Source organism: Phyllopteryx taeniolatus, chromosome 3, assembly GCF_024500385.1.
Source record: "Phyllopteryx taeniolatus isolate TA_2022b chromosome 3, UOR_Ptae_1.2, whole genome shotgun sequence".
NCBI classification, from domain to species: domain Eukaryota; kingdom Metazoa; phylum Chordata; class Actinopteri; order Syngnathiformes; family Syngnathidae; genus Phyllopteryx; species Phyllopteryx taeniolatus.
Window position 1 is genome coordinate 2093204 of NC_084504.1, and position 110036 is coordinate 2203239.

General features: G+C 42.7%; 2 protein-coding genes and 1 long non-coding RNA gene across 4 annotated transcripts in view; 1 reads left to right on the forward strand and 2 right to left on the reverse strand.

The window, feature by feature from the left end:
- The window catches only part of gle1 (GLE1 RNA export mediator), a 23926-nt gene extending 22882 nt beyond the window's left edge, over positions 1-1044 (reverse strand). For both annotated transcript variants that reach the window (XM_061766395.1, XM_061766394.1), the window contains exons 1-2: positions 700-1044; positions 30-254 (exon numbers count right to left, since the gene is read on the reverse strand). In XM_061766395.1, the coding sequence (XP_061622379.1) occupies positions 30-254; positions 700-798 (324 nt within the window). In that variant the 5' untranslated portion in view covers positions 799-1044. The remainder of the gene's footprint in view (positions 1-29; positions 255-699) is intronic.
- A 4316-nt stretch (positions 1045-5360) lies between these two features.
- LOC133474600 (uncharacterized) lies at positions 5361-7986 on the forward strand. Its single transcript, XR_009787570.1, has 2 exons — positions 5361-5485; positions 7046-7986. It is a non-coding gene; the product is annotated as an uncharacterized LOC133474600 (long non-coding RNA).
- Positions 7987-39201: 31215 nt separating this feature from the next.
- LOC133474601 (NMDA receptor synaptonuclear signaling and neuronal migration factor-like) lies at positions 39202-89396 on the reverse strand. Its single transcript, XM_061766396.1, has 14 exons — positions 89287-89396; positions 80596-80657; positions 77869-78600; positions 74187-74259; positions 63376-63428; positions 60716-60805; positions 58474-58601; positions 58232-58315; positions 57655-57688; positions 57373-57443; positions 56467-56546; positions 54503-54605; positions 47424-47499; positions 39202-45058 (listed from the first exon to the last, which is right to left on the reverse strand). Exons 1-14 carry the CDS (start codon positions 89394-89396, stop codon positions 44961-44963), a joined length of 1794 nt encoding a protein of 597 aa, XP_061622380.1. The 3' UTR covers positions 39202-44960.
- Between the last annotated feature and the right edge of the window lie 20640 nt (positions 89397-110036).

Sequence of the window (110036 nt, forward strand, 5' to 3'; positions counted from 1 at the left end):
TATCTTTTCTCATCAGAACGGGGACTTGCCTGTTCTTTCTCAGCCTTTGACAGTGTTACAGTGACCGTGTTGTTCTTGACTGCAACATCACGGCTCGAATCAGTGGAAGAAGTGGAGGTGAGACCAGGACTGGTCGGACCAGAGCTACAATTCGAACAAACAGCCTTCTGTGGGGACTGCAGGTTGAGGCGCTGGAGTATGGCTCCGGACTGCGGTGACAAGCTGAGCGAGTCTTGATAACATGACAAAATGTCCTGTAAAATACAAACCTTCCTTATCGAAAATACACATAAGCCAAATAAGTCCTCTACGTGAAAATAAACGACAGAAAATAACTGAATTAAATTGAATTATACGAGGTGTTCAGAAAGTCTCTTTGCACTCGTTTTATTAGACGTATATATAGTGAACAAAGGGTACATACATACAGTATGTACGTATACTTCGCATATGTATACTTTCAGAACCTTCTGTATTAAAAGGTCGGGTGTCATCTTTCGCGTGCAGTTTTGATAAATGCATGCATGAATGAAATGTCACATGTGCTCATTGCATTAACTAACACTTTATGCCACCTTAGATTTATGTGAACGTACAACTCACCGTAACAGAACCCGTAACCCGGATGTGATATCGCGATAAGTTGGCGAAAAGGACCAACAGTTGAGCTAACTTACAAATGTAAACTTTCCCACTCACCTCACCTCTCGACGACCAATACGGGTTGAATGTGATCTTTCCCTTTGGCGAGTTTTTTAGAGCCTGTAACGTTTCCCAACGGAGACTGTCACTGGGCATGGTGAAGGAACGTAAAAACAAGTAAAAATATGTCCCGAAATATATATATCGATATATAGAGATATGTATATCAAAGATATAAAACAGGAGAAAGGTCTAGCCAATTTTGCAGGACCGGCATGAGGTCGGCACAGATCCGTCGAACGAGGGAGGTCATGCGTCACTTCCTAGGAGCGTCCTACGTCACTTCCGAGGTAGCTGCCTCGGGCTGCTGAAGGCTCCGCCCTATTCGACCACCCGTTTCTTGCGCCACAACATCGTATGTGTTTATAAATGGCTTGTGTTTGTTCGTGGTCAATATGCAGAATGTTAATATGTATAACTTATTACTTTAGTGCATCGCTTGTGTATAAAGTCTCTGGAATTTTAGAGAACAGTACAAAAATAAAAAGAAAATGGCAGGCTGATCATTGTCCCTACGTTGCTTTTGGGGTTTTGTTGATTGTGTGTGCAGATTGTTACTGCTTGAGCTGCCACCAACAAACGAGGCCGCTCTTGCGTCACTTCCGCCTTGAGGAAGCTGGAGCTGCCACAGAATCCATGCAGATCCCTGAGGCATTTTAACATTTAGATGCACAACCTACCAATACCTACACTTCCATGCCAATTAAAATCAATGCGTTGTTATTCTTCGAAATCTTTAAAACGAAGAGTTGTAATATTTTCATATTCCAGGTATTCCTTATAAAACATGTTTGTGACATGAGGCCATTTGCATTTTATTTATTTTTTCATTAATTTTAAGAAATTTCAGGTTTTGTATCACTACCCTGCTCTTCCACAAGTGGGGTAAAAAATGACCCCAATTAAAATCAACGCTTTTTTGCAATAAACTAAAGACATTTCTCTCATTTTGGTTAAGATGATTTCTTTTGTTCAAACAAAAGAGTAATTTCATTTTTGACATGTAGATTTGTTACTTTTCACACATTTTAGTATTTAACAATCAATCAATCATGTGTCAAAACATGTTTGTGTGTCTGGAGGACGAACAGAGAACATTCAACAGGTCCGGAGACCATAACACTGTCCACGCATACGGTGGGTACGGAAAGTATTCAGACCCCCTTGAATTTTTCACTCTTTTTTTATATTGCAGCCATTTGCTGAACTCATTTAAGTTCATTTTTTTCCACATTAATGTACACACAACACCCCATATTGACAGGAAAAAACACAATTGTTGAAATTTCTGCAGATTTATTAAAAAATAAAAACTGAAACATCACACAGCCATAATTATTCAGACCTTTGTTCAGTATTTAGTAGAAGCACCCTTTTGAGCTAATGCAGCCATGAGTCTTTTTGGGAATGATGCAACAAGTTCTTGACACCTGGATTTGGGGATCCTCTGCCATTTCTCCTTGCAGATCCTCTCCAGTTCTGTCAGGTTGAACGGTGAACGTTGGTGGGCAGCCATTTTCAGGTCTTTCCAGAGATGCTCAGTTGGGTTTAAGTCAAGGCTCTGGCTGGGCCAGTCACGGAATTGTTCTGAACCCACTCCTTCGGTACTCCTTAGGGTTATTGTATTTTTTGAAGGTGAACCTTCGGCCTAGTCTGAGGTTCTGAGCACTCTGGAGAAGGTTTTTGTCCAGGATATCCCTGTACTTGGCCTCATTCACCTTTTCTTCGATTGCAACCAGTCTCCCTGTCCCTGCAGCTGAAAAACACCCCCACAGCATGATGCTGCCACCACCATGCTTCACTGTTGGGACTATATTGGACAGGTGATGAGCAGTGTCTGTTTTTCTCTAAACATGCCACTGAGAATTAAGGCCAACAATTTTTATCTTGGTCTCATCAGACCAGAGAATCTTATTTCTCACCCTCTTGGAGTCCTTCCGGTTCTTTTTTTTTTTTTTTTTAGCAAACTCCATGCGGGCTTTCATGTGTCTTGCACTGAGGAGAGGCTTCCGTTGGGCCACTCTGCCATAAAGCCCCAACTGGTGGAGGGCTGCAGTGATAGTTGACTTTCTAGAACTTTCTTCCATCTCCCGACTGCATCTCTGGAGCACAGCCACAGTTATCTTTTGGTTCTTCTTTACCTCTCCCGCCAAGGCTTTTCTCCCCCAATTGCTCAGTTTGGCCGGACGGCCAGCTCTAGGAAGAGTTATGATTGTCCCAAACGTCCATTTCAGGATTATGGAGGCCACTGTGCTCTTAGGAACCTTAAGTGCAGCAGCATTTTTTTTTTTTGTAACCTTGCCCATATCTGTGCCACATTTGTGTCTCTGAGCTCTTCAGGCAGTTCCTCTGACCTCATGATTCTCATTTGCTCTGACATGCACTGTGTTGGATCTATCTCACCCAACACCTATAAAAATGCACAAAAGGAATGAAGACGCTGGTTTCTGTTTCTCATTAGGAGGGCGTACGGGAGATTGTTCAGATTACAGCCTCTCATCACTCTCTAAACAATCTCTCCCGTCGCTCCTGTATTTATTTGAAATAGGAAGGTTTCTGATGTCATATGTGTGTGTGTTCCGGGTTTTGTCTTCCCCCCTGTTTCACACACACCTGCTCATGTGAGCATCTTCATCACCTGTGCCTCGTTCACCCTAATTACCCCTTGTATATAACCTCGTGTCTCATTTCCTCTCGTTGCCAGTTCGTTGTATCTTGTCGTCGCGTTCCAGCATTCCTTGTTTCCACGTCATAGATTCACAGTAAGACCTGACCCTGTTCCGATTATCGATCTTGTCTCTTTGCCTCATGTTTTTGGATACTGTTGCCTCTTTTGGATTGCCTGCCTGTGTACCGACCTATGCCCGTCTATTAAACCTCTCTTTTTGGAAACTGTCAATTTGTTTTGGAGTCGTGCATTTTTGGGTCCTATCCTCTGTTCCGTTCATGACAGAACGAACTGGCCAGAACATGGACCCAGCAGACTCAGACCCGGTGCGCAAAGCCCTTCAAGCGCAGGGTCAACGCCTCGCGAAGCAGGATGAGCAGATTGCCGCCCTCCACCTTCATCTAGAGGGACTGTCAAGTTATCAGGACAATATGATGAGACAGGTGGCCTCGCAGTTTGAACTTCTTATGAAATTTTTTCAAGAGAAGGAACCAGTTGGCACCACACCCAGTACCGCCACGGTACTTCCATGTGAAGTAGTCACCATGCAGCCACCTGCCACCTCCGCTGCTGTCTGCCCACAGCTCTCTCGACCGGAGAGGTTCTCTGGAGAATCTGGGAACATTAAGCCGTTCATCACGCAGTGCGAACTCCACTTTGAACTGCAGGGAGCCGCCTTCCCCACCGAGCGGGCAAAGATCGCATTCGTCATTTCCCACCTGACTGGTCGTGCGGAGGCGTGGGCTACTGCTGAATGGAGCCGCAATTCCGCCGCGTGTCATTCATGGGCTTTTTTCGTCAAGACTATGGAGCAAATTTTTCAATTTTCCACTCCTGATCGTGAGGCAGCTCGCTCCCTTGTCACCTTACAACAAGGCAAGCGCAGGGTGTCAGATTACGCGATTGAGTTTCGCATTCTAGCAGCTGAGACTCATTGGAATAATCGGGCGCTACTTGATGCCTTTTTTCAAGGACTATCCCCCGCCGTCAAGGATCATTTAGTCCCGCTAGACCTGCCACCCGACTTGGACACTCTCATCGCTCTCGCCCTCAAGATCGACAGAAGGCTTTTGGATCGCGAGCTGGAAGGAGATCGGCGGAAGGATGCTTCACCGCGCACTTGGAGGACGAGCCTCGGTGACAAGCCAAACCAAGGCAGATTCCCTGCTGCCAGTCTCAATCCACTGGCTAGCGTCACCACGGATGAGCCCATGCAACGGGGCAGGTTCCGTCTCTCCTCTGAGGAACGTCAACGCCGGCTGAGGGAAGGGCGGTGCTTCTACTGCGGTCAGTTGGGTCATTCCGTGAGAAACTGTCACGTCAAAGTTGCCGGTGCCGGTAGCCAGGGCACGGGAGAGGTGAGTCTGAATTTCATTAAGGAAGACCCTACACGGGTTCTTCCTAAAGTGACACTATGCTCTCCTGATTTATCTCAAGTGCCCACCTGTTATCAGGATATTAAAGATGTTTTTTCCAAGTCCAAGGCCAAATCCCTTCCACCCCACAGACCTTATGACTGTGCTATTGACTTGCTGCCTGGAACCACACCCCCACGAGGGAGGTTGTTCTCTCTTTCAGGGCCGGAACACAAGGCCATGAAGGAATACGTAGAAGAATCACTGGCAGCTGGGATCATTCGCCCATCTTCATCCCCTGCGGGAGCAGGATTTTTCTTCGTGGACAAGAAAGACAAGACCCTGCGACCCTGTATCGATTACCGGGGTCTCAATGAGATCACGGTAAAAAACAGGTACCCTCTTCCTCTCATCTCCACCGCCTTTGAGTTCCTGGAGGGAGCCAAGATTTTCACAAAACTGGACTTAAGAAATGCATATCATCTAGTCAGGATAAGGGAGGGGGATGAATGGAAAACAGCATTTAACACACCAACGGGACATTATGAATATTTGGTAATGCCTTTTGGGCTTACTAACGCTCCAGCTGTTTTCCAGAACCTTGTCAATGATGTCCTGCGCGACATGTTGAATGTTTATGTTTTTGTTTATTTAGATGATATTCTGATATTCTCCCCGGATGAGGAGACTCACATTATTCATGTCCGCTCTGTTTTGCAGCAGTTACTGCAGAATCAACTCTATGTCAAGGCTGAGAAATGTGAGTTCCACCAGGCGTCCGTTTCTTTTCTGGGTTTCGTCCTGGCTCAAGGTGAAGTCAAGATGGACCCTTGCAAAGTCGATGCCGTTATTAATTGGCCTACTCCCACGTCACGCAAAGATGTACAAAGGTTCTTGGGGTTCGCAAACTTCTACAGGAAATTCATCAGGAATTTCAGTTCTATAGCCTCTCCTTTGCATGATCTTACCTCGCCACACAAACCTTTTGTATGGAACCCGCTTTGTCATGCAGCTTTTCAAAGACTTAAGTCGAGCTTTACCTCCGCTCCCATCCTTACTTTGCCAGATCTCAAACAGCAGTTTGTGGTAGAAGTCGATGCGTCTGATGCCGGAATAGGAGCAGTGCTCTCCCAGAAGTCTCTCAAGGATGAGAAGTTACATCCTTGTGCGTTTCTCTCCAAAAAATTGACCCCAGCTGAAAAAAATTATGACATTGGCGACCGTGAACTGTTGGCAGTCAAGGTGGCTTTGATGGAGTGGAGGCACTGGCTAGAGGGGGCACATACTCCGTTTTTAGTATGGACAGATCACAAGAACCTTGAATATATTAAAACTGCCAAAAGATTAAATGCGAGGCAGGCTAGATGGGCTCTTTTCTTCTCTAGATTTAATTTTACGTTATCATACCGACCGGGTTCTAAAAATGGTAAGCCAGATGCTTTGTCACGCATTTTCTCCGAGGAGAGTTCTTTGTCCGACCCTAAGACTATTTTGCCTAAGTCATGCTTCATTTCCGCTTTTGTTTGGGACATTGAGACTGCGGTTGAAGGGGCTCTGAAAGACACTCCTAGCCCTGAAGATTGCCCCGAGAACAGGCTTTATGTGGTTCCGACCTTAAGGGGAAAAGTCATCCACTGGGCTCACACGAACCGAACGGTATGTCACCCAGGCATTGCCAAGACGCTATCGGTGGTCGAACAGCGCTTTTGGTGGCCTAATGTTAGGAGGGATGTTAGCGATTACGTCAATGCTTGCCAGGTATGTGCTGCTAACAAGGCCTCTCATCGACGTCCTTCTGGGGAGTTGCGACCCCTGCCAATACCACAACGTCCTTGGTCAGACATTTCCGTAGACTTTGTTACAGGATTACCGGCCTCTAAAGGCAATACCACCATTCTTACAGTTGTTGACAGGTTCTCTAAGATGGCGCACTTCATTGCACTTCCAAAACTCCCCTCAGCTAAAGACACTGCCGAGCTAATGATTAATCAGGTTTTTAAGTTCCATGGTTTCCCCAAGAATGTGGTGTCTGATAGGGGTCCCCAATTCATTTCGCAATTTTGGAAGGAGTTTTGTAAACTCATAGGTGTTACCGTTAGTCTGTCATCCGGGTTTCATCCTGAAACCAACGGCCAAACCGAGAGGCTGAACCAGGACCTGGAGACGGGGCTCCGATGTCTCGCTTCACAGGAGCCGCGATCCTGGTCTCAGAAACTGGTTTGGGTCGAATTCTCCCACAATTCCCTCCCCTCTGCATCCACTGGTCTATCGCCTTTTCACGTTGTGCATGGTTACCAACCATCTCTGTTTCCTGCCATAGCCCCAGAATCCACAGTTCCAGCGGCATTAACCTTGGTGAGACGCTGCAGGAGGACCTGGGAGCGAGCCCGCCAGATGCTGCTGCGCCAGGGACGGTCCTACAAAGCCGCTGCTGACCGTCGGAGGACACCGGCCCCGAACTACAAAGTGGGTCAGCGAGTTTGGCTTTCGACCAAACATATTCCACTCCGGGTGGAGTCCAAGAAGCTCGCTCCCAGGTTCGTTGGGCCCTTCCCCATCACAAAAATAATCAACCCTGTCACCGTGAAGCTGAGGCTCCCAAGGTCTATGCGGGTCCACCCTACTTTTCACGTCAGCCTACTCAAGCCAGCCCGGGAGTCCCCTCTGGTCCCGCCTTCCAGGCCCCCTCCTCCCCCCCGGTTTGTGGATGGGGGCCCTGTCTTCTCTGTGAAGCGGCTGTTGTCATCTCGTCGGAGGGGCAGGGGGTTTCAATATCTGGTGGACTGGGAGGGCTATGGGCCTGAGGAGCGTTCCTGGGTACCGTCTGCGTTTATCGTGGATGATTCGCTCATTCGGGACTTCCACGTTGCGCATCCAGGGGCCCCAGGGCCGTCTGGGGCCGGCCGTTAAGGGGGGGGGTACTGTCATATGTGTGTGTGTTCCGGGTTTTGTCTTCCCCCCTGTTTCACACACACCTGCTCATGTGAGCATCTTCATCACCTGTGCCTCGTTCACCCTAATTACCCCTTGTATATAACCTCGTGTCTCATTTCCTCTCGTTGCCAGTTCGTTGTACCTTGTCGTCGCGTTCCAGCATTCCTTGTTTCCACGTCATAGATTCACAGTAAGACCTGACCCTGTTCCGATTATCGATCTTGTCTCTTTGCCTCATGTTTTTGGATACTGTTGCCTCTTTTGGATTGCCTGCCTGTGTACCGACCTATGCCCGTCTATTAAACCTCTCTTTTTGGAAACTGTCAATTTGTTTTGGAGTCGTGCATTTTTGGGTCCTATCCTCTGTTCCGTTCATGACATCTGATTTACAAGACATAACATACTAAGCTTACAAGACACAACACACTAAGTGGAGGGTTTCAAGGTGAAGACATGAGACCAACACCTGCCACGTCCTTGGTCAAGGCGCCCTTCTATCGGATGATTCCTGCTGAGTCATCTTCTTGAAGGCGAGACATCTTCCTTTATCAAAATCGTCCATAAGCTTAGCAAATAAATGATAACTTCTACAATATATTTAACATTTTCCTCCTGTTTATCATGTATTTGCACAAATTCCATCAATCCATCCATTTTCTGAGCCGCTTCTCCTCACTAGGGTCGCAGGCGTGCTGGAGCCTATCCCAGCTGTCATCAGGCAGGAGGCGGGGTACAATCGCAGGGCACATACAAACAAACAACCATTCGCACTCACAGTCATGCCTACGGGCAATTTAGAGTCTCCAATTCATGCATGTTTTTGGGATGTGGGAGGAAACAGGAGTGCCCGGAGAAAACCCACGCAGGCACGGAGAGAACATGCAAACTCCACACAGGCGGGGCCGGGGATTGAACCCGGGTCCTCAGAACTGTGAGGCTGCGCTCTAACCAGTCGCCCACTGTGCCGCCTATTTGCACAAATTCTCATATCAATTTACAGTCACTTCATTTCGATTTTTAACTAGAATCATTTTTATGAAACAAATACATTTACACTCAGAGTAAACTTGTCATACATGAATGTTGTATTTTAAACATCGTAATCACATGGATCAGGAAACAAATCAGGTAAAACAACATCATCATCATCATCATCGTCATCATTATCAACATCCAATAAAGGATACCTCTGCTCCATACGGTTCCTCCATGGGGGTTAATTGCTCTGGTGATTAATCAACTGATTAAAGCCCGAATGCATGGGCTACAACAACATCCACACAATGTCAGAATGGCTGCAAAAACAGCAATTGATATCAATATTGGTAAAATTAGGGTTTTGTATTTATCAAAAACGTCCATCCAGCTGCTGTCCCACAAGGAGGTGTGGACACCAGAGTGTTGATTGAGGGTCCGTAGACCATCGATGGCTCTGGTCAAGCTGCCATCTGAAGCAGTATTGTTTGGAATGTATGTACAACATTGTTCTCCAAACATACCGTAAACACCTCCCTCTCTTGCGAGGAGCATGTCGACAGCTATGTGGTTTTGGAACGTCATTAAAGAGGTAGCCTTGAGCTGCTCATGCACAGCTTCCAACCCACTCTGAGTCCAATTTCCTAATCTCTGTACATTGAAGTGGATATAGTTTATCCTATCAACATTTTTATTAATCGTACACCACCAGCATATGAGGTACTCAAATCCTCCTGCAACTTGGTCAGCTAATTTGTATTGATTAGGAACCCCACGAGGAACACCTATGGCGTCCATGTATGTTTTATGTTGGATAATTTTGCCCCTGCCAGGATAAATCTCTTTTTTGTCTATGTTCTAGATTTGACAACAACATTGGTGCTTTTTCCATTAAATTTTGAACAGGCATAGGGTATACAGTGGTCCTTATTTCTTGGCTTTACTAATCATGTTTATACAAGTAAAATTACTCGGTGCTACTAAAGTAGAAAACATTGGTTTGTGTTTGTCTGCTTTTGTTACGGGATATATAGGAGCCCATGATTTACACCTCTCAGTTGGTATCATTCAGGGTGGGACATCCCATATATCACATAAACAAAACCAACACCATAGTAGCCAAAGTTACTACGTAACAACCTATCGAATCTCATAACCAACGCGGGTGTGCCTTTATGCTGAGTTCTCACTAAAAGGGTTGGTGTCTTTTTTCTTCACTGACCAGCAAGAGTTTTCAGAATCTACACATCTGCTCCTGCTCCATTATCAGACTTTTGCTCACCTTCCCGATTTGAGTACTCAGCTGAAATTACTCTTTTACAGTGTGTTAAATGAACCCACGTCCACACGATGGGTGTAAAGTGTCGATGTATCTGTGCCACCATCCCTCCGGTTGAGACATGTGACACACCATGGCTCAATATAGCAGCCCATTTGAATAGGTTTTTTTTTTTTTGGAAGTGTTTGTTTCCCTTCTGTGCTAATGTAAATTTCATTTTGTAGTTTTGCACTTTGTTTTCCCCAATAATTGCGTTCTTGTTGTGGAATACGCATATTGGCTATCAGTATAGATTGTACCATCTTTATTTATCATTAGTTTGCATGCCTCGGTTAATGCTACTAATTCAGCAGCTTGTTCAGCCAATTCCTGACAATCATGCTGCGTGCCTTCATCAGGTAAGGGTGTTAGTGTGGCTGGATTTAAGGTTGTGCATCACTCAACAGTCAAATGTGGTTGTGACAGTAAGATGGCCATGCAAGATAAATGTCTTGCAGGTGATAAAAACGCCATATTCGTTTGCAATAGGAGAGCAGACACTGTATGTGGGACCTTAAGAGTTAATGGATGAAATAACACAATTGTGGAACTGCTCTCCACTGCCATCGAGGCTACCACAACTGCTCTGACATAATGCGGTAATGCACGCGTCACGCTGTCCAATTTAGTCGAAAAATAAGCTATTGGTCTTAGCTTATCACCGTATTGTTGTGTAAGTCCGGAGGTCATGTAATAGCTTTTACAATCTACCATTTGAATTAATGTTTTATCATTAAATTTGTAAGGGCCAGCGCAGTACTGGACACCAAATGTTTAATGTCACAGAAGGCCTTTTCTGCCTCTGTATTCCATTGAACAGGTGATGTCATTTTAAGGTTGTCTTCATACATTAATTTTGACAATGGTGCAACAATTTCTGCATAGTTTGGAATCCATGCTCTACAATAATTTGTCAGACCAAAAAATGACATCATATGTTTCTTCGCCTGTGGTTTAGGGGCTTTTAAGACTATAGCTTTTCTGTCTTCTAATATAGTCCTTCCTCCTACACTTAAATGATGGCCTAGATATTTGACTTGCCTTTTACACAATTGCAATTTATTTTTGTTAACTTTATGTCCCTCATCTGCTAGATGATGCAGTAAGGCCAATGAATCTTTGATGCATGTCTCTCCATCTGGAGATGCCAGGAGAACATCATCTACACATAGTAAAATTTGGCTCCCTCCTGGGGGAGTGAATTTAGACATGTGTGTTGTCATTACTTGTGAATAAATGGTTGGACTTTCACAGTAACCTTGTGGTAATCTAGTAAATGTATATTTTTTGCCCTCAAATGTAAATGCAAACCAAAATTGACTGTTCTTTTCTATTGGTACAGAAAAGAATGCATTACTTATGTCCACCACTGTAAACACAGTAGCGTCTGGTCTCAATGAATTTAACAATGTGTGTGGATCTGGTACGCATGCTGCTCTCTATATTACTGCAGAATTTACTGCCTGTAAGTCTTGTACCATTCACCAACCCACTGAAGGTGGGGCCTTTTTTACAGGGAAAATGGATGTGTTACATGGTGATTCTGGACACTCTACGATAACTCCTGCCTTAATCAGTGCTTCAATTACCGGTTTGATTCTTTCACGTGCATCTGGTTTTAATGGATATTGACGAATCCCTGGTCTATATTCTGTTTTGGGTCTAATTTGTACTGGTAAAATGGTTCCTGCTGCGACTTTTGCTTCATTGTCTGAGTACAGATAATCTATAGTAATTTTAGCAGGTGTTGCATGTCGTAACCTTTTCTCATATCAATGTCTACTTTGTAGGGTGTGATGCTGGCTACGGCCTTTTTCACATCCTCATTAGTCCAGGTCCTATAGACCAAAATAGTTTCTTTGTGGTCCTCTTGGACGTTTGGATTTGCCACCTCAATCATTCTTTTCACACTTTTTTCTCAACCATCTTTTTCTCGCTTTACTCTTATCACTGGTCCTGTCTCGTCATCTTTCTGTCTTTGAAACAACATTTCTTTATCCCTACCTGCCTGCCTTTTCTGTTCAGTTTCTAAGTCCTTCTCTTTTAGACGCCATGTTTAGCCAGAAGAATAAGTCGTCATATCCCTCTTTTTCTATTTTTGATATATTATTTTTGTGTCGACATTTTATTTCGTCTCGAAGTTGAACCAATTTTTGCGAATTTAGCTGTCCAGCGAAACCGTAATTGGTTATCCACGTGTTTAAATGTTTTATTTTGGAAGGGTTTTGGAGTTTAACATATTTCCAGTCTTTACACATTAAGCGTTCTTTTGGATCCGTTTTACTGTTATTTTTTCCCATTTTGTGAATTTGGAAGTCAGTTTATTTGCACCTAGAGTGACCTAAATACTGAAATTATTCAAAATGACAGGGTGACAATGAATGTCTGAGTTTTGGTAATCCTCAAACTTCTACCCACACGGGGCGGAGGATTCTTGCATCTGGTTCCAAACCCAGTTGTCACTTACAATCCTGTCTTATACATTCATACTTTTACACATTCACACGATACTAGTAACGTTTTTACAAACACACGAAAACACGGAATTTAAGTACGTACAGGACTACGCCGTCCTCGCGGAATTTCTCGGACTCCGCCGTCCCCCTTTTACTTGCCAGTGACTAGTATTACACAAGGTTTATTCTGCCGCAGACTTCTTTGTCGCGCAATTCACTCACTCTTTAATCCTTTTTTCAAACTTTTTTTTTTAATTTAACTCACTAAAGTCGTCTTCAATTCTGTGGATTGTCGTCACCCTTCAGATCCCAGTTGAGAAGAACGAAGACCAGTCCCGGAAAGGGTCTTACTTGCCGTGGCCATGGTCTCTTAACTGGAAGTCGGCTCCACAACTGGAATCCTCGGGTGTGTTGACATCCGGCTCGAAGGACCAATTTAATGTTGGATCTAGCTCACCCAACACCTATAAAAATAGACACAAAAGGAATGAAGACGCTGGTTTCTTTTGCTCATGAGGAGGGCGTATGGGAGATTGTTCAGATTACAGCCTCTCATCACGCTCTAAACAATCTCTCCCGTCGCTCCTGTATTTATTTGATATAGGGAGGTTTTACAAGACATAACATACTAAGCTACAAGACACAACACACTAAGGGGAGGGTTTCAAGGTGAAGACATGAGACCAACACCTGCCACGTCCCCGGCCACGTCCTTGGTCAAGGCGCCCTTCTATCGGATGATTCCTGCTGAGTCATCTTCTTGAAGGCGAGACATCTTCCTTTCTCAAAATCATCCATAATACTAAATGCAAGCTAAGCAAATAAATGATAACTTCTACAATATATTTAACAGTGAATTAAGCAGTGATCAGACGAGCCCAGTGATGCACGAGGTTTGGCACGGTATGCGTTTTTTAGCGTAATATAGCAGTGGTCCAGAATGTTATTTACCCTGGTAGGACAGTCAATGTGCTGCTTGTATTTAGGGAGTTTAGCTTTGTTAAAGTCCCCAAGAATAATGAGGGGTGAGTCCGGGTGTTTTTTTTCCAATTTCGTTGACTTGTTTGGCGAGCTTTAGCAGTGCGGCGTTTGTGTTGGCTTGAGGCGGGATGTACGCTCCAGCGAGGATGAATGATGCGAACTCACACGGCGAGTAGAATTGTTTACAGTTTAAAAATAGCGACTCCAAATGCGGGCTGCAGTGTGTGCTGAGCTCCGTGTACGTCCGTACACCATTTTTCGTTGATATAGAAGCATATCCCGCCGCCCTTTGTTTTCCCCGATGATTCCATGTCGCGGGCCGCTCGATGAATGTGGAAGCCGGGAAGCATGACGCCGCCATCGGGTACAGCGTCGCAAAGCCAGGTCTCCATGAAGCACATGGCCGCGGAACGTCCGAAGTCTTTCCTGGTCTTTAACAGAAGATGAAGCTCGTCCATTTTGTTGGGTAGGGAGCGTACATTCGCGAGGTGGATCGACGGGAACGCCAATCTGTGTCCTCTCTTGCGGAGTTTCACCTGAATGCTGGGTCGCTTCCCTCTGTGGCGTTGCCTCCGCCTCCATGTGCCGAAAACCGTGGACGCCGCTGCCGTGAGTAATTCGAGGAAAAAACTGAGCGGATTTGCGAAGGTTGGTGAAAGAAAGTCCTGAGTAGCCTCCTTTATGTTAAGCAAGTCTCCCCTTGTGTAAGTGAGTTGTGTAATGTCTCCAAAGACGAACGAAAAACCAAAAAAAAAACAATACGAGAGAGCGTGGAACCGAGGCGACCACACTGGTAGGCGCCATCTTGTCCAGGTTACTACTTCTCATCAGAATAAGAATCAGAATCATCTTTATTTGCCAAGTATGTCCAAAACACACAAGGAATTTGTCTCCGGTAGTTGGAGCCGCTCTAGTACAACAGTCAATTTACAGAACACTTTGGAGACAGAGATATTGACAAAAAAGAATTGTGCAAAAAGATGCAGAGTCCTCTAGCACTTAAAGCAGTTCGAATGACTAATATTGCAATAGACCGGTGCAATGACCATTGTGCAAGGGGCGCTGAGACTTCAAGGAGTGTATGCGGTTTAAAGTGACGAGTAGTGCGATAATCTGGGACAATGTTGGTTGTGCAAATGTTACAGATACTCCTCAAACAGTGTGCAATGGAGCAGATGCTACACTGGCATGAGTGCCCAGTATATGCAAATAGTGCAGCATGGCGAGACAACTACAGTGAGTGCACGAGTAATACATAATTGGCCCCACAGAAATGTGACAACGAACTTAAGTCAAAAAAATTGTCAGCTTGTTGTAATGGAATTATAGGTTAGGTGTTTAAGAAGTTGATCGCAAGAGGGAAGAAGCTGTTGGAATGTCTATTAGTTCTAGTTTGCATTGATCGGTAGCGCCTACCTGAGGGAAGGAGCTGGAAGAGCTGGTGACCGGGGTGCGGAGGGTCCGAGAGGATTTTGCACGCCCTTGTCTTAGTTCTGGCAGCGTGCAAGTCCTCAATGGTGGGTAGGGGGGTACCGACAATCCTTTCAGCAGTTTTGATTGTCCGTTGCAGTCGGAGTTTGTCCTTTTTTGTAGCAGCACCAAACCAGACTGTGATGGAAGAACACAGGACTGATTCGACTACCGCTGTGTAGAACTGTCTCAGCAGCTCCGGTGGCAGACCGTGCTTTCTCAGAAGCCGCAGGAAGTACATCCTCTGCTGGGCCTTTTTGAGGACGGAGTTGATGTTAGTCGCCCACTTCAGGTCCTGAGTGATTGTAATTCCCAGGAACTTGAAGGTCTCGACGGTTTACACAAGGCGGCTGGACAACATGAGGGGCAGCTGTGGCGAAGGATGCCTCCTGAAGTCCACGATCATCTCTACAGTCTTGAGCGTGTTCAGCTCCAGGTTGTGTCGGCCGCACCACAGCTCCAGCCGCTCCACTTCCTGTCGATATGCAGACTCGTCACCGTCCTTGATGAGGCCGATGACAGTGGTGTCATCTGCAAACTTCAGGAGTTTGACAGTCGGGTTCGCTGAGGTGCAGTCGTTCGTCTAGAGAGAGAAGAGCAGCGGAGAGAGGACACAACCTTGGGGCGCCCCAGTGCTGATGCTGCGTGTGGATGAGGTGGCCTCCCCCAGCCTGACCTGCTGTGTCCTGCCCGTCAGAAAGCTGTAAATCCACTGGCAGATGGCAGGTGAGACGCTGAGCTGGAGAAGCTTGGATGAAAGGAGTTCAGGGATTATGGTGTTGAACGCTGAGCTGAAGTCCACGAACAGGATCCTCACGGAGGTCCCTGCACTGCCGAGGTGTTCTAGGATGAAGTGCAGTCCCATGTTGACTGCATAATCCGCAGACCTGTTCGCTTGGTAGGCAAACTGCAGGGGGTCCAGCAGGGGACCTGTGACACTCTTGAGGTGGTCCAGCACGAGACGTTCAAAGGACTTCATGACCACAGATGTCAAAGCGACAGGGCTGTAGTCATTCAGACCCGAGATTGCAGGTTTTTTGGGGACTGGAATGATGGTGGAGCATTTGAAACAGGATGCCAATCTGTGTCCTCTCTTGCGGAGTTTCACCTGAATTCCCTCTGTGGCGCCGCTTCCGTCTCCATGCGCCGAAAACCGCGGACGCCGCTCCGGTGAGTAACTCGGGGAAAAAACTGAGCTGATTTGCGAAAGTTGGTGACAGAAAGTCCGGAGTAGCCTCCTTGATGGTTAGCAGGTCTCCCCTTGTGTAAGTGAGTCGTGTAAGGTCTCCAAAGACGGACGAAAAACACAAAAACAAAAACAATACTAGAGAGCGCGTTACCGAGGCGACCACACTGGTAGGCGCCATCTTGGAACCATGTGGTAATTGTTGGGTCCAAGAGGCTAGTCAACACACCAGCCCTAAGTGCAACACTGAGTTATGACCACGACAACACCACGACGAGACTCGCCCTGCCAAATCAAACCATGTGGTTCGACGTCCCTAAAGATGCCATTTTGCATATTGAGGACGTCGCCCTCTACCACCTTCCAACCAAAAATTATGAGAGCGAAATCGAGATTCTTCAGGATCCATGCTTTGGCCGGATTATTCTGTTACGCAACGTCAAAAGAATTAGGACACCAAAAGCAGACACGTGGTTAGGTTGCATACATTCTATTTAATAACAAAAGTTCTATATAACATACGTGGAGAAAGGGGAACTAAAAGTGCCCGTAACACGCAAGTAGAAGTATTAAAACTACAAACCATAGGAGACGCTGACAAAAAGGTTAGCGTGAAACAAGTACCAACTATCCTGTTCTAATTTAACTCGGTGGACGGAGCCACACCAGAAGGATGACGCCAAGGAAAAAATAATAATTAAAAAATAAAGGGAATCTAATCCACACCAGATTAGAAGTGACTCAGGGTTTTGGTCAGACACGAAAGGTACCAAAACTAATACTAAGGTACGAGAAGCAATCGTGTAATATGCACAGGTGGGTAACAACGAGGAACAATCGAAGAGAGCAATGCAATATAATAATCCGGCGGCCTCCTTCTGTTTCTGTTGCAGCGAAATAACCAACTGATCATCATTGCCATCAGGTGTACAACAGGAGACTCCGCTCACGAGCAGTCAGCCAGGAAACTGGAGACGGAAAAAGAAAAAACAGCAGAGGCAGAGAACGGGGACATGACAAAAGGATTACAAAACTATGCAGTAGGGTAACATTAGCCCTCAAATCATCACTTACGAGACAATAACACAAGTAGCTGGAGAAAGGACAAAAGAGACTGTGATCCACCTGGCAGTTTGTGGCAAAGATGTTTGTTCCACTGGAGGAGCTTTATCATCATCATAGATAGATTGGATGGTAGTCGTCTCCCAACCTGAAGGTTTCAAGATCCCCACTCCCCTTGTGACCATTTCAAAGCAGTCTCTTTGAGCAAGATATTGAAACACTAGCTTCTCCTGAGAAAGGAGATTACAATATTACATTACTATTACAATTATCACATAATTGGCAGCCTGGATGAATATACGGACACTGTCACATCCTATATCAGTTTCTGTGAAGAGGTTTGTGTACCAACAAAATCATTTCGCACATTCAACAACAATAAGCCGTGGTTCACTGCTAAATTTAAGCAGCTTCGCCAAGCTAAGGAGGATGCATATCAGAGCGGGGACAGGGCGCTGTATAATCGAGCTAGAAACCAGCTGACCAAAGAAATTAACATTGCAAAGAGGATCTATACAGCAAAGTTGGAAAAACAGTTTAGCGCAAACGGCTCTAAATCAGTCTGGCACGCATTCCAATCGCTGACTAATTACAAGCGACGATCCGCCCAAGCTGAGAACAATAGCACACTAGCCAACGACTTGAATACCTTCTACTGCAGATTTGAAAAGGACAGTTTCACACCACACACCAACCCGGCCGCACCCGCGACCACAATCACACCTCTGACCTCTGCGTTAACCATCCATGAATAGGATGTGAGACGCATCTTCAAACAACAAAAGATTAACAAAGCGGCAGGCCCGGACCACGTGTCCCCATCCTGCCTCAAAGTCTGCGCGGACCAGCTCGCTCCAGTCTTCACTCAGATCTTCAACAGATCTCTGGAACTGTGCGAAGTTCCATCCTGTTTCAAACGCTCCACCATCATCCCAGTCCCCAAGAAACCTGCAATCTCGGGTCTGAATGACTACAGGCCTGTCGCTTTGACATCTGTGGTCATGAAGTCCTTTGAACGTCTTGTGCTGGACCACCTCAAGAGTGTCACAGGTCCCCTGCTGGACCCCCTGCAGTTTGCCTACCAAGCGAACAGATCTGCGGATGATGCAGTCAACATGGGACTGCACTTCATCCTAGAACACCTCGACAGTGCAGGGACCTACGCGAGGATCCTGTTTGTGGACTTCAGCTCAGCGTTCAACACCATCATCCCTGAAATCCTTTCATCCAAGCTTCTCCAGCTCAGCGTCTCACCTGCCATCTGCCAGTGGATTTACAGCTTTCTGACGGGCAGGACACAGCAGGTCAGGCTGGGGGAGGCCATCTCATCCACACGCAGCATCAGCACTGGGGCGCCCCAAGGTTGTGTCCTCTCTCTGCTGCTCTTCTCTCTCTATACGAACGACTGCACCTCAGCGAACCCGACTGTCAAACTCCTGAAGTTTGCAGATGACACCACTGTCATCGGCCTCATCAAGGACGGTGACGAGTCTGCATATCGACAGGAAGCGGAGCGGCTGGAGCTGTGGTGCAGCCGACACAACCTGGAGCTGAACACGCTCAAAACTGTAGAGATGATCGTGGACTTCAGGAGGCATCCTTCGCCACAGCTGCCCCTCACGTTGTCCAGCTGCCTTGTGTCAACCGTCGAGACCTTCAAGTTCCTGGGAATTACAATCTCCCAGGACCTGAAGTGGGCGACCGACATCAACTCCGTCCTCAAAAAGGCCCAGCAGAGGATGTACTTCCTGCGGCTTCTGAGAAAGCACGGCCTGCCACCGGAGCTGCTGAGACAGTTCTACACAGCGGTAGTCGAATCAGTCCTGTGTTCTTCCATCACAGTCTGGTTTGGTGCTGCTACAAAAAAGGACAAACTCCGACTGCAACGGACAATCAAAACTGCTGAAAGGATTGTCGGTACCCCCCCTACCAGCCCTTGAGGACTTGCACGCTGCCAGAACTAAGACAAGGGCGTGCAAAATCCTCTCGGACCCTCCCCACCCCGGTCACCAGCTCTTCCAGCTCCTTCCCTCAGGTAAGCGCTACCGATCAATGCAAACTAGAACTAGCAGACATTCCAACAGCTTCTTCCCTCTTGCAATCAACTTCTTAAACAGCTAACTTATAATTCCATTACAACAAGCTGGCAATTTTTTGACTTGAGTTCGTTGTCACATTTCTGTGGGGCCAATTATGTATTACTCGTGCACTCACTGTAGTTGTCTCGCCGTGCTGCACTATTTGCATATACTGGCCACTCATGCCAGAGTAGCATCTGCTCCATTTGCACACTGATTGAGGAGTATCTGTAACATTTGCACAACCATTGTCCCAGATTATCGCACTACTCGTCACTTTAAACCGCATACACTCCTTGAAGTCTCAGTGCCCTTTGCACAATGGTCATTGCACCGGACTATTGCGATATTAGCCATTCGAACTGCTCTAAGTGCTAGAGGACTCTGCATCTTTTTGCACAATTGTTTTTTGTCAATGTCTTTATGTCGCCAAAGTGTTCTGTAAATTGACTGTTGTACTAGAGCGGCTCCAACTACCGGAGACAAATTCCTTGTGTGTTTTGGACATACTTGGCAAATAAAGATGATTCTGATTCAGATTCTGATAAAAAAGAAAGCAATCCCTTTTTGGAAATGTCTTGGTGATTTGAGGCATCAATCCGGGAGTTAGTGCCTTATCACGTGATAAAGCCAACATGAAATGCATTTAAATGGTCAAGGCGAGAACTTGAAATTACCTTTTTATATTTTAAAATAAATAATCTAGCTCACTGGCTACAAGATTTTCACATTTACTGTTAGTTCAGGGCATTATTTACAAGAGAAAAATTTTTTTGGGTTCTTGTACAGTACTGTAACTGGCACGCCGTTTTCTACCTAGACTAATGCTATCATGAATAGAATGAGTTTAACTTTAGTATGATGACATAACTTGAACATATAACAATTTATATACAGGAAGGGCACTCACAACAACATATTACATATTATCAATGTCAAACATGTTGAAAAAACTACCTTTTTGCCACAGATTATGAACAAGCTGCTCAACTCTGCACTTCGGAATTTGATTTAGAGCAACCATGTTTCTTGGCTCATCTTGCTGACACCTTTAATGATGTTTATTTCAAAACGGAAATGTACCAAATGGAAAGTAGATGCAAAAATGTTTCCTACTCAGCCTGTCCCACACCGCTCTTAAAAACAAACAAACAAACAAACAAACAAACAAACAAACAAAAAACAATGTTGACTGATGATTAAAAACAATTATAATGAAGAAAAACATATTTGGTCACACAATGAGATTGTTCGGAAATATTAACCAATATACAGTCAACCTCGTTAATTAGTTTTCACACCTGCATACAAAGAAATGTATCAGTAGGTGTTATCCGACTGAAAAAAAAGCATGTCAAAGCTCTTTTAAAGTTTGCTGAACAACATTTGGACAAGCCAAATAAAGGGAGTATACAGTCCGGTCCGATGAGAGCAAAATTGAACTGTTTGGATGCCATAATGCACACCACGTTTGGAGAAGAAATGGCACAGCACAACACCCTAAAAACACCATACTAACAGTGAAGTTCAGAGGTGGGAACATGATGGAGTGGGGCTGCTTTTCAGAAAATGGCACTGGTAAACTTCACATTATTGAAGGAAGGATGACTGAGCAAATGTATCGAGACATTCTTGACAAAAAATCTGCTGCCATCTATGAGGGTGATGAAAATGAAACAAGGGTGGACATTCCACGAGGATAATGTTTCAAAACATACTGCCAAGGAAACTCTCAATTGGTTTCAAAGGGAAAAAAAATAAAGCCAATTACCTGACTTGAATCCATTTGAAAATCTATCGAAAGAACTGAAACTCAAGGTCCATAAAAGAAGCCCATGGAACCTTCAAGACTTGAAGACTGCTTGTGTGGAGGAATGGGACAAAATCGCACCAAAGCAAAGCATGTGACTAGTTTCTCCATACAGGAGGCGTCTTGAAGCTCTCATTGCAAACAAAGTATTCAATAAATACCAGTTGCCGTGTTCAACACTTCTTCACTGTGTCATTTCACATTATTACACACAAGTTCATGTCTGGGCAGCACGGTGGTCGACTGGTTAGAGCGTCAGCCTCACAGTTCTGAGGACCCGGGTTCAATCACCGGCCCCGCCTGTGTGGAGTTTGCATGTTCTCCCCGTGCCTGCGTGGGTTTTCTCCGGGCACTCCGGTTTCCTCCCACATCCCCAAAACTTGCATGAATTGGAGACTCTAAATTGCCCGTAGGTGTGAATGTGAGTGCGGATGGTTGTTTGTTTGTATGTGCACTGCAATTGGCTGGCAACCAGTTCAGGGTGTACCCCGCCTCCTGCCCGATGATAACTGGGATAGGCTCCAGCACGCCCGTGACCCTAGTGGGGAGAAGCGGCTCAGAAAATGGATGGATGGAATTTGTCTCCGGTAGTTGGAGCCGCTCAAGTACGAAAGAGAAAGAGAGTACTTTTGAGACATAAAGACATTGATAAAAACAATCACTGAGGAATAAAGGGTTGCTATTTTTCTGGTAATGCCGGTACAATTTATTTATTTATTTATTTGACAACTGTGCAAAAAGATGTAGAGTCCTCTAGCACTTAGAGCAGTTTGAATGACTAGTATAGCAATAGTCCGGTGCAATGACCATTGTGCAAAGGGCGCCGAGACTTCAAGGAGTGTATGAAGTTTAAAATGACTCGTAGGGTGATAATCTGGGACAATGTTGATTGTGCAAATGTTGCAGATACTCCTCAATCAGTGTGCAATTGATGCAGATGTTACTCTGGCATGAGTGGCCAGTATTGGTCAACAACAGATATACAAATAGTGCAGCGTGGCGAGACTACTACAATGAGTTCACGAGTAATATATAATTGGCCCGACAGAAATGTGACAACAAACTCAAGACAAAAACATTGGCAGCATGTCGCAATGGTAAGCAAAGCTGTTGGAATGTCTGCTAGTTCTCGTTTGCATTAATCGGTAGCACCTACCTGAGGGAAGGAGCTGGAAGAGCTGGTGACCAGAATGTGGAGGGTCCAAGAGGATTTTGCACGCTCTTGTCTTAGTTCTGGCAGCGTGTAAGTCCTCAAGGGTGGGTAGGGGGGTACCGACAATCCTTTCAGCAGTTTTGATTGTCCGTTGCAGTCGGAGTTTGTCCTTTTTTGGAGCAGCACCAAGCCAGACTGTGATGGAAGAATACAGGACTGATTCAATGACCGCTTTGTCGAACTGCCTCAGCAGGTCCTGTGGTAGGCCGTGCTTCCTCAGAAGCGGCAGGAAGTCCATCCTCTGCTGGGCCTTTTTGAGGACAGAGTTGATGTTGATCGTCCACTTCAGGTCCTGAGAGACTGTAATTCCCAGGAACTTGAAGGTCTCGACGGTTGACACAAGGGAGCTGGACAACGTGAGTGGCAGCTGTGGCGAAGGATGCCTCCTGAAGTCCACGATCATCTCTACAGTCTTGAGCGGGTTCAGCTCCAGGTTGTGTCGGCCGCACCACAGCTCCACCCCCTCCACTTCCTGTCGATATGCAGACTCGTCACCGTCTTTGATGAGGCCGATGACAGTGGTGTCATCTGCAAACTTCAGGATTTGACTTCCGGGTGCGTTGCGGTGCAGTCATTCGTGTAGAGAGAGAAGAGCAGCGGAGAGGGGACACAACCTTGGGGCGCCCCAGTGCTGATGCTGTGTGTGGATGAGGTGGCCTCCCCCAGCCTCACCTGCTGTGTCCTGCCCCTGAGAAAGCTGTAGGATCATCGCGTAGGTCCCTGCACTGTCAAGGTGTTCTAGGATGAGTGCAGTCGCATGTTGACTGCATCATCTGCAGAACTGTTTGCTCGGTAAGCAAACTGCAGGGGGTCCAGCAGGGGACCTGTGATGCTCTTGAGGTGGTCCAGCACGAGACGTTCAAAGGACTTCATGACCACAGATGTCAAGGCGACAGCCCTGTAGTCATTTAGACCCGAGATTGTAGGTTTCCTGGGGACTGGAATGATGGTGGAGCGTTTGAAACAGGGTGGTATTTCACATAGTTCCAGAGATCTATTGAAGAGCTATGTGAAGACTGGAGCGAGCTGGTCCGCGCAGACTTTGAGGCAGGATGGGGACACATGGTGTGGGCCTGCCGCTTTGTTAATCTTTTGTTGTTTGAAGATGCATCTCACATCCTGTTCGTGGTTGGTTAACTCGGAAGTCACAGGTGTGATTGAGGTTGGTGTTACGGCTGGGTGGGTGTGGGGGGTGAAAGTGTCCTTTTCAAATCTGCACTAGAAGGTATTGAAGTCGTTGGCTAGTGTGCTATTGTTGTCAGCTTGGGGTGATCGTCGCTTGTAATTGGTCAGCGATTGAAATGCATGCCAGACCGATTTAGAGTCGTTGGCGCTAAACTGTTTTTCCAACTTTGCTGCATCGTTTCTCTTTGCAATGATAATTTGTTTAGTCAGCTGGTTTCTAGCTCAATTATACAGGGACCTGTCCCCGCTTTGATATGCGTCCTCCTGAGCTTGGCGAACAGTGTGTGCTGAGCTCCGCGACGTCCGTACACCATTTTTCGTTGATATAGAATCAGAATCAGAATCAGAATCATCTTTATTTGCCAAGTATGCCCAAAACACACAAGGAATTTGTCTCCGGTAGTTGGAGCCGCTCTAGTACAACAGACAGTCAATTTACAGAACACTTTGGAGACATAAAGACATTGACAAAAAACAATTGTGCAAAAAGATGCAGAGTCCTCTAGCACTTAGAGCAGTTCGAATGACAAATATCGGAATAGTCCGGTGCAATGACCGTTGTGCAAAGGGCGCTGAGACTTCAAGGAGTGTATGCGGTTTAAAGTGACGAGTAGTGCGATAATCTGGGACAATGGTTGTGCAAATGTTACAGATACTCCTCAATCAGTGTGCAAATGGAGCAGATGCTACTCTGGCATGAGTGGCCAGTATATGCAAATAGTGCAGCATGGCGAGACAACTACAGCGAGTGCACGAGTAATACATAATTGGCCCCACAGAAATGTGACAACGAACTCAAGTCAAAAAATTGCCAGCTTGTTGTAATGGAATTATAGGTTAGCTGTTTAAGAAGTTGATTGCAAGAGGGAAGAAGCTGTTGGAATGTCTACTAGTTCTAGTTTGCATTGATCGGTAGCGCCTACCTGAGGGAAGGAGCTGGAAGAGCTGGTGACCGGGGTGGGGAGGGTCCGAGAGGATTTTGCATGCCCTTGTCTTAGTTCTGGCAGCGTGCAAGTCCTCAAGGGTGGGTAGGGGGGTACCGACAATCCTTTCAGCAGTTTTGATTGTCCGTTGCAGTCGGAGTTTTTTTGTAGCAGCACCAAACCAGACTGTGATGGAAGAACACAGGACTGATTCGATGACCGCTGTGTAGAACTGTCTCAGCAGCTCCGGTGGCAGGCCCTGCTTTCTCAGAAGCCGCAGGAAGTACATCCTCTGCTGGGCCTTTTTGAGGACGGAGTTGATGTTGGTCACCCACTTCAGGTCCTGGGAGATTGTAATTCACAGGAACTTGAAGGTCTCGACGGTTGACACAAGGCAGCTGAACAACGTGAGGGGCAGCTGTGGCGAAGGATGCCTCCTGAAGTCCACGATCATCTCTACAGTCTTGAGCGTGTTCAGCTCCAGGTTGTGTCGGCCGCACCACAGCTCCAGCCGCTCCGCTTCCTGTCGATATGCGGACTCGTCACCGTCCTTGATGAGGCCGATGACAGTGGTGTCATCTGCAAACTTCAGGAGTTTGAGAGTCGGGTTCGCTGAGGTGCAGTCGTTCGTGTAGAGATAGAAGAGCAGTGGAGAGAGGACACAACCTTGGGGCGCCCCAGTGCTGATGCTGCGTGTGGATGAGGTGGCCTCCCCCAGCCTGACCTGCTGTGTCCTGCCCGTCAGAAAGCTGTAAATCCACTGGCAGATGGCAGGTGAGACGCTGAGCTGGAGAAGCTTGGATGAAAGGAGTTCAGGGATGATGGTGTTGAACGCTGAGCAGAAGTCCACGAACAGGATCCTCGCGTAGGTCCCTGCACTGTCGAGGTGTTCTAGGATGAAGTGCAGTCCCATGTTGACTGCATCATCCGCAGATCTGTTCGCTTGGTAGGCAAACTGCAGGGGGTCCAGCAGGGGACCTGTGACACTTTTGAGGTGGTCCAGCACGAGACGTTCAAAGGACTTCATGACCACAGATGTCAAATCGACAGGCCTGTAGTCATTCAGACCCGAGATTGCAGGTTTCTTGGGGACTGGAATGATGGTGGAGCGTTTGAAACAGGATGGAACTTCGCACATTTCCAGAGATCTGTTGAAGATCTGAGTGAAGACTGGAGCGAGCTGGTCCGCGCAGACTTTGAGGCAGGATGGGGACACGTGGTCCGGGCCTGCCGCTTTGTTAATCTTTTGTTGTTTGAAGATTCGTCTCACATCCTGTTCATGGATGGTTAACGCAGAGGTCAGAGGTGTGATTGTGGTCGCGGGTGCGGCCAGGTGGGTGTGTGGTGTGAAACTGTCCTTTTCAAATCTGCAGTAGAATGTATTCAAGTCGTTGGCTAGTGTGCTATTGTTCTCAGCTTGCGGGGATCGTCGCTTGTAATTAGTCAGTGATTGGAATGCATGCCAGACTGATTTAGAGTCGTTTGCGCTAAACTTATTTTCCAACTTTGCTGTATAGATCCTCTTTGCAATGTTAATTTCTTTAGTCAGCTGGTTTCTAGCTCGATTATACAGGGCCCTGTCCCCGCTCTGACATGCGTCCTCCTTAGCTTGGCGAAGCTGCTTAAGTTTAGCAGCGAACCACGGCTTATTGTTGTTGAATGTACGAAATTATTTTGTTGGTACACAGACCTCTTCACAGAAACTGATATAGGATGTGACAGTGTCCGTATATTCATCCAGGCTGCCAGCTGAATTTTCAAAGACACTCCAGTCTGTGCAGTCTAAACAGCTTTGAAGTTCCATCTTGGCTTCATTTGTCCACTTTTTGACTGTTTTCACTGTAGGCTTCGCACATTTAAGTTCTTGCCTGTACGTCGGTATTAAGTGAATTAAGCAGTGATCATACGAGCCCAGGGCTGCACGAGGTATAGCACGGTATGCGTTTTTTACCGTAGTGTAGCAGTGGTCGAAAGTATTATTTTCCCTGGTAGGACAGTCGATGTGCTGCTTGTATTTAGGGAGTTCGTGGTTGAGTTTAGCTTTGTTAAAGTCCCCGAGAATAATGAGGGGTGAGTCGGGGTGGTTTTTTTCAATTTCGTTGACTTGATCGGCGAGCGTTAGCAATGCGGCGTTCGTGTTAGCTTGAGGCGTTATATAGACTCCAGCCAGTATGAATGATGCAAACTCACGTGGCGAGTAGAATGGTTTACAGTTTAAGAATAGCGACTCCAAATGCGGGCTGCAGTGTGTGCTGAGGACCGTGACGTCCGTACACCATTTTTCGTTGATATAGAGGCATATCCCGCCGCCCTTTGTTTTCCCCGATGATTCCATGTCGCGGTCCGCTCGATGAATGTGGAAGCCGGGAAGCATGACGCCGCCATCGGGTACAGCGTCGCAAAGCCAGGTCTCCATGAAGCACATGGCCGCGGAACGTCCGAAGTCTTTCCTGGTCTTTAACAGAAGATGAAGCTCGTCCATTTTGTTGGGTAGGGAGCGTACATTCGCGAGGTGGATCGACGGGAACGCCAATCTGTGTCCTCTCTTGCGGAGTTTCACCTGAATGCCGGGTCGCTTCCCTCTGTGGCGCCGCTTCCGTCTCCATGCGCCGAAAACCGCGGACGCCGCTCCGGTGAATAACTCGGGGGGGAAAACCTGAGCGGATATTCGAAAGTTGGTGACAGAAAGTCCGGAGAAGACTCCTTGATGGTTAGCAGGTCTCCCCTTGTGTAAGTGAGTCGTGTAAGGTCTCCAAAGACGGACGAAAAACACAAAAACAATGACAATACTAGAGAGCGCGTTACCGATGCGACCACACTGGTAGGCGCCATCTTGGTATATCCCGCCATCTTGGTATATCCCGGCGACTTTTGTTTTCCCAGATGATTTCATGTCGCGGTCTGCCCGGTGAAGATGGAAACCGGGAAGCATGCCGGCGCCATTGGGTACAGTCTCACAAATCCAAGTCTCCGTAAAGCACATGGCGGCGGAACATCCAAAGTCTTTACTGGTCTTTATCAGAAGGTGACGCTCGTCCATATTGTTGGGTAGAGAGCGTAGATTCACGAGGTGGATCGACGGAAAAGTCAATCTGTATCCTCTCTTGTGGAGCTTCACTTGGATGCCGGCTCGCTTCCCTATGTGGCGCCGCCTCCGTCTCCATGCCCCAAAGACCGCGGTCGCTGCTCCGGTAAGTAAGTCTGGGAAAAAACTGAGCGGATTTGCGAAAGTTGGTGAAAGTTGTACAGCTGTACAGTTGTACTTTAGTTGTCATGACCCTTGTCCTGCATGCTTCTTCTCCTGTCCTTGTCCTGTTCAATCTTGTCCTGTCCTACCCACACAAGGTGTAGCACTACTGCCCCATTCAACACTCATATCTAATGTTTCAGTGTTCTAGATATGTAATGATTTACTTTTCTCATCATTTTTACAATTAGTGCTTTGTCTTTTGTCTTCGTCTCTGACTCCCCTCTAGAAACTTTGTTCTGTTCGACTGATAGACTCTGATTCTCAATAAATATCAATTATAATACTAAGAAACCACAGTGTAAGCTTAAAAACTCCACTGTGACACAGCAAAACTGTTACGGCATAAAAGGGAAACAGACCCTCCATTCTGCTTGACCTAACAGCCAAACAGGACAAAAAAAATTACCGTATAGCGCTTATCCTCACTAGGGTCACGGCCGTTCTGGAGCCTATCCCAGCTATCTTCGGGCGAGTGGCTTGGTACACCCTGAACTGGTTGCCATCTAATTGCAGGGCACATATAGTATTAATAAACAACCATTCGCACTCACGTTCACACTTACGGGCAATTTTAGTCTTCAATTAACCTACCATGCATGTTTTTGGGATGTGGGAGGAAACCGGAGTGCCCGGACAAAACCCACGCAGGCACGGGGAGAACATGCAAATGCCACACAGGCGGAACTGTGAGGCAGACGCTCTAACCAGTCGTATATATATATATATATATATATATATATATATATATATATATATATATATACGACTGGTTAGAGCAGTATATATATATATATATATACTCCTGTGTGGAGTTTGCATGTTCTCCCCGTGCCTGCGTGGGTTTTCTCCGGGCACTCCGGTTTCCTCCCACATCCCAAAAACATGCATTAATTGGAGACTCTAAATTGCCCGTAGGCATGACTGTGAGTGCGAATGGTTGTTTGTTTCTATGTGCCCTGCGATTGGCTGGCAACCAGTTCAGGGTGTACCCCGCCTCCTGCCCGATGACAGCTGGGATAGGCTCCAGCACGCCCGTGACCCTAGTGAGGAGAAGCGGCTCAGAAAATGGATGGATATATATATATATATATATATATTTGCAATCCCCGGCCCCGCCTGTGTGGGTTTTCTCCGGGCAGTCCGGTTTCCTCCCACATATATATATATATATATATATATAGCTCCTTTTGACCCTCTCTGTACTTCTCCATCAACACCCTCAAGGCAAACAATGCATATTTGTGGTTGTCTTCCAAGGCAGGAAACCATACTGTTGCTCACAAATACTTACTTCTGTCCTCAGCCTCCACTACTTTTTCCAATAACTTCATTGTGTGGCTCATCAACGTTATTCCTCTATAGTTCCCACAGCCCTTGATCTTAAAAATGGCCACCAGCACACTTTTTCTTCATTCCTCAGGCATCTTCTCATCTGCTAGAATTCTGTTGAACAAGCTGGTCAAAAACACATACCTCCACAGGAATGTCATCAGGGCCAACTGCCTTTCCATTTTTCATCCACTTTAGTGCCTTTCTAACTTCGCCCTTAGAAACCATTGCTACTTCCTGGTCCACCAACACTTGCATCTTCTACTCTTCCTTCTCTCTCCTTTTCCTCATTCACCAAATCCTCAAAGTATTCTTTCCATCTATCCAGCACACTACTGGCACCAGTCAACACATTTCTAACCTTAAACACCCTAACCTGCTGCTCAACCTTCCCATCTCTATCCCTCTGTCTGGCCAACCAGTATAGATCCTTTTATCATTATTTAGTGTCCAACCTGGCACACATGTCATCATATGCCTCTTGTTTGGCCTTTTCCACCTCTACCTTCACCCTACTTCGCAGCTCTGTGTATACTTGTCTTCTCTCCTCGTTTCTCTTAGTGTCCCACTTCTTAGCTAAACTCTTCCCTTTTATAATTTTCTGTACTTTAAGGTTCCACAACCAAGTCTATTTCTCCTGTTTCCTACCAGAAGACATATTAGGCACTCTCCTGCCCGTCTCTCTTTCCATTACAAGTTCCAGAACGACCTGTGCCACTCTGCCCCTGCCTTGCTTGGCCTTGCCTGGCCTCCGTTGCTTTACAACAGGCACCAATCCAAATTGTGTGGGGGGGTGAGGGGGGGAGATTGGAGAGGGATCATGAAGAAGGTGACAGGCTCATTTGTTGTTGCGCCTTCCAGCTCTCGCTGTATTTCATCTTCTGCCGATATGGACAAAAATGGTCCTCAGTTGACCACGGAACAAAAGCTGCTTTAAAACTGCCGCACACTGTGCGATGTGGCCCAGCCTGACTGGACTTGACCATTGCATAGAGTTCCTGACAAGCCCCCACACACTGAGTGATTGCGTAAGTGGATGCCCTGAACAGTGAGCCTGTATAGACGTTGAATGTTGTGTATTCATTATATCCATCCATCCATCCATCCATTTTCTGAGCCGCTTCTTCGCACTAGGGTCGCGGGTATGCTGGAGCCTATCCCAGCTGTCAACGGGCAGGAGGCGGGGTACACCCTGAACTGGTTGCCAGCCAATCGCAGGGCACATACAAATAAACAACCATTCGCCCCCACAGTCACACCTACGGGCAATTTTAGAGTCTCCAATTAATGCATGTTTTTGGGATGTGGGAGGAAACCGGAGTGCCTGGAGAAAACCCACGCAGGCACGGGGAGAACATGCAAAATCCACACAGGCGTGGCCGGGGATTGAACCTGGGTCCTCAGAACTGTGAGGCTGACGCTCTAACCAGTCGCCCACCGTGCCGCCGTATTCATTATAATATACTCATATTTCTTAAACCATAAAAAGATCTATTAATGAAGCAGGGTGCAAAAGAGAGGGTGTTGGTGAGAATAAATATTTGAAAGGAGTTTGCTGTCTCCATTCATTTGAATGTAACCAGTGTGTACATTCGTGTACATTCTGGTCACAAGCTTTGCTTTTTCATCTACAGGCACATTATACATACAATACAATATAGTTAAATATTGATATAAAAGTTGATGTTAAGTATTGATGCTGTCAGGATTCAGGTTGCAAGTTTGACCCAGATGCAGAGAGGACAGGGAGGTAAGTTTGTGAACGAATGTTTATTGTAGATTTGAAGCAAACAAAGGGACTGAGAACTAGATCTGGGATTGGTAGGGTTCCAACAAGGACTGGTCTGGCACGGTAGGACTGCAGGTTGTTGGGGGGCCGCAAGAGGTGAGCACTGGTTTGCAGGGAGCAAGTGCAGATGGCAGACTGGGGACAAAGAACAAGAATGAGGTAGAGATAAAATGAAATCTTTGGGAAACAAAAGTTAGGCAAGGTGGCTAGGCTACGAACTTGAGCGTTGATAGTTTGGCGACGAGTTGAAGTCCCACAGTGTCTTAAAGAGTAGTCAGGCATAATTAGGAAGATAAGGTGCAGCTGCTAGACTCCAACATGTCAAGCATGCAAAGCACTCATGACACAACACCACACAACCACACACACGCACGCACAAGGGCTAGACTCAGGGTCCTGAAACAGCAGCCCTGACAGATGAGCTGGTGCGGCGGCGCAGCTTGCTACACCTGGATATGTGTTTACCCCATGAAGGATAGCTTATCTGTTTTTTGATTGGCTCTAAGCTGCAACGTTAAGATGGTGATTCAAATTTTGAGTCGTGGCAAAACCAGTGGCAGACTGATCGGCCACTCATGAAAACAGTTGCCAGGCGTCGCTCGGTGTGTATCAGCCTTTAGACGCCATTATTGTGAAAGTGACAAGTCACAGTGCTGACAGAAACGCCTACATCTGTTGGCCAATCAGATGACAGTGACGTCACGGCCCTCCTCATCCTGCGTTTTAGAACCAGGTTGGAGTAGGTTCTGAGGAATGGTGCCATTGTCACCACCCGGCCTCGGAAAGTGTAATAGAAAAGCAACCACACAGTGGAACCAGGCTGGTTGGCTGGTCCAATGGAAAAGGGGCATCTGATTACCTTGGCTGTTGTGGTCCAGTCTTCTGGAGGCTCCCCCTGCCCACCAAGAGCCTGTCTCACCTCTTCTCGAAACCCCACAAAAACTCTTCTTTTCTCTGATTCCACCACATGCTTCTCTGCTCTGCCTTTGTCTTCTTAATCTTCTTCCGCACCACCAGAGTCATCTTACATACCACCATCCTATCATGTCTAGCTACACTTGCCCCTACCACTATATTACAGTCAGTAACCTCCTTCAGATTATATCATCTGCGCAAGATGTAATTCACCTGCGTGCTTCTACCTCCGCTCTTGTAGGTCACCCTATGTTCCTGCCTCTTCTGGAAGAATGTGTTCACTACACCCATTTCCATCCTTTTTGCAAAGTCTCCCACCATCTGTCCCTCCAAGTTCCTATCCTGGATGCCAAAATTACCCATCACTTCTTCATCACCCCTGTTTCCTTCACCAACATGTCAATTACAATCCGCAACAATCACTCTCTCTCTGTGGATGCTCTGAACTACTTTGTCTAGCTCCTTCCAAAATTTCTATTTCACCTCTGGCTCTGCATTTGAGCCCTATACCATACTCACCCGTGTCAAAACCTATATATTAAGGGATATTTATAATATGATTCTAGAAATGAATAGTGGAAATGTGAAGAAAGTAAGGCCAATTGCTTCTGATGGCACTCCAGCTTTGATAGGGAGAAACAAAGGACTGGTTCAGCGCCTGAAAGGTCACCACCCTCACCTGACATTTTACCACTAAATAATTCACCAGTCTGTCTGTGCAACAAGTCTACTCTGAAAACATAGCAACGATGATGCAATTGATAAACTTCTTTGAAAATATTATCTGCATTCCAGCATCATTTGCCGCACACGTTTCTGACAGAGGTCAATGTAGCGGTTGATGACTTGCTGAACAACAACATGAGATGACAAAGCAAAGGGAAGGTACGGGAGCCTTTTTTTGGGGGGGGGGGAATGAAATGAAAAAATCATATACATATATACGTAGATTGATGGTCACACTTCCTCAACATGCTAAATCTAGATTCTTGATTCCTTTGCCTCGGTAGTGTGCCATCTGACAATAACAAGACTATTTTGTAACTGTAAAAGTAAACTTTTGACTTCTGTAATCTTTTTTGTCGAGGTTGCTGTTGTTGTTTTATTATTATTATATTTGTCATTCGCTTCATTTCTTATTCATTATGTACTTGTGTTTTTTTTCCTTCTTCATACTTCAGACTGATTTGCATGGTGAAAGTACACATGCATTGAGTGCGGATGTTCTCGACCCTGTGTTTGCGTTTCCGGTTTCTTTTTTTTTCTTCCCGATCTCGGGGGGAGGGGACCACTGGATTGACCTCCCAGAGACCATTGAAGGTGATGGTGGACTCGCCCTTGTTCCGTGGGTGCTGGGGCGGTGCCAGCTGAAGCCCACCTTGGTACCCCGCTCTGGCTACTGGTGGGGAGTGGTGGGGCCCCCTGTCGCTCCTCTGGCCTGCTTCCTCCTCTTCTCTCCTTTCCTTGCGTCTCGCCTGGTTCCGTTCTGCAGGAGCCATGCCTCTTAATCATTCACCTAGAACACACTCACACCACTCACTGTAAATATTTTTCTCACTAGTCACATGTGGGCACACATACATATCCAGGGGAGGGTGTGGGTGTCGGACCAGGTTTCAGTACGTAAGTGCTGTTTCCCGCTCTGGTTGCCCTGCCCCTCCGCCCTGCCTGCCCCCAAGGATTTTAATGTATCACACACACTCAACCCCATCTCTTTTAATGCACCACATACACACATCTCTGGGGGGCGGTGGGTCTTGGGTGGGTGGGGTTTGGCTGTTAGGCAGCAGTGCTTGGCAGCCCTGCCCCCCCGGCATACTGGCCTCTCCATATTTTAATGCATCACACCACTCGGGGGTCACTGATACACGGGGTAGGGCAATGACTGCCAGTCGGTGATGTGGCAGTCATAGTAACAGGAGGGGAGGTAGGTTATCACTAGTTTCATGGCGGTGCTCCTCCCGGGCTGGATGACTGCTTGGCGTTAGGGCTCCCATCTCATGCCCTGCAGCTGCTCCCTTGGTTCCCCCCCTTATTCCCTTATCGGGCGCCCCTATCCTTACCCCTATCCGCCCTTCTTCCCAACAAACAATGGACACCATTTCACCATCGGCGGGGACTGGCTGCATCGTGGGACCTGCAGGTTGCGGGGGGGGGGGGGGGGGGGCGTCTTGCTCTCCTAGGGGTGGAGGAGGGAAGGGAGTGACGGAGCGCGTGGGGCATTGGGCGGGGGGTGTTGGCTGGGGGGTGGCATTGGGTCCCTGCAGCCTACCACGGGTTGTCGTAGTAGGCCCGGTGGGGCCGAGCCGCTATACCGAGGGACCGCCCTGAGTCCCTCGGTATATCCGTTATATAGTCCGTTCTATCAAAGTTCCACTGTATTTCATACCGGGATCTGTGATCCTGATCCTAGTTAAATTGGGATATGGATATGTTCATCCAATCCTACACAGAATCTCGATCAAATGCTGTTCTTGAATATGGAAATTAGGCTATTTTTTTATGCTTAAAGTCAAGATAAAAATCTGTGTCATTGAATTCGTTTTGTGACAGTTTTCTCACCGTGGTCTCTTTTGGCCTTCTGCGTTGTGCCCTCACACTTTTGTGCAAGGCATATATCTCATCTTGGCTGGAATTATCCCCCTTCGTAGTACATGCTGCCCTATACAGTAGGTACGGAATGTTTTCAGACCCAGTTAAATTTTTCACTCTTTGTTATATTGTATATTGTTATATTATATTGCAGCCATTTGTTAAAATCATTTCAGTTCATTTTTTTCCTCATTAATATACACACAGCACCCCATATTGCCAGAAAAAAATGGAATTGTTGAAGTTTTTGCTGATTTATTAAAAAGGAAAAACTGAAATATCATACATCCATAAGCATTCAGACCCTTTGCTGTGGCACTCATATATTTAACTCGGGTGCTGTCCATTTCTTCTGATCATCCTTGAGATGGTTCTACACCTTCATTGGAGTCCAGCTGTGTTTGATTATACGGATTGGACTTGATTAGGAAAGCCACACCCCTGTCTATATAAGACCTTACAACTCACAGTGCATGTCAGAGCAAATGACAATCATGAGGTCAAAGGAACTGCCTGAAGAGCTCAGAGACAGAATTGTGGCAAGGCACATATCTGGCCAAGGTTACAAAAAAATATCTGCTGCACTTAAGCTTCCTAAGAGCACAGTGGCCTCCATAATCCTGAAATGGAAGACGTTTGGGACGATCAGAACCCTTCCTAGAGCTGGCCGTTCGGCCAAACTGAGCAATTGGGGGAGAAGAGCCTTGGTGAGAGAGATGCAGTCGCGAGATGGGAGAAGGTTGTAGAAAGTCAACCATCACTGCAGCCCTCCACCAGTCAGGGCTTTATGGCAGAGTGGCCTGACGGAAGCCTCTCCTCAGTGCAAGACTCAAGAAAGCCTGCATGCAGTTTGCTAAAAAAAACACCCTGAAGGACTCCAAGATGGTGAAAAATAAGATTCTCTGGTCTGATGAGACCAAGATAGAAATTGTTGGCCTTAATTCTCAGTGGCAGGTGTGGAGAAAACCAGACACTGCTCCTCACCTGTCAGTGAAGCATGGTGGTGGCAGCAACATGTTATGGGGGTGTTTTTCAGCTGCAGGGCCAGGGAGTCTGGTTGCAATCGAAGAAAAGATGAATGCGGCCAAGTACAGGGATATCGGCCAAGTACAGGGATATCCTGTACTTCTCCAGAGTGCTCAGAACCTCAGACTGGGCTGAAGGTTCACCTTCAAAAAAGACAATGACCCTAAGCACACAGCTAAAATACCGAAGGAGTGGCTTCAGAACAAATCCGTGACTGTTTTTGAATGGCCCAGCCAGAGCCCTTACTTAAACCCAATTGAGAATCTCTGGAAAGACCTGCAAATGGCTGCCATCAACGTTCACCATCTGAATACTTATGGCTGTGTGATATTTCATTTTTTCTTTTTTAATAAATCAGCAAAAATTTCAACAATTTCGTTTTTTTTTTCTGTCAATATGGGGTGCTGTGTGTACATTAATGAGGGGGGGAAAATTACGTAAATTATTTTAACAAATGGCTGCAATATAACAAAGAGTGAAAAATTTAAGGCGGTCTGAAAACTCCCCCTGCCCACCAAGACCTCTTCTCTTCATGACTGAAATTATACCTGCATTAAATTAGGCTCCAGATACTTTAACGAGCACAACAGAGACAGTCTGTGTTAGGCATTTACCAGACACTTTAATCCAAACAACTCTGAATAGAAAATTCACAATTGCGTTTTGTCGAAAATAATTGACTAAGAACATGATCTTGTGCTGAAGGCAACTTGAAGAATAGCTGAATAAAAATTAAACAGGTGAAGGGTAAAATTAAATTGGGATGAATCCTGGAAGTCAGCCAGGGATAGCAGATAAAGGTATTACGAAATGCGGATCATTCTGATCCAGATGACTGTTTTTGAAATACCAGGCCCTGACGACCATTAATGGGAGTAAGGGCATTTTTTTTTGTAACGGTGTTACTAATGTGTGTTACTTGTCCCAGTAACATTTTGTATCATTAATTATGTTTTAATTTATGATAACACCATTACAGTTTCTGCCCCCCCAAAAAACCTTTAATTATTTAATGAAAGAAGCTGTTTTCAGCAGACCAACGGGATCTCTAAACCGACTCCGAGAGGCTTTTTTTTTTTTTTTTTTTGTGAGGGGCACCAGACAACTGCAGTGATCAGGATTGGCTGAGGTAGAATCAAATTTTATTGTAAGCCAATGAGGTTGAGTTGTGTAGGTGTTCTTGACACAAATGGGGAGCATGGATGGTTGCATACACGGACTCACAATGAGTCGACAAGTAGTGAGTTGTAAGGACTGAGGAAATGATGAACAACAGGAATGGCGAGCCCGATTAAACCTTTTGTGAAAGCAAGCGTCTTTAACTGGAAGTATAGACATTACTTTTCTGTAAACCAAATTAAAGGACAGAATGTATATGCAAATGCACATTATGCCACGGACAAAAGTGCATCACCATATCGGAGTCGGGACAGCCGGATGAACATCTTTCACCGGACATGCACCTCGACAGTACCCAGCAAGCAGACAAGCATCTCTCCTTCAACTATACCATTTTTACATTTTTGTTCATAGTGGGACTTGATTATATGCCCTCCGACTCCAAAGTCCTTGACTGAGCTACTGCCAATGACAGCGTCATGCAACCAAAATAATTGAAGATTGACTTTTTGCCCCCCATGTTTAGTCTCAGACGGAGCTTAACAAACTAGCAGCAACGTATTGTGTGGAAGACATCTTTGACCAACGTCTAGTTAGGCTCAGTCAAAGCACCAGTTGCCAAAATAACGGCCACTGTCAGAATATGTCATGTAATCATACGTTATCGAAATATACGGTAAAGTAGATGCTCAATAAGGTGCTATTAATATCAAATGTTCAAATATCAAAACATCTACTTTGTTATTTTTATTGATTACATTTCTGAAATGTAGTATTATATCTACAATACCTACTGTCCATGACATTTCATTGGTTGCTAGACTAACTTCATTCCAAAGCAACTGATTATACAGTATTTGTGGACACCGTTTGCGTCAGTGATTTATTGTATTAAGTGTTCATTTCATTATAGCAGTGGTCCTACCAACCTGGTGCCCAATGACCACACATTGCAAGTCACAGCAATCTCACGAAACATCTCCCAACGGCACATGCCAGTTTGATTTATTGAAATTAAATGACACTTAAAGTGAAAATACTGGGAAGTACAATATGAACCAATTGCATGGAAGATGTGTGACAATTCCTTTTGTTTGTTTTTTGTTTTACACTACATTGAGTTAAAAGCAGTTACAATTGAAACGCTTTGTCGTGAAGTAAATACTTGAACTAGGGCCTACTGCACATCTACCTTGTCGTTTAAAGTCTAGCTAATAGTAAGTTGAATAAAATACCCATAAACGCTGTTCCACTCTATATGACTGGCTAGTGAATCCGCTAAAAAATTATAAATAAAATGTATATTTGAAGGCTTTTCAAAAAAGTAATGCAATAATTACTTTGGATATGGGAGATTTCCGCCCAACAGTGATATTACGTATCTGAATGTTTTATCCCTAGCAAGGAGGTTATACAACCCCCAATTCCAATTAAGTTGGGACATTGTGTTAAACATTGTGTTTAAAACAGAATACAATGATTTGCAAATCATGTTCAACATATATTTAATTGAATACACGACAAAGACAAGATATTTAAAGTTCAAACTGATAAACTTTATTGTTTTCAGCAAATAATCATTAACTTAGAATTTTATGCCTGCAACATGTTCCAAAAAAAGCTGGGACAGGTGCCAAAAAAGACTGAGAAAGTTGAGGAATGCTCATCAAACACCTGTTTGGAACATCTCACAGGTGAACAGGCTAATTGGGAACAGGTGGATGACATGATTGGGTATAAAAGGAGCTTCCCTGAATTGCTCAGTCATTCACAAGCATAGATGGGGCGAGGTTCACCTCTTTGTGAACAAGTGCGTGAGAAAATAGTCAAACAGTTTAAGGACAATGTTCCTCAACGGAAACTGTGGACGTGCTGTCCTCCGGGCCAAAGAGGAAAAGAACCAGCTGGACTGTTATGGAAGCAAAGTTCAAAAGCCAGCATCTGTGATGGTATGGGGCTGTGTTAGTGCCAATGGCAGGGGTAACTTACACATCTGTGAAGGCACCGTTACCGCTGAAAGGTACATACAGGTTTTGGAGAAACATATGCTGCCATCCAAGCAACGTCTTTTTCATGGACGCCCCTGCTTATTTCAGCAAGACAATGCCAAACCACCTTCTGCACGTGTTACAACAGCGTGGCTTCGTAGTAAAAGAGTACGGGTACTAGACTGGCCTGCCTGCAGTCCAGACCTGTCTCCCATCGAAAATGTGTGGCGCATTATGAAGCGTAAAATACGATAACGGAGACCCCGGACTGTTGAACAGCTGAAGCTGTACATCAAGCAAGAATGGGAAAGAATTCCACCTACAAAGCTTCAACAATTAGTGTCCTCAGTTCCCAAAGGTTTATTGAATGTTGTTAAAAGAAAAGGTGATGTAACACAGTGGTAAACATGACCCTGTCCCAGCTTTTTTGGAACGTGTTGCAGCCATAAAATTTTGAGTTCATGATTATTTGCTAAAAACAAGAAAATTTATCAGTTTGAACATCCTGTCCCAACTTCATTGGAATTGGGGTTGAATGATTTAAATTTTTGATGGTCCATCTAATATTTTGTGCAGCTTCATATTTTATTTTTGATAGTATAGTAACCTCTGTTCTGATGATTGATGTTATTTTTAATGTTGAATGCCTCTAAAGTCAAAGGCCCCTGAGGTCATACATTTTGGGATTTAACTAAATGTTTTAGTAAACTATGCCTCAGTCAGGCAAATCGTTTGAACAGCCATCATGTATTATATCAGCATAGAGGGACCTCAGCTTCTCACAAAAGCTCAGTTCATCAAGCATCTGATGATTTACTCTGGGCATTCTGCTTTCCCTGCATTAGTAGCATCACTTCATCAAAGACAAGACAACAAATTGTGTGAAACTAAAGTTTAATGAACAGAGGATCAAAACAATTATTTCTCTCACATGGTGTAACCAACAATGCAACATATTTCCCAATGCATTATTGCTTTGCTATTATTTCAGATGCAATACATAGACAACTTGTATTTAATATTATACTGTCTGTAATTTCAAAATCTCAAACAGATTCACATAATGGCAATAGCTATTTCATCTACCTACTATCCCCCCTACTCATTGGCATTTTAATGACATAGGGTTTCTAAACCTACAGGTATTTCGACCTTAGACATATAGCAACAAAAGCATTTGTTTATTCTCGTGAAAATACAATGATGAGAGTGCTCAAAGGTCGATCTCTAGATTGCTCTATTGAAGTGAAGCCCAATACAGTATATTCATATTTTGTCTTTTGACATTGAGATTGTCACTGATGGTGTAGTGGTACACTCGCCTAACTTTGGTGCAGGCAGCGTGGGTTCAGTTCCCACTCAGTGACGGTGTGAATGTGAGTGCGAATGGTTGTCTGCGTCTATATGTGCTCTGCGACTGACTCGCGACCAGTTCAGGGTGTAGTCCGCCTTTCGCTCCAGCGCCCCGTGACCCTAACCAGGATAAGCGGTGTTGAAAATGGATGGACATTGAGATTTTATGTGCACCGTTCCTTTTGTGTCATTTGACATCCAAAAAGATTACCAGGGTTTCTTTTACATGACTTTGCAAGTACCCCTGTTCCTTTCCTTAAAATGGATCCTTTAATGTTGCAATGTGATGCGAAACTTCACATCCTCCATTATCTGTATGTAGTCATGGTTACATCTATGGGGTGCCATTTGTAACGCTGTCATGCCAAAAATAACAGCAACATTTTGTCATATTTAGCTTCAAAACGTGTTTAAAAAAACTACAATTTTCGAGAGTCACTTTTCTGCACATTTAGAACAATATTTGTCAACTTAATTGTGAAATCCAGATATTAAATGTTACACCTAAATCTCAAATCTAAATGTTAAATATATATTTTTTGTTAAATCTATATCTAAATATAAATTTAGATTTAGAAATTTAAATTTAGATTTAAATTTGACCTAAATATTTAGTCAATATGCAAATCCACACTGCCAAGAAACAGACATACCAAAATAAAAGTTATGTGTTTGTAGCATCAAATAACATAAAAAAATAAAAAATAAAAAACCTCTTATACGGGGGAATTGAGCCTTGGAAATATATTATCACTCCCTGAAATAACAAACTAGTTATGGAAGCTTAATTTGACGAGTATTTTGAGTATTTAGTGTCACTCGCCTGCCGCCTCAGAGTGCTTGTTCGCCGGCTGCAAGAGAGCGGATATCAACTCTGGAGTGGCAAGGGGAGTGAGGGGAGAAAAAAAGAACTGTTGCTGCCGCGGTGGTTCTTTTTTTCACCCAGGCATTTCAGCACGAAGCGCCGCCGCCCCCTAACCCCGCCCCCTCCATGTTTTTTGGCACTATAAACAAACAGCTTTTATTTTGGTACTTCCATTTCTTGGATGTGTGGATTTGCATATTAGCTAAATATTTAGTTCAACCTGAAACATTTAGATTCAACCTTTCCAGCCATCCATCGATTTTCTGAGCCGCTTCTCCTCACTAGGGTCGCGGGCGTGCTGGCGCCTTAGATATGGATTCAGCATTTATATATAGATTTAACATTTAGTTTTAAATTTATATTTAAATTGACATTGAAGTTATATATATATATATATATATATATATATAGATAGATATATATATAAAACATTCATATTTAGATATATATTTCACATTTAAATATATATTTAGCATTTAGATTTGAGATTTAGATTTAACATTTAATATTTGGATTTAACTATAAAGTTGACAGATTTTGCTCTACATGTGCAAAAAAAGTGACTCGGAAATTGACAATTTTTTGTTTTAAACACTGAAGCTAAATGTGACAAAATGTTGTTGTTATTTTCAGTGTGAGCCGCTTTACAAACGGCACCCAATATACATATGTACTGTACATACAGTTAAGAACAACATTATTAATACCTTGGCCAAATTTTGCGTTAAAGTAATTTATAATTAGGTGAATCCATATATTACAGCTAAAAATTAGAAAAGAATGTGTGACAAGAAATGGTAAGAGGTACAGTACTTACATTTTTTTGATATAATCTATTCTTTTTTGATGCAAAGTTAAGATGCGTCATTTTCTTTTCATTAAAGTACAGGCATATCCAATGTTCGAATTGTATAGTTGTTACTTATAGATAGATATAGCAGATAGTATGTTCAGGTTTACTTTATGCTCGAAATACAAGGGTTATACAAAATATTAAGATTGTTCCCTCCAAATTTAATAAGATTATGGATAGCATGAATGACTTTCAAAATGTAAAAAGCTGTGTAAATGGCAAAAAAGGCAATTGTCAATGTCATTTCTTGTCTGAAGATACACATTTAACCAACAAAAACTCACTTTGGCTTTTTAGTGTGTGTATAATTTCATCAGAAACATGACCCTATGAAACCGTTTCGTTTGGCCGGTTATGAAATTGTGCAATTATAATCCATCCATGCAGAAACAAGATGTTTTTTATAGCATAATTTAAGATGGTCCACCGACCAATGCCAAGTGATTAGGTTGTATGTAAGGCTTTAGTTCAAGAGGCAATCAATGAGCAGATTGAACAAAAGTCTTAAATCTTCCATTGCTGTTCATCAGTACTAGGAGTTAATGAATTCACCTTGGACAATGTTATACATCTGAAATGCTAATTAATCTAATAATTATAGAGGAAAATGTTTCACTCGTTGTATTGTTATGGATTGAATAATTCTATACTTTGTAAACCTACAGCACAGTACATTTAATCAAGAAGGGATATGATGGCTATGAACAATTGTTAATGTCACACATTACCGTGAAGCTGAGTTAATTTCTATTACTGTATAAGCAGACAAGAGTGTGTGTTTACATCACACTATGGCCAAAAAAACAGCTTCCCGAAATGTAAAACCTAAGCTACAAACTAGTAGAGCATAGTAACATTCCATGTATAAACATTATAGGTTTTAGGATTTGACACTGAAAATCTATTTACCACGTGACATTACATAATACAGATAAAAATGGTAAAAAAATGACTGGATTTATCAAAGCTCACTCAAAACCATAAGAGCTACAGTTTTGACTGCAGTGGGAGTGGTGTCTCTACTGCAACAACTTCCTTCGACACATTCTATTTGTTGACGTTAGAGGCAGCTTGTCTTTAATATTGACATTCATATCTGACAAAGGGAGTCTGTGGAGGGGTCACCGCTTGTCAATCTGGCAGTGTTGTTATTTGTTATCAGTTGTTGTGGACTGATGCTCAATTGATCTAATACAAGGGTTGTAAACAAGAAATAGTGAAACGGCAGTGCGAACCAAGTTTATATGTAAGAAAACAGATCATATTTTTTAGCCATTGTGTCATCGGTATTTATATAACCTTAGAATTTTCTTGAAGTGAATCATAGAACTTGAAGTGAATCATAGAGCAGTGCTAGTTTTTTTTAGTCTGATAAGACAGAAAAACACGAAGAAAAAATGTAGCAGGAATATGTTTTGTCCAGAAATCTGTTAAAATGTTGATGGGAACAGATTTTTGTTGACACATTAAATATCAGTTCATGAAATTAAAATAGTCAGAATGGATATTTTTCAAATATAATCATTTTTCAAGTATAATCATGGACATGATATATTGACAAATGCAACACCTGCAATACACAATTTACTTTTCAAAAAAATACGCTCATGCAGACAGTGTCAATATCTGTGAAGAAAATAATAGAAAATGACGATTTTGTTCAGCTGTTCTCATATACACTTTAAAGTGAATCAATCCGGATGTTTGGATTTCTTCTTCGTCATCTGACATGACTCAGAGGAATCCAAGAGAGGACAATCATAAAAGGTGCCACACATAGATATTCACGTGCGCACCACACACAAAATGCAATCAAATCATAATAAAGAAGATGAATGAGGACGAGGTAATTGTGTGTTTTTAGACCATCTCGGCAAGGACAGATTCAGGAATGTACTGTCAAATTCATTCTAGTTGACACAGCACCAATTTCCTGATAACACTGGCAGTTATGCTACACATCATAGCATTTTTTTTTATTATTGTACATATTAAATGAATAAATCTATTATGTTGGATCTAACAAATATTATTCTGAATTAGTACTTGGTCATTAAACACCGACTATTTCAGCTGTACACAAGGCATTGCCGGATCAGATTCACTTGACTATGTACAGTATACGCTATTAAAAACAAGTTAGACCACATTAGTCACATATGGTCTACCGGTATATATATATGTAACATGTCATGGAACGTGTCTAATGTTGGCTTAATCGGCCATCACCTATCTGCTATGTAAATTGTGTAATATGAACGATGCATCCAAGACAATAGTTTTATTTGCAATCGAACTTTTAAAAATTAACCTAGTCTCTTATGTAATAGCACAAGCTGGTGTATCCCTTTAATAATCGGAATACAAAACACAGAGGTAATTTAATTTTAGTGCAGATTTGTTAAAATTACTAGTAATACAAAAGTGTTGTAAATAATAGCAAGGAAGATACTCTTCACTTTGAGGCTACTCTCAAATATAAAAATAAATAAAAAGAAAAATATTGAAAAGCACATACGCTATCTAACTATATAGAGTAGTTATAAGTATTAGATTGACGTTCTCCTAATACAGAATGGCTTACGAACTGTGTTGACATACTGTATGCATGCAATATCAACACACACTAGTTAAACACACACAATAATGACCCCCATAGCCAACAGCTCCAGAAAGAACAATTTGTGCTGTCGCAGCAGGTGAAAATATAATGTGGTTAACGCTACGCAAGATACAGGGCTACAACTGTCTGTTTAAAAATGTACAGAACACATGGATTACCAACCGTGACAGTTGTAACATCCTGCTGGCGTTGAAAGCCTTATCTCACTAATGGATGTTGCAACAAGAACAGTGAATTTAATTCTCAGGAGCAAACAGTGGCTTCATCCTGAGATAATAAAACAGTCTGTACTAAATACTTATACATAGATTTTCAAGTAATAAAGAAACTGTTAAATGGACCTCTAATTTATTAATAAGACTTAATATGAGATCTTTTTTTAAATACCATCAGAGAGAGAGATGCTGGAATTCTATTCTCCAATGCTCCAATAAGCACTTATTTAGATTTAAACTCTAACATCTACATTTGACAAATGCGGGGGGAAAAACAACCCTCCACCTTAAAAAGGGAAATGATATCCAAAGGTGGAAAAAATACAATCACCGTCAGGAAGAAGGAGCTGTGTTTACTTCTGCCAACTGTTTAATCTATCATTCTCTGCACACTCAGAAATCAAACTGGTTTTAGCATGTTCTGACACATTTAGGCTAAGGATGCAGAGTTCTTTCCTTCTCTCCCCTTTTCTTGTCTCTCTCGTTCGAGTTGCCCTGAGAGATTAGCAAGAAGGGAAAGTGGATAGAGGAGAGACGGTACACCACTATAGCTGAATCTACTCGGCCACTCCGTCACTTTAGGAGAGAGCAATAAGTCCCAGCTGAGCTGGTGCTGCTCGCTGCCCGGGCTCTACCTGCGAGCTGCTCTAGGGGCCTTTCCACAGCCTCTGCCAGAAGCACATGTGTGAGATAACTAGCCAACAAGCCAGACAATGGGGCTTTGTCATCACAGCAGGTCGTCGTAGTCCAGCATTTTCGAGTGCTGGCGGCTTTTCCACAGACGGAACAAGCGGAAGTTAAAGTACATCTCAATCATCTCTTTACCTAGTGAGGGGAGGGGCGGGGGGGGGGGGGGCAGAACAAATCCTGATTACAAAATTGTCCATGCGTTTGAATAGGGCTGGCACATCACTATTGGGTTGTGGTGGCAAAGTGTACAAATGTAAAAGTACTGTAGAAAGGGGAGAGAGGCTTAAAAAACACAGATGAGATAATGACATTCTATTGGGAAAATAGCCTCGCATCAATAGGTGTCAGGAAAATGACTGATGAGAGATGCGCACATAGCACAGCAGCGTTCACACCTGTTTGTTCATACTCCCTATTGCACTTTCGTCATCAGTAAAAAGACTTGCTGACACTGACTAATATCAGTGATTAAAATCCACCAGTTGGGATAGCGAGGCAAATCAATACTGTCTGTATTTTTTATTTATATATTTTTTTTAAAAGGGGACATTCTTTGGATATTTGACTGCTTTACTGTTTGTGCACAATGAAAATAGTTTAGTCTTTGATGTGCCTGCCCACCCATGTTCCATACCCATCTTTCATAAGTGTGAAATTAAACGACATCTTTTGTTAGCTTCCTATTTCTGAAAAAGGAACACAATGTGAGTGGCCTGTTCTGCACTACCGCCCCATTGTTGCTTAAGGCGAACTAAACATGTCAAAATGTTCTTTTCTATTTCAAATGTGCATGCACTATCTTCCAAATCAGCTGCTGTTCACTTAAATCTATGAAGTATTTATTCTAATATACATATAGACCCTTTTCAAAACATTAAAATATCATTTATGTTTATTTATGTCCATAATTCCATTCAAAAAGTTAAACTTTCATAGATAATAGATTCAAGGGCCACAATTTTAACAATTTCAAGTATTTAGTTGTTTATTTTTACATAATTTGGGTTTCCAGCTCATAAAACCCACAAAATCAGGAATTCAAAAAATTAGAATACTGTGAAGAAATCAGACCAAATTTTGCAGGCCATAGATGTTTTAAACTGAGTGTTACAAACTAATCATCTACTAAACTCAAAGCACCTGCACAGGTTTCCCCAGGTGTCATTAAATTGCTTCAGTTTGGTTCAATTGTCTCAGTTTGGTTCAATATTGGGAAGACTGCAGACTTGACAACTGTCCAGAAGACCATCATTGCTACCCTCCATAGGATGGGTAAGCCACAAAGGTTCACAGCTAAGGAGGCTGGCTGTTCACAGAGTGCTGTGTCCAAGCATATCAATGGAAAGTCTAGTGGAAGGACAAAATGTGGCAGGAGAAGATGCTCCAGCAAAAGAAATGACCGTGGGCTTCAGCGGCTTATCAGAGTGGAATGAGGCGGGAGTCACAGCTTCAAAAACCACCATATTCCAACGCATTCGGGAGATGGCCTACAATTATCAGGTTCTTCGGGTCAAGCCACTTCTGAGCCTGAGTCAACATAGGAAGTGTCTCAACTGGGCCAAGGAGAAGAAGGACTGGACTGTTGGCCAGTGGTCCATGGTCCTCTTTTCGGATGAAAGTAAAGTGTGCCTTTCATTCGGGAATCAAGGTCGAAGGGATTGGAGGAAGGCAGGTGAAGAACAGAACCCGAGCGGCTTGAGGTCCAGTGTGAAATATCCACAGTCAGTCGTGATTTGGGGTGCAATGTCCAGTGCAGGTGTTTGTAAACTCTGCTTTCTTAAATCCAAGGTCACCGCAGCAGTCTACTAGAATGTTTTAGAGGACTTCATGATTCCTTCTGCTGAGGATCTGTATGGAGATACAGATTTCATCTTCCACCAGCAAAACCTGGTTTGATGCCCATGCCATCACAGTGCTTGACTGGCGAGCTAACTCGCCGGGTCTAAACCCCATTGAGAATCTATGGGGTATTATCAAGAAGAAAATGAGGGGCATCAGACCCACAAACAAAGAGGAACTGACAGCAAGTATGAAGGAAATTTGGGCTTCCATAACTCCCAGGCAATGCCACAGGCTGATTGCCTCAATACCACGGCACATCGAGGCCGTGATTAAAGCAAAGGGATTCCCAACCAAGTGCTGAAGATTGACATATTGTTTTGAAAGTACCATATTTTGATTGATTTAATGTGACCCTAATTTCTTTCTTTTTTTTCCACAAAAACTGAAGTAAATGGTGATTTCTTCACAGTATGCTCATTTTTTGAATTCCTGATTTCGTGGATTTTATGAGCTGGAAGCCCAAATTATGTAAAAATAAACAAATAAATACTTGAAATTGTTTAAATTGTGGGCCTTGAATCTATAATCTATGAAAGTTTAAGTTTTTGAATGGAATTAAGGAAATTAACTTTTGCATGACATTAAAATTTTTGGGAAAGGTTCTGTATACACACACACACACACACACTGATCGTTTGGTGGTGTACAGCGATCTCACCCTGTGCAGATAACTCTAGTGGGGACTTGAATTCCACAGAAGTGGGTCTCATCAGCCTCTTCAAAGTCTGAATCAGCTGCAAGAAAACAAGACAGAAGGAGAATGCCTTTTTATATAAAAACAAAGTGATTACGCAGAGATGTAATGGAATGCCTGTAATAGAAAAGGCCCCAACACAGAGTGTCTTAAACCAGCGTGCACTGCCGTTGTAAAGGTCAATAGTCTACGCTTTGTCATAACATTTCCACTCTATTGAGAAAGCTAATCTTTAGAAGCTCCTGTAGTATAGCAGGGCCACATATTAAATACGGTACTGTACTTCATTACTGTCTCAGACTTTATAACCCAATTTCCGCCACTGATTTGATTATTATTTTTTTTCCCAGCATAGTTTGTCTGACCCTCATCAGTTTGCATCATGTTATTCTGACCAATGTATGCCTGAATAGTCATCCCCTCTCTGACTTCTACTTGGGTACACATTTGGCCACTTTCGCTGGACCACCGCATGGTGGCCAACAGAGACTCCCAAATAAAGGTCCTGTCTCATCATCATGTCATTCTGCACCCATTTCCATGTCATGTGGTTTCAAACCTCTATCCAAGTCGCCTCGTTTCACATCTGTTTTGTCATCATGTTGTTCCATGCCTGTATCTTCCTCACCTTAGCCTGTGCGCATCACTTCCCCCTAGTCAATCCCCCTGTTTCCCCGAGTTCACTTTCCCGAGTGCCTGACAAAGGTGTGAACTGGAGTCACATGACTTGGACTCGAGTCATGAATTTGATGACTTTAGACTCTACTTGACAATATGTTAAAAGACTTGGAACTCAACTTGGACTTGAACAGCAATGACTTGTGACTTCAATTGGGCTTGAACCAATTAAATGGAAAAAACTTGCTACTTCGACCGAACCGTCTGGGGTTCCTGTACATTACAATACATTAGTACATTAGTACATTAGTCAGTGTACTGTGCTCAAGAATCAGTCTTGTATTGTATTTCTTTTTTATTCACTTTATTGACCAATTGATCAGTACACAGCTACCATCTATTCAACATGAAACAACATTCTTCCCCTGCAATTGGCCGGCGACCAGTTCGGGGTGTACCCCGCCTCTCGCCCGGAAATAGCTGGGATAAGCTCTAGCAAGCCTGCGACCCTAGTGAGGATAAGCGAAACGAAAGATGACTGTACAACATTCTTCTTCGTGTCCTTTTCTTTGGTTCTTTTTGACGTAATAGTTTTACATAGTGCCCACTAGTGTTCCGACTGAGATACCACAGTTGGATAAAATTGTACCTTTATAACAAGATGGCAAACTTGTGTTCCTGTTTTTTTAAACTAATGCCTAATGTTTTTGTTTTTGAAATGCCAATTTTTAACTGAAATATATTTATATTTGTGTTTGAAATTGCCTCACTAGAAATGTTTGTAGACAAAAAAGAATGCAGTTTCCTGCTGTATGCACAATGTGAATTTAAGAAAAATACTGTTGATAATTTAAAAAAGGAAACCAATGGGCGTTCATTATTAAGTGAAATGTCTAATTTTCTCTTGTGTATTCATAATTGCTCCATAACCAAGCAAAAATATAATTGATCCTTTTACTTGTCCAATAGTATTGTCAGTGGAATACGCGATTACTAATTGTAGCACGACTGGATACAAATTCTTATTTGTGACAGTTCTGTTCAGAAATGAAGTGAAAAAAAGTACGATTGTTGTACGATTGTTTTTGGTATTGACGGGGAAATAAATAAGCCCACCTACCCCACACCCCACCCGCTTGACAATTGGCTGTGAAGGTGCAAAAATTTAGATCAGGCCAGTAGTTTTCTTATAAAGGTTCAATGTACTTGTTTGTCAAATTAGTTTTGATAAATAAATATAGATTTTTACATATATTACATTAATAAATGCAGTATAGCATATATATACATATTTACATTGAAATATATATATATATATATATATAGTTTTATTTTGTTGTTTAAATGACTGAGTGTAGGACTTGCGACTTGACTCGGGTGTTTCCTGTCTCGACTTGACTCTCCTGACTGAATCCTGACCCGGTCAAGCACCTCATATGTGGCATTCCAGATGCCCACCAGCCTGCCCCTGATTAGCCTCTTATGGTAGTTTTGGTCAGCCTCCAGAAAGACCTGGACAAGATGTGCCCAACCTGTTTTGGACAGTTATTGTTTTGCTTATTTGTATGTCTAGAATCAGTCCCTTAAGGAGGTCGGGGTTATGTCATGATGTGTTTTTGGTGACTTTTCAATTTCTATGATTGGATTTAGTTTTGTTTCCTTATGTCTTGTTGTCCTGTGTCCCTTGTTCATTTCCTCCCAGTCTGCTTGTTATGTCTTTGTCTCCACTTGTTCTCATCAGCCCTGCTCCCTGTGTCTACCATTTAGCTGTCTCCATCCATTTGTCATGTCCAGGTGGGCCTCGTTGTCTCGTCAGTTTGTTTGTATGTAGTTCCCTGTTTTCTTTAAGTTGGCCTCGCTTCATTGTCCTTTGTCAAGTGTCGTGTGTCATGTCATGCTGCCCGTCATCTGGGGTGGGGAGTGTTTCCTTGTTACTTTGTATCTTGGTTTTGGGAATTTCTTCATTTAATATTTTTACCCTGCTACCTTGTACCTTTTTGTTTTTCCCTTTTGTGTATACATACTTTTTTTAGTTTCCCCTGAACCTCTGCCTTCCTTGCCGGCTTTCCTGTGCTTGGGTCCACCTTTTGACTGCCCACCACCGCAACCCAAAACGTGACAAGCTGATAGCAAGGCAATAAACAACATCACCTGAACATAGCGCACTCTATAAATAGTGTCTACCCAGCTGAGCTTGCAGGAGTACGCACAGGCTGCAGGAGTTCAATGTATCAATTACGGCAGTGCTAATATCACATATGCATTCCGAAACATAAATATAGTATGATTTTCCAATTAATATCTTGCAGCTAGTTATACTCAACATAAAAAAAGCACAGTGATGAATGTCAATGCTTCTGAGTAACTGTTTCCATTTAACAAATTACATTATCTTGGTTTGCCATAACTATACTGTTAGGCAATCAAGTTCGTGTAGAGAGAGAAGAGCAGCGGAGAGAGGACACAACCTTGGGGCGCCCCAGTGCTGATGCTGTGTGTGGATGAGGTGGCCTCCCCCAGCCTGACCTGCTGTGTCCTGCCCGTCAGAAAGCTGTAAATCCACTGGCAGATGGCAGGTGAGACGCTGAGCTGGAGAAGCTTGGATGAAAGGAGTTCAGGGATGATGGTGTTGAACGCTGAGCTGAAGTACACGAAAAGGATCCTCGCGTAGGTCCCTGCACTGACGAGGTGTTCTAGGATGAAGTGCAGTCCCATGTTGACTGCATCATCCGCAGACCTGTTTGCTTGGTAGGCAAACTGCAGGGGGACCTGTGACACTCTTGAGGTGGTCCAGCACGAGACGTTCAAAGGACTTCATGACCACAGATGTCAAAGCGACAGGCCTGTAGTCATTCAGACCCGAGATTGCAGGTTTCTTGGGGACTGGAATGATGGTGGAGCGTTTGAAACAGGATGGAACTTCGCACAGTTCCAGAGATCTATTGAAGATCTGAGTGAAGATTGGAGCGAGCTGGTCCGCGCAGACTTTGAGGCAGGATGGGGACACATGGTCCGGGTCTGCCGCTTTGTTAATCTTTTGTTGTTTGAAGATGCGTCACCTCAGCGAACCCGACTGTCAAACTCCTGAAGTTTGCAGATGACACCACGAGTCTGCATATCGACAGGAAGTGGAGCGGCTGGAGCTGTGGTGCGGCCGACACAACCTGGAGCTGAACATACTCAAGACTGTAGAGATGATCGTGGACTTCAGGAGGCATCCTTCGCCACAGCTGCCCCTCACGTTGTCCAGCCGCCTTGTGTCAACCGTCGAGACCTTCAAGTTCCTGGGAATTACAATCTCTCAGGACCTGAAGTGGGAGACTAACATCAACTCCGTCCTCAAAAAGGCCCAGCAGAGGATGTACTTCCTGCGGCTTCTGAGAAAGCACGGCCTGCCACCGGAGCTGCTGAGACAGTTCTACACAGCGGTAGTCAAATCAGTCCTGTGTTCTTCCATCACAGTCTGGTTTGGTGCTGCTACAAAAAAGGACAAACTCCGACTACAACGGACAATCAAAACTGCTGAAAGGATTGTCGGTACCCCCCTACCCACCATTGAGGACTTGCACGCTGCCAGAACTAAGACAAGGGCGTGCAAAATCCTCTCGGACCCTCCGCACCCCGGTCACCAGCTCTTCCAGCTCCTTCCCTCAGGTAGGCGCTACCGATCAATGCAAACTAGAACTAGTAGACGTTCCAACAGCTTCTTCCCTCTTGCGATCAACTTCTTAAACATCCATCCATCCATTTTCTGAGCCGCTTCTCCTCACTAGGGTCGCGGGCGTGCTGGAGCCTATCCCAGCTGTCATCGGGCAGGAGGCAGGGTACACCCTGAACTGGTTGCCAGCCAATCGCAGGGCACATAGAAACTAACAACCATTCGCACTCACAGTCATGCCTACGGGCAATTTAGAGTCTCCAATTAATGCATGTTTTTGGGATGTGGGAGGAAACCAGAGTGCCCGGAGAAAACCCATGCAGGCACGGGGAGAACATGCAAACTCCACACAGGCACACGGGGATTGAACCCCGCACCTCAGAACTGTGAGGCTGACGCTCTAACCAGTCGGCCACCGTGCCGCTACTTCTTAAACACCTAACCTATAATTCCATTCAACAAGCTGGCAATTTTTTTGACTTGAGTTCGTTGTCACATTTCTGTGGGGCCAATTATGTATTACTCGTGCACTCACTGTAGCCATGCTGCACTATTTGCATATACTGGCCACTCATGCCAGAGTAGCATCTGCTCCATTGCACACTGTTTGAGGAGTATCTGTAACATTTGCACAACCAACATTGCCACAGATTATCGCACTACTCGTCACTTTAAACCGCATACACTCCTTGAAGTCTCAGCGCCCCTTGCACAATGGTCATTGCACCGGTCTATTGCAATATTAGTCATTCGAACTGCTCTAAGTGCTAGAAGACTCTGCATCTTTTTGCACAATTGTTTTTTGTCAATGTCTCTGTCTCCAAATTGTTCTGTAAATTGACTGTCTGTTGTACTAGAGGGGCTCCAACTACCGGAGACAAATTCCTTGTGTGTTTTGGACATACTTGTCAAATAAAGATGATTCTGATTCTGATCAAGTGATAAAATAAATTCATAATTCTTCTTTTTATCCCACACGATCACCTTCCTGGAAGATGCAGCTATATACATTAGAAAGCTCTATGGGTGATTTTTTGAAGTAATGACATCTCAAAATTGGAAAATGTATGACCTAAAACATTTTTATGAGCCACCTTGAAATCCGAATCACTTCTTTGCTGAGTACAGTGATAACCATGCGGCATATTTGTAGAAATTACCTGATTACGTTGTCACAAATGCATTATTTTTAAGAATGTGATGGATGGACAGACAAAAAAAAAGGTCCTAGTACTATAATATAGACAACATCACATCATTTGCATGTTGGTACGTGATGGTGACTTACAAGATTGTTTCACCACTAAGAAAATCTTAAGTTTTAATCAATGACAATATTGAAGTTAAAAGCAAATGCTTTACAGGCTGGTAACAGCTAGAATTGGGCATTGCCATTGAATGCTCAATCTCTCCCATTCTGTTTGTTGGAGCCTTCGAGATCATTCCTAATAGGGCCAAGGAAGATGGTTGGAGGACTGAAGCTACCATGAGGTCAAAGATTACCACCAGTGAGACGCAAAATAACACCTCAGGCATTAGCAGGGGGTGGCAGGGAGAGATCCCTGCCATCACTCTGCCACCAGGAGATATACTGGAGTTAAATATTCATGACTCTTGGTCCCCATATGATGACGCGTTTACACCCAGAGAGGTGTTGAGCAGCACACTTGCACAAAGGCACTAGAGGAGGTCCATCAGGCAGCAATGCCCAGCAAGTAGACCATCAACTTAAAAATGTTATACATAAAAAGGATGGGCTAAGGGTGAACTGGCATTTTGATACAGATTCCTTTTTGTTAATTACCTTAGTTAACACAAATGTGTGGTGAATAATGCATCCATTGCTATAACAAAATTCAGTGAGATATCGGTGATGGTACCAGTATCTATGGTTTAGCCTTCCCAGAGGCCAGTGCTCTACTGAGTGAAATTCAGACTCAAGACTCAAGAACATTCCCTATTTTATACGTGTCGTGCTATATTTTTTTTCAATACAATACATATGTCAATCCCAAAATCCTAGCATTAACTCTGTTATCAAGCTATTCATTTTAATTTATATTTGTAACGCTAATTTGTAACGCTTTACACTTGTTTTCTTCTATCAAAAGTCTTGCACAGCATCTGTAAGAGAGGATAATAAAGTAGAACTACTTTATTGTGTAGGCATGTGCATGTGCAATATGTGTGAGTTGCCTGCATATGGCAAGTGTGCATTTGACTCTGTGGGGATGGACGGGATACAGGACGAGTACTACGGGAGGAGGTAGGAGTGTGTAAGTAAATGTGGCAACATGTAATTGTAACAAGGGTCAGTAAATCCATCCGCGAATTGAGTGGGCGTCAAGGCGTCTATTTTCCTGTCATTCCAAAGTGTAGTGTATATTTGTGTGATAGAGAGCTCTTTTTTATTTCATTGTCCTCCCCTGCATGTGCTAGGTGGCTGCCTGACAGCAGGATAAGAGCAGTAACCTGGGCATCCAAGGTGCATCATTTACCACTGTGCATACACTTCCTTATTAAAAATACCCATAGTTAATTATTTTCTTAAGCAAGACTCTAGGATATAAAGAGCGGAAGCCAACAGCTTGCCTCCTGATTATCTTTACAGTGTTGTTCACAACATATGGCATTCAGCATGTATGTATTTGCACTTGCATTTACTCTGAGGGAGCATGCTCAGTATGCGTGCATGCATTTTTGGCATTTTATGTTGTTTTTTATGCTGAAAGGTTGTATGTTTAGTCACAATACAAAGGCTGACTACCTTTTCTCCATTTGCACTCCCCAGCACATAGCAGCCCATGATGTGGATGAGGTTGGGCTCAGGGTTTAGCTTACTCATCAGCTTGCCCAGGCGCTGCCAGAACCTGCATACAGAAGAGAGGTTACGAAATCACCGACAGTGGGGTTAAAGCAGCAGAGGAAATTAGAAAACAGATCTTGAAAGGCTGAGGAAAAAGGAAAAATGCTTCAATGACAGGTTAAATGTATCACAGATTGAAACTCAACTCTGTAGATGAAAGATGCAGTTTAAAACCCCAAACGTTATTGTTTTCAGCAAATAATCATTAACTTAGAATTTTATGGCTGCAACACGTTCCCAAAAAGCTGGAACAGGGTCATGTTTACCACTGTGTTACAGCACCTTTTCTTTTAACAACATTCAATAAACGTTTGGGAGCTGAGGACACTAATTGTTGAAGCTTTGTAGGTGGAATTCTTTCCTATTCTTGCTTCATGTACAGCTTCAGCTGTTCAACAGTTAGGGGTCTCCGTTGTCGTATTTTATGCTTCATAATGCGCCACACATTTTCAATGGGAGACCGGTCTGGACTGCAGGCAGGCCAGTCTAGTACCTTTTACTACAAAGCCACGCTGTTGTAACACGTGCAGAATGTGGTTTGGCATTGTCTTGCTGAAATAAGCAGGGGCGTCCATGAAAAAGACGTTGCTTGGATGGCAGCATATGTTTCTCCAAAACCTGTATTTACCTTTCAGCATTAATGGTGCCTTCACAGATGTGTAAATTACCCTTGCCATTGGCACTAACACAGCCGCATACCATCACAGATGCTGGCATTTGAACTTTGCGTCCATACAGTCCGGATGGTTCTTTTCCTCTTTGGCCTGGAGGACACCATGTCCACAATTTCCAAAAACAATTTGAAATGTGGACTCGTCGGACCACAGAACTCTTTTCCACTTTGCGTCAGTCCATCTTATATGAGCTCGGGCCCAGAGAAACTAGCGATGTTTCTGGGTGTTGTTGATAAATGACTTGTTCTTTTCATAGTAGTGTTTCAAGTTTCACTTACAGATGTAGCACCAAACTGTATTTACTGACATTGGTTTTCTGAAGTGTTCCTGAGCCCATGTGGTGATATCCTTTACAGATTGATGTCGGTTTTTGATGCCATGCCGCCTGAGGGATCGAAGGTCACGGGCATTCAATGTTGGTTTTCGGCCTTGCCGCTTACAGGCAGTGATTTCTCCAGATTGTCTGAACCTTTTGATGATATTATGGACCGTAGATGATGACATCCCTAAATTCCTTCCAATTGTACGTTGAGGAACATTGTCCTTAAACTGTTCGACTATTTTCTCACGCACTTGTTCACAAAGAGGTCAACCTCGCCCCATCTTTGCTTGTGAATGACTGAGCAATACAGGGAAGCTCCTTTTATACCCAATCATGGCACCCACCTGTTCCCAATTAGCCTGTTCACCTGTGGGATGTTCCAAACAGGTGTTTAAGGAGCATTTCTCAGCTTTCTCAGTCTCTTTTGCCACCTGCCCCAGCTTTTTTGGAACGTGTTGCAGCCATAAAATTCTAAGTTAAAGATTATTTGCTGTAGACAATAAAGTTTATCAATTTGAACATTAAATATCTTGTCTTTGCAGTGTATTCAATTAAATATAGGTTGAACATGATTTGCAAATCATTGTATTCTGTTTTTATGTTTAACACAACGTCCCAACTTCATTGCAATTGGGGTTGTATAGTGTAGATTAATTTATCAATGCTGCACTGACCCAAAAAGTCCAAATGAGGAATTGTTTTAAACTACTCTTTCAGATTTGAACAAATTTAAACAAGCAAATACACTACTCAAATGAAGTATAAATAAATGGCTTATTTCTGGATGCAATGGGTTGGAAAGTTGTCCTTAATTTGTCACCAAATAGTTTTATCTAGAAATGCCACCAAAAAAATCATGTAGAACTTACTGGACCATATCTTCCTCTTTTTCCACTTTGGCAAAGGTGGCCACTTTATTCTTCAATAGATACAGATGACCTGGTCCTCCCTGCGGAAAGATTCATTTTAAAGTTCATGACAGGGAGGTCAACCAATCACTTTGATGCAAGCAAAGAGTGGTATGGAACAAATTATTTGTTTTGGTGCCATTCACAAGTTTTGACAGTGGAAACACACACGAAATACAGAACTGTATTGCTTGAAACAGGGATTTTTGCAAATTATAGGGCTATTAGATGCCAAGGTAACAGTATTTTTTCCAAGGCCAAAAAGATACTTCTTGAAGATAAAAGTGAAGTGTTGAGTTTACAAAGTCAGTACTTTTCAGATTATTACCCAAGTGGACACTTCACACTCTTTTCTGGGAGGGCAAAGATAACCGAAACATTAAAATATAATGATTTATAAGTTAAGAATATAGTGGAACAAATTAGCGACACAGTGAAATGTATCTGTGTTCTAGCTGGTGAATACAATATGGCTAAGATGTAAGTTGACAATATTGTATTCCACCCAATTAAGATTTCACTGGAACAAACTTTCTTCTAAAACAAACAGAATAGTCCAGTTGCGATTGATTCAATGCCGTGAGAATTAAATGACCTGGATGAATGGGAATATTCACAGGCATATTAGAATAAGAAGTTAGTTGCAAATGCCCAGTACTGTTCGTACAAAATAAGCATCTATTGTATGACATGTGATGACCCAATAATGTCCCATCCATCCATTTCCTGTACCACTTTATCGCGGACATGCTGGAGCCTATCCCAGCTATCTTCGGGCGAGAGGTGGGCTACACCCTGAACTGGTCGCCATCCAATCACAGAATAATGTCACATCATTCCTAAAATACTGGCCATCTTGTCACTCACTTGGCAGAAGATAACCATGTTCCAAATTTTGCAGCCTTTTCTGTAGGCAGTCAGCTTCTTCTTGATCTCCTCTGAGTGCCATAGTGTGGAAGAGAGAGAGACAAAGAGAGAAAGGTGTCATTTCACCACTCGAATGATGAAACACGTTGTCTGTCCCTTGACATTATCATATCAAACGATGAATCATCACAGTGCCTCAACAACTGGACATATGCCACCTCTTCCTTCCCACCTTCGTACTACATTGCGCCCAATGCTAAAAATGCAAAATGTCATACTCACCAAGGATGTCGTCAAATGTAGCATGTTCGTGGTCCTGAAAATAGGAGAATAATAAGTATTGTTTCACCACATTGAGCAGACAAGTACAAAGAAAGATTCAGATTTTTTTTTCTCCTATAAACAAATCGATCCATTCATTTTCCGTACCGGTTATCCTCACTGGGGTCACAAAGTATGTTGTTATTTTAAAGCAATACTTTTTAACAAGTCCCCACAGTTAACACCACCGTACCACATTAGATGGCCAATGGGCATAGAAGTCATAAAATGACTTTGTACATGTTTAGATTTTTGTGTTAATATACTGCATCTAGTTTTGGTTTTAATTTGTTACTTTTTTAAATGAAATTGAGTTGCATCATACCTAGAGCTGTGTCTAATATTTTGACTCTCATTTTGTTTATCTTATCAGTTTGCCCCTGAATTAGTAAATTTGAGTCACTCATTTAAAACAAAAAAAAGCTTTTTGTTTGCCCGGGGCTTTAAATACATGAAACCATAAAAGTTTAAAATATAAACTCAAAGCGCACTATGAATTAAGGGAGATTCTGTAAAGAATTTACTGACTTCTACTCACATAAAGAATAGGAATGATGGAGGGGTCATCCCTACGAATGATGTTAGGAACATATTCAGCCTTTGGAACCTTGGAGGATATAAGCTGTGGGAGGCAAACAAACATGCAGAGAGCGAGCAAGCGGGAGTGAGAGCTCAATACTCCTAACGTATCATATTGAGTAAAATGTTATATTATACAGTATATGAAACGTATTCATACAATAACTTCAGCATTGCTGAAAAGTGAATTATGATCCTTACAATGATTTTAGGTGGGATGAAGTCATCTCCTTCACAGGCTACTCTCTCCATCTCTCTTTCATCCCCCCACTCCGCATCCTCATCCAACCCTTCATTGAGGGTACCTGACGAGGTCTGGACATCACCACCTGGCTCAGACACAAACACACGCACACATGCATGCACACACACGCGCGCGTGCACGCACACACACACACACGTGCACAAGGAACAAAGGGTGAGATGAAATGGTAACACAAACAGGATTAAAGAGTATGTACATCTTTTAAAAAGTGCTGCACCTGTCATTTTATTTACAACCCCAATTCCAATGAAGTTGGGACGTTTTGTTAAACATAAATAAAAACAGAATACAATGATATGCAACTCATGTTCAACCTATATCTAATTGAATACACTACAAAGTCAAGACATTTAATGTTCAAACTGATAAACATTGTTTTCATAAAATAATCATTAACTTCGAATTTTATGGCTGCAACATGTTCCAAAAAAGCTGGGACAGCGTCATGTTTACCACTGTGTTACATCACCTTTTCTTTTAACAACATTCAATAAACGTTTGGGAACTGTGGACACTAATTGTTGAAGCTTTGTAGGTGGTATTCTCTCCCATTCTTGCTTGATGTACAGCTTCGGCTGTTCAACAGTCCGGGTACGACGTCCACAATTTCCAAAAACAATTTGAAATGTGGACACGTCGGACCACAGAACACTTTTCCACTTTGCATCAGTCCATCTTAGATGAGATCGGGCCCAGAGAAGCTGATAAATGGCTTGTGCTTTGCATAGTAGAGTTTCAAGTTCTACTTACGGATGTAGCGCCGAACTGTATTTACTGACATTGGTTTTCTGAAGTGTTCCTGAGCCCGTGTGGTTATATTCTTTACACATTTATGTCGTTTTTTGATGCAGTGCCGCCTGAGGCATCGAAGGTCACGGGCATTCAATGTTGGTTTTCAGCCTTGCCGCTTACATGCACTGATTTCTCCAGATTCTCTGAACCTTTTGATGATATTAAGGACCGTAGATGATGAAATCCCTAAATTTATTGCAGTTGTACGTTGAGGAACATTGTCCTTAAACTGTTCAACTATTTTTCTCACACGCTTGTTCACAAAGAGGTGAACCTCGCCCTATCTTTGCTTATGAATGACTGAGCAATTCAGGGAAGCTCCTTTTATACCCAATCATGGCACCCACCTGTTCCCAATTCACCTGTTCACCTGTGTGATGTTCCAAACAGGTGTTTGATGAGTATTCCTCAACTTTCTGTCTTTTTTGCCACCTGTGCCAGCTTTTTTGGAACGTGTTGCAGCCATAAAATTCAAAGTTAATAATTATTTGCTGAAAACAATAAAGTTTATCAGTTTGAACATTAAATAGCTTGTCTTTGTAGTGTATTCAATTAAATATAGGTTGAACATGATTTGCAAATCATTGTATTCTGTTTTTAAGTTTAACACAATGTCCCAATTTCATTGGAATTGGGATGTAGGAAGAATGGTGGTGGGGGTTGTCAAAAACATCCCTAATAACCCAAAACAGTTGTAAGCATCTGCAATACAAATTAACCAGATGGAATAAACATAAATGAGAAGTCCACAGCCGTATTAGCAATGAGGACACAAGCAAGAATGGAAAAAGGCTTTTATTCTAGTATAACAGTTAGGAATGTTACTTGAAACATTGTCACTATGATCAAGGTTCTATGATGTGATCCTGGAATTATTTAATTTGTATTAATTCCTATAGAATATTTTCCAAATGGGACAAACAGGATGTCGACCAACACCCCAAAATGGATTGTATTCGACCTTGGAGGTGCCACTGTTGTAGGATATTGTAATCACTCTTAGGTTGTCGAGATCAAAACACACTAGTCTACGCTACCAACCTATTGAGAATATTTTTGCCAAGGAAATGCAAAACTTTTAAAAAAAAAATTTAAAATTGTTTTTAGCAGGTGATGGTCAGGGTGGATTATTTTCATGACATGCAGAATTTTTCCTGCAAGAACCTATAAAATTCATGAATACTGTAGAGCTGCACGTATTTGCAGCCTTGGTTTATTCACTCTCTGCAATCTTTTAAGTCGTGGCTGTATCTTGTTTGTGTAAGCACATTTTCATTGTCCTTGTGAAGTATTTGAATATATTATTTTCGTGTTAGCATGCAGCATAGAAAAACAGTTGTTTTTGTCTGTCCATGGGGAAGAGTGATGGCGAGAGTGCTGACTCACTGTCTCTGGAGTCATGCAGTGAGTCAGGCTTAACAGGGGTGGGGTCACTCCACGACCGGCTGAAACTCTTGGCTCTGCGTTCAGAAAAGGCTGATGATCACAAGGGAAAGGCAGTTATTCACATATACTTTCTTTCACACCCCGAAAGAGCACTCAGCCAAACAGATCAGATGCTCTATCTAGCATAATTAGTGTCCCTGATGAGTAATTTCCTTTAGTGTCTTCAGCTGATATTACGCAGTTATTCAATTTGTTATTTATAGATTAAAGATTTACTTTTAAGGTATATGAAAAAAGTAAGTTCATGCACAGCGCATTATAGGTCAAAAACGTCAAATCTGTTAGCACCTTCAGTCTTTGATTAAAAAGTAATTTAATATCATGTTGCAATGCTGCCAAGATACTGTGAGACCACGGCAAGGTCGTCACAACGTGGTTATTGATGCAACAGCACATACTGTACCTCTGACAAGGACTTACATTTATTGTGCGCCGCTTACTGTCACTTTCTCACAAACAGTTAAGCTTTTATCCACATTATCTATATATATTTCATTATAACATATTATCCCGTGGCATGGTGGACAACTGGTTAGCACATGAGCCTCATAGTTCTGAAGACCCGGATTCAAATCTATCGAATTTAATGCACCGCATACATTCGCAAATCTATCCGCTGGCTGGCCTGGGTGAGGGTGACGGTTACGTGTTATCATTGATTTGAATTCTTGATTTGCGGTTGGGCTTGGTCACCATTCCCTACAAATACCGGGGTCCCATTATACATATTACGCATAATACACGTCAAGATGAATGATTCACTCCTAAAGCTACTGGATGAGCATGAACTGACAGCAGCACATACATATACATAGCCACATGTAAGCCTGTCACAATAATTACTATATCTACTTATTATTCGATAAATGAAATGAACACGGTCATTTTTCCAGACTCGATAAATTGCCATTGTTGTGGTGATCCGACGTGCAGTCTATTGAGCACAGTAGTTGGGGTTGTTTTTATACCATCCATCCATCCATTCTCTACCGCTTATCCGGGTCGGGTCGCGGGGGCAGTAGCTTCAGCAGGGACGCGCAGACTACCCTCTCCCCAGCCACTTCATCCAGCTCTTCCGGGGGGATCCCGAGGTGTTCCCAGGCCAGCCGAAGGATGTAGTCTCTCCAGCGCGTCCTGGGTCGTGCCCGGGGTCTCCTCCCGGTGGGACATGCCCGGAACACCTCACCAGGGAGGCGTCCGGGAGGCATCCGATTCAGATGCCCCAGCCACCTCATCTGGCTCCTCTCAATGCGGAGGAGTAGCGGCTCTACTCTGAGATCCTCCCGGATGACCGAGCTTCTCACCCTATCTCTAAGGGAGAGCCCGGACACCCTGCGGAGGAAACTCATTTCGGCCGCTTGTATCCGGGATCTTGTTCTTTCGGTCACGACCCACAGCTCATGACCATAGGTGAGGGTAGGAACGAAGATCGACCGGTAAATTGAGAGCTTCGCCTTTCGGCTTAGCTCTTTCTTTACCACAACGGACCGATACAAAGTCCGCATCACTGCAGACGCTGCACCGATCCGCCTGTCGATCTCCCGTTCCATTCTTCCCTCACTCGTGAACAAGACCCCAAGATACTTGAATTCCTCCACTTGGGGCAGGATCTCATCCCCGACCTGGAGATGGCATGCCACCCTTTCCCGACTGAGGACCATGGTCTCAGATTTGGAGGTGCTGATTCTCATCCCAGCCGCTTCACACTCGGCTGTGAACTGCTCCAATGAGAGTTGGAGGTCACGGCTTGATGAAGCCAACAGAACCACATCATCTGCAAAAAGCAGAGATGCAATACTGAGGCCACCAAACCGGACCCCCTCTACGCCTCGGCTGCGCCTAGAAATTCTGTCCATAAAAGTTATGAACAGAATCGGCGACAAAGGGCAGCCTTGGCGGAGTCCAACCCTCACCGGGAACGAGTCCGACTTACTGCCGGATATGCGGACCAAACTCTGACTCCGGTCGTACAGGGACCGAACAGCCCGTTACAGGGACCGAACAGCCCGTTTGTTTTTATACATTTATTTAAAAAAACGCTTGATAAAAACAAATTATAAGTAGTTAAAACGAAGATCTCCGTCACAAATGAGCTCCGTCGGGAGCTACCATATTTACACCGTGCATAAACAATATGATGTCACCGTACATTTACGTCGAGACGAAGCATGTGCAGAAAGGAATATTCCACCCCTGTGAAACCAAATGAAATTCCATTCAAATTCGACCTCTTTATTCCAATTGAGGTTTTTATATGGAGTATTTTCATTTGGTTTGGGCTTCGAGAACGACTATAATCAGAATAGGAGGCTCCATAAAAACCAGGCTAGTCTTGCAGCTCTGTTATTTCAGACCCAGGGTGATCTACTGTATATCACAGAGTAAGGTAATACAATTTAATAGAGAAACAAGAAAGGAAATAATAAAAATATTAATACTGCTTTAAAAGCAATAAAATAAATAATAAGGGCCTTATTTTTTTGTGTTTTTCAGAGGCACTAAAAACAACAACATTTTCATTTATCATGATAGTTCTTGGGAAACTATTTCATCTCAAAAATATTTGTTATCGTGACATGCCTAGTCACACGTTCACTTACTCTGGACCTTCATCCTTCGGCTGCCCACCATCCTAAGGTGTTTGCGGAAGTTTCTATCATGTTTGGGAACAGAAAAAAGCCCATATGTCAGAAACAGGCAGCATAATCACAGAGAAAAGTATACTGTAAAAACTTCAAAATAAAAACACAGATGAACACACAGGTAATGATCAGACATTATGCTCCAGCTGCTGTTGGGTCTACAAAGAATGAGGGACATACTGCAGACAGAGGTGGGTGGAGTAGCCAAATATTGTACTCAATTAAGAGTACTGTTACTTTAGAATAATATGACTCAAGTAAAAGTAAAAAGTAGTCATCCAAATATTTACTTGAGGAAGAAAGTACTCTGTGAAAGAACTACTCTTTGTGATTAACTTTTTTAAATCAGAGCATCAACAGCAAATAAAATTTAAAAAAATAATAATACATGGAAGTCGACACACACCTGCCACCATTTCAATTTTTAACTGCCCAAAAACCAACAGCACATACATTGGGCCCTACAGAAACATTATTTGCTTTATTCGTTTAAATTACTTCATGAAGAATTTGTTTTCTGAACAGATTAATTGATTGGGTGTATGTGTGCGTGTGTGACACCATGGGGATTGTGCTAATTTTGTCATATCCACTGCCAAAACAACAATAGAAACAGCTACAACTTACCGCAAGTTGTTTTGTCAAGTTAGAAGTGGGGTGAAATATCTAAGTTTGAGCAGTCCCAGTTTAAGAGGTGCATGATAAAGATGTTGTTTTTTGGAGTCTGTAAAATAAACACAGGTATGCGGCTGTCCCCCCCCCCCCAAATGTGTCATTTTGATTGGCTCACAAAGGCTATGTGCACGGTCATGTGACTGCCTTGTGTCGTCTGATTGGTGAAAAATGAGTCACTGTGATTGGCTCGCGAAGGCTATGTGCACGGTCATGTGACTGCCTTGTGCCGTCTGATTGGTGAATTGGAGTCAAGTGACATTGGTGATCCCGTTTGATTGGCGCAACGGGCACCCTATGCGGAAGTCGAAGATGGAGTCTAAAAATAGACGCGCACACGCAAGAATGAATAAATAAAAGTAGCGAATGGCATGTCGACCATTGTAACGGAGTAAAAGTATCGAGCCTTCTTCACATAAATACTCAAGTAAAAGTAAAAAGTACGGTGCATTTAAAGTACTCTGACAAGTACACTTTTTGGAAAATGTTACTTAAGTAAATGTAACGGAGTAAATGTAGCGCCTTATTACCCACCTCTGACTGTAGATAGTGTCGATCAAGACACAATGCAATAGTGTGTGTGTGTGTGTGTGTGTGCGTGCGCATGTTTCAATGCTGGGTGTGTACCTCCAGCATCAAGTCACCGATTGCAACCATGTCTGTGACCTCAGTTTTTCTTTCCATCAAAGGCAATACTTGAACCAAGTGAGAAACTACCTGGGATGCGAGAAATGGACGAGAGGGTCTGCCTTAAGAGGTTTACAAATGGAACAATGTATGGGTCTGATCGTGCTGTATTATTCATCCGAACTTGGCTGAAAGGGATTGTTCAGTGCTGTGCAAGTTAAACTTACAAACATATTTGTCAGTCATGTCTCATTCTGCTGTTTCTCAGTATGTTGGAGTTACTCTTATCAAAGTAAATGGGAGATTTCACAACTACTGAAATAGTCTACAATAAATTTGTAACCTAAGATCTTTATTTTGTGTTGATTTGAGAAAATATTCTTACCACACAAAGGCCTAATTCAGAAACATGACATAAAACCCAATATTGTTATTCCCAAAGTGAGTGTGTGGAGACATTTGACAATAACTACATATCAGTCACAGTAACAATGATTTTTGAGGCTCTAAAAGATGGAGAAAATGAAAAAGAACCATGGCACACAATCTTGTTTATTGACATTGTTGCATTCCACTGAGTGTGTAATCAACATTTTGTATTCTTGCACACACAAAGGCTGATGGATTGTTGAATACGGGTTTGTCACCAGTCATTATTCTTCTTTTCCTTTCGGCTTGTCCCGTTAGGGGTCGCCACAGCGCGTCATCCTTTTTCATGAGAGCCTATCTCCTGCATCCTCCTCTCGAACACCAACTGCCATCATGTCTTCCCTCACGACATCCATCAACCTTCTCTTTGGTCTTCCTCTAGCTCTCTTGCCTGGCAGCTCCATCCTCATCATCCTTCTACCAATATACTCACTCTCTCTCCTCTGGACGTATCCAAACCATTGAAGTCTGCTCTCTCTAACTTTGTCTCCAAAACATCGAACCTTGGCTGTCCCTCTGATGAGCTCATTTCTAATTTTATCCAACCTGGTCACTCCGAGAGCGAACCTCAACATCTTCATTTCCGCCACCTCCAGCTCTGCTTCCTGTTTTCTCTTCAGTGCCACTGTCTCTAATCCATACATCATGGCTGGCCTCACCACTGTTTTATAAACTTTGCCCTTCATCCTAGCAGAGACTCTTCTGTCACATAACACACCTGACACCTTCCTCCACCCGTTCCAACCTGCTTGGACCCGTTTCTTCACTTCCTGACCACACTCACCATTGCTCTGGACGGTTGACCCCAAGTATTTAAAGTCCTCTACCTTTGCCATCTCTTCTCCCTGCAGCCTCATTCTTCCCCCACCACCCCTCTCATTCATGCACATATATTCTGTTTTACTTCGGCTAATCTTCATTCCTCTTCTTTCCAGTGCATGCCTCCATCTTTCCAACTGTTCCTCCAGCTGCTCCCTGCTTTCACTGCAGATCACAATGTCATCTGCAAACATCATGGTCCACGGGGATTCCAGTCTAACCTCATCTGTCAGCCTATCCATCACCACTGCAAAAAGGAAGGGGCTCAGGGCTGATCCCCGATGCAGTCCCACGTCCACCTTAAATTCTTCTGTCACACCGACAGCACACCTCACCGCTGTTCTGCTGCCCTCGTACATGTCCTGTATTATTTCAACATACTTCTCTGCCACTCCAGACTTCCGCATGCAGTACCACAGTTCCTCTCTGGGTACTCTGTCATAGGCTTTCTCTAGATCTACAAAGACACAATGTAGCTCCTTCTGACCTTCTCTGTACTTTTCCATCAACATCCTCAAGGCAAATAATGCATCTGTGGTACTCTTTCTAGGCATGAAACCATACTGTTGCTCGCAAATACTCACTTCTGTCCTGAGTCTAGCCTCCACTACTCTTTCCCATAACTTCATTGTGTGGCTCATCAACTTTATTCCTCTATAGTTGCCACAGCTCTGCACATCACCTTTGTTCTTAAAAATGGGCACCAGTACACTTTTCCTCCATTCCTCAGGCATCTTCTCACGCACTAGAATTCTATTGAACAAGCTGGTCAAAAACTCCACAGCCACCTCTCCTAGATGCTTCCATACCTCCACAGGAATGTCATCAGGACCAACTGCCTTTCCATTTTTCATTCTCTTTAATGCCTTTCTAACTTCCCCCTTACTAATCATTGCCACTTCCTGGTCCACCACACTTGCCTCTTCTACTCTCCCTTCTCTATCATTTTCCTCATTCATCAACTCCTCGAAGTATTCTTTCCATCTACCTAGCACACTGCTGGCACCAGTCAACATATTTCCATCTCTATCCTTAATCACCCTAACCTGCTGCACATCCTTCCCATCTCTATCCCTCTGTCTGGCCAGCCTGTATAGATCCTTTTCTCCTTCTTTAGTGTCCAACCTGCCATACATGTCATCATATGCCTCTTGTTTTGCCTTTGCCACCTCTACCTTTGCCCTGTGTCGCATCTCAATGTATTCCTTTCGCCTCTCCTCGGTCCTCTCAGTGTCCCACTTCTTCTTAGCTAACCGTTTTCCTTGTATGATTTCCTGTACTGTGAGGTTCCACCACCAAGTCTCCTTCTCTCCTTTCCTGCCAGAAGATACACCAAGTACTCTCCTGCCTGCTTCTCTGATCACCTTGGCTGCAGTGGTCCAGTCTTCTGGAAGCTCTTCCCGTCCACCGAGAGCCTGTATCACCTCTTCCCGAAAAGCTGCACAACACTCGTCCTGTCTCAGCTTCCACCACATGGTTCTCTTCTCTGCCTTTGTCTTCCTAATTTTCCTCCCCACCACCAGAGTCATCTTACACACCACCATCCTATGCTGTCTAGCCACACTCTCCCCTACCACTACCTTACAGTTGGTAACCTCCTTCAGATTACATCGTCTGCACAAGATGTAATCCACCTGTGTGCTTCTACCTCTGCTCTTGTAGGTCACCCTATGTTCGAGCCTCTTCTGGAAAAAAGTGTTCACTACAGCCATTTGCATCCTTGTTGCAAAGTCTACCACCATCTGTCCCTCCAAGTTCCTTTCCTGGATACCGTACTTACCCATCACTTCTTCATCACCCTTATTACCTTCACCAACATGTCCATTACAATCTGCACCAATTACGACACTCTCTCTGTCTGGGATGCTCAGAACTACATCATCTAGCTCCTTCCAGAATTTCTCTTTCACCTCTAGGTCACATCCTACCTGTGGGGCATAGCCACTAATCACATTACACATAACACCCTCAATTTCAAATTTCAGCCTCATCATTCGATCTGATACTCTTTTCACCTCCAAGACATTCTTAGCCAACTCTTCTTTTAAAATAACCCCGACTCCATTTCTCTTCCCATCTACACCATGGTAAAATAATTTAAACCCTCCCCCTAAACTTCTAGCCTTACTGCCTTTCCACCTGGTCTCCTGGACACACAATATATCAACCTTTCTCCTAATCATCATGTCAACCAACTCCCGAGATTTTCCTGTCATAGTCCCAACATTCAAAGTCCCCACATTCAGTTCTAGGCTCTGTGTTTTCCTCTTCTCTTTCTGCCGAAGAACCCGCTTTCCACCTCTTCTTCTTCTTCTTCTTTGACTTCGACTTCGACCCACAGTAGCTGAATTTCCAACAGCGCCCTGGAGGTTGACGGCGCCGGTGGCGGACGTTGTTAACCCGGGCCACGACCGATCCGGTATGGAATTATTTGGATGAACGCTCATATTTGTTTGGCAAGGTTTTAAGCCGGATGCCCTTCCTGACGCAACCCTCTGCATTTATCCGGGCTTGGGACCGGTCTACGGTTTGCACTGACTTGTGCCCCCCATAGGGCTGCATTTGTCACCAGTCATTATTAATTGTGAATATTATTGCGTCAACATGAAAACTGATTTACCCAGACAAAGTACTTTCTGAAACCACATCCATTCTGGTGTTGCCACGCTAATATCATGAGGTGTTAAGTTTTAACATTTGTTTTAATTCTTGGACTTTGTGCTGCTAGTCTAAATAACTGAAGGCATTCAATGTCAGTGCTGATTGCGGGAGTTGTGAATGTGAAGCCTAAAATAGAGGGATGACTCATAGGAGAGGAAGATCTGTCAGTCAGCAAACACTTTTTACTGAGTGACAACAGCTTTTAAAATCACTTCACACCCACACAAGTCTGCTGTCAAATCCATGCCAATGTGTGCGTGAAGTATTTTGCCGAAAACTCACCGTGACCTTTGCAAAAGAAAAAAAATGTCTTGCATATTCACCCATGCATAATTTGCAAAGCTGACTGTGATGCACCTTACTGTCAAAAGCATAATATTTTGAAGTCTAAACACACACTCGCACAGACAAACACACACTCATGTGTGCAGACATACACACACACACACACACACACACACACTCTCAGGTAGATGTACACAAATAAAGTTTTTCATGTATCTGAATAAGTTTAAAGACATACACTTCCACTCTCAAACAGACTGTTTTTAAAATACAGACAGCCAGAACCACAACAGGATGCATTAAGTGAAGATATTGAGTCCACTTGGCCACATTTCCACCAAGTAGTCAGTTCTGTTCATCAAGGGGAATCCTGAACTCGCCTGCAGGAAAGCTGACAATAACTTCATCAGCTATGGACAGTTAGGTCCTGATATTTGGCCAAGTCAGTGCCCTGATCTCACCCCATGAGAACATGCTTTTTTAAAATTTTCACGACTGTTGAAAACAAAACGAAAGGCAGCAAGAACTGCAAACAAGCAGATACTGAAGGCCGGGAAAAGCATTTCGAGAGAGATTTTCAGAGTTTCATCAAAGTATTAAAGATTACGGGTAGCCAGTATTTAAATCTGTCACTTAATATTTCCAAATATTTCTGAGCCTCTAACATTTGAATTAAACACAATGGTGTGTGCCACATTTGGGTGTACAACCCCAATTCCAATGAAGTTGGTACGTTGTATTAAACATAAATAAAAACAGAATACAATGATTTGCAAATCATGTTTGACCTATATTTAATTGAATACACTACAAAGACAAGATATTTAATGTTCAAACTGATGAACATGATTGTTTTTAGCAAATAATCATTAACTTGGAATTTTATGGCTGGAACACGTTCCAAAAAAGCTGGGACAGGGTCATGTTTACCACTGTGTTACATCAACTTTTCTTTTAACAACATTCAATAAACATTTGGGAACTGAGGACACCAATTGTTGAAGCTTTGTAGGTGGAATTCTTTCCCATTCTTGCTTGATGTACAGCTTCAGCTGTTCAACAGTCCGGGGTCTCCATTATCGTATTTTACGCTTTATAATGGCCACACATTCAATGGCCGGCAGGCCAGTCTAGTGCCCGCACTATTTTACTATGAAGCCACGCTGTTGTAACACGTGCAGAATGTGGTTTGGCATTGTCTTGCTGAAATAAGCAGTGGCATCCATGAAAAAGATGTTGCTTGGATGGCAGCATATGTTTCTCCAAAACTTGTATGTAACTTTCAGCATTAATGGTGCCTTCACAGATGTGTAAGTTACCCATGCCATTGGCACTAACACAGCCCCATACCATCGAAGATGCTGGCTTTTGAACTTTGCGTCCATAACAGTCCGCATGGTTCAGTTCCTCTTTGGCCCGGAGGACACGACGTCCACAATTTCCAAAAACAATTTGAAATGTGGACTCGTCGGACCACAGAAAACTTTTCCACTTTGCATCAGTCCATCTTAGATGAGCTCGGGCCCAGAGAAGCCGGTGGCGTTTCTGGGTGTTGTTGATAAATGGCTTTTGCTTTGCGTAGTCGAGTTTCAAGTTGCAATTTTAGATGTAGTGCCGCACTATATTTACTAAGTGCTCCTGAGCCCATGTGGTGATATCCTTTACACATTGATGTCGGTTTTTGATGCAGTGCCGCTTGAGGGATCGAAGGTCACGGACATTCAATGTTGGTTTTCGGCCTTGCCGCTTACATGCAGTGATTTCTCCAGATTCTCTGAACTATATCATGGACCGTAGATGATGAAATCCCTAAATTCCTTGCAATTGTATGTTGAGGAACATTGTCGTTCAACTGTTTGACTATTTTGTAATGCACTTGTTCACGAAGAGGTGAACCTCGCCCCATCTTTGATTGGGAATGACTGAGCAATTCAGGAAAGCTCATTTTATACCCAATCATGGCACCCACCTGTTGCCAATTAGCCTGTTCACCTGTGGGATGTTCCAAACAGGTGTTTGATGAGCATTCCTCAACTTTCTCAGTCTTTTTTGCCACCTGTCCCAGCTTTTTTTGGAACATGGTGCCATAAAATTCCAAGTTAATGATTATTTGCTAAAAACAATAAGGTTCATCAGTTTGAACATTAAATATCTTGTCTTTGTGGTGTGTTCAATTAAATATTGGTTGAACATGATTTTCAAATAATTGTATTCTGTTTTTATTTATGTTTAACACAACCTCTGAACTTCATTGGAATTGGGGTTGTACATTCTCTACACCTCTTGATCATTTTAATTCAATTCTCCTCCATTGTGGTGGAGAACTAAATATCACCTTTTCATACTGAAAATGTATCCATTCCATCCTTGTTTTTTTATTTGTAGATGATGAACCATTTGTATGAAAAGATTCACCAGCACTTTATCTTGTATGAATTACAGCCTAATTCTTAAGCTCTCGAGACAACATACTGTAACAAAAAACAATTGTTGTGATAGCCCAAGCTGCACATACTGTAGTTTGTTGCTACTCGAGCTACACCTTTGATGAATAATTCAACAACACAAACAATCCTTACTGGATAGTTATCAGTATTTTATCAGTAGCAATTCTCAACTAGTCCATCCACCCAATTAGTTCTCCATGTCAAAGTAAAAACCTTATTGGTTTTGATATTGATATATTGGCGGAGGTGGCAATGACAGCAGGAATAAATAAGGTTTTCAGAATCTGAAAGGTTAAAGGTCAATCGTAGTGCAATCCATGTCAGTAATCTTCCCCTCACACGTTTCAACATATCTGCAATTAACAAGAATTAACGTTCTATAAAATATACACACTGCCTTTCCTATCTTTCAATTTAATTGAGTTTTTTTCTGGTCTCGTCAACTCCTGTGACTTCGAGCGCACAGGCGGAACCTCAGGCCGCAGATTAGTCCGCCGCAGAGTGATATTCACAATTACATCAGTGTGTGGATGGTGGATGTGTGAAATGGATCTGGCTGCCAGCGTTCAAGGAGTACGGCCTATGATGTCAGCGATGGCAACCCCTCCAGGAAAAACTCATCGGCTCCATACGATTCACGTAAATGGCCTATTTTGAGTTCAAAGCGGCGAATTTCTCCAAAGCCGACTGATTTGCAAGTATTAAAAATCAACGTGTTCCATTAGGGAAAGGTGAAGTCAATATTTTATAGGCAAGAAGAGGATTTTCTTGCTGTGCAATAGGGCTGCTGCTAAACGGACGGTTTAACAGTACACAGGACAAGACAGGAAAGCCAGGACATGGTACCTCTCGATCACGGTGGCTGCATCCTGCTCTCTTTTTCGTCTCTTTTTCTCAGCAATGCCCCGGAAAACCCTGCCAGAATGTCAAAGTGTTAAGTGGATGCGTGGGGGGTTCAAATTCTGTTTCAACAGGACCTGACCCGTATCACCGGGTTTTTCTGTCTGAACCCAATCCAAACCAAGGGATTAAAATGTGAGCAGACCTTGAACAACCTAATACCTTGTCTTTTCAGAGAGAATTACAACTGCCTAAAATGTCCAGACACTGACCAGACTTAAACCCTTTGGCTCTAGTTGGGTTCGGGCATAAATGAAAAAAAATTCACGTTTGTGTAGAAGGGGTCAAAGTGAGTCGTTTTAGGTTCAGTAGAGGTGAATGAGGTGTTTCGAGTTATTCTGAGTCTGTTATTGTTATTGCAGAAAACACAGTATATAAGGCAAACACACACACACACACACCCACAAGGAACACAACACAGGTTAGCAAAGAGACGTGTGGAATGAAGAAACTAAATTTGAAGCGTAGTTTATAGACATTATTATTCCAAGAAAACTGCTTAGTTGACCAGTTATTAGTATTATAGATTGTTTGTCTGGAGTTTATGACGAGACTTAATTGAACCAAATCATTTCAATGACTGCATAACTTGATTAGTGAGCACTGTCATTCTATCCTAAAGGGGAAGTCAGTGGCGTTGACACGATGTCAGACATAATGGGAATCATGTGGTCTTGTGTGTCAAATATCAAGTGCTACCCAGCCGTCGGGATTTGACTGACAATATAGCCACAAATGCTGCAGTGAAGGACAAGAAATTAATATCTGTACTGAATACACTTTCTTTGACCCAAGGAATACCGCCACTTTCTCTTCCTGAAACTATGTTTTTGGAAAGACTCATCTTTCATTCAAGAATGTCTACAGAATTAGTAAATCGTCACCAGATTGTCACTATGATAGTTTGTTTTATTTCTAGATGAATCATGCTCGGTTAATCCGCTTTTGTGTATTTGTGTACTAGAAGTCCTTCTTTACACAATGCAATCCCATTTGACAATACTATACATGCTACATTTTCTCCTATTTATCAGATGCAGTGATGATTTACTGAAGGTGACCATGTTTATTCAAAAAAGCAAAAATATGCTCTGACCATTATATTTCATGCATCTTCCTGTATGTTATTTTATGCCAGGACTGATTATATAGGTCATGTGATAGCATTTACTGTGGCATTTCTTGGTTTGCAATGTAAGGAGTACTACAAATTTCAATAACTATTCATGTGTCATGAATTATTTTAGTTTCCTGCTTTATTGTGCCATTTCTGCACCTTTGTTTTCTAATGACCGAGTTGATAATACTCAGTCCGGTAAAAAAAATGTGGTTAATGTGTACAACGTAGACTAAATCGCACAGGGGCACACGAGGAAAGCATGGAGAGAAAAAGGTTCGGGATATGTTACTTGTCTTGAAGAGAAACAAACAGGACGCCACATACGAAGAGTGTGGGTGGTTGAAGGAATTACTCACGATATTCTACAGTCGTGATTTGGAAAGCCACCACGCAGAGAGAAGTGGAAGAAGACAAGATAACAGACAAGTTAACAGCATGGCCAGCCAAATATTCATAAGACATACTGTAAGTTTAACTGCATCACATGACAGCTCACAGGTGAGGTCACATGTGGCATGATCCCTCACCCAATTCAGTAATACATAAAACCGCACATCTTAGAATGGCCTTGTATTGTGGGCAATAATAATGTTCTCTAAGCAGCATCTTGATATAATACACCTGTGGATGGATTATCTTTGCTAAGAATTGCTCATTAACATAGATTTAGACAAATCTGTGCACAATATTTGAAAGAAAGAGCCGAAAACAAAAGTGTTGCATTTATATTTTTGTTCTATGGAGTTATTGCCCCGAATATCTACACAGAATCATAGGGGGAAGATATGTAGATGTTATGCTTTACTTACGCCCGCATAGTCGTAGTTGCTGTCTGAAAGCTGAACATATTCTCTTTGGGGAACCAGCTATCAGAATTGTCTTCTGTAATCACAAAAAAATACAATGTAGAACAGTCACAGTTCAGTTTAGCTGAAGTGCATGATGCTCTTAAACGCATTAAAAAAAAATTATGCATTAGTTTAAGGTATCTATTCTGACATCTAAATTTCCGTGAGGGATGGGACACACTCGAGGCTGGTCACCAGTCAATTGGACGGCACTTATAGACAAACAAACACTTATGGGCAATTTAGATTCTTCAATTAACCTAACATGCATGTTTTAGATTGGAGGCTTCCTCCAAGTACCAGGAGATACATGCAAACTCAAAGGAGGGCCTGAGCTGAGATTTAAACCTGGCGGTCAGAACCGTGAAGCTGATCAGCACTTGGAAACAGTGCTGCAAAACTGAAAAATCCATTTATCTATTCATCTTCCGTACCGCTTATCCTCACGAGGGTCGCGGGCAGGCTGGAGCCTACTCCAGCTGACTCTGGGCGAGAGGCTGGGTACACCCTGAACTGGTCGCCAGCCAATTGCAGGGCACATAAAAATAAGCGACCATTCACACTCACATTTACACCTACGGGCAATTTAGAGCCTTCAATTAACCTACCATGCATGTTTTTGGATGAAACTTACTTGTTACTTGACAATAATGTGACTCAAGTAAAAAGGAGTCCTCCAAAAAATAACTGGAGTAAGAGTAAAAAGTACACAGTGAAATTATTACTCAACTACTGAGTAAATAGTGAATAACGTCTGACTTGTTTTACCACAGCATGAACATCAATTTAAAAAAAAATTTTTTTTAAATGTATAAATTCTGATGTTGCTGTGTGTGTGAATGCACAGTCAAAACTACAAAAAACAAAACAAAACAAACAAAAAAAAAAAATCAGCAAGTTCTAAGTGAGCTGAAATATCCACGTTTGGGCAGACAGTGCCAGACAAATACTACATTACATGAAAGCTGTGGTTTTTGTTCGTCTAAATGTAAACAAGAGTAACGCCCTTGCCTTCATGGTAACGACGACCTTTCCGACATGGCCGCCACGTACGCACAACCATCAGCGGGGCAGGCTTAACTAGTGTGAATACCTAACTCCGGGAAGCCCAATGGAAGACGTTGTGTGAGGTCATGTGACTTTCTTGTGTCATTTGATTGGTGAACTAGACTTAAACGTCACAAGCGCTTAAATTGGATGACGCAAACGGCACCCGATGCGGAAGTCGAAGTCTCACGCACGAAATAATTGATAAATAAGCATCCATCCAGCCGTCCATCCATCCATCCATTTTCCACCGCTTATCCGAGGTCGGGTCGCGGGGGCAGTAGCTTTAGCAGGGACGCCCAGACTTCCCTCTCCCCAGTCACTTCATTCAGCTCTTCCGGGGGGATCCCGAGGCGTTCCCAGGCCAGCCGAAGGACGTAGTCTCTCCAGCGTGTCCTGGGTCATCCCCGGTGTCTCCTCCCGGTGGGACATTCCTGGAACACCTCACCAGGGAGGCGTCCGGGAGGCATCCGAATCAGATGCCCCAGCCACCTCATCTGGCTTCTCTCGATGTGGAGGAGCAGGGATTCTACTCTGAGCCCCTCCCGGATGACCGAGCTTCTCACTCCTTTCTCTAAGGGAGAGCCCGGACACCCTGCGGAGAAAGCTCATTTCGACCACTTGTATCCGGGATCTTGTTCTTTCGGTCATGACCCACAACTCGTGACCATAGGTGAGGGTAGGAACGTAGATCGAAAGGGTAAATTGAGAGCTTCACCTTTCGGCTTAGCTCCTTCTTTACCACACCGGACCGATACAAAGTCCGCATCACTGCAGATGCCGCCTGTCGATCTCCCGTTCCATTCTTCCCTCACTCGTGAACAAGACCCCAAGATACTTGAACTCCTCCACTTGGGGCAGGATCTCATCCCAGGCCTGGAGAGGGCACGCCACCCTTTTTCGACTGAGGACCATGGTCTCAGAATTGGAGGTGCTGATTCTCATCCCATCCGCTTCACACTCGGCTGCGCACTGTTCCAGTGAGAGTTGGAGATTACGGCTTGATGAAGCCAACAGAACCACATCATCTGCAAAAAGCAGAGATGCAATACTGGGGCCACCAAACCGGACCCCTTCTACGCCTCGGCTGCGCCTTTCTGACTTACTGCCGGATACGCGGACCAAACTCTGACTCCGGTCGTACAGGGACCGAACAGCCCGTATCAGGGGGTTCGGTACCCCATACTCCCGAAGCACCCCCCACAGGACTCCCCGAGGGACACGGTCGAACACCATCTCCAAGTCCACAAAACACATGTTGACTGGTTGGGCAAACTCCCATGCACCCTCGAGGACCCTGCCGAGGGTGTAGAGCTGGTCCACTGTTCCACGGCCAGGACAAAAACCACACTGCTCCTCCTGAATCTGAGATTCGACTTCCCGACAGACCCTCTTCTCCTGCACCCCTGAATAGACCTTACCAGGGAGGCTGAGGAGTGTGAGCCCCCTGTAGTTGGAACACATCCTCCGGTCCCCCTTCTTAAAAAGGGGGACCACCACCCCAGTCTGCCAATCCAGAGGCACTGTCCCCAATGTCCACGCAATGTTGCAGAGGCGTGTCAACCAGGACAGCCCCACTACATCCAGAGCATTTAGGAACTCTGGGCTAATCTCATCTAGCTTTTTAACCAACTTGGTGACCTCAAACCCAGAGATAGGAGAGCCCGCCTCAGAGAACCCACACTCTGCTTCCTCATGGGAAGGCGTGTCGGTGGAATTGAGGAGGTCTTCGAAGTATTCTCCCCACCAACTCACAACGTCCCAAGTCGAGGTCAGCAGCGCCCCATCCCCACTATACACAGTGTTGGTGGTGCACTGCTTTCCTCTCCTGAGACGCCGGATGATGGACCAGAATTTCCTCGAAGCCGCCCGGAAGTCTTTCTCCATGGCCTCACCGAACTCCTCCCATACCCGAGTTTTTGCTTCAGCGACCACCAAAGCTGAATTCCATTTGGCCAGCCGGTACCCATCAGCTGCCTCAGGAGTCCCACCGGCCAAAAAAGCCCGATAGGACTCCTTTTTCAGCTTGACAGCATCCCTCACTGTTGGTGTCCACCAACGGGTTCAGGGATTGCCGCCATGACAGGCACCGACCACCTTACGGCCAACAGCTCTAGTCGGCCGCCTCAGCAATGGAGCCGCGGAACATGGTCCACTCGGACTCGATGTCCCCCGCCTCCCCCAGAACATGAGCAAAGTTCTGTCAGAGGTGGGAGTTTAAACTCCTTCTGACAGGGGATTCTGCCAGACGTTCCCAACAGACCCTCACAATACGTTTGGGCCTGCCACGTCGGACCGGCATCTTCCCCCACCATCGGAGCCAACTCACCACCAGATGGTGATCAGTTGACAGCTCTGCCCCTCTCTTCACCCGAGTGTCCAAGACATGCGGCCGCAAGTCCGATGACACGACCACAAAGTCGATCATCGAACTGCGACCTAGGGTGTCCCGGTGCCAAGTGCACGTGTGGACACCCTTATGCTTGAACATGGTGTTCGTTATGGACAATCCGTGATTGACAGAAGAACGGTTTTCTGATATTATATACCTGATTATCTATATTCATTTGACCCATCAATATTTCTAACGTATTACCCCTGTCATCAGTAGATGTTCTATCCTCACTGTACATCCTCTCCAGTTTCTTAAACTGCTTCCCCCCATCCCGTGGTGAGGTATCCAGGTCCAGGAAGTGCTGGCTTTGACACGGAGCACGAATGCTTGCCCCACAGTCTGGAGTGTTGTCATCTCTTGAACCCCCTTTCTTCATGCCCCAGTCTCGGATACTACTGGCACTATCAGAGCTCTGCAGTGACTGCGATGATGACAAAGGGCCTCCCCGATTCTGGTGGGCATGGTAATGGTTAGGGCGGTGATGGCTACTACGGTAAGCAGATGCTCGTTGGTCGGTGCAGGAAGAGTTGTGGTATTGCCCTTGGGAAAGTGGGTCATCGCTGCCGCCCTTCAGGACCTCCAGCTCCAGGCTTTCCTCACTGCTGCGGCCCAGAGTCATTCTTACCTCTTTTGTGATTGTGTATACCCTATCTGGCTTTTCTGACACACTCCCCTCTGGGTCTCTGGCACTTGGTGGGTTCTCTGTGGAGAGGCTCCGCTCAGCAGAGAGTCTACGTTTAGAAGGTGCCTGAGCTTTGAGTGGGTTAGCCTGAGGTTGGGCTCGTATCTGAGCACTATGATTGGACTCTCCAGCCTTGCTTGACTTAGCTATAGGCAAAGAGTGGCTCTGTGGTGGAAGATTGTTGTTGTGCAAGTTACTGATGTCTGGAGAGTCAAAACCTTGGCCAGGGAAGGTGTCAGACAAAAGATGACCTACAGACAAAATGAAATGGAGAATAGGAAGATCAGTGGATATCATTTCAGATAAAAACTTAAACCTAATACTGTAGCTTCAAATGAAAAAGTTGAAAGTCCAAATTATATACGGTTAACTACAATTGAATTCTAGGATTCATGTTGTGAGTAAAAACTGAAAATGGAAGACAACACGGAGTTGGTCTACCCTTTGGACTAAAGGGTTGGGCATCGTTTGAATTTGATCGATTCCGATTCCAGTTCCTTATTTCAATTCCGGTTCCAAAAGATTCTCGATTCTGATTCTTTTAGGGGGGCTAGGTCAAAACACTTTGCATGGTTTGAATAAAGGGTGTCCAAATTATGAACATCCATTTTCTTAGCAGCCCACAGCATGGACTAAAATGAACATTTGACTCAGGGTTCTTTATAACCAGTATCAGTATCAAAGCTATGAACTAAAAGGCAATGTACGTGGAACTAACCCAATTGACTTAATATTCATTAATTAATGTTTCAGCTAATAGTTAAATATAGCAATGTTAAAATAGTTATTTGGGACTTTTCTCGCATCAAATGGTTGATATGTGACTTCCTGTTTTAAGCTTGTAGCCTTTTATTTTGAAGGGTACTCAGCATTTTGGCATAGAAAGTTACTTCACACGGCACCAGTGATTTTTCTTTTTTTTTTTTTTATGGATGGAACTAAATGCTATAAAACACTGATTCCTTTCCCTACCCAGTGATGATGCACAAGGTTAGTGTTTGTGACACTGTGAGACAACATTTATGTGAATTTTGTCCCAATTCATTGTGATGTAAAGTTGCTACGGTGAAGTTTTAGCCCATTGTTAAGGTTTTTTTTTTTTTTTGCTTTCTTTTTGTCATTGCCGCTTACGTTGGTTTGAAGACAATACATCAGTGCCTAAGTGCAAGCAACCGTTTACCTTGTTAGCTGTCTCAATGTTGCCAGAGATGTATTTTATTGTTCCACTCACCCAATCGACTGAGAGTTGACGTCACTGAAGCTCCGCGCGGCTGAATGAGGCACATCGTGAAAGCCTCCTTTGCACAATATAACCTTATTCCAAGTGTTGCACTGAGGCGACTGGTCATTCATTTCAACAAAGTTAAGACGCACTTTTGTTTGCCGCCGCCACCGTTGGGCACAAGCATGTCATCGTGCGCATTCTTCTTCGTTGGTTTACGCCGCTTCTTCATTTGGTTTTCGTCACTTCTTCTTCGCGGCTGGAGTACTTTGCATCAAAACTGGGAACCGAAACTTTTAAATTTGAACGGTTCAGGGAGAACCGGAACGTCCCAGTTCCAATCGATTCTCGATTCTCGATGCCCAACCCTACCTTTGGACAATAGAACAGCTTCCACCATTCCTTATACAAGAATGTGCCTTTAGGAATTGTTGTCCATTCATGTAGAATAACATTTGTGAGGTCTGAGGTCACTGATGTTGGATGAGACATCCTTGCTCACAACCCCTGTTCTAGTTTATCAAAAATGTGTTTGATGAATTCATCCAACCATGGCTATATGGAACCTTATGTGTACACTGGGGCACAGTCATTCCAGAACAGAAAAATGGCCTTTCCCAAAGAGAATAAGGATTGTCTTAAATTTATTAGTTGGGTAAAAATGCAAGTTCATAAGGACTTTTCACAGTTTTTGTTTTGTCCATTTACCGTAGTAGAGAAGTAAAGATCACTGAACTATACGCAGCCTTTACATTATGAAAGTTGCTCATTTCGGTCACATCAAGAATAATTCACATTTAGTGGAAAGTAAGATTCTAAATGAAACCCCAATGGATTGATTAAGTAATTTTGTCCACATACTTACTAGTTCTCTGCAAGCAGGAGTTTTTAACATTCTATTCTTTAAAAGTTGTACAAATGATCTGTTTTTATAGACCAACAACTAAGGTGTACAGTGTCCAAAATTGAAATCGACCTCATTTAATTTTTCAAGTAAATCAAAATGTCTCATGACCTCACCTACCTGCTCTGTTGCGGTTCTCTGAATTTGTATTGGACAAGTATTCTCCAAATGCTCTGGCTGCCCTGTTAAGAAACAAAGAGTAGAGCACATAAAATTAGTTATGCAGCTGCCATAACCTAGGTTTCCATTTTTAGTGAGGCCTCTTCATAGACAGAGGGTATCAACTAAAATCACACCACGAGAGAGGATCTGTTTGAGACTATTTCCTAACCCTTGATTCCTAATCAATACTACCCCCTCTTACCATAGTATCACAATTCTTATAAAGTGAACAGAGGCTTGGCACACAGCTTTGCAAGCTGCAACACAGTTGAGCTGCTTAGCTGACAAACCACACAGGGAACTGTGATACTCAAAGTTTCAACAATAAAAGCAGGAAATAAATTCACATATTCACTTTTGAAAGCCCTCATGTTGGAAGGAACAGAGCATGACTAACATACTCTGCAGAATAACTTAAACATTTTGTGTATTTCAAAGTCTATTTTAAAGCTATTTGTCTTTAATTTATTTCTCATACTAATGGTTGTGTTACAGTGGCCTGGAAGTGCAAAACAATATAACAAAATATGAAACACTTTTACATTTCAGGAAACAAATTAACAAAAATGTCATTAATCAACATTGATTTATTACCCACTGACCTGATGTTGAAAAGAGCTAGTCTCGCAGAGGTAACTGGAGACAATGGTTTGATAGAGTCACAGTTTATCCTCACTAAGTTTGTAGTTCAATTTTTTTTGTGACATATTTCTTCGAGCAACTTTCTGTCCCTTGTAATTATAGGGATCAAAAATGCCTGATCTCCATAGGGGTGTGACTTATTCTGGAAAAGACCCCGCAGATATCAGTCAGATTCGCAGATAAGGTTCTTCATGGGTGGAGGAGGGGCCCTTCGCATATTAGTGGACGGTGGTTTCAGGCGAGGGAGGATGGGAGGAAGATCTTGGCGTGGTGTGTGTTGGAGTCCAATATTGACAATCGCCTTCATCCTGTCCGTCACACCTAGCAGAGAATTTAGGCGAGTAGAGAGTGAGCTCCAATGGGGCAGGGAGGGGTGTGGGAGATTCAACGTGCTGGCTCATCTAATTTGCCATTCGTTCCTCCAATTGTTTGGATGACCCTGATGAATCCGTCTGTGCCTCGTGTCGCCTTAGCTCCTGTTCCTCCGATTGTTTGGGAACAACTGCATCTTTTTGTCCTTCAACCATGTCACCAAGGCCAGTGTTTTCTTTTTGGGCCGCTGAATGACGTACACAGTAAAAAATGTTGGCAGCCAATAACTTAACCCCTTGTTATTTAGACAGAAACCTTGTAAAGATGTCTGCGCTCCCAAAGAATGCTGAAATTGTCAATGAAACTCACGGGAAGTGCAGTACACACTTCTTTGAGCCACTTATTTAATTGACTGAGTCTAGAGAATCGTTCATCTCCAAATCGTGGGAGAGGTCCACTAATAAAAACCTCAGCGGCCAAACATTGGACTTGCTGCTTGAGAACATTCAGGGCCCCTGTGTGTATAATGACATATTTCACAGTTGGGTGCTGCTTAGCTCTCGCCCGAAGATAGCTGGGATAGCCTCCAGCATGCCCGCGACCCTAGTTAGGATAAATGCTTCGGAAAATGAGTGAATGAATGATAGAGCTGCTGTTTTTTGGAGTCTGTAAAATAAAAACACTCGCGCGGCTGTTTTTTCCCCCCAAAATTTGTCCTTTTGATTGGCTCGCGAAGGTTACGTATGTGGTCATGTGCCTGCCTTGTGTCGTCTAATTGGTGAATTGGAGTCAAATGACATTAGTGATCCCTTTTGATTGGCGCAACGTGCGCCCTATGCGGAAGTCGAAGACGGAGTCCCAAAAAATAGATGCGCACACGCAAGAATTAATAAATAAAAGTAGCGAACGGCATGTCGATCATTGTAACTGTGTAAAAGTATCAATCCTTCGATCACATAAATACTCAAGTAAAAGTAAAAAGTATGGTCCATTTAAAGTACTCTGACAAGTACACTTAATGGAAAATGTTACTTGAGTAAATGTAACGCGTTACGACCCACCTCTGAAGATACACCACTATAAAGAAGCTTGCCTTTGTTTTATTTACCAAACATTTATTTTACAGGAATTGAATCAAATTGTGCATACTGTAATGTATATTTGCCCCCTTGTTGTTCATCAAGTGATGCACTATATATTTTTAAATTAAATTTCATTTCAGAGCAATTAACGAACACTTTATTTTATCTATAATTTTTTTCTAGATTATCCATTTGACATAGCTACAGTGCTGACAGTCAAGGACACATGCTACATATGGTAAAGGCCACATACATCTGTAGAAAATCGTTCGATTTGTCGGACTGATCTAATGCCAATAGATTGAGTCTTCCCTAGTTGTATTGAGCATCACCCATAAAAATAAATAGGTTACAAGTATACTGTACAGCAGGCGGTCTGCAAGCACACAAACATGAATCTCCTGGGGCTTCACTCAAATGGAATAGCTGTGTTGATGCTGTAGCATATATGCCTCTCTCACTATGACACTCTAAGTAATTAAATATGAGGCTGCACGTGCAGTGGCAGCATTTCCCCTCCCTGCTTCGGATGAATCGAGGGGAGAGGGAGGTAGGACACGAGGACGAAAATGCAATCATCCTTAATCTATCTTCATGACTCAGTGCACTTCTTATAAAAAATCCATATGGTACACTGGGAAGAGAGTGATGTCAACATGCTCACAGCCCAGTTCATGAATGACAAAGCAATGTGATGTTCAAAGTCAGCGTGTACTGAACATTATGGGTTTATCTTGTCAAGAAGACAATGTCACTGTACTTGCCAGACAGTTTCACGTGTTGAAAGTAAACTGAATCTGAAAAAAGACATGATAAAAATAGCAGCATAGCAAATACACAAAAATATATACAAAATCCAATCGACTTTAAGAAGTTATTGGTCATATAATTTGTTCAATAACGGGAAAGACGGCGCACTGAATTTCCATTTGAAAATCTATTAATTTTACCGATATGAGTATTTATTGGCAGTTGTTATCCATGGAAATGTCATAATTGTTTTTCAGGAAAATATATCCTAAATTAATATTTTTCTAACTTTTCATCCCAAAACGTCTTTACCGATAGGTGTCCAATTCATGATTTTCAATATGTTTTATGAAGATTCTAATGACATTTTTGGATATATAGGCTATATAGGATTGTGTACTATTGCCTTTTCCATGAAAACTAACACAAATGCATCTTAGCGTCTTCAGAGTTCCTTTTTTTTTTTTGTCTGTGTGTGCCCTGCAACCAGTTCAGGGTGTAGTCCGCCTTTTGCGGTTCCAGCCAGTCTGTACCAATATTTCTCTACATTACATTACACCGATTGTAAAAAGACAAGAGTTTAATGATTAGTTAGGATCATTTATGCACTTGTCTCCGCAGAGTTTGAAGAGCAACACTTAAATTGTGCGACTAACATGATTTTTATAAAGCTGTCTGAGCCATTATACACTTTTGTCTTCGCAATTATAAAAAGAAGTGTATTTCAATGCGCCACCACCATTTGCTCTGTCGAAAAGGATTGGCTTTACTATGAAAACTGAAAATTTTAAATCATCAATAACATTTTTGAAAATAGACTTCAAGCGTGGCTGTTGCAGCATGGGAAACATTTACCCATATAAAACCAAAATGGCATTAAAAAGAAAATGCTGAATTTCAATTATTATTTTTTTTTTTTTATGTCTCTTTACCGTTATTGATCAAATTATAAGAAAATGACCCGTATGCTTGTCAAAGTGTTTCTATACATAATTAAGTAATTTTGTTTGCAGCTTGCCCAAATGCTTAGTGGTTAGTTGAAAATAAATTAGATAATAATTCGTCTTCGAATAATTACTTTGGTTTTGTCAGTGAAATTGTATCACATAAATTGGGTCATGAAGGATAGAGTAGTAAACTCTGTTTGAACCAAAAGCTTATTGTTATCACTCAAACCGTACAATTGAATGACATGGTTGTGTATTTCCCTTCTTTTTCAGTCCTTGGTGAGATGTATACATAACAGTTAGGAACGATTGTAAACATATTAGTGTCCGACTGTGCCTCATCTACAGTAGCTATGGCTTAGTGCAGCTGCACTAACTATCAGCAGCCGTGCCGTGTGTTTTTTTTTTTTTTTTTTTTCCTACTGCATGTTTTCAACCATGTGACATTAAGGAGGGGGGAGGAGGGTGCACAAGAAATACGGCGACAAGCGTCTACAAGACCAAAATAGAAAGTAAGCACAGAGTGGGATGTGGGATGATCATGGGAAAATAAGATAAGCGAAGAACGGGTATTTAACAAGTAGAGAGGTTTCAGAAGGAGAAATGATCCACAAAGTGGGTGATATTGTGTGCTTGGGAGATTCTCAAATGAGGAATACAGTGTGATTGCTCCCCCACATGATTGTGGAGAGGGAAAAGTAAATATACAGTACAGCTGAATAGTCTACTGGTGGGAGAAATTAATGAGACTCAGTGGTATGAGAGAGGGGACAGGGATTTTTGCTTTTGTGAATAGTTTTGTACATTTATGTACGAGTTGCTTTTGTGGTGGTGGTGGTGGGGGGTGGGGCGTTATGCCTTCATATAATTGTACTGTATATGAATGGACAAGGTATGAGGAGCTATAAAGGGGCTTGAAACAAGCACAGTACAGTCCTAGTTTGTTTTATACATACTCCACAATAAACATTGTTTGGTATCACTTCACTGAGCAATTCCGAGATATTATTATCTTGTATAGATAATTTACTGTAGGTATTATTCTCCATTACATTTGTGTTTTCTTACAATTGTTCATAAGAAAGCAAATTATTCGTATTCAGATTCCATGAAGGCTTTGAAATGGCAGTTCTCCGCTTGTTCATGCACCCAAGGAAACACCTTCCATGTGACACTTTTTTCATTTTGACAGAATGAAGTTTGAGAGGAGAGAGACAGAAAAGAAAAGGGAGAGGACAGAGATAAAAATAAGGAAGGACAGTACTGTAAGAAAAACAAAACAAATAAAAGCACTATATAAGTACTACAATGTCATGTTGGAGTCAAGTATTATATGGGACAGTAGTGCTACACCCTGTGAGGGAAGAACAGGACAATATCGGACAGGACAGGAGGGGAAAAGAGAAGGACAAGGCTAGTGGTGGGAGTGTAAATTCTAAATATCTGTAGGAGTGGAGTGCAAGTGACAGAACATCCCAAGAAGTTTGCAAGGTCATAAGAGTTGTTTATAGAAATTAGGGAACGGCCCCACATCAAGCAACTGATTCCCATGGGTGTGTGTCTGCGGACACATGCAAGTGAATTGACACCATCTCGTGTATAAAATAAACATCATAGATCTCCTGGAATTGCTGTGCCAGCACGATGGGGACAGAGACCCCATCCCACCCAGCCAAGAGGGGAGAGCAGGGTTGGAAGGACATTTCCTCTACCCCATGACCTCCACAGACCTCTCCAAACTCACGTCCAACGTGAAAACCCCCTCCTGCACACGGAACCTTATCCCATCTATCAAAGGCTGTCTTCCAGCTGTCACCTCACTCAACCTCAACATCATTAACTCCTCACTCCATTCTTTTCCCACCACACTAAAACTGGCTGCATGCACCCCCATTCTCAAAAAACCTGGACTCAACCATCTCCAACAAACAAAAATGTATCCATATCACCAATTGCACTGCATCTCCTGCTCCTCTGTCCCAAAGTGTCCCTCAGGGCTTGGTTCTTGGTCCCTATTTCCCTATTTGATGAGGTATACGCCCCTAATATACCATATACCTGTATATTTAATAGTTTATGCTTTTGCTGCCATTGTGTGTGTTTGTGTGTATGATCTTTTTTTTTACTGTGCTTTTCTTGTTTGGCTAGATGACCTTGAGCAGCATATTGCATTGACGTCAAGCTCGCATTTGCAGCGTATATCCAATCAGTCAAGTGAATTTGCAATCAACTGATATCCGTTCTTATCGGAAATAGGCCTGATTCAGATTTTCTTCTCTTTATGCTGACATGATCTATATTGGCAAAAAGCATAACTGTGTCACTTGAGCCTCGTAGTGTAAATCAATCTAAGAGGTTCCGGTGACAACAAAGGCACTGCATCACCTTTGTTTTGTACCTTAAACATTCTTGAAATACAAAACATAATGTCTTGTCAAAAGCATTCATTTAAATAAAACTCTTGTTTCACCAAGTTCCATATAAGCTTAAGATATTATGTGCATGATGACCCCGACAAAAACCTATAAGTAATACACACATGAACCTTTTTAACCTTCAACTCCATTCTTCACATAATCCTTTCTGAGTATCAGGCTATTATTAGCATTACAATGAAACAATATGCAAAGTAGACAATTTCATGCTAATCAGCCAGTTTCCTAATACATTGTCATTACCTTTTTCCTTTCGCGATTAGGAGTATTTGACCCCACATGCAAATACAGAGGGTTCTCAATTTACAATGGAGATCCATTCCTCCGGCGGCGACATATCCCAAATTTCTACGTAAAAAGTTAGAACGTGATCTAGCACTAATCTATGCTAATCACAATTAAAAATTGCAATTACAGTAAATAATTGCATGAAAAACACCTATAAGACACAGTAAGTGCAGTGGTAACTGAGTATGTCTTTTTGTGTCGTGTGACGACATATTCTTACGTCGCCACACAAATTACTTCATTGCGCACAATTTGTATGCGCATGCGTTAAGTTTTGTAAAACTAACGTATGCGTGTAAATAACAAAATTTATTTTTCTTTAGATGCCTATTAGGGCACCACAAAGGGGAGCAAATGTTTTTGATGTTTTGTCCTTTGCAAAATAACTTTCCACTTGGGGGAAAAAAAGTTTTTTTTTCTTTTCCCGGCAGGTAAAACAACATAAGGTGTATGAAAACATCCATCCATCCATTTTCTGAGCCGCTTTTCCTCAGTAGGGTCGCGGGCGTGCTGGAACCTATCCCAGCTGTCATCGGGCAGGAGGCGGGGTACACCCTGAACTGGTTGCCAGCCAATCGCAGGGCACATAGAAACAAACAACCATTCACACTCACAGTCATGCCTACGGGCAATTTAGAGTCTCCAATTAATGTTTTTGGGATGTGGGAGGAAACCGGAGTGCCCGGAGAAAACCCACGCAGGCACGGGGAGAACATGCAAATTCCACACAGGCGGGGACGGGGATTGAACCCCGCACCTCAGAACTGTGAGGCTGACGGTCTAACCAGTCGGTCACCGTGCCGCTGTATGAAAACATATCTAATTTATTTTTGCTGCCATTCCACTGTCATGCAACATGCATAGATAACTTGAGTGGGCAAGCAAAGTTTTAAAACTTGTAACTGTTCTGCTATGTATATTTTAAATGTACTTCCCAGTATTTGTAAAGTATAAAATGTGCGCTGGGGGAAGAGGAACCTACCGACCCTGTTCTCACAAAAAAAAAAATCATAAAAGTATAGCACAGTGAGATGAATAGAGATCCCACATTTTATAAGTAAATTAAAAAAACATCCAGTATTATGCGGTTCAAATTCATAGAGACGTGAGCTTTTCTACTGCCATTCACATTATATATAATACATTTGTATCCTCCAGAAACATTGATGGAGACACTTGCTGCAGGATTCAAAGAAAGCACTCTTGTTGCTATTACACTTCTTGACGACAATTTGTAACTGATGGCCGGAGTCCACATGTGATGCTTGTAATTGTTAAGTATTGGAAAACTATATTGTAGACAGAGGCAGTAAGTGAAAAGTCTGTTTTTCCTTTGAGTGCATTTGTTTGACCATGCTGCCGAGAGGATGAAAATGAATTCAATTCAAATGAATACCACAAGTCAGACCAGAGGCTCCTTGAGTTAACGAACGCACAGCTTTACAGACAGCTTTTAAACTGAGCATACACATAAACCTTACATACATTACAATTAGCGCAAGTCCACTGAGACCAACTGAAGCTTATTGCCTTTGGCAGGAAAGAAAAACAAACTCTCGCATGTTACAATTTACATTATATAGAAACAACTGAAATATATGTAGTGTTTGTCAAGATAACTGCCTTCCCTCTCTCATCCATGTACTTGGGTTACATATCTTTCCTATGGGATGGCAAAAGTTACTGCACTATAGTGACTTGCCCCTGTAAAATGTAAAAAAGTCCTAATCTGATACTTGATTTAAAAAAAAAGAGACAATTTTAGTAGGCATGTAAATGATTACTTATATATCTTATCAACAAACGTGACTGCCTCTGTTGGACTGAATGTAGTTTGTAATTTAAATATTATATTACATACTTCTGTCAATTAAAGGTACTTTCTTTGTGCTTCCCCCCCCCCCCCCCTCCCCCATTCAAGTTTTGACAGTTATGTTACTTGCCCGTTACAGTATGTTTAATAGATGAAATAAGCTAAATGGCAGTCCAATAATTCCACACAAGAAAAGATAAAAAAGATTTAAAAAAAAAAAAAAAAAAAGGACTCACTAACACGTATTATTTCAAGCATCAATCCAAGCACTCAAACAATGTCCTGCTTTAGGTCAAATATTATACATCTTTATAATCCTATTATTTTATTTTTATGTTTATTTACTTATAATGCGCGGATGGACCCACGATTGTACTCACCGAACTTTTGCGGCCACGGAAGATATCGCATCACTCCTCAGATTCTTCCTTCTGGACGCCGCAGTTCCCATGCTGAAGTGGACACGACCCGGGGAGACAGCGCGGACCATTCCACAAAGAAATTAACCAAGGGGGGGAAGAAAAGAAAAAGATGAAAATCATCTAAATAACTAATAAGTCAGAATTCTGAGTTTTCATATTTGACCTAATGAAGGAGCGTATAGTCGGAGTGCGCTGCGGCCGCTGAGCTGCAAAGTGGGAAAGGAGAACGTGATGCTCAGCTCCGTCCTCATCCAGCCACGAGGCCAGGAAGGAAGCTGTGCCTATATATGGAAGAGCAACACGCCCACCGCCTCCACGCGTGTACGCAGGTCTGGCGTGGTAAATACAATGCTTCCTTGACCAAGCCCCTGAATCAATTCACTTGTATATTAAATCAATTTTCCCCTTTGAAACTAATTGAAATGCCATTAGCCAAAATCATGTTTTTTTTTTTAAATAAAGAAAAATAACACTATATTGTAAAACGTAAATATAAAACATTACAAATGAGAATTTAAAGAAATTAACTGGTTTCATGAAGTGTACTGGTAACTAAGCCACATGTCTCACACACTGTCACAAATTGCGGTTAGTTTAAGGTGAATTTGCAACAGTATAACTGTAAAGTATGTTGTAATAATTGTAAAATATTATACTGTTACATTGTCATCTCACCCATCCATCCATTTTCTGTGCCGCTTATCTTCAATTTGGTCGCGGGTGTGCAGGCGCCTATCTCAGGTTACTCTGGGCGAGAGGCTGTCATCCCTTGCAGGTAAATTAACAGTTAAATTAGTCATTTTACACGAATAGTAAATGACTGTAATTTAACGCCATAAAAGCACAGTTTGTAATCAATAGCGCTAAATTGACAGTGGATAACAACGGTTTCTTGTGTGTGTGCATGAGTATTCACGGCAACAAAAGAGGATTCTTCTGCTTCTTTTATTACTTTGTGAAGAAGCAGGAACATACTGGCATATACTGTAAAATTCACCATAGTCCACAGTTATCCCACTATTGTGTGCAATAATCCAAAATACAGTAATATACCGTTAAAATAAATGTGTAACATTCACTGTTAAATTACGATAATTGATAATTGTAATTTGAAATACTCTAATATCCCTGTACAGTTAAAATAAATGACCAACACCATAATAGTTTAATATACTGTAAAAATAATGACATTGCTGTCACTGTTAAATTATAGGCTGAAAGCGGACTGGTCAGTGTGGCACTCCTTTTGTTTCCATTGTGTAACACAAGGCAAAAAAAAAACAGTGATGGCTTGTAATTAAAACAAAAAAAAACAAAAAATCACCAACTCTAAAATGGTGCGTTCGTAACTAAGTCCAGGTCCGACTGTACAGTACAAGCGGTTCTCGGTTTAACATGGAGTGCCGTTCCTATGATCAACCTCTAAGTATGTCTATAACTAAACTACCTTTCACACAGTAGTAGTTATAAATACAGCCGCATTCCTCGCTTCTGTGGAAGTGCACACAAGAAACACACGAGTCATTCTGCACCCATCACAGGATTTCACCTTCTCTCAGTTCTTTTCCGTTCCCTTCCTCCACCGCTTTATTTTCACTCTCTTCTTCTGCTCCAGCGTGTGTGACCAGTCAGCAAGCATAATAACAAATCGACTGTATGAATATTTAAGCATCCATCTGTTTTCTTCTGTTTCCATGTGGCACTCGTATCTTACCACTTTTCATTTGCTATTACCGAGCATATCCACTCACACTCAAATATGTGTTTATTCTCACAGAAAAAATGCTGAGCCATTATAAGAAGTAGTGCCTAGAGCCTCATAAGATGGTGGTGTACATGCAACTACAGCTAAAATACACACACAGCATGTTTGCTACTGCCTGAGGCATGTATAAAACACGTGTGTCAGTGAGAGTGCAAAACACAACAGTAAATCAAGCTCTATAAATCAGAAATTTGACCCTAGTGATTAGCATGTCTGTCTCACATTCAAAAAATGTTGGGTTAAAACCTTTGTTCTCCCCGTGCTTGCGTGGGTTGAGTGGACTCGCCCCACCTCCAAAATGACAACTTTTTAGGAGATTAAAAAGAAAAAAAACATCTTGCTTGTTTCCAAACATTGCTTTGTTCAAGTTGGTATTGCACCTTATATTGCTATTATATCCCATTGCGCACTCATGTCAACACAACAGTACTCCAAATGTATGTTCAATGGCTAATTAAATATGCTTTAAAAAAAAATACAAATTGATCACGGTGTCATTGATTAAAATGGTACAGACACGGCGCTAGCCAGCCGTGCCCGGCAAAGTCCACCACAGCCACACAACGCCACCACTGTACAACAAAAGCAAACGTCTGTATTATGTCATCTTCCCAAACTCTTTCAAAGGTGACTGATGCAATAAATACAACACTGATCTGACTAAACCGTGCATATAGGTGGAACTGAATCTCCACGCACTTACCTCATGTGGCAGCTTTCCTTCTGCCAGGAAACATTACAGTGATTGATTTTAATAAAACAAGTCTACTCAAATGTATCTAATCTATCGTCACTATTGTCTAAAAAAAAACACCACACACACACAGACTTTCGATATAAGTGCTATTAAACCACGGAACATGTACTGCTTTTTTAATAAGGTAATGTCCTCGTCCTCCGTCGCTCACATCAGCAGGGTTGTGCAGGTGGGCGGCCCAAAATCCTAATGTGGACAACTGTTATATAAAATTAATAGATGGATATTAAATGGTATCTAGTAATAATGCATTTAATAATGTGGACTACATTATCCACATGCAGCCAAAAAAAGAGTAACAAGGTGAGATAAATGAAAATTTCCGTGAAGCATTATAGACACCGAGTTCTAGTTAAGGGTGAATGTCAACCTTTTTGGAGGACTGCTTATTTGCATTGTTTGGCAGACCTTCATTCAAACTTTAGTCCATCTGCAACTTGAAATAGAATTCAGCGAAGTTGCTGACAGCAGTGAGAAAACAACAAAATGAACTTTGGATATGGACTGTGAATGATCCAGCCTTCAGTCTCTGATTTTGATTGGTTTGAGTAGAACGTTCCCTCGGAAAATCCCATCCAGGGGGAAACACACAACTAATATTTGAGAAAGACATTCCAAAATATTAGAAACACCTCTTAGCATGATGCATTGCAGTTTGACATCTATAACCACAATAATACACAGTGTCAAATTCATACCTTTTTCTGAGTGTATTACCAGATCAACACTGACAAGAACTAACTGCACTGAAATTCTACACAGGCCTTAACACAATGTATGAAGGTGGAAATGGGTATGTGTATTGCAAGGGCAATGTCAATTCTATTTCATGATAATTAATTTGTTTTTATGGCTCTCCTATGTGTCCACTTCCCAGCTGTTATGAGTGATAGCCATAACTGGGCTATAAAATACCATGCTCACAAGAGACAAGCAGAGTCACGGAAAATGAGCGGAAATACAGTATATACGCAGTGTTTGTGGAAAACAAGGGCAGAACATACAAAGAGAAGACCACACTTGTCATAAACAGGCTGCATCTTAAAGCGACATGTGGCAATTGTTCATTTTGTGCTTATTTTATTTGCGTGCTTCTTTGATTGTGAGGCAATAGTACATGCAATGCATGTTCGTAGGACTTTGTAAAATTAGTTTAAATTTTGAGGAAAAATAAATAAATATTATTATTATTATTATTATTATCCATCTATCAATTTTCCATACATTTGTTATTCTCAATTATGTATATACCAAATACTTTGGAGCATTATTGTGAAGCCTCTTGAATTACAGCTGTTAAAGTCACTTTGGTCACAACTACCCGTATTTCAAATACATTTTCGGGGTGTAAAAAGGCGAAATCATAAAAACTGTCATTTTCCAACTATTTCTGGTCTTGAAGATTGTGATTGGCCCGGTGCTGAGCGAATCACCCTTGACCGGATTAATGCCACAGCAAATTAATAGCTAGGAATGATGCAATTGCCATAAATTCAATGATACACTTTCAGAATCTCGGCAAAGCTTTCAATGTGTGCTGAGTTTGGGTCGCCGTGGCCGTATTGTGGTCCTTCAGTATTATGTGCTTGAAAGATGAATAAAAACAACAAAACTCAGATGTTACAGATTTGATTTGGGAAGTTTGCCCAATGCAGGGTTCATAACTTGTCTTTCTTACGCGGTCAAATTTCAACAATTTTCAAGTGCTTTTCTGATCAATTTAATCCTCAAAGCTGCAAAAACCTGGATTTATACACAGGCAAGTGCACACATAGGCCCCAGTGGTGCTAAAGAACCTGCCCTTTTGCCCTGGATGAAAAAGTGCCCTTTATGCTGCAGCCCATTTGTTCTTCATTCAACAATATTAAAAATAAATTTAAAAAATTACCCTTTGTGTCACCAATTTCACCCAAAGTGTTTTGAATTTTCAGTGTCTTCTTTTAAGTCCTTGGGAGAATTGTACATTGACATTGATGTTTTTTTTTTTTTTTGTATCCTTCTACTGACGAACACTTTTGAACAATGAGACCTCTCTAATGCTGTGAAAGCTCTCTGTGGACCATGGCTTGTGTTGTAAGATGTAACTACAAAAATGTCAGGAAAAGCCTTTGTCAATAATTGTATCATTGACTGTGTTGATTGCGTTAACATAAATAAATACATTATACATAATTCATTTACTACTGTTTTTCGCTGAATTGTATGAATAACTTGGGCGATGGGGGGCCTTTTTTTGGCTTGAGCACCTGCCCTCAAAAATGTTTGTGCCCGTGCCTGTTTATGCAAGTAAAACAAATAAATAGTAGATTAAAGCGCTTCTTTTTAAATTCAACACATTTTGAGCATTTGAATGGTGGTAGTCAAGAGTGCAATTATGAACGTGGTCCAGATGTTCATAAAAGGACAGCCTACAGTTGCCTGACAACCTGACAGTGGCTGCACCCCTGCTTAAATATACGGGATGTCCCAAATGTCACTATACAATTATTTTTTTTCTATTTTACTTCCGGCATTATTCATACAGACGTGAGGCCATCACCATTTTACAGTTTTGGTGTTGCAGTTGTTGTAAGCATATCATTCTCTCTCCCGTGACTCACCAATGGACAATGGAGCAGGATTGCAAAATGGCCACCTGGCACCAAATGCAGAAATACTCATTGTAAAGGTGATCAATCAGCCCTTTCGATATCAAATACAATACCAATTTGTAACAGTACAGGGGAGAAAAAAAATGGACTGAATTAATATTTGCAAACCTTTTTTAAAGGGGTTTAGTTTCTTCGCGGCCTAGCACAAGCTCCATTAGCACCTTGAAACGCAAGTGCATTATCTCGTCGCACCCTTTTCTTTCTCAGGAATTAAGTGGAGCCCATTCAGTCACAAATCATCTCAAGCCATTGTAGGTATCAGCCACTTTATTTTCTCTGAGTTGGACAATTTATCTTGTAAAAAGGAAGCAAAAGGTGACTCCACAACATAAAGAATAAGAATAAAGGTGCAGAATAAAGGCGTGTTGTTGTTTTTTTATATGATGATAATAATAGTGACCTTCATCAAGGGGACACGATACAGTCCAATCTCCATGAGTCAGCAGCTGGCATGTGATTATGAGTGGGCAATTAGATACAAGTGCCCCTCTCTCCACAACACATCCTGGTGATGGTTCGGGCTCCATTGTATTTCCAAACACGTCCAACACTTAGTTTGTGGCCAACAATGGTGAGCGATTGGAACAGCGGACAGGTTGATGCCTTGAGCTGAATGAAGGGGACGATCGTGAAGGTGGAAATGTGAAACACGTGCACGGTTTGACACAGCCCAGCTGAATGACAGACCGAGCCTTTTGTGCACATCATTTTCCAGAAACATGCGAAACAAGGCGAGTCAATGGATAGGTCAAACTTATGTCACTATTCTTTTCAATATTACTACTGTGACTTTCAACCGTCTGCATCTTTATTGATATTTTGGCCAAGTAAATTAGGCACATCTTCAGTTAGCGCGTGCTGAGTCCCTCCCTGATTGTCCCCAGGAGACACACACTGGATGTTCTTGACCTAAATAACTCAATGTAGTGTAGCAGCCAGCCAGATGAGAGTAGCAGGGGAAAGGCTGATCATTCCTGGCAGAGGTACAGATGACAGACGACACGCCATTTCGACTTTAGAGACAAAATATATTTGATCTGATGAGTAATACTAATTTTATTTCAGTTTAAGATGTCATTAAGAGGCTATTGTCTGCTAAATAATGTTAATTACGTGTGATTAAACATATTCTAATTTCAAAATGAGGCCATCACAATACAGAGAAGCTAAATGTAGGTAAAATCACGATTTAACAGCAGAGCAGCCAAGTACTGATATTTAACATTTGCAGGTCATTTTGCTAGAGCACACGTTCTCAGACTTCTACTATACAGTATTGATACCTTTATGTTTTTTTTGTTTGTTTGTTTTTTAAATGGAATTGTGTGTGTACAAAGGGTTCAGGTGGGGAGGGTATTTTTTTTTTTTTTACCACTTCAAGGCATCATTTACCAAACACCTTTGAATTACAAAATCTTAATGAATAGCGAAAAGTCATCTCTTGGGTCTCATGTATTAATTTGATTAGTCACTACTGCTCCAAGAAATAGATTTTCCACATCATATTTAGCCTAGGTGTGATGTCTGGGTGTCTGTGGAGCTGTTGGTGGTCATAAGGGTTGTGTATCTTTTTTTAGATGTCTGACGACGAGGTGACGCACACCAGTGGTTTCTTTTTTACCTCATCACAACCCAAACTCATCCTGCAATCGCTCTTGATAAAAATAGACAGTCTTAGATCAAATGCATCGTAGCAGTTGATTTTGTTTGAAACATCCTTTTTCTTCAGTTAAGAGGAGAAAGCAGTATAGTCCCTTTCCACCCCCTATTGTATGCTTCACTGAAATCAACCTCTTTGGAGGGTGTTGGTCCAGTCTCATGAAAATGAACAGTGTTAGGAAGAATGCTTTGGAAATGTGCTTGGTTACAATGGTTACAAGTTACTCTGTTATAGTGTAACTATTTCAATTACTTTCGCAAAGTACCGGTAATACAACTAATTACCGGTAATACAACTAATTACATTGATTACACATATATTTTGAATGAATGTATCAACAGAACCCATGGATAATTCCTCTAAAAAAGTGGATTAAAACCATAGATCATCATTTTGGAATTAACGACACATTTGGTCTTTACACAAATAATAAACTGATTACAAAAGAAATTGGTGCGTATATATAAATATATATATATATATATATATATATATATATATATATATATATATATATATATATATATATATATATATACATATATATATATATATATATTGAGGGTGCATGGGAGTTCGCCCAACCAGTCTACATGTGTTTTGTGGACTTAGAGAAGGCATTCGACCGTGTCCCTCGGGGTGTCCTTGTTAAATATATTGTAGAAGTTATCATTTATTTGCTAAGCTTGCATTAGTATTATGGACGATTTTGAGAAAGGAAGATGACTCATCAGGAATCATCCGATAGAAGGGCGCCTTGACCAAGGACGTGGCAGGTGTTGGTCTCTGGTCTTCACCTTGAAACCCTCCCCTTAGTGTGTTGTGTCTTGTAGCTTAGTACGTTATGTATTGTAAATCAGAAACCTTCCTATTTCAAATAACTACGGAAGCGACGGGAGAGATTGTTTAGAGCGTGATGAGAGGCTGTAATCTGAACAATCTCCCATACGCCCTCCTCATGAGAAAAAGAAACCAGCGTCTTCATTCCTTTTGTGTCTATTTTTGTAAGTGTTGGGTGAGATAGATCCAACAGTCCTGTGTGGGGTGCTTCGCGAGTATGGGGTACCGAACCCCCTGATACGGGCTGTTCGGTCCCTGTACGACCAGAGTCAGAGTTTGGTCCGCATATCCGGCAGTAAGTCGGGCTCGTTTCCGGTAAGGGTTGGACTCCGCCAACGCTGCCCTTTGTCACCGATTCTGTTTATAACTTTTATGGACAGAATTTTGAGGCGCAGCCGAGGAGTAGAGGGGGTCCGGTTTGGTGGCTTCAGTATTGCATCTCTGCTTTTTGCAGATGATGTGGTTCTGTTGGCTTCATCAAGCAGTGACCTCCAACTCTCACTGGAGCAGTTTGCAGCCGAGTGTGAAGCGGCTGGGATGAGAATCAGCACCTCTAAATCTGAGAATATGGTCCTCAGTCGGAAAAGGGTGGCGTGCCCTTTCCAGGTCGGGGATGAGATCCTGCCCCCAAGCGGAGGAGTTCAAGTATCTTAGGGTCTTTTTCACGAGTGAGGGAAGAATGGAACGGGAGATCGACAAGCGGATCGGTGCAGCGTCTGCAGTGATGCGGTCTTTGTATCGGTCTGTTGTGGTAAAGAAGGAGCCAAGCTGAAAGGCGAAGCTCTCGATTTACCGGTCGATCTACGTTCCTACCCTCACCTATGGTCACGAGCTGTGGGTTGTGATCGAAAGAACGAGATCCCGGATACAAGCGGCCGAAATGAGTTTCCTCCGCAGGGTGTCCGGGCTCTCCTTAGAGATAGGGTGAGAAGCTCGGTCATCCGGGAGGATCTCAGAGTAGAGTCGCTGCTCCTCCACATCGAGAGGAGCCAGATGAGGTGTCTGGGGCATCTGATTCAGATGCCTCCCGGACGCCTCCCTGTTGAGGTGTTCCGGGCATGTCCGACCGGGAGGAGACCTCGGGGACGACCCAGGACACGCTGGAGAGACTACATCCTTCGGCTGGCCTGGGAACACTTCGGAATTCCCCCGGAAGAGCTGGATGAAGTGGCTGGGGAAAGGGTAGTCTGGGCGTCCCTGCTAAAGCTACTGCCCCCGCGACCCGACCTCGTATAAGCGGTAGAAAATGGACGGATGGATGGATTGATGGATATTTATACATGTGTGTGTGTGTGTGTGTGTGTGTGTGTGTGCGTGTGTGTGTGTGTGCGCAGTATGTGGAAAACAAGATACCATGTTGACCTAATGACAAATATGTACCATTTAGACAATATTGATTCATATGGATTCCATTAAAAAAAATACAAAATTATCAAGATGAAATCGTTCAAAAGTCAGTGTTCTTCTATGGGTTCAAAAGTATAACTATGAGTTTAAGTTTAACCTTTTCAACATTTCAGGCAGAATGACACATGACCAGAGAGAATCAATCACAAGTATCACAAGTGCTTTAGAAGGAGAAGGTGATATGAAAAAAGAAGAGCAGCTATTTTTAAAATAAAACTAGAATTGTAGTTATGGAAATATCCAAAAACAACTGGAATTTAATTACATATTTTTTACTTTCACACACAGTTGCAACATAAAATAGCTGAAAAGTAAACATTATTTACAACACAGAAATTGTCTGTGATCCTTCTATTTGGAGCAAAAGAATAGTCATAGTTTGCCTTATTTCGGGCAAAGTCACACCTTATTGTTGTTGCGGGTTATCTGTAAGTCCTTGTCAGCTGTTAGCTGCCAAACAGCAGTACCCTGGGAAATTGGAATTACAGTTGGGAAAACGTATAAAAGCAAAAATACGAATAGGAGTAATGGGCTTTTTTATTCCAGACGTCTTGTTCAAATGGGGGGTCAGGGAAACAGCCATTAGTTAGGCTCCAATGTCGGGGGTCATTTCAGTTCACTTCATGTTAATATTGACCAGGATGACAGCTAAGATTGTATGAAAATAGATTTTTTTTTTTTCCCCCACCACTCAGACACACATTTGGATCGCCTTATACTTGTAAGAAGGTGTATTTTTCCACACTAAAGTGATATCACAACACAGCTCTCTCATCATGGCCATGTCAAAAAGTGATTTGAAATGACTATCAATTTAACCATGATTCCTGAAAACAACGTTGAGCGTTCTACTGAGTGAGAAAAGAACAATTAGCACCGCTCAAATATACCAACGTGCCAAACATTATGTACACGTGCACAATCTTATGGCGTCCATTCAAAGAGAAGTATCAATAGTCTGCCTATTGTGGTTATATTTTTGTGTGTTATTTTACACATATAATTGAATCTTAATAATTTTCTCTCTGTCTCTTATTCCTCGGTTGTCGCTCACCTATTCTGCACCATACAGCTTTCTGCTCTTACCTCTCCCTCACTTTCCGTTCCTTGGTTGGACTTCCTTGGGTCATGCTTGTTTAAAGATTTGTATTTTTTTGTCTTTGTTTTGACTGTTCCAACCCTTCTGTCACACTACTCACTAGCTGGTTTCTGTACAGGTTATCAGAAGAACATCACATCCATCCATCCATCCATTTTCTGAGCCGCTTCTCCTCACTAGGGTCGCGGGCGCCCCCAATTTAGCATCTCACTTTCATTCTAATCTGACAGGCCATCTGATGTCACAGATGTGCGTCAGCACTGTAAGCTTGATCTCATTGAGCAGAATTTAATTACATGCCCCGAAATGTCTGGAGACAAAATGGCCAGCAGCAGGTGCAAGGATTTCATTATGTGACTTTTATTATGATAGATTTTATTGGGCTAGTACCTTTTGAAGTAAGACTGCTGATAGTTGGTTGGGTTTTGCGTTATATTTACTTGAGTCCTAACTTGCATTTACAGTATAATAGTTGCAAGGTTTTTCTTACTATACCCAAACATTATGCAAATTTCTACTTTCTCAAAAACCTTAGAAAGAACTGATCTCATATAGCAGGTGTGTCAAACTCAGTTTTTTTGTCGCGGGCCACATTGTATTCACGGTTGCCCTCAGAGGGCCGTTGACTGTGAAACCATATAAATGTTTAGTCACGTCACAATATCATTACATACACAACAAATTGATGGATACCTAGTTTTGAAATCAGAAGTCAAGGATAATAGTTTGTTCAACTATTGTTCAAGTTACTGTAAACAGAAAATGCTTGCAATGTCTCAACGATACTATTTATTGTTATTATTTTATGAGAATTTGAACAAGAATCGCGGAAGTTGACACAGATGATTTGCTTTTGCGGGCCACATGAAATTACTTGGCGGGCCAGATTTGACCCCCGGGCCTTGAGTTTGACACCTGTGTCAAATAGGGTTCTATTGTCAACGGGGAGTGATAATAAAATATCACATTGTGAATTAATGCTAATGTGGCTTGATACCAGAGTTGTCCAAAGCCTTTTTTAAAACTACCATATAAAAATGAATAAAATATAAAACTGTCGCAAAGAATATGATGCCCTTTCTGTTGCAAAAAATAAATAAAAAATAAAAATTTACAATAATCGAAACAATAGGCAGACAGGACACGAACCATGAACATCTCGGGTCCAAAAGATGCCTCTTTATCTCAGAGACTGAACAGATCACTTGGCACATTGAGTCCCTGCAGAAAAACGTGCCTTGTCGCCACACGTCTGATGTGTCAGCAGATGACAATACCTGACCATGTGGTGAAGCCAGAGGGAATAACAACTTCAGCTGTGCAATGACCCACTTACCTGGATGACCTGTTTTTATTATACATTGCAAATGGATGGCACAAAGGGCTAGAGACTCTTAGAGGACAGCTAAGATGTGCCAAGATAAAATGACAATTAAAAAAATACTTTGAAATAGAAAGAAGAAGACCAGTGACACTGACTGAATCTATAATTTGTCCAAGAGCAAGTTGGATTGAGAGTTAGGTCCGTAAGCATTTTACAATTTTGGTTTTAAATTGAATATCACTGCAATGTAGTTTCCACCTTGGTCTTTATTTACATTCATCAATGCATCAATTGATTGTAAATTTTGGAAATAATGTATAGTTTATGTTGTGATCTCTTGATGTCAACTCAATGACCCACCATGGAGAGGAAGCCGAGGCCGAGAACATCATAAATTATAACATTCAGTCCCATCTATTATCTGTTTTCATCCACTGATTGTAAAATAAAAATTTAAAATGATGTTATTATGGGCGGCACGGTGTAGACTGGTTAGCACATCTGCCTCACAGTTCTGAGGACCTGGGTTCAAATCCGGCCACACCTGTGTGGAGTTCGCATGTTCTCCCAGCTCCTGCGTGGGTTTCCTCCCAACCCATCCCAAAAATGTGCTTATTAAAGAAACATAAATATAACAATTGATTCCATGTACAAATTTTAGAATTAGAGGATAGATAACAAATTAACATTGGACATAATGTACACATTAAAAAAATAATAATAATAACTGCATACGTCTGATGCCCTATTTAGACATGACATGGTTTTCAGAAGTGTATTTTCTATTTTTGTCTTGTTTTCTAAAGCTTAGCACTAATTTCAAAGCTTAGCACTAATTTCAAAGCTCTATTTTTTTTTTTTTTTTGGGTGATCGAGCGTCTTCCTACTTCTTACTTCCCTTGATGGTTTTGCCTCTAAATTATCTTTGCATCTAGGCTGCACTATATCTCCCACAAAAACAAATGCCAACATGCTTCTTTTTTTGTCCTCGGAACACAACAACAACAAATTCCCTGTCAAGAAATGACACAAAAAAGTCTCAACAAGTCCCCCCACAACTACATTCTTATAGGTATTAAATTTATTTACATATGAGCTATAGCGGACATGCGGCCCGCAACCTGAGGTGACACACTGACTCCCCACGGCTTGATAAACTGCATTTTTCAAATGCTCATCAAACACCTGTTTGGACATCCCACAGGTAAACAGGCTAATTGGGAACAGGTGGGTGACATGACTGGGTATAAAAGGAGCTTCCCTGAATTGCTCAGTCATTCACAAGCAAAGATGGGGCGAGGTTCACCTCTTTGTGAACAAGTGCGTGAGAAAATAGTCGAACAGTTTAAGGACAATGTTCCTCAACGTACAATTGCAAGGAATTTAGAGATTTCATCATCTACGGTTCATAATATCATCAAAAGGTTCAGAGAATCTGGAGAAATCACTGCATGTAAGCGGCAAGGCCGAAAACCAACATTGAATGCCTGTGACCTTCGATCCCTCAAGCGGCACTGCATCAAAAATCGACATCAATGTGTAAAGGATATCACCACATGGCCTCAGGAACACTTCAGAAAATCAATGTCAGTAAATACAGTTCGGCGCTACATCCGTAAGTGCAACTTAAAACTCTACTATGCAAAGCAAAAGCCATTTATCAACAACACCCAGAAACGCCGCCGGCTTCTCTGGGCCCAAGCTCATCTAAGATGGACTGATGCAAAGTGGAAAAGTGTTCTGTTGTTCGACGAGTCCACATTTCAAATCATTTTGGGAAATTGTGGACGTCGTGTCATCAGAGCCAAAGAGGAAAAGAACCATCCGGACTGTTATGGACGCAAAGTTCAAAAGCCAGCATCTGTGACGGTATGGGACTGTGTTAGTGCCAATGGCATGGGTAACTTACACATCTGTGAAGGCACCATTAATGCTGAAAGGTACATACAGGTTTTGTAGAAATGTATGCTGCCATCCAAGCAACGTCTTTTTCATGGACGCCCCTTCTTTTTTCAGCAAGACAATGCCAAACCACATTCTGCACGTGTTACAACAGCGTGGCTTCGTAGTAAAAGATTGCAGGTACTAGACTGGCCTGCCTGCAGTCCAGACCTGTCTCCCATTGAAAATGTGTGGCGCATTATGAAGCATAAAATACGACAACGGAGACCCCGGACTGTTGAACAGCTGAAGCTGTACATCAAGCAAGAATGGGAAAGAATTCCACCTACAAAGCTTCAACAATTAGGGTCCTCAGTTCCCAAATGTTTATTGAATGTTGTTAAAAGAAAAGGTGATGTAACACAGTGGTAAACATGACCCTGTCCCAGCTTTTTGGGAACGTGTTGCAGCCATAAAATTCTAAGTGAATGATTATTTGCTAAACACAATCAAGTTTATCAGTTTGAACATTAAATATCTTGTCTTTGTAGTGTATTCAATTAAATATAGGTGGAACATGATTTGCAAATCATTGTATTCTGTTTTTATTTATGTTTAACACAAGGTCCCTACTTCATTGGAATTGGGGTTGTAGACTAGATTCAATCTGATGGGTGTGGTCTTGTCTGGTCCTCGGTCATCTTCGACACGCCCCCCGGGGTATTTAACTCTTGACTCCCACCTTCTGGCTCTCGTGTGTTTTTTCTCTCTTCGTGTCCTGGCTGGCTAACTTCGCCAGCCACTCGACCACCCCGCCCCCTCTCCTTTCTTTGTTTGGGCACGCGTCTCGGTAACCGCAGGCCTTGGGGATGGAGACTTGGCTTCCCAGCCTCTCTGTGGGCCACCACTAGGCGATCAGAGCAGCTGCTACTGAAGTACCAGGTATGCTTTCAGCCAAGCGTGATCGCTCTGAAATTGCTAGCGAGTCCCTGAAAAAGCAGGAAGAGAGACGGTCATATTTTCCCAACGAGGCGTGACGAAGAACAATTTTTCTTCTTCCGTCTCTTTTGTTTTTGTTTCATTTTTCTGCATCCTTTTTCTCATTTGACCAAACCTGTCTCCGTGCTTCCCGAGACAACTGAGACAGACCACCGCACTTACCAGCTGGTCTACGTTGGTGAGTAACACACCAGACTGTTTGCCAGAGTGTACAATATTCGTGCCTAATCATTTTGGGGAAATTACTAGCTTCAAACAACATCCCAACTTTGCTCTCTCTCACTCTTACTCAACGCATTAAACACACACATTCACATTTTTAGCCCAGCAACACACAATTTTCTATCTTCCTTTTTGAATGCCTACTATTCTTCTTTTTACCATTATTAGTGTTATTTTCTTTCTTTAGTTAGACCACTTTGTGTGTTCCCCTATAGATTCCTCAAAGATTTCATTAAATATTCTACAAAGATTCCAGTCTTGGTTGTGTTTTGTGTGTTCTGAGTTTAAGTAAGCCTCTGTCATCTAGAACTCGTATTTCATAAAATGTAGCAACCTTCAGATGACGAGACTGATAAAAAGGTTTCTCATCACTTTCCCTAAATTTTATACTTATAAAAAGTGACGTGGTGCCCCTCTACGAGACAAATTAGTTTCATTTTAACGATTAAAGCGTAAATCGGACTAAACCGGAAGTGAACGCAGGCGTTTACCTTCTTTCGTATATTTTTCCAAATTAACTAGATTTTAATTTCAACCAATATATGTGTTAAATATATTCTAGAAGTTATCATTTATTTGCTTAGCTTGCATTAGTATTATGGACGATTTTAGATGTCTCGCCTTCAAAAAGATGACTCAGCATCATCCGATGGAAGGGCGCCTGGACCAAGGACGTGATCGGATGTGGTCGGGGACGTGACAGGTGTTGGTCCAATGTTTTGTGTTGTGTCTTATTGTTTAGAACATTATGTCTGGGAAAAACCCTCCTATTTTCAAATAAATGCAGGAGCGACGGGGGAGATTGTTAGAGCGTGTTGAGAGGCTGTGATCTGAACAATCTCCCATACGCCCTCCTCATGAGAAAAAGAAACCAGTGTCTTCATTCCTTTTGTGTCTTATTTTTTATAATGTTGGGTAAGATAAATCCAACAATATGCTACAGAGCCTTGAAAATGTGCAAAGAATTCCTTAGTTTATTTCATAATACAACCTGACTACTCTCTGACGTGCTCTTAGGATTGCATTGACATAGTGCTTTGGCATATGGTAATCATCTCAGGACAGGGATGACTAACTGGTAGCAGAATTCAGAAAGAAATCATCATCTTACATGATGGATAGTCTTCTGCATCCATAAAAATTACCACGTCATCATGATCCGTCCAGCCATCCATCTTCTTCCGCTTTTCCGGAACAGGGCACAGGGGCAGCAGCCTAAGCAGAGAAGCCCAGACTTCCCTCTCCCTGGCCGCTTAGTCCATCTGTTCAAGGGGGATCCCAAGGCTGAGACATAGGGCCAGCCACTTACCAATTCTTTCACCCCTTAGCCCTTGGTTTTCCACATCCACGAGAAACAGAGGACGTTCCAATTCTCTGTAAGGCAATGGGGTAGGGCTAAGACAAAGGGGTGTATAGCCCTCAAAACCAAGTGTGGCCTGGCATGGGACTCCACCCCTGCAGACTGATGAAGCGCTTGCTTGCAATACGGCGGTGTGGACAAAAAATCATATTAAAGACAGTCATGTTTTTATCTTTGTAAATATTAGCCATGTTTTGAATTGTTGGTAAAGGGCTCGTTATGACGAGCTGCCACATCACTCGTCTACCATCAGATTACAGTGACAAATTCACAGCAAGCAGACTTCACTACAATGGGCTGTAATTTATGAATGATGAGACAGAATTATGAGACAACTAAGTCACATTTAGAATTATTAATTTCACCTCTCAGCACAGCACTGTGAAGTTCGCTTTCTGTATAGTTTAGCTGTAGCCTATAATCACACACGGAATGCTGTATTTCATCATTGTGAAGCCGTTAGCTGTGAACAACTGGTTTTCATTGTTCTTGTAACAGTGACAATAATTTATTTTCCTATTCTAATTCTATTTAAAATATTTTCTTTTTTAAAAATTTTTTAATGATTATTATGTGTTTTGTGTTGGTTGTTGTTCCTTCTATCAAATTGTGTTCCTAGCGTAGACAAAAATTAAATATAAAAATGTATGCACCATGTGGTAGGAAACCCATCCATCCATCCATTTTCTGAGCCGCTTCTCCTCACTAGGGTCGCAGGCGTGCTGGAGCCTATCCCAGCTATCATCGGGCAGGAGGCGGGGTACACCCTGAACTGGTTGCCAGCCAATCGCAGGGCACATACAAACAAACAACCATTCGCACGCACAGTCACACCTACGGCCAATTTAGAGTCTTCAATTAATGCACGTTTTTGGGATGTGGGAGGAAACCGGAGTGCCCAGAGAAAACCCACACAGGCACGGGGAGAACATGCAAACTCCACACAGGCGGGGCCGGGCATTGAACCCGGGTCCTCAGAACTATGAGGCTGACGCTCTAACCAGTTGTTCACTGTGCCGCCTGGTAGGAAACATTTATTATAAACAACTTCAAAATACGAGACAGTCACATTCACAAACTGCAAATACCCATCAAAAGCCAGAAAAATTTAAATAAAAAAAAAAAAGCATTTTATTATAGTAAAGGGAAGGGCTAAAACAAACGTGGAACGGCTAAGGGGTAGAATTGGGATAGGCCCATAGTCTCCCCAGGGGGGGGTCCTGGGTATTCCCCAGGGACTTGTCCCATTGGGGTGTGACCCAAACACCTCACCCGGGAGGTGTTCAGGAGGCATCCCAACCAGATGCCCGAGCCACCTCATCTTGCTCTTCTCAATGTGCAGAAGCAGCGGTTGTACTCTGATCCCCTCACAGATTATCAAGCTTCTCAGACTATCTCCAGGGGAGAGCCCAGAATCATTTCGGCCGCTTGCACGCACACACAGACACATTCGACATTAAGCGTTAAAAAACATGTATTCGGCAGCGGGCTTTGGGTAAATTAAACAAATGGCACGTGATACAGTGCTTTGACAGGAAGTGATATTACCATATGCCAGTGCTTCTCAAATAGTGGGGCGCGACGCCAGGGGGGCGTGTGAGACCCTGAAGAACATGATTTGCCATACTAGAATAAAGTGTAATTCCACATCCACTGCAATAGATGGCAATCTATATCTCTTTCTTTTGTACTTTCTTCAATGTTTATAAGGATTAGATTAGATTATCCTTTATATACAATGTTATATAGAGGTGTACTCGCGGGGGCTGCAGGTGGGGGGGGGTCGCAAATTTTTTCTTCTTCCTGGGGGGGGGTCGTAACAGAAAACAGTTGAGAAGCACTCCTATATGCAAATGATCAACACCGTCTTTCTTACTTTAATTTTATTTTGAAGGTGCCATATTTTACCAAACCAACTTTTTCTAGTGTTTAGGATGTAATATTGGCTCTATGATGCCTCGGGAAACATGTGAAATATGAATTAAAATCATCCAAGCAGACGTTCCAGACGTTTTTCTGCCAAGAAGCCTGACTGAATCAGGTCATTTAAATTTCTTGAGCTGATCTATGTCACTAGATTTTCGATCTCCACTTACCTCTTCGCTCCCGAGCCAGCGAAACATAACAAGCACATGTGCTCTTACAAGTGGGTCTTCTACATAGAGACAACCAGTCAGACAAATATATTTTTCTCACTAAATTTACTTCCAAAGGTGCTATTGACCTGAAAATTTCACCAAATGTTGCGAACAACCCAAGTAATCCATACATACAAAGAAAGTAGAACAAATAAGCTCAGAAATTAAGTTGTGTGTACAAATATGAAATGACACAGGGAAAAACTATTGAACACATGAAGAAAGGGAGGTGCAAAAAGGCATGGAAAGCCAAGACAACACCTAAAATCTATCAATAATCAAACAGCAATCCAGCCCACTGTCAGTGCAAATTAATATCAGCTTGTTCAGTCCAAATTGATGGCTACAAATAGGTCTCATTGCCAAGGTGTGACTCAAGAAACATCTCATGATGGGTAAGAGCAGAGAGTTGTCTGAAGACCATCGCAAAGTAATTGTTGCAAAACATAACGATGGCATTGGTTACAGGCGCATATCTAAGCTTCTGAACGTTCCAGTGAGCATGGTTGGGGCCACAATATGTAAGTGAAAAGCCAATCATACCACCATAAATTTGCCTTGATCAGGTACTCCTTGCAAGATTTCTGACAGAGGAGTGCAAAGAATAATCAGAAGCGTGTCCAAGAGCCAAGGACCACCTGTGGAGAGCTTCAAAAACATTGGAATTAGCAGGTACTGTTGCAGGTACTGTTGTCACAAGGAAAACGGTGAGTAATGTACTCCGCCACCATGGCCTATATGCACGCTCACCACGCACGACTCCATTGCTGAAAAAAAAGCATGTCAAAGCTCGTTTCAAGTTTCCTGAACAACATTTGGACAAGCCAGTGTAGCAGACATGCACTCTGCAAATCAAGGCGCCACAGAGACTCGCACCCACTTGAGAACCCTACTCCTGCCTCCTTGCTGTGAGACGGCGACGAGGACAGTGCCTGGTGTACGTCAAGTGGACCTTAACCTAATTAGCAGCTTCCCTTCAAATCTTGATTCCAGACACTTTTCTGGACCAAATGGTTGGAGAAGACTATGTGGTTAATATTCACCCATGCGCGTGAGGCTCCACCCGTTGGCGTTGAGAAGAACTGCAAGCGCCAGAAATTGTGGACGTACCTTTGATGTTTGTTAACGGAAGATAAAATTTTATATCTTGCAAACTCTGTAGAAATATTCCAAATGTATGCCTTGGTGTCTGTGTCCCCATTCTCACTTTGACAGGTCCTCTGCAAGATTTTGAAAGCTGTTCATGATTTGAAATCAAACAGTATGAAATCTTGTATAGAACAATCAGCAACCCATCTGCCACGACCAAAGTTTAAACAATGATTCTATGTGTGAGAGTACAAAGTTTGTTTGAGATTAATATTATTTTAAAAAGCCATTTACTCAAATTTGTAGACAAGATTCAGGCTGGTGGCCATGGTCTTCTCCAAGTTGGCGCTCCCTCTTCCTACGCCCCGCCCCTGGGGTATTTAACTCTAAACTCACACCTTTCTCAGAGTTGAGTTGAGGCTTCTTTTTCCTTCTGTGCTGGCAGCTCACCAGTTCGGTGGCCTCCGGCCACCCCTCCCCCTTCTTTTGTTCAGTTTTTGTCCTCAGGCGCCTCAGGGAACCAAGCGAGCCCGCACGCCTCTGAGGGCCAGAGCTCGGCCCGCCACCAGGTCAACCGGCAGGGAAGTTATGAGCGCATCCCAAACAGGACAACAACTTTCCTTTCTATGTCTTTTTATTTTTGTGCATCTGGGTTTTTTTTCACCCGAACCTGCCTTGTTTCCGCCTGAGGTCCGGAGGAAGACCACCCCAAAGACCAGCTGATCTGCACTGATGATGTACAACATCAGTGCGTAATAATTATGGGGAAATTACTAGCTTCATATCCCAACTTTGCCTTCTCTCGCTCTGACTCAATGCATTAAACGCTTACACGCTCATTTATTTTAGCCCAGCGACCACACACGATGTCCTCTTTTCCATTTTCGTGCGCCTTATTTTCTTTATTTCATTTACCCTTAGTCTTGTGTTTTTGTTGTAGTTTGTAGTTGTAGTTGTGTTTCATTAAATATGCCATCAAATTCCACTCGTGGTCGTATTTTGTGTGTGTTCTGAATTTAAGTAAACCTCTGTAACCTAGGACTCAAAATGTCGTAGAGTGTAGCAACCTCCAGATTATGAAACTGATCAAAAAGGTTTGTCGTCATTTTGCCTAAAGTTAAACTTGAAAAAATTGACGTAGTGCCCTTTTTGAGACATTAGTTTGATTTTAACAATTAAATCAAAATTACGATAAACTGGAAGTAACGCAAACGTCGCTCCCGGCTTATTACTTTATCCTAAATTAAATAAGGATGAATGGGCAAATGTACCGAGACATTCTTGACAAAAATCTGCTGCCATTTACGAAGATGATGAAAATGAAACGAGGGTGGACATTTCAGCAGGATAATGATCCAAAACATAATGCCAAGGAAACTTTCAATTGGTTTCAAAGAAAACTAATAAAACTGCTAGAATGGCCAAGCCAATCACCTGACTTGAATCCAATCGAAAATCTATGGAAACAACTGAAACTCACGGTCCATTAAAGAAACCTTCAAGATTTGAAGACTGC

What these genes read in the sequence shown, in the direction of transcription:
- LOC133474601 (XM_061766396.1), bottom strand. Translation starts at nt 89,396, where the DNA reads ATGGTCCGCGCTGTCTCCCCGGGTCGTGTCCACTTCAGCATGGGAACT. An exon ending in GCAACTACGACTATGCGGGC is followed by an intron (nt 63,429 to 74,186) that starts GTAAGTAAAGCA and finishes CAAACATGATAG; the next exon opens with AAACTTCCGCAAACACCTTA. An exon ending in TCATCCCACCTAAAATCATT is followed by an intron (nt 58,316 to 58,473) that starts GTAAGGATCATA and finishes TGCCTCCCACAG; the next exon opens with CTTATATCCTCCAAGGTTCC.